Source organism: Cotesia glomerata, linkage group LG2 (assembly GCF_020080835.1).
Source record: "Cotesia glomerata isolate CgM1 linkage group LG2, MPM_Cglom_v2.3, whole genome shotgun sequence".
In the NCBI taxonomy this organism is placed as follows: Eukaryota; Metazoa; Arthropoda; class Insecta; order Hymenoptera; family Braconidae; genus Cotesia; species Cotesia glomerata.
This window is the reverse complement of record NC_058159.1, coordinates 28782782-28902618: the sequence shown is the minus strand read 5'-3', so window position 1 is coordinate 28902618 and position 119837 is coordinate 28782782. Positions and strand designations below refer to the sequence as shown.

At 27.4% G+C, this 119837-nt stretch overlaps 8 protein-coding genes across 28 annotated transcripts; 3 read left to right on the top strand and 5 right to left on the bottom strand.

Moving 5' to 3' along the window:
• Positions 1–9652: 9652 nt before the first annotated feature.
• On the bottom strand, positions 9653–19984 carry LOC123259794 (fork head domain-containing protein FD4-like). Its single transcript, XM_044720501.1, has 3 exons — positions 18665–19984; positions 12138–12748; positions 9653–10260 (listed from the first exon to the last, which is right to left on the bottom strand). Exons 1-3 carry the CDS (start codon positions 18884–18886, stop codon positions 9858–9860), a joined length of 1236 nt encoding a protein of 411 aa, XP_044576436.1. The 5' UTR covers positions 18887–19984; the 3' UTR covers positions 9653–9857.
• A 3203-nt stretch (positions 19985–23187) lies between these two features.
• Positions 23188–44195, bottom strand: LOC123259791. 11 transcript variants are annotated; one of them, XM_044720491.1, is made up of 19 exons: positions 43460–44193; positions 41887–42070; positions 40778–41731; positions 35379–35474; positions 34068–34247; positions 33591–33797; positions 33255–33466; positions 32741–32930; positions 30935–31124; positions 30343–30455; positions 30205–30228; positions 29874–29918; positions 29688–29763; positions 28250–28420; positions 27631–27775; positions 26702–26809; positions 26465–26617; positions 26239–26300; positions 23188–24193 (listed from the first exon to the last, which is right to left on the bottom strand). In XM_044720491.1, the coding sequence occupies exons 3-18, from the start codon at positions 41519–41521 to the stop codon at positions 26273–26275; spliced, it is 2682 nt and encodes an 893-aa protein (XP_044576426.1). In that variant the 5' UTR covers positions 41522–41731; positions 41887–42070; positions 43460–44193; the 3' UTR covers positions 23188–24193; positions 26239–26272. The 11 variants fall into 11 exon arrangements, with proteins under 11 accessions (XP_044576426.1, XP_044576424.1, XP_044576423.1 ...); XM_044720489.1 differs by having other exon boundaries at positions 26266–26300; XM_044720488.1 differs by lacking the exon at positions 26239–26300 and having other exon boundaries at positions 27631–27757; positions 43460–44195.
• Positions 44196–51049: 6854 nt separating this feature from the next.
• On the bottom strand, positions 51050–74555 carry LOC123259792 (protein enabled). 3 transcript variants are annotated; one of them, XM_044720499.1, is made up of 9 exons: positions 74303–74555; positions 60276–60597; positions 57301–57437; positions 56790–57023; positions 54619–54680; positions 53144–54192; positions 51533–51703; positions 51201–51450; positions 51050–51115 (listed from the first exon to the last, which is right to left on the bottom strand). In XM_044720499.1, the coding sequence occupies exons 1-9, from the start codon at positions 74305–74307 to the stop codon at positions 51087–51089; spliced, it is 2259 nt and encodes a 752-aa protein (XP_044576434.1). In that variant the 5' UTR covers positions 74308–74555; the 3' UTR covers positions 51050–51086. The 3 variants fall into 3 exon arrangements, with proteins under 3 accessions (XP_044576434.1, XP_044576433.1, XP_044576435.1); XM_044720498.1 differs by lacking the exon at positions 74303–74555 and adding an exon at positions 65154–65594; XM_044720500.1 differs by lacking the exons at positions 56790–57023; positions 74303–74555 and adding an exon at positions 65154–65588.
• Positions 74556–76743: 2188 nt separating this feature from the next.
• Positions 76744–78880, top strand: LOC123259994 (testis-specific serine/threonine-protein kinase 1-like). 2 transcript variants are annotated; one of them, XM_044720879.1, is made up of 5 exons: positions 76744–77025; positions 77090–77259; positions 77329–77478; positions 78129–78402; positions 78501–78880. In XM_044720879.1, the coding sequence occupies exons 1-5, from the start codon at positions 76864–76866 to the stop codon at positions 78789–78791; spliced, it is 1047 nt and encodes a 348-aa protein (XP_044576814.1). In that variant the 5' UTR covers positions 76744–76863; the 3' UTR covers positions 78792–78880. The 2 variants fall into 2 exon arrangements, with proteins under 2 accessions (XP_044576814.1, XP_044576815.1); XM_044720880.1 differs by having other exon boundaries at positions 78129–78410; positions 78501–78700.
• LOC123259993 (glycerol kinase-like) lies at positions 78802–85747 on the bottom strand. 4 transcript variants are annotated; one of them, XM_044720878.1, is made up of 11 exons: positions 85661–85747; positions 83252–83306; positions 82905–83163; positions 82580–82797; positions 81669–81881; positions 81488–81598; positions 80953–81209; positions 79772–79977; positions 79533–79670; positions 79370–79447; positions 78802–79024 (listed from the first exon to the last, which is right to left on the bottom strand). In XM_044720878.1, the coding sequence occupies exons 2-11, from the start codon at positions 83252–83254 to the stop codon at positions 78924–78926; spliced, it is 1584 nt and encodes a 527-aa protein (XP_044576813.1). In that variant the 5' UTR covers positions 83255–83306; positions 85661–85747; the 3' UTR covers positions 78802–78923. The 4 variants fall into 4 exon arrangements, 3 of the variants coding, with proteins under 3 accessions (XP_044576813.1, XP_044576812.1, XP_044576811.1); XM_044720877.1 differs by having other exon boundaries at positions 85598–85724; XM_044720876.1 differs by lacking the exon at positions 85661–85747 and having other exon boundaries at positions 83252–83596.
• An 82-nt stretch (positions 85748–85829) lies between these two features.
• Positions 85830–110120, top strand: LOC123259992. 2 transcript variants are annotated; one of them, XM_044720874.1, is made up of 4 exons: positions 85830–86443; positions 103885–104126; positions 104412–104562; positions 106982–110120. In XM_044720874.1, the coding sequence occupies exons 1-4, from the start codon at positions 86305–86307 to the stop codon at positions 109798–109800; spliced, it is 3351 nt and encodes a 1116-aa protein (XP_044576809.1). In that variant the 5' UTR covers positions 85830–86304; the 3' UTR covers positions 109801–110120. The 2 variants fall into 2 exon arrangements, with proteins under 2 accessions (XP_044576809.1, XP_044576810.1); XM_044720875.1 differs by lacking the exon at positions 85830–86443 and adding an exon at positions 102109–102130.
• LOC123259997 (cysteine-rich PDZ-binding protein) lies at positions 93576–115237 on the bottom strand. 3 transcript variants are annotated; one of them, XM_044720886.1, is made up of 3 exons: positions 115213–115237; positions 112498–112808; positions 93576–93591 (listed from the first exon to the last, which is right to left on the bottom strand). In XM_044720886.1, exon 2 carries the CDS (start codon positions 112803–112805, stop codon positions 112506–112508), a length of 300 nt encoding a protein of 99 aa, XP_044576821.1. In that variant the 5' UTR covers positions 112806–112808; positions 115213–115237; the 3' UTR covers positions 93576–93591; positions 112498–112505. The 3 variants fall into 3 exon arrangements, with proteins under 3 accessions (XP_044576821.1, XP_044576820.1, XP_044576818.1); XM_044720885.1 differs by lacking the exon at positions 93576–93591 and having other exon boundaries at positions 112450–112808; XM_044720883.1 differs by lacking the exons at positions 93576–93591; positions 115213–115237 and adding an exon at positions 114130–114203 and having other exon boundaries at positions 112450–112808.
• On the top strand, positions 114468–118648 carry LOC123259996 (ras-related protein Rab-40B). Of its 2 annotated transcripts, none has more exons than XM_044720881.1 (4): positions 114468–115135; positions 115500–115693; positions 117438–117660; positions 117769–118648. In XM_044720881.1, exons 1-4 carry the CDS (start codon positions 114964–114966, stop codon positions 118068–118070), a joined length of 891 nt encoding a protein of 296 aa, XP_044576816.1. In that variant the 5' UTR covers positions 114468–114963; the 3' UTR covers positions 118071–118648. The 2 variants fall into 2 exon arrangements, with proteins under 2 accessions (XP_044576816.1, XP_044576817.1); XM_044720882.1 differs by having other exon boundaries at positions 114469–115117.
• The last annotated feature ends 1189 nt before the right edge of the window (positions 118649–119837 follow it).

The window sequence follows — 119837 nt, the reverse complement described above, 5'->3', positions numbered from 1 at the left end:
AAAAGAAAAAAAAATGAAAATGACGTAATCCAGATCTAGTAGGTAATAAATAAGTAACAAAATGTCATTTCATAAATATAATATTACACGTAAAATCTTATTTAATATCATTATAAAATTTAATGTGTAACTATAAAATACTTTTACCTCAGTCTTAAGATTTTAAAGTGATCGCGCACCGCCGACACCGACCAACCGGCACGAACGGAATAAATTAATAACCCGACGAATTAATTATATCAAAACACGTAGTGTGTGTAAGTGTGTATTCCCATATGTCGATGGATTTATTCAGAGTCGTAGTCGGGATGGCTTAGAGTAAGAAGCTAACCAAGGAGCCCTCATCAGCCTTGGATAACGATCATAATATAAGAACTAAGAACTAATTTCAATACCCACACAGTATTTACTTTCACGGTGCTGTTGTGTACGTGATACAAAGTACCTACTATTTCAATGACCAGTACACCACGGGGTCCTCTACTCTCTTATGTAGTATATATAATAGTGTTATACGGAATGTACATCATTGTATAAATACGCCGAGACTAACACTAAAACGTCTGAAGGCGCGCGTCTAATTTAGTGCTACCAAACATGCACATTATTTGCATAATTACACGGCTTGATAAACACTCGTTTCTGTTTTCCTGGAGCCTACCAGCACGCTGTACAATGTAGATTATATACATACACACTAAGATGTATGGAGAAACGATTATTTTCCTTTTATGTCCAGCAAAACTATACTCGGTGCCTAAAAAGCAACTAAGGAAGAAAATTCAATGGTATTTTTGTGATGTAATTACGCTAAATGCGATAATAGAATCTTTTTTTTTCATATTTTTTATAAATTAATTTCTTTAGTAATTATAGATGGTTTTTTTCTTGTCTTTTTAATTCTTTAATAGGAAATTACTAATTGAAAAATTTTTATTGAATTTAAATTTCAAAAGCTTGAGTGTTACTTTTAATATAATTGTTTGTTATTTTATATTTTTTAATATTTAAGCTAATAAAAAAAAAATGTTAAAATTTTATAAAAGGGTTTGAAATATTTCATATCATTCTCACCGATAGCCAATTTATTATAAGTATTTAGGCTGCATTCGAAAATATTCTATTTTAGGTACATAAATAAGAAATGACCTTGTATCTTGGGAACTATTGACATTTTTAAAGATATAAGCTCATCTTGACATTACACTCATTGAGACCTTTCATTTGAGTACCCACATCAATTTTTCATATATTTTATATATTTATATATATATAAATATATGAATATATGAAAAATATATGAAAATGCATGTGGGTACTCAAATAAAAGCTCTTGATGAGTGTAAGATCAAGATGAGCTTATATCTTTAAAAACGTCAATAGTTAAAAAAGTACATTGTAATTTCACATAATTAAGAAATGACCTTGTATCTCGTGAACTATTGACATTTTTAAAGATATAAGCTCATCCTGATGTTACACTCGTCAAGATCTTTCATTTGAGTACCCACATCAATTTTTCATATATTTTATATATTTATATATATATAAATATATGAATATATGAAAAATATATGAAAATGCATGTGGGTACTCAAATGAAAGCTCTTGATGAGTGTAACATCGGGATGAGTTTATATCTTTAAAAATGTCAATAGTTAAGAAAGTACAGTGCAATTTAACATAATTAAGAAACGACCTTGTATCTTGAGAACTATTGACATTTTTAAAGATATAAGCTCATCTTGACATTACATTCATCGAGACTTTTCATTTGAGTATCCACATCAATTTGTCATATATTTATATATATTTTATATATGTATATATGAAATATATATCAAAATGCATGTGGGTACTCAAATGAAAGCTCTTGATGAGTGTAACATCGGGATGAGCTTATATCTTTAAAAACGTCAATATTTAAGAAAGTACAGTGCAATTTAACAAAATTAATTATTTAATAAAGCAAAATTTTAATTTTTTATATTTCACAAGTCACGGCAGTCACATAGTGACTGCAAGGTTGCTAGTTTTTTTATTAAATAATTTAATTATATTTTGTTCTATTCAATTAAATCAAAATTTTTTAAATTGACTCCTAAATTTTTTAATTTACTTAAAATTTCATTTAATTTTTATGGTTTATAAAAAAATTATAATTATTTAATTTAACAATTCACAATGTTTTTTTAATAATTTTCAATTTTTTAAAGTTAATTAAAAATATAATAGTATAAATAAATTTTTTTAAATATTAAGTTTTTAATTTTTTATGAAAAAAAAATCAGGTAATTGTGAAATTAAACAATTACTTAAAGAATAACTGTTCATACTGCAAAAACTTGAGTTTTCGATTTTTTATTCTTATTACAAATTACCCCATATGTCATTTTTACCATTTGTGTATTATTATATAAAAAAAATTAAAAATGAACAATGAACGATACGGACACTATTAAAACCTCTATTGTAAATTATAAATTAAATTTAATAAGCCTTTTAGTAACCCTTTTCCATTAAAAAACATTATTTTCCCCTCACTAAACTTGCTTATAATTAAAAACAAAATACTTCGGAAAAACAATCCATGTTAAACACATTAAATAAAATGTTAAATCCATTGGAAATTATATATATTAGTGAAAAAATAATCTGGATGAAGTATCTGTTCCCAGAAGACCTTTACGGAATTTAAAAAAGCTACGAATTATAGGGAATATTATAAAGATTATTGGTGTGAATTTAGCAGACAAAGTGAAGGGAAACAATCAATTATAAACAGTTCGGTTCAGCTTGGCAAAGAGCACGCGCGAAACTCTCAACTTTGATCGGGCTCGTTCGGGGCAAAAACCACCAATGAGCAAAAAATAGTAAATAAGATAAAGAATCGAAAGTCAATGATCGACGTGGGTACCGATCTACCGATCCCAAGTCCAGTCTACTCGGCTCGAGCGTGTCCGTGACAAAATTACCGATACGATTCCTCACACGACTAAGATCTATCTGAATTAATCGTTTAATTTTAATTCAAAGCAATTTTTTTTATAATTGAAAAAAATTAAATTTCAATTGAATAAAATTTTTGAAGCTGTATAATTAATTATAAAAAAATTTTATAAACATATCAAAAATATTTTCTTATTGATGTTTTTTTCTATAAAAATAATAATTATAAGTTCAATAATTCAAATTTTTTAGAATTGCTACAAAAAAACTTTAAGCTTAGAAATTTTTACATTTTAATTTTCATTTATTTTTTCTTAAAAAATGAATAAGCGTTATGAGGCTTGCACTTTTGGATTTTTCAAACTTTTGAATGTTTTTTATTAATAAATATTTTCATATGCTCGGAAACCACACTGATTGTTATTAAATATGTTCTAGATGTTATTTTCTCTCGTTGTCTCAATTTTTATAAGAATCTGAACGTCCAGTTTTGTGAAATAGAATAAAGTCTGTAATTTTCCATAAGGATCAATGGTAAAGGCAAAATATGTAAATATTAATATCTTTTTTTCAGGACTCGCCAGGCTTCCAAAAATTTTACTGCTTAATTATGATATTATAAAGTACCAATATGCCAAATTTCATTAAATTCTGAACACAAATTCTAAAACCGGTAGTACCTTAAGAGCAAATAACAAAATTTTTTTCATTAATATAATTTTCTCATTTCCCACCCCTTTAAAAAGTTAACTTTCCAAGTAATTTAAACTCCGAAAAATAAAAAAAAAACCCACAACAATTGACTAGAGAATAACTAATACAATATCAGGAATTCTAAAGAATCCAATTATCCACATCATAACACGTTAAATAATATAACAAGACTCAGACGCAAACAATGCCCGTGTTATATCAGTATATATTATATATTATATATTACATGTTCGGCGAGCATGGTGGTCTCAAAAGAAATAAATAAATATACATTATTATTTTCTCACCAAATATTTCAAGCTTGTTAAAAGTGTATAAAGAAAATGCCGACTCTGGCATATAAGGGTAGTTGACTCGTTTTTGTCGGATCATCAATTTCACAGTTACCCTAAATGCATTTATAAAGTCTCATCAGCATCATGTAATATTAATACTATACCCGCGCATCATGATGTTGAGAGTTTCTTTAATTTAATATAATATCCTTACATGTATACAGATATATATAGTAAGGGGGGAAGTAAATAGAAATGAAATTGGGATAGAGAGAGAAAGACTTATACTTATAGTTAACTCTAACTTACTCTCAAAAGTATTGTGTTTTTTTATTTTTTAGCATTGTATTGGTGTGTACTTTTGTATAGAACATACAATACATATATATTTGTGAGAATAAGAATATATCGCGATGAGGATCCGCCGGAGGCACCCTGAGCGCGTGGCGAATCGCTAAATGAACAACGGCCATCACCAACTTGCCGTTTCTTGGACGTTTCTTCGGCTCCTCTCTATCTGATGCGCGTTTATCCACAGCTTGTGTTGTTAATATATTGTTGTTGTTATTATTATTATTGTTGTTGGATATATTGTTACGTATGTCTCAGAGCGGCGTTCAATTTACTCTTGAAATATACGTGTGAGATATTAAACTAATTTTACAAGACACGGCATCATCAACATAGCAGCAGAAGCTGCAGTGCTGTCGGTGTGATCAGGACTGAGATGGCAATACACACCATGCACACCATATACACACCATAGGCTGTTCTTACATTAACAAATGAAAGAGCAAGCCTGGTTGTTACAGTCCTCATCTGAGGTATTTACTGTACTAGTGTGGTGTGTATTATGCCGACATCCAACATCCAAGACGAATTAAAATGCCAACGGGCGTACAATCAACTCCTTGACGAGACCTCGTCGATTGAATTAATGTCACTATTGCACTGAAACTATGAATTACCGTGTCAGAATTATGAAGGATTGAGGATTACTAATGATCTTAGTTTAGAGTTGGATTCATTTTTTAAATTTTGTATTTAATGCTTTTTGTCGGGTTTGGATATAAGTTATTTATGACGAAATAAGTTGGCAAAAAATTTTTAATTGTTTTATTTATTAAAAATTGAAATTTTTTTTCTTCTTTCAGATTTTTTTTATTAAATTTTAGATAAAATTAATTTAAAAAATAAAAAATTTTTTTAAACTTGGAACAGAATTTATTTATGAATAAATAAAATTAAAAATTTTTTTTCTTTCAGATTTTTTTATTAAATTTTAGATAGAATTGATTTTAAAAAATTCAAAATTTTATTTTAAAAAAAATTTTTGTGAGCTTGGGACAGAATTTATTTATGGCAAGATAAATTGGCAAAAATTTTAAATTGATTTATTTATTAAAATTAAAAATTTTTTTTCTTTCAGATTTTTCTATTAAATTTTAGATAGAATTGATTTTAAAAAATTCAAAATTTTATTTTAAAAAAAATTTTTGTGAGCTTGGGACAAAATTTATTTATGGCAAGAAACTTTAAATTGTTTTATTTATTAAACATTGAAAATTTTTTTCTTCTTTCAGATTTTTTTATTAAATTTTAAATAGAATTAATTTAAAAAATTCAAAATTTTATTTTATAAAAAACTTTTGTCAACTTGGAACAAAATAAGTTGGCAAAAATTTTTAATTGTTTTATTTATTAAACATTGAAAATTTTTTTCTTCTTTCAGATTTTTTTATTAAATTTTAAATAGAATTAATTTAAAAAATTCAAAATTTTATTTTATAAAAAACTTTTGTCAACTTGGGACAAAATAAGTTGGCAAAAAATTTTTAATTGTTTTATTTATTAAAAATTGAAATTTTTTTTCTTCTTTCAGATTTTTTTATTAAATTTTAAATAGAATTAATTAAAAAAATTTTTGTGAGCTTGGGACAAAATTTATTTATAGCAAGATAAATTGGCAAAAAATTCTAAATTGTGTTATTTATTAAAAATTGAAATTTTTTCTTTAAAAACTTGTAAGTAAATTTAATTTAAAAAAATTTTACTTATAAAAAATGATAGCTCCATTTTTTAAAATTAATTTTTTGCTAGAAGGGAGAAAAAATGACGTTGCAATAACTTGCATCATTTGAAGCGATAAATTTTCCTAAAATAATATTAAATCAATTTAAATTGAAAATTGAGTTATTGATAAAAAAATCCCGGAAAAAACTTATCGCTCCCACGAGTCGATTCCGGAGATGAACATCCACCACCTTTTCTGACAATTATTTTTTTATTACCGCAAAAGTTTGCTGAATGTCGATGCCCTATATCAATTTGCCGATCGGAAAGCGCGAAGCTTAGCCGCTCAGTTTTACGGTTCAGCGCAGCGGTCGGGGACTGAAAAAATATAGATCGATTTACCTCAATTTTTATTTTTCCATCAACCTCACCCTCTTTTTATAGCTATAATTTCGTTTTTTTGATAAGTGCCGTTTATTTTATTTATTATTGCGCACTTTAGCGGTTCGCTTGCAAAATGCGTTTGTGCTTTTTAAATAATTTTATCCTAAACTAAAAACATAAATAATTTAAAAAAATATATCAGATACTCCAGAGTGAGTATTTATTGTAAAAAAGTGTTTAAAAAGAACCCTCTTGACAAACGAGTGGCAAATGAATACAGCCGTGGACAAAAACTGAGAGAGGCGGGTCTCACTGACGAGCTGGTAACTGGCTGTGAATAATTTAATAGATATTACGTCGTCTGCTTTCACGTGGGCTTTTTTACTCCACTCAGTATTATATTCTATATCCATCCCTCGCATCCCTCTTTCATTCTTTTATTTTTTCGCTAAACTTTATTTATTTAGTTTTATTGGTTTTGTTATTATTAACTGAATTCACTTGGTGACGCGTTAATTTTTTGCGCTTCCATTCGATTAAACCGTCCCATTATATATTATATAGTACCTTTAGTTTCACCTGAGCAGTAATAACCACTGCAATTTACTTTTTAATATCTTTTTAATTTCTACTTAATCAATTTTCGTTTCATCCTCCTCTATATACTATTTTTTACCGTCCTTATAAGCATCATATCAACTATATCTTGGTCTTGTTTATACTCGACTTGATAAATTATTCAGTAATGAATGCTTAAATTGTAATAGTCTCAAACTTTTTTATCGAACCGATGAAATAAAAGTTTGGAGCTATTTATAGTTTTAATGTTATATTATTTGTCAATTTATATATCATTATTTTTAATGATTATTATCAAGGGTAATCTTGAGTTTAAAGTGATTGAAAGTTTCCGTAAAATGAAAATTTATTGAATATTTTCTTCGTTATTAATTTTGTTTTAATACAAGTGAATATTAACCAGAATTGATTTGAAATAATTTTAACTCTGATTTATTTTTATATTAAATCTTTAAATTTTACTAACAACCTTGCAGTCACTATGTGACTGCGTTACTTGGGAACTACAAATAAAAAAAATTTTGTATTATTAAATGATGAATTTTGTTAAATTGGACTGTACTTTCTTAAATATTGACGTTTTTAAAGATATAAACTCATCCCGATGCTACACTCATCAAGAGCTTTCATTTGAGTACCCACATGCAATTTTTGATATATTTTTCATATATTCATATATATAAATCTATAAATATATGCAAAATTGATGTGGGTACTCAAATGAAAGGTCTTGATGAGTGTAACATCGAGATGAGCTTATATCTTTAAAAATGTCAATAGTTCTCAAGATAAAAGGTTGTTTCTTAATTATGTTAAATTGCACTGTACTTTCTTAAATATTGACGTTTTTAAAGATATAAGCTCATCCCGATGTTACACTCATCAAGAGCTTTAATTTCAGTACCCACATGCATTTTGATATATTTTTCATACATACATATATATAAATATATGAAAAATTGATGTGGGTACTCAAATGAAAGGTCTTGATGAGTGTAACATCGGGATGAGCTTATATCTTAAAAAATGTCAATAGTTCTCAAGATACAAGGTCGTTTCTTAATTATGTTAAATAATTGCACTGTACTTTTTTTAAATATTGATGTTTTCAAAAATATAAGCTCATCTCGATGTTATACTCATCAAGAGCTTTCATTTGAGTACCTACATGCATTTTGATATATTTTTCATATATTCATATTCATAAATATATAAAATATATAAAAAATTGATATGCGTACTCAAATGAAAGGTCTTGAAGAGTATAACATCAGAATGAGCTTATATCTTTAAAAATGTCAACATTTCACAAGATATAAAGTCATTTCTTAATTATGTATCTAGAAATAGAGAATTTTCGAATGCAGCCTAAATACTTATCATAATAAATTGACTATTGGTGAGAATGATATGAAACCTTAAAAAGACACAAATTCAAGTCAAGAACTTTGCAATGAGATTGAATTTCCCAAAAAAAATTAATTTTATCATATAAATATCCTAAAGACAAAATTTCTCTTTTTCTCTTAATAATATAGATTATTTAAATACTTGTTATATTTTGATTATAAAAAAAATATCTATACTCCAAAAATTTTAAGCTTAAATTCAATCTCTTCAATTGCTTTGAGAATTTTATTCTAATAATTGCAATAAATAAATTAGATAAAATATTTAATTGTTATTCTTAAGAATAAATTGTACTAACATAAAATATCTTCGATCGTATAATTATTACACAGCACTACTGTGTCTCTAAATACCAAAAATTAAGGGGATTTACAACTTATAAAACAAGCATTATGAAATAGTTTTATGACCAGATCTACCATAACTATTACAAAATAATTTTTTGCATCAATAATTTATAGTTTAAAAAACAATTTAGTTACTCAGAAAACAAAATAAAAATATTCAGATACTTTTATTAGATTGTTTACTACAAACTTTCTTATGCACAACCAGGCGTATACGTAAAAGTTCCTCAGGGCTAGCTATAAAAGTACACAGATTCGCGATATTTATGCCGCTAATAAATTTATAAAAACTGCCTCGTAAACATTGCAATAAACAACTAAGACTTGTTTTCATTTTCCCGAATCTTGCAAACAACTATTTTTTCCCCTTCCGGTAAAATATTAAATCATTCCAAATAAATCCAATTTATTTTTCAACTATCATTTATTAATAATAATAATAACAAATCAGATTGAACTAAAAACTATTATTTTTCTACAATAATAAATTCAGTCGAACAGATTCACATGCAGAAGAAATAAAACTTTAAAAAGTAGCATGTATGCAAATTTAAAAATAAAAAACAGTTGTTCATAAAACAAAAATGGGCTATAAAAAAATTGAATTTACAAACTTACACAGGAGTTATATAAAAGAGTAGACTACATTTTATTTAAAAAAAATAAAAAAGAGAAACAGTCGTCATTAAAGCGTTTGCCCGCTCGCGGTTTTTATGATCTTACCATCCGGCGATTTAACTGCTAAGTAACGATAATTGATATCGCACCGCGCATCTGAATCTATTGTAACATAAAGACAACACTCGTATTTTTTATTATTATTTTCATACTTTATTATTTATTATAATATGTACAGGATATTTATATATTTTTTTATATGTGTATGCAGATGCTTGAGAGTCTTTTCCACGCAAATTAAAAATTTAACTAACTTATTTTTAACGATTTACGATGCTAATAAAAAATTAACTCCCAGCGAAGTAAATTTACAGAGATCGTTTGTTTTTTTTTATTACAGACTGATTTTCCAAATAAAGTACACTTACATTTTTTATTTTAAATAAATCTTACTACTCATTAATTCATATGTATGTTACATTCTCGCTTGCCACATTTTCTCTCCAACAATATCAACAATTAACATCAACAAGACTCTAGTTTATAAAGAACAATTTTAAATAACACATCACGTTAAATCTTTGCTACAATTATCTTCATAAGGATTGACCTCCCGGATTTCTAGCGAGCCTTCTTCTGCGCTGGGAGGAAACAGTGTCGGAGGACCTGCCGTAGGCTCCAGTCTCAGAAGGCTTGGAATTCCTGGATAGAAGTTGTACAAGGAAGAGTTCACCATTCCTTCGGTGAAAGAAGTTTTTGAAGGGTATCCTGGATGCAAGGCGAATAAATTCGCAGTTGCGAGGGCTGTGGCGTAGAATGCTGCGGCTTGGTTCAGGTTAAGGGAGTAGTTTCCCAGGGGGTTTAAATTTGAGTATAAGCTCGAGTGCCAGGGCAGGAGATTTTGGCTCTGGGCTTGAATTTGAAGTGGAAGTTCTGGGACTGGATCGCGGTCGATTGTTTCTAGGTCCAATCTGAAACAATATTTGTTGTTGAAAAAATTTTATTAATTTTTATTATTTTTTTATTATTTTTATTATTGTTTATTAATTTTTATTATTTTTAAAAAAAGATTTATTTTAAGTTTTTTGGGATTAATTTAAATTATTATTTGAAAATTTATGATGTTTCGTTTTTAATTGTATCAATTCTAAATCGACGGTCTTATTAACAATGCGGCTGCCCAATTTTAAAACACAGTAACTGCAAAATTTTTATACCTGATTTTTTATGAGTATTGCTGCAATTTTTATAACTTTTAGACCTTAATTTCAAGTAATTTTTCTTAAAAATATTTATATTCAAGTATTTTATATTCATAAATCAAATTTTTTATTAATTTGGCGCGCAAACGTTTTTTGTAATAAAAAAAATTTTTTTTAATCTTAAAATTGTCAGTTACTGTGTTTTGAAATTGAGCAGCCGAATGGGTTTAACTCCTTATTTTTTAGAGGGTGATTTTTTAACATTTTGATGTAACAATAATCCAATTATAAATTATTTAAATAGTCCATACCAAAATATTATACCTTTATTTGATATTGAATGGTTTTTTAAAGTGATGTTAAATTTTAAATTGTTTTCTCGTAAAAATGGAAGATTCTCTAAAATAAAGTTAGATAATTTACTAATTAGACGTCGAAATTATATTTATTTTATTTATTTATTAAATTTTGATCCTAGAGCATTTAAAACTCTTATTAAAACGTAGTTAAAACAAAAAATATACTTTTGGAAATTTCGCTCTTTGTTTTGAAACACTTAATTTGAAAAAATCTGCTCAATAATTAAAAATAAAACTAAAAAGATAAAGAGAAAAAATTCTTCATTCAAAATTTAACTATTTAAGCGCTTTACTACACTGATAAAAAATAATTTTCTTGAGTCAAGAGAATAAATACTTGAGTTAAGAAATTATTTTTGGTCTAAGAAAATTTTCTTCTTTCAAGAATTTATTCTCTTGATTCATGAAAATCATTTTCTTCAAAATGGTATTCTTGGTTCAAGATTTTAACTCTTGAGTCGTTAATTTTTTTATCGGTGTATTTTTAAATAAGTTCTAATTTATATATTTTTTCCCAAAAATTTTTTCCCACGGTAACGTTGATTTAAAATATCAACTTGTTTCAAGAATACCAACAATTCTCAAAAGTATCTTATTTTTGATATCAAAACTAAGTGTTCAACAACTTTTAAAACGAGAAAAAATTTTTTTTGTTATTTTGAATAAAGAAATTATTTTTAAACCAACGATACTTAGTTATTATTCCACTGTACAATCTAAATTCATGCAATTCTAATTTTCTTGTCCCAATTTAGCATTCAAACTTTTTTTCCTTTTAGATTATAAAACTCCCTACAGTGACAAATATCTCAATAGTTAATTTTTCTGAACAAAAAAAAATACTAAACAGCCTATCTGAAAACTCAGTGTATAATTTATGTTATTAGTCGTTAGCGTATGTTATTACCGCGTATAACATGTCACGCTAGTGTAGTGTTTCATGCGAAAAAGCTGATTGGTATTGTATGTAAGACCGATGTTATATTACTTGTATAAGCATTGTATTATACATCCCATATATCCATACCGACATATATATTATAAACATTATATGTATAATATATACATTACAATAAAATAATATTTGTCCCCCAATATCATCATCCGTCACATTGATAAGTCCTGTTGATGTGAAGGTACCAATATAAATACACAGCAATAAACAAAGTACATGTATGCACTTAGTCATCGGAGGGTAACGACAAGGATTACTGTCCAATATAACTCAGTGACATTTTGCTAACTGGTTGTTAACGAAAGTACCATATTATGTTTATGGTGTCTTACCTAGAGGGTCGTTGCTCGCTCGGGCTACTGGTCTTGATGATACTTTCAATATTGAATGATTTCGCCGGTTTGCACACAAGAGGCTTTGGTTTTTTTATCGTCACCCTCTCTCGATCTGGATCCCTGGTTCCAATTGTTGCTCCAGAGATTTCGCTCTCCATTGCAACGGAGACGATGTTTGAAGAGGAAGATAATAACTGGTGATCGGTTGTCATTGAAGCGAGGCCCGAATTGCGGGGGGAGAGTTTGTCTTCATCGTGATTTATGGAGGAGAGACCGGTTATCGATGTAAAATTAAGAAAATCTAGCTGACGTTGAGTTAATGCGAAATTTTGATCTTGATAGAGGTGAGGATTGTCGTGATGATGGGTAGATTGATGATGCGATCCTGGGTAGTGATTTATGACCGGGAACTCCGAGCAGGAATTAGAGTTGCTCGATGCCAGTCTCGCTGCTGTCTCTGCCAACACTTGGCTCTCTTCTTTCAGCGATTTTGGAAGCTTGAACCTCTTCCGGCGACGTAAGTACGATCCGTTTTCGAACATTGACAATGCTGCTGGGTGCAGGGCCCAATATGCCCCTTTTCCTGGGGTGTGAGGGTTGCGCGGTACCTGCATTTGGAAACAAAAAAATAAAATGAAAAATATTTTAGTTGATATTTGTTTAAAGAACGTGTTAGGGGAGAACCGATTATTTTTTTGCGTGATGTATCCCTTTAATTTTAGGTGGAAAAAGTATTTGATGTATTATATGTTCGGTGGGTATATATATATATATATATATATATATATTACTATAATAAAATACACGAACGGATTTCGTGAGCGTGCGTTCACTTGAGCGGTAAACTTTTCGACAGCTAACAGACGTGATATGACAAGGATGTCTACTTAAAAGTTTTCTCACCTTTTATTTTTAAACAAAGTTTGCCTTTTTTTTTATAGAGAATTGGGAGGTGAAAAATTTTTTGGGTAAATTATATATGACTCAATTAAAGTTTTTTTTGTGAGATGTAAACACTTTTTGTGTTTGGGTTTAGGTAATTTTTAGGATGGTATAAAATTATTGATAAAGTTTAAGTCAGGGAAATATAAATATGATTTCATTGAAGTTTGAAGTTGGAAATTAATGGGGATTTGAAAAATCAAATGATTTATCTATATTATTAAGAGAATAAGAAAAATTTTGTTTCCGGGATAGTCATATGATAAAATCGGGGTTTTTTTTAGTGAAATTTAGTGTCATTGCAAAGGTTTCGATTTTAGTTTGAACTATTGTCATTTTTAAAGATATCAGCTCATCTCGACAATACACTTATGGAGACCTTTCATTTGAGTATCCACATCAATTTTTCATATATTTATATATATATTATATATATATGTATATATGAAAAATATATCAAAATGCATGTGGGTACTCAAATGAAAGCTCTTGATGAGTGTACTATCGGGATGAACTTATATCTTTAAAAATGTCAATATTTAAGAAAGTACAGTGGAATTTAAGATAATTAAGAAACGACCTTGTATCTTGAAAACTACTGACATTTTTAAAGATATAAGCTCATCCTGATGTTACACTCATCGAGACCTTTCATTTGAGTACCCACATCAATTTTTCATATATTTATATATATATTATATATATGTACATATGAAAAATATATAAAAATGCATGTGGGTACTCAAATGAAAACTCTTGATGAATGTAACATCGGGATGAGCTTATATCTTTAAAAACGTCAATATTTCAGAAAGTACAGTGCAATTTAACAAAATTCACTATTTAATAAAACAAAATTTTAATTTTTGATAGTTCACAAGTCACAGCAGTCACAAAGTGACTGCAAGGTTGATAACCAACGTTAAAAGTTCAAATTTTAGTCTATTTTTAAAAAGTTTTAAAGATTTAATTAACGAAATTAAAAAAAAAAACTGATCTCATTTCAATAAATAAATAAAGAATTCATTTTTTTTTCAACAAATTAAAATGTAGGTATAATTTTTAAAACTTTTATAAATTATAAATCAATATAATTTTTATCCCAGTTCAAAACAAAAATTTCTGTTCAATTTAAAAAATTTTAGTTATTTCGAATAAAGTAATTTTATTGTAAAATTAAATAAAATTTTCTATCAAGATTAAATTTAAAAAAAAACCTTTTTTTGTTGTAATATAAAAAAAATTCACCGTAGTACATAACTGAATATTTATCCTTAAAAAAATACATGAGCAGACTTTATTATATACGAACATGACGTTTAATTTCTTGTGACAACACTATTGCTCATTTTGCAATTGACCACATGTAATTACCGTCGGTTTTAATAATCCCGCACGTGCGGTATTTATTCATACAGACATAAACATAATAATCCCTGATGACTTGACTACATTCGCTCAGAAATTTAAACAAAATTAAAAGCGTATAAAAAATGAACTGTCTTCACCCATTTATGCATAAATGTCCCGTTTTCACGATTATACATATAAGTATAATGTCCATATGTCCATATATACATAATAACATTATTACACACGCAGATGGAGATGGAAATAATTCTCCGAGGTACGACAGCGACACATGTATTTAAATATAATACATCCAACATAAATCCAAATTGAGGAAAAGAGGATTCCTAAATGACAAGTGTATATCTTTATAATAGTTTGCTCGCGTGCCAGACATATTATATACACACTTTACTTTATATATAGCTTATGTTACCAGAAATAACACGATGAAAACTCACGCGGACTCATTAAAATGACAAGATAATTTCATGACTTGTTCATCACGCTATATTTGTGTTTTAAGGTAATATATTCTGTCATTTCTTCATTCATATTTTATAAATATTAATACCTATCATTTTGTTTAATAATCTTTTCATCGCTCATTATAATTCTAATTACAATTATAATTATAATTATTAAATAAACAAAACTATGGCAAGACTAAGCGATAATAATCAAAACAAAATTACTAACAGTAAATCATCGGTTAATAAATAATAAAGCTTGCGTTTGATGCTAAAGCATTTCATTTATAATTTAAAAGTTTTATTATTTCTTTATAACATATAATATGTCTTGTTAGAAAATATAATGTTGTAAAAAATTTTTAAAAAATAATTTATAAAACTCAAGGTATTAATATTTATAATTATAATGATCTAGATCTAGATCTATTATAATTATTTACTAAACTTAGAAATTAAAATATTATTTTAATAATTATTCCTGCACAGTAAAAATTTTGCGTCATTGCGTCAAAATATTTTGTGTTAAAAATTTTTATGTTAAATATTTAACACTTTTTTGTGTTGGTTTAACAGAATAAATATTAAATTTACACATAAAAGTGTTAAATATTTAACACAAAAATTTTTAACACTACACAGAAAAAAAGGTTCATTTGAGCTAAGAAAATATTTTTCTTCCTAATTATTTTCTTGAGCGAAAAAAAAATTTTTTTTTTGACAAGAAATTTCACTTATTCCAACAAAGTTAATTCTTTTGCTTTAAGAAATACGTATCTTGATCCAAGAAAATTTATTTAAGTCAAGAAAATCTTGTTGTTTTGAGAAAATTCAGCCTCTTGCTCCAAAAAATTTAGTTCTTGATAGAAGTAAATTTTCTTGTCTCGAGAAAATTTCTCTCTTGCTCCAAAAAATCAAATATAAAGATAGAAGTAAATTTTCATTAATATTTTTATTGATTAACATGTCAAATGGGAAGATCAAATAATATTGAATCATTTTGTTTTCATTCAATATGTATAATTGCACGCTAAAATAACATAAAATGGGTATCAAATATTCAAGAGAAAAATTTTCTCAAGGTGAGAAAATTTTTTTCTCAGCTGAAGTAAGTGGCGCTGTTTCCCTAAAGTATCTCAAAATCTTTATCAAATATAAAAATTTGTTGTATCAAGTATTTATGATAATTTGAATTAAGAAAAAATTACTTCCACCAAGAATAGAACTTTCGGTCTTCCTTCAGGCACCCGAAAATTTTCTTGAGCCAAGAATTTTGTTCTCCAGTCAAGAAATTTTTCTTTCTGTGCATATAAGTTTTCTACGCAATGACGAAATAGTATATTACATACCTAGGCCAGTAAAATAAGAAAAGTCTCAGATCACATGTAGTTGTTGGCCGAGGCGAAGCCGAGGTTGACAAACATGTGATCTGAAGCTTTCTTATTTACTGGCCAAGGTGTGTATACTATTTTTCTGCTCGACGTAGCCGGAATGTGGCAACTTTGTTTAGCGCAGCGGCCAGAAAGTTGCCACTTTCCGGCCGGAGGGCAGAAAAATTTTTACTGTATGCTATTACCAAAAAATATCCAAAATAATTTTATTAAAAAAAAATTAATAAAATAAACTTCTTAGAAAAGCATAAAGCGCAATCTATTGACAATTCATTTAACTATTTAATTAAGATAATTAGGCTTTTGACTATGAAGGAGGTTGGCGCAATGAGCAAAGAGTGTATGCCAAAATACGAATACCAAAATTTTTCATGAATAGAATTTTTTATGAAGTTAATAAAAAAAAAATTGTAAATAATTACTACGAAATTAGCAAAAATAAAATTCACAAAATTTTAATTAAAAAATAATGATAATTATAATTCTATAACAATAAAAAGTGAGCAACAATGAAAATAATCGTTTAATAAATAACGAAGCCTGCGTTTGATGGTAAAGCATTTAATTTTTAATTCAAAAGTTTCATTTTCTTCCGACGATTTATGTCTTGTTGGATAATAAAAACTTTTAGACATGCTTACATGCGTTTGCATTATAATGATAATAATATAATAAAATACAACATATACTGAAAGTGAAATTATATGTAATAATGAACAATGATAGTGTGGATGGACTTTTCAAACAGTCTTGTGAACAAGTCTATAGACAAATGACCATGTAAGTATTAAAATTATTGATGGAGCTATAACCCTGACAGAAGGGGACGCCGAGTCCTCGTTGTCGTTTCAACGAGACGCTCATACCATATCATATCGTACCCATGTGAGTACGTAAAATACATCAAAAAAGGGGTATTATATCTACCTACAATATTACACAAGCTTTACTCTTACATTATTTTATTCTATTATATAATAAGAATAGTAATGAAAAAGTTTTACTTATTCTTTGCTTACTCCAAACTTGCTACTTGCTACTTGCATGCTCGCTTACTTCAAAGAGAGTATTTATTCAATGTTGGTATCGTCAATGAGGGAATAAATAGACACTTTAATTATTAAGTAACAACTATAATTAAAGTTTTACTTGTAAAACTTTTTTTAGATTTTTACTCTTATAAAATTTTGAATTTTTTTTTTTTAATAATTGAAATAAAAAATTTTTGGTATCGTCAATTTTAATTATTTAATCAATATTATTAAAAAAATAAGAAAAATTTTGTGTCCAGGATAGTCATATGATAAAATCGGTTTTTTTTTCTCTCTAGATACATAATTAAAAAATGACCTTGTATCTTGTGAAATATTGACATTTTAAAGATATAAGCTCATCCCGATGTTACACTCATCGAGACCTTTCATTTGAGTACCCACATCAATTTTTCATATATCTTATATATTTATATATATTTATATATATGTATATATGAAAAATATATGAAAATGCATGTGGGTACTCAAATAAAAGCTCTTGATGAGTGTACCATCAGAACGAGCTTATATCTTTAAAAATGTCAATAATTAAGAAAGTACAGTGCAATTTAACATAATTAAGAAACGACCTTGTATCTTGTGAACTATTGAGATTTTTAAAGATATAAGCTCATTCCGATGATACGCTCATCAAGACCTTTCATTTAAGTACCCACCCCACATCAATCTTCCATATATTTATATATATTATATATAATGTATATATGAAAAATATATAAAAATGCATGTGAGTACTCAAATGAAAGCTCTTGATGAGTGTACCATCGGGATGAGCTTATATCTTTAAAAATGTCAATAATTAAGAAAGTACAGTGCAATTTAACATAATTAAGAAACGACCTTGTATCTTGTGAACTATTGACATTTTTAAAGATATAAGCTCATTCCGATGATACGCTCATCGAGACTTTTCATTTGAGTACCCACATCAATATTTCATATATATATATATATATATATATATATATATATATATATATATATATATTATATATAAATATATGAAAAATATATCAAAAATGCATGTGGGTACTCAAATGAAAGCTCTTGATGAGTATAACTTCGGGACGAGCTTATATCTTTAAAAACGTCAATATTTAATAAATTACAGTGCAATTTAACAAAAATCATTATTTAATAAAGCAGAATTTTATTTATTTATATTGAAGAGTGACTGCAAGGTTGCTAGTAATATAATATTATTTTCACTTGTAACATTTTTAAAATTCTTATATTGTTAGACTTTTATTAAAAAAAAAAGAAAATTACCTTTTTTAATATTTAAATAAAATCAAAATTAAAAATTTTATAATTACCTTAATAAAACAATCATTAAAAGATAAATTATGCCTCAAAGAATTTTGCCATCTTCTTGTATCACGTCGATAGTAAGGAAAGCGATCAGCAATAAACCGATAAATTTCCGCCAACGGGAGCATTTTCTCCTTAGAAGACCAAATAGCCATCGCGGTCAGCGAAATATAAGAGTACGGCGGCTTCTGCTCGCCACTGTAAGACTCCTTCGACGGTCTTGGCATGTTAACTAATTAATTAAATTAATAAATAAACTACAAAAAACATTTTTTGTTCCTGCTAGCCGAGGTCTGCAGGACAGGCACCACACAATCACCCACAATCAAAAATCCATCTTTCACATTACATGTTCAAGTCGATGATTAATGACAAACGGAATTGAATGAAAAAAATTAACAATTACGGCGATAATGATTGTGACTAAGCTCGTTAATTAACACAATCACTGTTTACTTGTATACGGTGAAGAAAAACACTGGCTGACACAACAACGCCCGTTCCACTGGCTACTTAACGACGGTTAATTGCTATATGTACCAGCAAAAACAGAATGTCACGTTAAAAATAAACATCACATTGTTGTAACAAGATTTATTTATTCAATTAAATTTTTATTAAACGGCACTAAGGTTTAAAAATTACTTGCAGTGATTAATTAATTAATTAATTAATTACTTTAAAGACTGATCGAGCGATAAATGACGTATTACATCAGACCTTGACTTTACAAGCAATAAATGATCGATACAAAATAACAAGGGTCATTATATCCCACTTAATTGATAACAGGTGGATTTAAAAGTCATATGTTAGATAACAAACAACAACAAATACTCAACCAGGTGTACATTCGTAAATACTCGTGGTTCTCGTGATACCGGCAGAGGAACTATATCGATATTTAGAACAACGATATTAACAGCGTAGTGTGTTAGTAGTCATTGCGTTTGCGCATCTCCATCGTTTGGGTCCCGGATATTTTTTTAAAATTATTTTTGTTGCTCTTCTATCCCCCTATTCTTCCCACTGTTTCAGCTCGCGAATTCCCATTGGTTGCCAAATAATGGGCGGGGCTTATTTAAGCCCAGCCTACCACGAGTGGGTTGAATTAGCAATCACTCTGATCGGATGTTTACTCGATACGATACGAAGCAAGGTTTCGAGATGTAATATATTGCCGATACTGTGCAGAGTGGAAAAATAATTCATGTACTTAGCGCAGAATTACTCATGTCAAGATTTTGTGCACACCATTTTGAATAGACACGCCCCCAGGGCGGGGCTTAGAAATGCAACGCCCACAAATCTCAGCAAGGTGTGTAATTGAATTTTATTTAAGCGTTTTTGCGCGACTTACCCGTGAGATTTATGCGATAAACTTGTGTTTAATAAATTTTTATTGATAATTAAAAAATATTGTTTTTGTTGTGTTTTAAATTTTAATTAAAAATATCAATTAATATCAATAGTGATTTACGTGGATACTGTTTTATCGGTATTGGTGACTCTAGTTGTAATTGCAATAAATTTATTAGGATTATATATTACCGGTTTTGTTGTCTATAGGTCTGGTGTGCAGTTGGGGATGCAGCGGGGTGGAGCGAACCACCATTTTATTTTTGTTCTGCGATAGAGGAATTATTCCTCATATCACAAGGGATGCACACCAAGTACACCAAGCACACCAGTTATTGAAAGTGGTTTTTCAATAAACCAGTACAGTATTAGTAAGTGTAAGTATGTATCTGGTAAGTAAATTTGTGTTAGTTTCTTATGGTGTGCACACTTGGGTGTGTATGGTGTGCATGTGTGTGTGAGGTGTGTACCAGTTAGGATGGTGCGGTATCGATCAATCTGGTATAATTTGACGGTTCACCATAACGTAATACCATAATGGTTTGCTGATGGGCATTGTTGCTTGCTCGTTCGCTTGTTCGTCCGTCCGATTGCCCTGTTGGTTTGTTATTATACTTCGGTCATTATCGTACATTAGGACTAGTATATATATTTACGAAAATAAAAGAAGAAATAAATAAAAAAATGTTATATATAACATATAATATATATGGACGTGAAGAACAAGTAGCTTGTTTTATTTTCTTCTCATTCCAGCTGGATAGTACTGCGTACATAATGTAACTTATTGACTGTAAGAAGAACATAACAACGAGATCTCGGATTTTACAACGAGTTTTTATTATACCGTTTATTTCTTTGCGACGAAGGCCATTGCAATAAACGTAGATTGTATATGGATAAGAATGGTATATGGGGGATGTTATTGTTCATATTAAATAATTCAATATTGCAGTTTGTTGAATTTGTAAGGGTTGTTTAAAGTTATTTTATTGTGTAATAGAGATCAAGTTCGTTGAAGAAATTTTATAAATAATGTTTGTGCAATAACTAGTTACAGTGTATTTTCTTTATTACATTGAGTTGTTGGATAATAGATGTAAGTGATGGATTTTACCGTGCTTAACACGTTGTAATGTTTTTACATAATTTATAACAATCTGTGGAAAATTCGATGGCTTTGCTGTTTGTTATATAAACTTCAGTTTTAGTTTGAGAAGTATATTCTTCTTTTTATTACTTTTATTTGTTATATAAAGTTAATAGTTTTCAATCTGAGGCTTCTTTATGCAATATATCTTTTTTATGTACTTCAATATTTCCAACTGTAGCTTTTGATATTTAATCTCAAATTTTTTGGTGAGTTATGACTCAATTAAAGTTTTTTTTTTTTGAGATGTAAACACTTTTTGTGTTTAGGTTTAGGTAATTTTTAGATTGGTATAAAATTATTGATAGTTTAAGTGAGGGAAATATAAATATGAATTCAATGAAGTTTAAAATTATTTTGGAAATTAATGAAGATTTGAATAATCAAATCAATTTTTTATATTATTTTAAGAGTAAGAAAAATTTTGTTTTCTGGATAGTCATATAATAAAATCGGATTTTTTAATGAAATTAAGTGTCATTGCAAAAGACTTGGATTTGTGCCTTTTCAAGGTTTCATTTAATTCTCGCCAATAGTTAATTTATTAGGATATTTAGGCTGCATTTGAAAATGCTCTATCTCGAGATACATAATTAAGAAATAACTTTTTATCTTGTGAAATATTGATATTTTTAAAGATATAAGCTCATCCCGATGATACACTCATCGAGACCTTTCATTTAAGTACCCACATCAATTTTTCATATATTTTATATATTTATATATACATGAATATATGAAAAATATATCAAAATGCATGTGGGTACTCAAATGAAAGGTCTTGATGCATGTAACATCAAGATGAGCTTATATCTTTAAAAACGTCAATATTTAAGAAAGTACAGTGCAATTTAACATAATTAAGAAACGGCCTTGTATCTTGTGAACTATTGACATTTGTAAAGATATAAGCTCATCCCGATGTTACATTCATCAAGACCTTTCATTTGAGTACCCACATCAATTTTTCATATATTTATATATATGTATATATGAAAAATATATCAAAATGCATGTGGGTACTGAAATTAAAGCTCTTGATGAGTGTAACATCGGGATGAGCTTATATCTTTAAAAACGTCCATATTTAAGAAAGTACAGTGTAATTTAACATAATTAAGAAACAACCTTTTATCCTTAGAACTATTGACATTTTTAAAGATATGAGCTCATCCCGATGTTACACTCATCAAGACCTTTCATTTGAGTACCCACATCAATTTTTTATATATTTATATATATTATATATATGTATATATGAAAAATATATGAAAATGCATGTGGGTACTCAAATAGTAAAAAGTTTTAAAGATTTAATTAATAAAATTAAAAAAACTGATCTTATTTCAATAAATTTATAAGGGTTATTTAAAGTTATTTTATTGTGTAATGAAGATCAAGTTCGTTGAAGAAATTTTATAAATAATGTTTGTGCAATAACTAGTTACAGTGTATTTTCTTTATTACATTGCGTCGTTGGATAACAGATGTAAGTGATGGATTTTACCGTGCTTAACACGTTGTAATGTTTTTACATAATTTATAACAATCTGTGTAAAATTCGATGGCTTTGCTGTTTGTTATGTAAGCTTCAGTTTTACTTCAAGAAGTATATTTTTCATTTTATTACTTTTATTTGTTATATAAAGTTAATAGTTTTCAATCTGAGGCTTCTTTATGTAATATATATTATTTATGTACTTCAATATTTTATTTCCAAATGTAACTTTTGATATAATTTTGTCTCAAAATGCAAGTATTAGTTTCACATAATGATAATAATACCATAAGTTGTATGTAAGAATGTCTATAGGCACTAGAACATTAATATTTAATCAAAGCTACTTGTTCAAAAAGTTTAATTGATTATTATTGTGTATATTTGAGTTCTCACTAACTTTGTACAACTTTTATTTTAAAAAATAATGTAGTCATGTTCGATCGTAAAAATCGTCAGCAAAAAGTTATGAAAAATTTTTTTGATTGGCAGATTTTTTTTTTATAAATATTAACGCGCTTTTTAAGCACACTTTAATTTCTCAATAAATTTTCATTGTACATACCGCTAAGCATTCACAGCCCACGTAAAAATTTTATTAAGATAAAATAAAAAATCAGATTTAATGTATTATTGTTAATATATTTCAAAATATTTATTAATTTTTGTTTCTTAATGTGAAAAATGAAACTAATTAATTTAATTAATCGATGTTACAAATTGACAAAAAATGCATTATTTTAAATGAATATTAAATACATTATCGATGATTATTTAAACGCGAGGCTTTTTTTCTAATTTTTCATATTAAATATTAATATATAACAATAATAATTATACATTAGATCAATCACACGTCGATAAATATATTAAAAAATATCGAAACTTAAGTACTTAATTACAATAATTATAAATTACCGATTGCTATATTATTTAAACATAATATTAGGTCGCAATATAAATTTATTAATTTTTTTTTTGTTAATTAAAACAATTATATTTAATATCTTAAAAATGAGTACCCGGAATAATTGATCCGGATATTTTTGATTGTGAGAAAAAGACTTTTATTTCTTTTTATTATTACAATAATAATAATAAAAATTATAGAAGAGGTAGTTTCTATTTCATCTGCAATGAAATAGAAGATACTTTTGCATTAACCGCGAGTAATTAAAAAAAAATGTATAATTTAACCAAATTGAAAGTTAATGAGTTACTAATAAATCTATTTAATGGGAAATAAAAGATTTTAGTTTGAAAAATACAATTATTTTTGTACGAACATTAATAAACTTGCAAGTCAAAAACAGTTGGAGGGATTCAATTAACAAGTGATTACTTTATCGTTTAAAACGGTAATCGCGATTAATATCAATCATCAAATATTAATAAATAAATATATTATTACATATATTATTGTATAAATAAATAAATAATGTATATATATAAATAAAAATTGCCATGAGTTCTTAGCATCGACGGGTTGAAAACCTTCGCTCGAATTTCGGTGTCTGGATGTAAGACCTGAAATTATTTTTTTATTTATTTATTATTTCATGTATTTATTGTTCTGAGGGCTGCAAAATAGTCAAGCAGTTATTCAAACAAGTCATTAATTATCACTCCAAGCATTGGACAAACTTATCAAACAGTTTTGTTAAGAGATGCACACCTCAAATGCACACCCGGTCATTTTTACTCGATTTTTATTTTATTAAAGGGTTACATGGGTTTCCTCGGAAAAAAATGGCCTATTTTCAACTATTTTTAACTTCCCGCTAAAAAAATTGAAAATTTTCAAAAATCGGGAAGTTATTGTTTTTACCCCGTTTTTCGAAAATCGAGTTTTCATCAGATCTCGACGTTTTGAGGTCCCAGGAAGCTTCCCTGACTATTCCCGCGATGGTGTCTGTATGTATGTAAGTGTGTGTGTGTGTGTGTGTGTGTGTGTGTGTGTGTGTGTATGTATGTATGTGTGGATGTATGTAAACCTCTCATAACTTTTGAACGGCTTGACCGATTTGATCGCGGTTGGTGCCATTCGAAAGGGTTCGACTAAACATAGATTTTTAATACAAGTTGGACCGATTCGGACCAATAGATTTTGAGAAATCTTAAAAAAACTGCGAAAAAAAATTTTTCCAAATGTGGTTTTTTTTTAATAACTTTTAAACGGCTCGACCGATTAATTCCAAAAACTAATCAGCTCTTAACATCAAAAAACCACGTCGATCGCCACAAATCTGGTCAAAATCGGTTGATTCGTTCGTGAGTTATCGTTGACGAAAGAAATCGAAAAAAAGTGTTTTTTTCGAATTACACCGAAACTTCCGGTAGTATCAATTTGTGTTTAAAAATGTATCATAGAATTTAAAAAACTGCGTTGAATGCCGCCAACCGCGTGAAAATCGGTTCATTCATTCAAAAGTTATTGCGGTTTGAAAATTCAAAAAATTGTGTTTTATTAAACTTTTATCAGAATTTTGTGCTCGGAGAGCTCAAAACTACACGAAAATTATATTTTTGAGCTCTTCGAACTCAAAATTGTAATACGTGCGATTTTGAGCGCTTAATTACGAAAGTAGCGGGAAGTTGCAGGGATGGCCTTCAGGGTCAACCGTTTTCCTAATTTTCTTTTAATAGAAAAAATGAAATATTTTATTTAAACTTTTTACTGTCTTAAAGATACATGTTTAATAAGGAACAACTGAAATTTAAAAAAATAAATATTAAAAACTCTGCTAATGTGACGTAAAAAAATGCGTCCGCGTGATCAGCACAACTCCTAGCAGGATCATCAGAAGTGAAAAAAAAAAAATGTGTGCTTTAGTTAAGACTTCAAACTAGGTCTTAAACGAAGGAAAAAAAGAAAAAATGAAAATTGGATTTTTGGCAGAGGTTTTAACGAAAAAATTAAAAATTTGGCTAAAATTTCGTGGGATTTTTTTTTAAATAGTTGTAATAGAAAAAAAAAATCCTTCGTTCAAGACCTTATAAATTATATCTCGAAGACCTGTTTAAAATTTCATCAAGATCGGTTGAGTAGTTCTCGAGAAATCTTGACAACGGTTTTTTAAAAAACATAATTTTGAGAAAAATGCGTTTAAAATTTTGAGTGACAATACAACAGCGCCTTGAGCGCGCAACTTTTTAAAATTCTATCTCCGAAACTATTATTCGGATCGATTTGAAACTTTAGGACAATATTCTAGAGATGTTGTAGAATTTAATAAGACAAAAAAAATCGATTTTTTGAAACCCATGTAAGTTCTTAATCGCTATAAATAAATTCTAGAGTACAAATTGATTAATAAAGAACAAAATTAATTAATTTTTATATTATTATTAATAAAATTGTTTAATTATAAATAGTTTAGTCAGATGCGATAAAACAAAACTGATGCACACCAAAAAAAAAAAAAAAATTGAGGTGTGCATTGATAATTTAATCACACAAAAGATAAATATTATTAGCAGTCATGAAGTATGTTAACAAACTAAAAGTAAATGTTCTATACGTTCATAATTCGCCATGCTAAGTATAATGACCGTCTCATTAAAAAGTCTACCTTAACATTTGATCGACACTCGCTCACCTATTATTTATTCTCTCAGAACTGGCAGTAGTGACCTTGTTTAATTAAAGTAAAGAAAAAAAAAAGAATATATATTCATAAAATAATATAATGTCAACGCAAATCAATGGCACACTTTATAGTGTCGTATTTATAACGTCATTAAATAATTATTGTTTTCACTTTGTAACTAAAGATGTATGCAGATATTGATACTTACAATTCAATACTTTGTATCGTTGATGTAGAACACATTGACTCGACTTTAACGTGACAATGTTTATGGCACTTCATTAAACAGTCTCTACATTCGTAGCCCTGTTTACCGAGTCTTCGGGCTAATGTCCTCTTACAAACTTCGCAAACAGTACCTCTGTTTAAAAGGAAATAATAAAATTTAATATTTGACTCGGAAATATTTAATTAAAATAAAATTAAAGAAGAAATTAAAATTTACCCTGGCATATGTTTCGCAATAAATGTATGGTCATTAAATATGTGTAATTTAGTGCCTTTTTTTCTCCATTTACTTTTTTGTGCTAGTGACAATGGTACGAGGTAGTGTCTGAAAAAAAAAAATTGAATAATTAATTAAATTATTTATAAAAAAAAATAAATAAAAATATTTAGAAAAGATGGTAACTAGCAATATTGCAGTCACTATGTGACTGTCATGAACTATAAATAAATAAAATTTTGCTTTATTAAGTAATGAATTTTTTTAAATTGCACTGTACTTTCTTAACTATTGACGTTTGTCAAGATATAAGCTCATCCCGATGTTACACTCATCAAGAACTTTCATTTGAGTACCCACATGCATTTTGATATATTTTTCATATATACATATATATAATATATATAAATATATGAAAAATTTATGTGGGTACTCAAATGAAAGGTCTTAATGAGTGTAACATCGGGGTGAGCTTATATCTTTAAAAATGTCAATAGTTCACAAGATACAAGGTCGTTTTTTAATTATGTTAAATTGTACTGTACTTTCTTAAATATTTACGTTTTTGAAGATATAAGCTCATACCGTTATTACACCCATCAAGAGCTTTCATTTGAGTACCCACGTGCATTTTCATATATTTTTCATATATACATATATATAATATATATAAATATATGAAAAATTGATGTAGGTACTCAAATGAAAGGTCTCGTTGAGTGTAACGTCGGAGTGAGTTTATATCTTTAAGAAGAGCGATAAAAATAGAATAAATTAGAAAAAAAAATTCAGAACATCATAATTTGAAAATTTTTGAAATCGTAAATTTTGATTTTTTTATTTTACTTAAATTTTATCTAAAATACCAAAAAATTACCAAAATAATAAATGAAAATATTTATAAAAAAATAATAAATAATAATATTTACTTTTTAACTCCATTCTCAAGAGTTTCTAGTACTAAAGTAGATGCTTCATTAATATACGTCCTCGTAGAAGTTCCGCTTATGGCAGAAGCTTCGCTGAGACTGGATCGTCTTGAATGTTCTTCTTTTCCTGGTACAGATAGCAAAGCTGTGAAATTTTTAATTGTTAATTACTCACACGCACTCAAAGCGGTTGTTAATATTATTATTGAGAAAATTTAAGCAATTACTAGTAATGTTTACACTAATTAATGATTAAATGATAGATGATGATTAAAAACTTCCATTATATAAATTATAAATTAAATGTTAAAAAACTAATTGTAATTTGTAATGCAATATAACTATAATAAGCCATTGCCATGCAATCGAGGACAACTCACCGAGGTATATCAGTGTAACCACGTAATAGTGTATTAAACGGAAGGCAGTAAAATAATATTTATGATTGTATAAATACTCGTAAAAGTTATAAGAAAATTTATGCTAATATCCGAGTAATGAGCAGTAAATACAAGTAATTGATAAAAAAAAATAAAATATTTTTACTGGATTTGTCATTACATTGTAGTTGATTTATTATTAATTATTATTTCTAAACTATCAAGCGAAAGAAAATTACCAGATCCGGGATCACGGGCTCTGTCCGCAGATATTGATCTAGAATGAGCGTCTTCATGATTTATGTCTCCTTCTGGACCAGCAGATCTGCTTCTGTTTCGAGATCTGTTTAAACGCCTTTTTATCGTGCCAAAAAAGTCTCGGCGTTTCCTTCTTGTTCTACCTCGTTGTTCTAAAATTTAATTAATTATTTATTTATTAATAATTATTATTTAAAGAGTTTTAAAGACGTTCATGCGCTATGCTATACAGAAAAAAAAATTAAATTGAACCAAGAGAAAAATTCTTGAACCAAGAAAATAATATTGAAAAGTTGCATTGTCTTGAATTAAGACAAAAAATTATTGAATTAAATAAAATTTAATTAAACCAAGAAAAATTTCTTAGTTTAAGAATGTTTCTACTCAAATCAAGAAGATGAAGTTCTTCAAAATTATTTATTTGATTCAAGTAAATTTTTTTTTCTGTGTAGAGTCAAATGAGTTTTAACTTTTTATAAAATTTATTGAGGTCTTCAGAAAAATGTTAAAGTACATCAATAACTTTATAAAGATTCATAATTTTTATTTTACCTGAAATATTTTTTGGGGATCTATTTTAAAAAATTCAGTAAATATAAATTAGTCGTTAATTTGACGTCATTCTTTATTATTTATTTAATTTGATAAATCTGTCATTTTTACTAATGTAATCAGTTGTATTCAGGTGCTTGTTCTCAGTACGGTAAAAAATAAACTAAAATAAATTTAACTAGCAAACTTGCAGTCACTATGTGACTGCAGTGATTTGTGAACTATAAATAAATAAAAATTTGCTTACTAAAGAATGACTTTTGTTAAATTACACTGTACTTTGTTAAATATTGACGTTTTTAAAGATATAATCTCATCCTGATGTTACACTCATCAAGAGCTTTCATTTGAGTACCCACATGCATTTTTGATATATTTTTCATATATACATATATAAAATATATATTTTAAAGATATAAGCTCTCCCGATGTTATACTCATCAAGAGCTTTCATTTGAGTACCCACATGCATTTTCATATATTTTCCATATATACATATATATATAATATATATAAATATATGAAAAATTGATGTGGGTACTCAAATGAAAGGTCTTGATGAGTTCAACATCGGGATGAGCTTATATCTTTAAAAATGTCAATAGTTCACAAGATACAAGGTCATTTCTTAATTATGTATCTAGAGATAGAGCATTTTTTAATGCAGCCTAAATACTTATCATCATAAATTGACTATTTAAAAACACTAACCACAAAATTTGCTTATTCTCTTAATAAAATAGATAATTAATTTGATTGTATGTTAAAAATCTAATTTTAATATGATTAAACTTATCCAAACTAAAAAATATTTACTATTAAGTCTTTCACATGAACGTCCTTAATAATTTACAGAATTTAAATTACCTCGTAAACTATCAGAATTAGAAGAATTAGGAGTACTTTCTATACCTGAAGTAGCGCTAATATCCCTGTTGGCGTGCTAAAAATATAAAATAAAAATAAATTACCACAACAATAATCAACAATAAGTGTGTGAGTAATACTGAAAGAATTTGAATGATAAATAAAAGACAAAAGGTAATAAATTACCTCGGGTGAAATTTCTTGCCAGCTTCCGTCCTCAGAAAGTGTCACCTGTTGAATTAGTCAACACACTAAAACTTAAGTATTATTGAGCATGCAGTTTGTCTTGTTTATTCTAAGTGACTCATAAATTATGTCATTACTCGAATTAAGCAAGCGAAATTAAATCGACTATTCTAATTATCAAAAGTAACTCGCAAGTGCCAAAAATTTTTACAGCGAATAGAAACTTAAAAATCAAATTTTCTTGTTTTTTAATTAAGAGAAATTAATTTTTTTTTCATTTATTTATAAAACTGCAATCCTAGAAGACGTCTCTTAATTTTTTTACACTCACCTTGACTATTTGTCGCTCTGGCGGCTAAAAAAAAAATAAAAAAAAATGATAAAAAAAACACGGGGAAAAATCCATGCGTTAGTACAAAAATTTGGTATTATTAAAATTTTTTATGTAATTAACAATAAATAATCTTACCCTCTGTTGGCTGTGTACAATTAGAGTACCTTTATTGCCATTACTCTGGCCAGTTCTGTATGGCGACTCGCCAGTCGTTCCATTTGTCAGGAAGTCTGAAAGAAATGATAGTCCTAATATAAATAAGAAAGTGGAGTAATTTTTCAGTTACACATCATTTGTAATAAATAAATAAATAAATAAATGATCACACGATTCATCTACTAAGAATTAACTAATAATCACACTATTGACGATTAATTCGATCATGCCGGTCTATAAACTATAACTACGCTCTCAAAAATAAATAATTATTTATTATTTTAAAAATTATAATTTTAAAATTAATTGTATTTCTTCTATAGTAGGAAATTGGAGCTTTGTGTTTAAAACCAAGCAACGTTTTGGAATCTATCACGAGTGCATCCATGCGAATTTTATTTGAAAACGTGTTGGCTTAAAAACGTTGAGTCTTTAGATAAGGGTGAAGAAAGTTGAAAAAGGAGTCCAGAGTGGCAAGACAGTGCTGAGTGATGAAAAAACTAATACAGAAAGTAAAGGTGTCACTCAAGTAAGGACGGATGCCTCGGGAGATATTATAATCGGTAATTACCCCCGGTCGACTGAGCAGAAGTGTCGTACAAGATAAGAGTGCTGTTACCATTGTTATAATTAAGACTATTATTGCTGAGTAGATTCGTTGGGTTGTATGTGCGTGTTGGAGATGATGGTTTTATTGCTTCCTTAACTTTAAATGGCTTGGCTCCTATTTGCGGGACTTCTGCTCCCTCAATAAATACAAACTGTAATTAAAAGTTTTATTTTAATTATTATTATTGTTATTTATTAAAACTCAATCTTGCTATAATACTTTTGTTGATATAAATTTAATTAATAAAATTTTTTTTAATATTTAAATTATTAAATTTAGCTGTTTTATTATAAAATACTGTAATTGACATTTTTTGGATTTTTTTTTAATTAAAAAAAAATTTTTTTGACTTTTAATCAATGTATAATTTTATATAGACCTAAAAAAAATTTTTTAAGTAAATCTAAGAAAAAAAAATGAAATTAACAAACTTCTGAAAATTTTTTTTTATTGAAAAAAGTCCAAGATTTTAAAAATTATACGTGCAATTTTTTAAAAATATTTTTTTAGATTTTTTAATTAAAAAAAAAATTTTTGACTTTTAATTAATGTATAATTTTATGAAGACATAGATTTACTTAAAAAAATTTTTTTAAGAAAAAAAAATGAAATTAACACCTGAAATTTTTTTTTTTTTATTGAAAAAAGTCCAAGATTTAAAAAATTATATGTGCAATTTTTTAAAAATATTTTTTTGGCTCTAATTTAATTAATGACAAAAATAAAAAAATTAGGAAAACTGTTGACCCTGAAGGCCATCCCTGCAACTTCCCGCTAATTCCATACTTAGGCGCTTAAAATTGCACCAATGACGTTTTTGAGCTCTTCGAGCTGAAAAATACAATTGATGGGTTATTTTGAGCTCTCCGAGCTCAAAGAGATTGCTTTCCTATGCTTTTGAGCTCTTTGAGCTCAAAAGTCTGATAGAGATTTGATAAGACACTATTTTTTGAATTTTTAAACCCCAATAACTTTTGAATGAATAAACCGATTTTCACGCGGTTGGCAGCATTCGACGCAGTTTTTCAAGCCTCACAAAGAATCTTAAATTTTGAATTGATCGCGCTAGGAATTTCGGAGTTATTCCGAAAAAACACTTTTTTCGGTTTTCTTTCGTTCACGACATCTCTCGAACGAATCAACCGATTTTGACCGGGCTGGTGGCGATCGACGTGGTTTTTTGAGGTTAAGAGCTGATTAGTTTTTGGAATTGAACCATCAAGCCGTTTAAAAGTTATTCCAAAAAAACCACATTTGAAAAAAATTTTTTTTTCAGTTTTTTGAAGATTTCTTAAAATCTATTGATCTGAATCGGTCCAAATAGTTTTCAAAATCTAAGTTTGGCCAAGCCCTTTCGAATGGCACCAACCGCGATGAAATTGGTCAAGCCGTTCAAAAGTTATAAGCGGTTCACATACTTTCACACACACACACAAACAAACACACATACATACAGACACCGTGACAACCTCGCGGGGATAGTCAGGGAAGCTTCCTGTGACCTTCAAACGTCGAGATCTGATAAAAACTCGATTTTTGCAAAACGGGGTGAAAACAATAACTTCCCGATTTTTGAAAATCTTCAATTTTCTTAGCGGGAAGTTAAAAATTTTATAGTTAAATTATGAGTTAATAAAAGAAGAAATCAACATTATTAAATTATTTTATAATTGTTCAAAATTTTGAAACATTTTTTCTTAATAATAATCTTCAAATTGATAACAAACTCGATTTTTTTATAACTAATAAATAAAAAAAAAAATTTACCTCAACGGTAAGAGTTCCAGTAACTTCATCTTGTTCATAAGGCCGCGCTTGTAATGGAATTATTTGTCTTTGACTTGGATTCATTAACAACTCTTCAATACCAACAATACCTAATCCTAAAAATCTGTTACTTTTGTTAACATGGTCATAAAGTTCCAACAGTACTTCAAAAGTATTCTGACTGACATCACTGAAACCAAAAACAAAACATCAGTACAAATAACTAGGATAAAAACCCCATTAGTGGCGGGGACCCCATTACTGACACTTTCTTTGATTTTGGTAGTTATTCAATTAATGAAATGATTAATTTCAATAATGAATATATTATTTCTAATCTTTAAGACCTTTAGATCAAAAAAATTTTTAATTTTTATTCTAAGTAGAACATTTTTTCATTGAAATAAAAAGTGCCACTGAAGGGGACCTTATTTTACCCTATTTTACCTTATTATTAAAATAAAAATTATTGAATTCTAAATAACAGGCAAGGCTAAAAAAAAAAAAAACTTACAATAAAAAGGCTTCGTCCCAAACAGGACTGACATTATTTTTTTTGACAGAAGTCTGGTGCTTTTGTGGGGGATCATCTAGCTCTACAACACAATAAGGCTCTACGCAACCTTGCTGGCCACCTAAATCACTCGCTTTTACGACTTTAACTAATAAACGTCTTTCGCCTGGAACGTATTTCTGTTGTCCTCCAGTCGGTCCTGCTGAATGGCTCTGGAATTAAAATTTTTGCTAGCGATTACCGCTAATAGGACGACAATAGGCTCAGGGATAAATAAAAGGGTTTAAGTGGTAGAATTTATTTAAATAAAAGCAATAAATAATAAATATATCTCACCATACTGTCGTAGTGAAGTGGCAGCGGGAACCCAGTCTGTGGTGGTGGTTCTCTCCATAATCTCGGGCAAGTTGGATACTTGGACAAATTTAAATGGACATTTGTACCTCTAAGAGCACCGACTACTATTTCAGTCACAACTTCCTGCAACTGGCTTTCATCAAGGTCCTTTTTTATCGTACCGACAGCCGCCAGCGAAACCTTCACCTTAAAAATCACATTTAATTAGTGTCAATTCTATCAATTGACCTTGTTAACTTATAATTTATTAATATAAGCGATGAAGATAATAAAAAATAAATTATTTGTAATTTTATAAAGAAAAAAAATTATTTTAAGTTATATTAAAAAAAAAAAAAAAAAAAAAAAAAAAAAAAAAGAAGAAATAAACAGTGATTTGTCAGAGTTTTAAATATTTTTATCTCTAATTTAAAATTTATCTACAGAAGCTATCAGTTGTCATTAAAAAGTAATTACCTCGGGCCATCCATCACATTTCAAGTCCAATAGTAATTTTTCCGTAATGCAAACGACATTAAGACGTGCACGGAAGCGGTTAACGTTGACGCGATAATGACTGACCTCTACCTTATCTCCTTTTTGACGGAAAGCTTTCAATTGCAGAGCTGGTGTCGCTTCACAGTCACAAGTTATTGTCTGGAAAATATTTTTTTTTTTTTATCAATAAGTGATAAATATTTAGTCAAAATAATAAAATATATTTTTTTATATTTAAATAATAAAATTTAATTTTGAAATTTACTAAAAAATTTCTTCAATCTCTTAAATTTTTTAAATGTTCTTAAAAATTTTTTAATTTTTAAATGTCGGCTAACTTAATTTTCAATTGATGATACTGAAATTAAGCGACATTTAATAATTTTTTAGATTTTTATGAAAAAAAGTAATAGAAAAAAATTTCTTCTCAATGTTATTAGCAAACATTAAACTTTAATTAATTATAAAAAAAAAATTTTAGGTATTATTTTTTACTATTTCTTCATATGAAATTAAAGAAGAAATTTTTTTCTATTACAATTTCTTATAAAAATCTAAAAAATTATTAAATGTCGCTTAATTTCAGTATCATTAAATGAAAATTAAGTTAACCGACATCTAACAATTGAAAAAAATTTTTTTTTAATGAAAAAATTAATACGAAAATAAAAAAAAATTTCTTTTGTAAAAAACCTGAAAAACTATAGTGCAATTTTAAAATATTTTTTAGTTCTAATTTAATAAATTAAAAATGTCAGCTTACTTTATTATTATTTATATTTAAATAATAATAATAATAATTTTGGCGATATAAAAATGTCATTAGTAGACATTAAACTTAAATTTAGTATAAAAAAAAATTCATTTATTGTTTTTTACTATTTCTTCACATGAAATTAAAGAAGAAATTTTTTTTTTATTACAATTTGTTATAAAAATCTAAAAAATTAAATGTCGCTTAATTTCAGTATCAATAAATGAAAATTAAGTTAGCCATCTAAAAATTAAAAAAATTTTTTTTTATTGAAAAAATTAACAAAAAAATTTTTATTTGTAAAAAACTTGAAAAACTACAAGTGCAATTTTTTAAAAATATTTAAAATATATAAAATATAAAAAAAAAAATATATAAAATATAAAATATAAAAATATAAAAAATATAAAATATATATATAATATTTATATTTTTGAGTTCTAATTTAATAAATTAAAAACGTCGGCTAACTTTAGTATTATTATAATTAAATAAAATAAAATTTAATAATAATAATAAAAAATTTTTTAACTTACAACATCGTCTCTAGAATCGCATTCGCAAAAAATATTTGAAAAACTAGGTGATTGAGTTTCCGGAAGTACTCTCACAAATTCAACTCCAACTCCATGCTGAAATATAAACAAATTTATAAATAATATTTTTTATCATCTTGATCTTGAGTATTATTATTATTATTATTATTATAAAAATGATAATTTAATACTAAATACATAATAATAGGTATGAATATATCATTAGAGCTATTATTTTCGTCATCAATTCGTGACTAAAGATAGTTATGGTACACATACCGCGTATATATGTACATATTATGGCATATATTTAAGCAGACATCACTCTGAGTAAACGTACGTGGCTACAATAATAAACAATAATTAAACGCGTGTTCTGCAACAGTTGAAAATGAAAATTCATCCAATACATTACGGAGCAATTCATGCAGATAATTTAGTAATTACAGTAAATAATAAATAATAAATAACAATAATTATTATAATTAAAACAATATATTATAGAAAGTAATTCATTTTATAAAAAGATTTATGCTCCGTGAATTAATAAATATTTATAATTTAAAACTAAACATACTATTCAATTCTTTAATTAATTTACCGTGAAATAATTATTTATAGTTTTTTATAATTGATAAAAAAGTGTTTCTTATATACATATAAAGGTACCGCGTGTGTAATGTTATTTTAAGCGATGAGAAGTGACGTCAGCGGACGCACGCGAGGTAAAAGGATGTTGACAACAGACTTACACACTTACATATGTTTTAATCTATGTATATATTTCTATAAGTGACGCAATATATGTCTTTTCCGCACCCGCGATCTATGACGTAACAAAACCCGGCCCAAATATATCATACGTTATATTATTATATCTTTAGACGCTCCTTTTTTTATTACGTCTTCAATTTAGTTAAGTCAGACCTAACACTAGGAAGAATACTTAAAAGCTCTTTGCTTAGTTTACATATCACATTATATATAGACGGTATAAATATATAAATATAAATATATACACAGATTTTTAAATAATATAAAGCTGGTTTATATATACAATATTTAAAAACTTAGCGATTGATTTTTAACAATGAGCCAATTTGTATTACATTGTATTAATTATTTCTTCATCATTTATTTTTGGTGCAATTAATTTTTTGCACCAAAAATTGAATTATTAATAATTAATTGAATTATTAATAATTAATTACAAAATATAAAAATTTACAAGATGATTTAAAAGTTATAAAAAATATTCATTTTATTTCTTCATTAAAAATTTTTTATGCAATCAAATTATTATTAATTATAAATTTATAAATTTATAAATTAAAAAAACAAGTCAAACAATTTATAATTTGTCAAAAATATTGATCGTATTTTTTCATCATTAATTTTTTTGCAATTAATTGTTTGCAATTCAATTATTAGCTATAAATTTATAAAATTAAATTTTTAAATTAAAATCAATCTGAATAATTTATAATTTATCAAAAATATTGATTTTATTTCTTCATCATTGATTTTTTATGCAATTAAATTATTGTTAATTATAAATTATAAAAAAATATATAATTAAATTTATAAATTAAAAAAATAAAAAAACAAGCCGAATAATTTATAATTTATAAAAAAATATTGATATTATTTCTTCATCATAAATATTTTAAGCAATTAAATTTTTGAAATTGAATTATTATTAATTATAAGTTATAGAAAAATATAAAATTAAATTTTGGATTAAAAAAATTTATTAAAAATATTAATTTTATTTCCTCATCATAAATTTTTTATGCAATTAACTTATTATTAATTATAAATTATAGAAAAATTTTAAGTTAAATTTATAAATAAAAAAAAAAAAAGCCAGATGATTCATAAGCTATAAAAAACATTGATTTTTTAAAGTACAAAGTCAGTACGTCTGGGGAAGAATAATAAAACTTAAAACTCTTCTATCATACATGTGTAATTGTATTATTTCTCTTATAATAAAATACAGAGTTGGATGTTTGGTGAATTTACGTACTGGAAAGTGGGTTACACAGAGCAAAGCAAGAACACGCATGCTCGAAATCTCCGCGTGCAGTACAATTGGGTGGTTATAAAGATTAATATTTCTTTCTTACTTTTTAAATCCGTCTTATAAACAAAGTTAATAAAAAAGACTAGATTATTCTTATAAAAAAAAAAAAAAAACTATCTGTCTGCAGGTCGGACTTTACGCCTCACATTATGCTAATTCTGTTTTTAAGATGACATCAGAAGCCTTGACATTATAATCAGAGAAGTTTAAACGACGATAACTTAAATTTAAATATAAAAATTTAATTTGCTTGTTGATTAAATTTTAATATTTAATTTTGTGTGTCCGAAAGGCTCATCGCAATGCTTTAAAGATAAAAATCAGGAATTTTAATAATATAATAAAAATAGTAATAGAAAATTTACGCTAGCAGGAAAATCAGGGAAAATTTCAGAAAATTTTAGCTAGAACAAACTTACACTAAAAAAAAAAAAAAAAAAAAAATTAGGAAAACGGTTGACCCTAAAGGCCATCTCTGCAACTTCTCGCTAATTCCGTTAATCCTGGCTGCTTTTTTTGAGCTCTTCGAGCTCAAAAATACAATCTGTGTGTTGTTTTGAGCTCTCCGAGCTCAAAAAGATACCTTTTCTATGCTTTTGAGCTCTTTGAGCTCAAAAGTCTGATAGAAGTTTCATAGAACACTATTTTTTGAATTTTCAAACCGCAATAACTTTTGAATAAATGAACCGATTTTTACGCGGTTAGCGGCATTCTACGCAGTTTTTTAAGCCTCATAAAGAATTTCTGAGTTTTAATTGGTCAAACTAGAAATTTCGGAGTAACTCCGAAAAAACACTTTTTTCGGTTTTCTTTAGTTCACGATATCTCTCGAACGAATCAACTGATTTTGACCGGATTGGCAGCGATCGACGTCGTTTTTCAAGGTTGAGAGCTGATTAGTTTTTAGAATCGATCGGTAAAGCCGTTTAAAAGTTATCCCAAAAAAACCACTTCTGAAAAAATTTTTTTTCCTATTTTTTTTTAGATTTCTCCAAATTTCTCAAAATCTATCGGTCCGAATCGATTCAAATTCACAGGAAATCTAAGTTTGGCGAATAGTCAGGAACGCTTCCTAGGACCTCAAAACGTCGAGATCTGATGAAAACTCGATTTTCGAAAAACGGGGTAAAACCAATAACTTCCCGATTTTTGAAAATTTTCAATTTTCTTAGCGGGAAGTTCAAAATTAAATTGAATTAAGAGAAAAATTCTTGAACCTAGAAAATAATTTTCAAGAATTCTAGCAGCAATGTTTACTCACAAGCTAAATAAAAAAAAAAATCTAATCAAATTTTCATAACAGATATAACAGCTGAGACCTTTGAGAATCTCGTAAAGTTTATTTACACTGATGAAGTTTTGGGTTTTAATGCCATCTCAGTGAAAGAGAGGAAGTTAATTATTTATTATGAAATTTAATCCCGGAAATATTTATTTAAGCTTCTTTTATAATTTAATATTTATATAATACTTATTTTAAAATTTCGAGGAGATGAAATTTTTAAAATTATGAAAATAATAATAATTAAGTATCATTAATAGAAAAAATCAATAAAAAATTTTTTAAGTTAATTAAATTACTTCTTTGAGCAATTGTTAGAATAGAGATGTCAAATGTGAGGATTGAAAGCTTAGACCAAAAGGCGTCTGTTCTATCTAATGACAACCATGTGTCGCTCGGATTTCTTCTATGCTCAATTGATTGCAATTGCGGTGGCCCTTGATTTGGATAATTAAATAAAAATTCATGACCCGTTTTATTAACATCGCATATCATGTAAGAAATTTTATCTATACTTATATAATCATGTAAATACTTAATTTTTTTAAATATTTCATTAATAATTTATTCAATTTTTTAGATTGAACAACTTGTTTTTTAAATTACTAAATAATGATATGATAGTAATATCAGCAGATCGGTATTAAAAAATTTTCCACTTACAATTTTTACAATTTCTACATTTAGATTTTTTTTCTTTAAATTTTCTTGCTATAAAAATTAATTTATCACATTTAAAAAAATTTTTTAGCATAAAATAAAATATTTGGCAGACACCTGACCATTTTTGTTTTCTTCAACAAATAAATGAACACTAAAAATTTATTTATAAAAATTTTAACAATATCTACATGTGAAATTATTTACTTAAAATTTTATTTATCGAAAAAATTCTAAAAAAATAATAAAAAAGTCTGCTGACTTAATTATCATATGAATAATCTATATTATTAAGAGAATAAGAAAAACTTTGTGTCCGGGATAGTCATACGATAAAATCGGTTTTTTAGCGAAATTTAGTGTCATTGCGAAGGTCTTGATTTTAATTTGTGTCTTTTCAAGGTTTCATATCATTCTCACCAATAGTCAATTTATTATGATAAGTATTTAGGCTGCATTTGAAAATGCTCTATCTCTAGATACATAATTAAGAAATGACCTTGTATCTTGTAAACTATTGAAATTTTTGAAGATATAAGCTCATCTCGGTGTTACACTCATCAAGACGTTTCATTTAAGTACCCACATCAATTTTTCATATATTTTATATATTTATATATATGAATATATGAAAAATATATCAAAAATGCATGTGGGTACTCAAATGAAAGCTCTCGATAAGTGTAACATCGGGATGAGCTTATATCTTTAAAAATGTCAATAGTTAAGAAAGTACAGTGTAATTCAACATAATTAAGAAACGACCTTGTATCTTGAGAACTGCTGACATTTTTAAAGATATAAGCTCATCCTGATGTTACACTTATCGAGACCTTTCATTTGAGTACCCACATCAATTTTTCATATATTTATATATATTATATATATGTATATATGAAAAATATATATCAAAAATGCATGTGGGTACTCAAATGAAAGCTCTCGATAAGTGTAACATCGGGATGAGCTTATATCTTTAAAAATGTCAATATTTAAGAAAGTACAGTGTAATTCAACATAATTAAGAAACGACCTTGTATCTTGAGAACTGCTGACATTTTTAAAGATCTAAGCTCATCCCGATGTTACACTTATCGAGACCTTTCATTTGAGTACCCACATCAATTTTTCATATATTTACATATATTATATATATGTATATATGAAAAATATATCAAAAATGCATGTGGGTACTCAAATGAAAGCTCTTGATGAGTGTAACATCAGGATGAGCTTATATCTTTAAAATCGTTAATATTTAAGAAAGTAGTGCAATTTAACAAAAGTGATTATTTAATAAAGCAAAATTTTATTTATTTATAGTTAAGGTAGCTAGTTAATCATAAAGCGTAAAATAAAAAAAAATAGTACCTCATCGACGGAACCAGCGACGAAATCATTAAGCGAAGTAACCCAAACAGCAAGTAACTCATTAAGAATCACCAGGTCAGAATGAAGCCAAATGACAAGCTCGTTGACCCAGCGAACGGCCTCGGCATCGGCACCGGTCGCGGCCGGCAGGTGAAGGGCGCGGGAGCTTCTCGCTGGGCTTATCAGCGGGCCGGACGTTTTTCTGGTGAGTCTCTTGCGCGTAGGTGGTGTTGGCGGTACATACCCAATGCCAGGTCCCCCGCCACCACTGTGACTGGCAACCGAGGGACTGCTAGTGGAAGTCAAATTCCCAGAAGAAGCTGCTAAGGATTTGGCCATCGCAACTTTGATGGGTTTTTCCTGGGTAAGGAGCTTGCTGGCGATGTTACCCGCGGACACGACACTTTCACCGATCCCATGGTAACCGTGTCCATCTTTAGCACTTGGACTCGCAGAGGAGGTAGCAGCAGCGCTGACACCCACATGACCACCACCCGCAACGACACTAGATCCCGAAGAAGAACCGAATTTCTCGTTAAGTACAAAGTTATTGTAAATATATTTACCAATACACAAAACAATCAGACCGAATAGCATCCAACCGAATATTAACATCGACAGTGTATCCATCGTCGTGTCACCAGACGAGTCGAAACTGCATATCAGATCGTCCACCCGCTCGGCCAAGTCGGCCATATTGCCCCATCGTTCTGCCAACCAAGTCCAAGTAGATTCCAAAAACATTCTTTGCTATTTTCACCGCTGGCGGCCCCCTCCAAAACCAGATCTATTAATATCGTTAAGCGAGACGACTCAACCAGCCACCGCGTACATATCCCGGGCGATTTACACCAGCTCCCACTACCCGAGTAGACACTTGTCTTCACACTTTACTTTACTCTACACCTTCCGGCAACACGAGTTTGAAATTCAATTCCCGCTTGCTTGGTTCACCTGAAAAAAATTTTTCATTTATTTTTTATCTTGTATATAATATCTTGATGTGTCTAATCGACTCTGAGGGTCATTTTTTAAAATTTTTTTTATTTATAATCGATAACTATTTTTATTTATTGTGATTTTATTTTTACTGATACTGTTGTACTGACCTTAATTTACTAATGGATTCGCCGGTAATTTATCAAGATTTATCGCCTGGTAACTTGGCATTTATTTTACTAGTAAGTTACTTGATAATTACTACAAACATCACGTGTTACTTTAGGGCGGTTGCTTAGCACCCAATGCTTCCTAACAATTTTTTGACAACTCAATACTTTGCTTCCGCTCAGCCTGTAAATTAAAATACATTTTATTAATTATTATTTAATTTTTTTAAAATTATTTTAAAGTTTTCTTCTTTAATTTTTAGGAAGAAATTGTCTAAAAATTATCAGAGTATTTCAATAATAATTTTTTTTAATCAATGATAAATTTTATTAATTATATTTTAACTATTTAAAAGTTTTCTTCTTTAATTTTTAAGAAGAAATTATTCAAAAATTATCAAATTGTTTCAGTACTTTCTTTTTTTTAATTAGTGATAAATTTTATTAATTATATTTTAATTTTTAAAAATTATTTAAAAGTTGTCTTCTTTAATTTTTAAGAAGAAATTGTCTGAAAATTATCAGAGTATTTCAATAATTTTTTTTAAATCAGTAATAAATTTTATTGATTATATTTTAATTTTTTTAAATTATTTAAAAGTTTTCTTCTTTAATTCTTAAGAAGAAATTGTCTAAAAATTATCAGAGTATTTCAATAATTTTTTTTCAAATCAGTGATAAATTTTATTAATTAAATTTTAATTTTAAAAAATTATTTAAAAGTTTTCTTCTTGAATTTTTAAGAAGAAATTGTCTAAAAATTATCAGATTGTTTCATTAATTTTTTTTTTAAATCAGTGATTCAGAAAATACACATGGTATTTTTACAAAAACAAAGCATCTAAAAATTACTGTGAATTGATTAAAAAAATTACAATGAAAATAAATGTATTAAAAAACTTTTTATAGCTGACAAATTAATATAAAAAATTAACAAAAAAATTTAATTAAAAATCCATAAAAAAATCAACGAGTTTAAAAGTATGATTCATTAAAAATTATTATTATTTTAAAAATTATTATTAATTTTTAAAATTATTTTAAAAATTGTTATTAAATTTTAAAATTTATTTATTTTATTAAATTTAAAATTAAAAAATTTTTAATTATTTTAAAAATTATCATTAAATTTTAAAATTATTTGTTTTAAAAAATTATAAAAATTTTCTTCTTTAATTTTTAAAAATTTGTCTAAAAATTATCAGATTGTTTCATTAATTTTTTTTTTTCTTTTAAATCAATGATTCAGAAAATACAGATGGTATTTTTACAAAAACAAATAAAGCATCTAAAAATAATTTTAATTGATAAAAAATTACAATGAAAATAAATATATTAAAAAACTTTTTATATCCGTCAAATTAATATAAAGAATAAAAAAAAAAAAAAAGTTTAATTAAAAATACATAAACAAATTAACGAGTTTGAAAGTATAATTCATTTAAAATTAATCTTTATAAATATTTAATGAGCCGGGTATAAAAGTTTTCTGATAAAAATTCTTTAAGCTAGCCTAGAGTTAAATATTTAGAAAGTATCTAAAGTTAAAAAATGAAAAATAGAATATTCTTACTGAATAAGTAAATAGAGTCAAACATCAAACACATGTGGCTTTATCACTCGCTTTTATAACACGTCAGTCTAGTTACTCGACGCTTATTAATTAATATAATTAGCTAACAATTATAAACATTAGTTGAACTGCTAAAGTGTGTCAGCTTAGTAATAACAATAATAATGATTATTAACAAGAGGATTAAGACTGAAGATTTAAACTGCAGTAGCTCTTTAAATATTATCTTAAAAGTTGGAGTTTTGACTGAAGATCGGTCCAAAGCCGGGAGTTTCTCTGACACTGACTTGACTCTTACTACTGACTCATATCAAGTGTTAAACGTAATACTGCCACGCCGTCGGCGCATTATTGTGTTCCCTCTCTCTTGTTTATTTTTTTGTTTGCTCGCGGTCACTATTACACAGCTAAGTCATCCAGCACACTCCTGTCATGGTTCACCTTTAAGTATTTTTTATTAATAATTAACAATTAACAATCCTGCTTGTATTATGTCTAATGTCTATATGTTTATCCCTGTAATAGATAAAAAATTGTATATTATATTACTCGTACTGATTTTATATTTCAATACAACTTTCACGCAGTTATGTTATAGTACTCCGATAACGATAAGCGAGTAGTGTACAGTAACGTGAACAGCACATTGCTGTCTGTCTTACTTTCTCTTCTCCAGCTTTTTATGTCTACCACGTTTGTTTATAATCTACGAGCCGATCTCTGGTAGTATTTGTATGTATACACTTGCTCAGTACACTGGAGTCTCATATATTGATCCAATGCGCACCCATTACCATGTACTGCAACAAAAAGCTTCAATTTATGTCAATTTGTACTTGTTTTTTAATTGCTTTGTTTTTTTACTTACCTTTTGGGTTTGTTAGCTCCAAAAAATTTACATTTTTTTATACAGAAAAAAATTTTACATGAAGAAATAAAAAAAATTGTTTATAATTACAATTAATTTCTTATTCTAATTTATTTAATTGGAATTTTTAAATAAAAAGAAGATTATAAAACTAGCAACATTGCAGTTACTATGTGACTGCTATGAATGTGGACTATAAATAAATAAAATTTTGCTTTGTTAAATAATGACTTTTGTTAAATTGCACTGTACTTTCTTAAATATTGACGTTTTTAAAGATATAAGCTCATCCTGATGTTACACTCATCAAGAGCTTTCATTTGAGTACCCACATGCATTTTCATATATTTTTCATATATACATATATATAAAATATATAAATATATGAAAAATTGATGTGGGTACTCAAAAGAAAGGTCTTGATGAGTGTAACATCGGGATGAGCTTATATCTTCAAAAATGTCAATATTTCAGAAGATACAAATTCATTTCTTAATTATTGATATTTTATAAGATCTAAGCTCATCCTGATGTTACACTCATCAAGAGCTTTCATTTGAGTACCCACATGCATTTTCATATATTTTTTATATATACATATATATAAATATATAAAATATATGAAAAATTGATGTGGGTACTTAAATGAAAGGTCTCGATGAGTGTAACATCGGGATGAGCTTATATCTTTAAAAATGTCAATAATTCACAAGATACAAGGTCATTTCTTAATTATGTATCTAGAGATATTTTAGAATGCAGCCTAAATACTTATCACCATAAATTGACTATCAGTGAGAATGATATGAGACCTTGAAAAGGCACAACTCCAGGTCTCGACTCTTCCAACGATACCAAATTTAACCACAAAAATCCATTTTATCACATAAATACACTGGCCACAAAATTTTCCTTATCCTTTCAATAATATAGATTAAACAAAAATATTTGAACATAAATAAATAAAAAATAAAACAGACAAAGGTACCTAGTATAAAATACAAAAAGAATTCTTGTGTTTTTTTTTTTATTGTTTGTCATTTACATACAAATATTTTTGTTGATCATGATACGCTTATGAAACGAGATTATTTATGTTAATTACATGTTACATATTTCGCTATTGTTAATAAAATTTATTGAACTTGTTCTTTTAGATCCTTGCATCAATAAATTCAATAATGGTGTTATAAACTTGTCTGGTTTTTATTTTTAGTCAGTGTATGCCGTTAATCATCAGACGAGATATTAATATAATAATATAATTAATACAAACGTTTTTTTTTTTTTTTTCTTTAACATTATCCTTAATAACTATTTTCAAATACTATGTGGCGTTGTTTTAAATCATCACTCCTTTTTTTTTGTTTATTTTTTTAAATTATGTATACGTCCTGACTTTCCTTCAATATAATTAATAATTTTAATTATACAATAATATTATTAAAAAAAACCATTCGTTTTCTCCTCACGGAAGTCAACAACGTCATTGCAAGTGTTATTTAATATTTAATTTTATTTATAATATTTATATAAAAAAAGGAAGTAGTACTAGTGCGATGACAAGTGATTGAGATAATATACAATTAAATATTAAATATTAATTATCTACCGGTGATTTATTACAGAGGCAGTAATTATTTTATTATTTAATTAATCTCAATCTAATGCATCGTTTAAATGCACTGACAAAACACACGACGAATCATTCGGCAAGTTTTTTTTTTTTTTTTTAGCGAGTCGGAATTATTTATTATTAAATGCAAATATTTATTATTTTATTTATTATTAATTATTTTATTATTTTATTATTATTTATTATCATTATCGTTATTAATTATTAATTAATAAATATTGTAGTGCATTAAATAAAAATCACGTTCCAATCACAGCCGCTTATTGGCAATCCTATTGTTAAACTGCCTGGTATTGAAGATATTTTTAATTTTTACAGTTAAAAAAAATTAAAAAAAGTAGACAATGTTATTAAATATAAAAATACAAAAATTTAATAATTAAATTTAATCTGAAAATTTTATTTGTTAAACCATTAACTCGCTTTTGCTTGCCGAATAATCCGTATTGAAATTATTTTTATCAGAACAATTTAATTATTTACGTGTACAACTGTACAATTGAGACAACTTATATTAATTATAATTATAATCTTACAATAAAATCCAATACATATTTGTTTCTTTTAATTTCAAACAGCATAAACAGTTGTAACAGAACAGATAATTATTATTATTAAAACCTACACGGAAAGAACAAGATGATACTGGATATCATCCCAGATTATACTGAGTGAAAAAATTTCAGATAGTAGCTAATATAATCCATATTATAATGAATATAATCCAGATTATAATGAGTATAATCCAGATTATAATGAATATAATCCAGATTATAATGAATATAATCTGGATTATAATAAATATAATCCAGATTATAATGAATATAATCCAGATTATAATGAATATAATCCAGATATCATGCATCATAATCGGGATTTTTTTTTTTCACCACAGATATCACTGAGTATAATCTGGGATGATATCCAGTGTCATCTTGTTCTTTCTGTGTATTTATTATGATTTTTTTTTTTTTTTTTTTTTTTTTTTTTTTTTATAGTATCTTCCTGGAATATTTAAATATTTTATTTTTATTAATTAATTACATGTAAGATACAATGGCGCTATTTTGTTCGTTTTCAAGTACATTCATATCAATTCTTTTTTTAGCATATTCTATTTATGTTTTTTTATTTTTTTTTTTTATTACAGAACTACAAATTCAGCAAGTAATATATTTAACGCGTAAATGCTGCTTAATACTATCCATTTTTCGTTCTGGTCCTTCTCTCGCAATTATTTCAAGAAAATTTTTTTTTTTAATTAAATATACATAGTTATTAAAAAGTAAAAAAAATGTTTCACTGGGAAATCCTGACATTTTTTTCGACTTAAATATGTTTTTTTTTTTAAAAAACTACACTATTGATTTAAAAATGTAATTAATTAAAAATAAATATGCGTTAATGGAAGGATTAAGATTAATATTTACAAAAGAAATATAAAATTATTATTTGATCAGATAAATTGAGACAAGCTTTATAGTTATTAATATTTATATTCAACGATTTAAAATGATAATAGTGCACAGTGAATCACTTTATGTAAAAAAAGTGTTAATTAATATAAAAAATGACTACACTGAGTTGAATGCAACGAAAGCTACATTAAGCTTAAACTTAATCGACTACAATTATCCACAAAGCCACTTGACAAGTAATTTAATTTAACATTTGTTTTTGGTAGTAATTATTAGGTTTTAATTTAATATAAATACATCCAATTATAAATACGTGGGATTAAGTTTATTTAATTATTTAATTAATATTAATAGTCATATATATTAAAATAAAAAAGCCTAAGAAGCAATTACACTGATATATATTACACGGGAAGAGTAGTTTAGTTTAGCAAAAGCATGTGCACGATAATTAAAAATCGTGTGAATACGACAATCAGCCTTTTAATAATTATCTTATAAGATTGATATATCAGTTAGTTTAAAAGACCCCATTAGTGACAAGGATCTCATTTCTGACACTTTCTGTGATTTTGGTACTTATTAAATTAATTAAATAATTAATTTCAATTAAATAATTAATATATCGCGTTACTAATGCCAAAAGGGCGTATCTCAACATCTACGCCCTTTTGGCTCTGCAGAGCCAAAAGGGCGTATAAAAAATTTTTTTTTCACTTCAACTACTCTAAAAATGTTTGTAACATTTAGATCTGTAAGAAAAGTAAATAAAAAAATTTTTTTTGTATACGCCCTTTTGGCACTAAGATAAAACAATTCTTAAGCCAAAAGGGTGTATCATTTTTTTTTCATCATAATTAATTGTTAGCCTTAAAAAAAAAGGTTATAACACTGGTAAAAATAATAACTTTTCTACTCATTTTATTTAAAGAGAATATGTATTTAATTAAAAAAGAAATTAAAATATCAATTTTTAGCTAAGCACTTTTCCAATACCGTCTCCATTATTATTATCTTTTGGTTCAAAAAGTAAAAAATAATAAATATATATTGCCGTAAATCTAAACTTTTAAAAAATACTTTAATCTTAAAAAAAATTCATCAGTTGTTACCATTATCAAAGCACAGATTTTTGTAATATCGTTGGTATTTTTTTTTGGAACTGTGCCTGACGTACAACTACATTTTTCTTCAAATAGAATGTTACTATTTTTTTTTTTTTTTTTTTTTTTAATTCAAATCCATATTCTTTGTAAATGAAATGAGTTGAAAATGCATTATTTTTACCGGTGTTATAATTTTTTTTCTTCAAGGCTAATTAATTAATTATGATAAAAAAAAATGATACGCCCTTTTGGCTTTAAAATTTTTTGTCTTAGAGCCAAAAGGGCGCATATAAAAAAAAATTGTTTTATTAACTTTTCTTACCGATCTGAATGTTATAAACATTTTTCGGTTGGTTGAAGGAAAAAAATTTTTTTTCTCCACCCTTTTGGCATTAGTAACGTGAAATTATTTTAATCTTTAAGACCTTTAGATCAAAAAAAATTTTTAATTTTTATTCCAAGTAAAACATTTTTTCTTTAAAAGAAAAAGTGCCACTAATGGGGTTTTTACCCTAGTACTTTATTTTTTATTTATATTTTATAAATTAATTTTTATTTCAATGTAGTATAGTTAATAATTATAATTATGATTAAAATTGAATTATAATAGTATCCAATTGAATAATTATTTTAGAAATGATTTGTGCAAACCTTCAGTCGATTTTAAATCGTCAATTACAATCAAATTGTCCATCCTTTACAAAACGCATTAAATACGCTGGTTTACATTTTTTATAATTATTATAAATATTAGATAATAAAATTGCTCTTGTTTTAGCTCAGTCTTAATGGAAAAAAATGTTGGTTTTATTTTTAGTTTTTTTTATTTTTTTTTTATATAAATTCAGTGAAAATTCAATTTTTAATTGATAGTACCTTTATTAGGGGGCGTCAAAATTTAATCTTTGAAAGCAACTTTTTAAAATTGGAATTTTGAGTGTGTCGAGATTTATTTGATACTCACAGAATTTTTTAACAGAAGCTCCGTTTAGCCAAATTTTGAAATTTTTTAATTTCAGCAAAATTGCTTAAACAAAACTCCTGTTAAAAAATTATGTGAATATCAAATGAATCCTGACACATTAAAATATTTCAGGAAATGCCCAAACCTAACTCCTGCTAAAAGCGGAACTCAAAATTCCAATTTTCAAAGGTTGCTTTTAGAGATTAAATTTTGACGCACCCTAAACTTTATATATTTTAGCAGACTGACTTGTTTCATTTTTTTTTTTTCTTTAATTCAGTCACAGAAGATTTTGTGCAAATTTATATTCGCGACACACTTCTGCTAATACGAGTAACTCTGTTTCTTTTTAATAATTTTTAAATTTATCAATAAACTATCGAAATCCATATTACGTGCTTCTCTCTTATCAATGGCTTTGTTCACTGGGTTAAGAATACTAACAATAATTACAACAATATAAAAAACTGTTAATGCCGTCATTGCTATTTAAAATCTCATTATATTGTTATCCGTAAATCTGTTTAAATTATCAATTCACTTCAATGTCATGGCATATCTCAAAAAATAATTTAAATATACTTTCAATTAATTAAATTAATTAATTAAGTATATTTACGACGAATTTTTAATGTGTAACGGAATAAAAATGGTGTACTGAAGAAATTTAACGGAATGTATAATTGATATGTACTCATAAATACAACCAAAAATATTAAATTACAATCGTCGTAATTAACTGAGTAGTAAAATAATTTTTTTTTTTTTAAATAACCATGACATAAAAATGAAAAAATTTAGTAAATATTTACAAGTGCGGTCAAACATTTTTATTATCATTTTTTTAAACGAAATTTTTATTTGATTTTATTGATATATTTTTTTTTGAAAAATTCATAAAAAAAAAATTGATTATAATTTAAAAAAATTTATAAATTAAAAAAAAAAAATTGTGATATTAAACTTTTTTCAAATTGATCGTTTTTTTTATGTACTTTAAAAAAAAAACTATCAAAAAAAGATAAAATATAAATTTTATTCAAAAACATGAGCCAAAATTTTTTCCAACTTTTGAAAATAAAAAAAGCTATCGAAATCTTCATTTTTTTCTTTCATGACATTTTTTATCATTAATGCGCTGTAAAAACAAGCAGAATAAAAAAGAAAAAATTTGAAAATTAACATTTTCCAATGATCTCACTTGTAATTAATTACCAAAAATTCTACAGTAAATAAATGAGTAAAAAGTGTTTTAAACACTAAAATAGTAAAAAATATTTATCAAAAAAAAGCCAATTTATAAAATAGCTCAGTAATTAGGAATTCCGATAGAAATTCAATAATTATTTATAAAAAAACAATTTTTTTAATAATAATAATCGGGTATCGAAAATGTAAATTAACTTATAATTAATATACTAGGCTAGATTAATGTACTTACACACAAATGGCAGATATACATGGATATTACTACAGTTTGTTATCGCAAGTATGTAATAAAAACTGTTTACGTGGTTGTTGTCGATGATAATGGTAAAGTTCAACTATCTAGTCAAATCTCTCTTCTTTTATTGATCAGTATTATTATTTTATTATTATTATTCTTGTATTTGTCTGTTAAGGCTGAATAAATCTTTACCTTCGATTCAGCTCTCCTTTAAGCGCTAAAATAAATAAACATGATATTAAATATTTAAAAAAAAAATTGAAATTAAAGATCCAAAATTTAAATGTATAAGCAAAAAGTACCGTCAATTATTTCTTGTTTCATTTTCTGAAACTCTTTTCGAACTTCTTTTATTATTTCAGCTTTGAAGGCCTCCATTTCTTGAGCAGTAAGCAAGGCCCCGTCATTAACACCGTTAACTCGTAATAAAGTGTCTTCGGATGCTGACCCGAACCTTTTGCGGGCTGACTTCGGTGACTCTGCACCGTTTGAAAATTTATTATTCGCGTTATTTTTGTCCCAGGATTTTTTGTCGGGTGAACTCTCGGGTTCCTGGAGAAACAATTAACAACCAATCAGCAATGCAATTACAAGTAATTCAAAAGTATATACAAAAAAGTAAATAAATAATTACCGGTGGTTGTTCCGGTTGTTTCTTTTCAACAGCTGCTCGGCGACGTGCTAGTGTTTTGGCCATTTCATCCATCATTGAAGCCATTCCACCGCCTCCTCCTCGTCCCAGAGTTCCGTAATTGCCGCCACCTCCGCCGCCAGAAGGACTGTTTTCTACTGGTTGTGCTTGTTGCTATTAATTGAATAAACATCGATAATTATCACACTTAATTTATCAAATAAAAAAAAAAAAATAGTGGTAATTATTTACAAGTGGGGTCAACCCCATTTTGGACCACAATTATTCAAATTTTTTTTTTATTCCGCTTGTTTTTACAACGCATTTATGATAAAAATGTCGAGAAAGAAAAAAATAGATTTCGATAGCTTTTTTGCCTTCAAAAGTTGAAAAAAATTTTAGTTCTCATGTTTTTGAATAAAACTTATATTTTATATTTTTTTGATAGATTTTTTTTTAAAAGTACATAAAAAAACGAACAATTGAAAAAAAAAAAAATAAAAATCACAATTTTCTAAGAAATTTATAAATTTTTTTGAAAATTTGTTAAAATTGTGATAATCAACTTTTTTTTTTTTTTAATTGTTCATTTTTTTATGTATTTTTCAAAAAAAAAATATATCAATAAAATTAAATAGAAATTTCGTTTCTAAATTGTAAATATTTGTAAATGAAACTTGTAAATATTTACTATAATTTTTCTTGATTTAAGTAAATTTCATTTAATTGAAGAATTTTTCTCTTAATTAAAGTTAATTTTTTTTCAGGACAACATAAAATTGTATAATTTAATAATTACATTTAATTTACTTTATTATTATTGTCATAAAAAAAATTTAATTAATTAAAATATGTAAGAAATAAATTGAATTAATATTCTATTCTTTAAAATATAATTATTAGTAATAATTCCCATATTTTTGCAATTAAAAATTGACCGCTTCGCGCTATGAGGTGTGCAATTGAAAAAAATATTATCAGGTAATTTTCACCGCAAAAAATTTTTGTTACCATTAAATAAATAAATTTTAAATCAAAAATACATAAAAAATGAATATTTAAATAAAACAGAATAAATTCTTTAATTTCTAAAAAAAATCTCAATTATAAGACCAAAACTAAAAAAAAAACTAAACAAAACTAAAATATCACAATTTTCTAAAAAATTTATTAAAATCAACTTTTTTTGTTTTTTAATTGTTCGAATAAAGCGTTTGAATTTTTTCTCAATCTTGAAGTATCAAACAGTTTGTAATTCTATTAAATATTTCCAGTTTGGCTTGTTTTAAGTTACTGATATGTTATTCATATAAATTATTGTATCGCATCTAATTATATTGTTTTTGTTTTATTACTTAATTACACTTTTTAGTTATTACTCATTAACTATACTGAAAATTGTACAATTTGTCATTCGACTAAGCCCTGACAGATTTATCAAAAAATAAATATAAATAGCCCTGACACATTTATCAAAAAATAAATAAATTGTTCATTTTTTTTTATGTATTTTTCAAAAAAAATATCAATAAAATCAAATAAAAATTTCATTCAAAAAAATGAAAATAAAAATGGCTGACCCTTGTAAATATTTATCAAAAAAAAATGAATTACCTGTTTCTTCTTCAATCTAGCAGCTTGTAGCGCAGCTGCCAAAGAATTAACATCAGGCGCAGATTCAGGCACCGAATTAGCATTAGAATTATTATTGGCAGCCTTGGCAGCATCGGCGTTGGGAGCAGGCGGGGGCGGAGGTGGAGGTGGAGCAGCAGGACCACCGAGCGGAGCCATCGGGGGTGGTGGAGGACCATTACTGCCAACGGGAGGATAAGCGTTAGCGTTAACCGCAGGCCCACTTGCATACTGATTAACAGAATTAGCAGGTGTCCCGTAAGGATTAGCAACAACGTTATTTGCGTTGGGGGCGTTGTACTGGCCCTGGGCGACTGGGCCCACGGGGCCGTACTGAGAAACTTGAGCCTGTTGCTGCTGCACAAACTGACTCGGGGAACTAGCATACTGGTTTATCGAGCTATTACTACCGTACTGATTACCGGCAACAGCAACATTATTACCAGGGGAATTGTACTGACAATTTTGAGTGCTCGCGTACTGACTGACGGGAGCTCCCGCTAATGAGTTATTTGACTGAGAATAATTTTGATTATTGCCGGCGTAAAGACTACTCTGACTTGAGTACTGACTCTGACAGACATTTGAATTACTAGCGTACTGATTTGACTGAGTACTCGCGTACTGATTATTGTTATTGGCCTGATTGTTCTGGTTGTTAATATTGTTATTGCCGTAAATGTTTTGGGGCTGGGAGTTTGGCTGGCTCGCGATAATATTCGACTGGGAAGATGATTGTGCGTACTGGTTCATCATTGGGGGCGGTACTGGGGCATTGATGTTCATCATCGGCGGACAAGGAGGCGCTGGAGGAGCTGCTGGCGGCTGTGGTGGTGGTACTGGAGGCCCTGGAATCTGCGGTCGCGTTATCATCGCTCCAGGCATTGGTGGAGGCTGCGGTTGAGGCGCTGGAGGCGCTGATGACGTTCTATGGTGTCCTGACTGCTGGGGTTGCTGCTGGACTGGTTGTTGCTGGGACTGGGGGTTTACTGATGGACAGCTTGGTGACACCGCACTTGGACCATTTGAAACTGTAATTAGAAAAAGGAAACTCACTTGTTAATTATAAGCTTTTTAATTGATTTGGTACTTGGGATTTTTTTACTCATTAGGCCGTAATTGGTCAATTAAAAATATTTTTTTTTATTCTATAAAAAAATACTAAGGTAAAAAACCCAGTTATTGACACTTGCAATTTTATTCTAATTAAAAAAATAAAATGTTCTCAAAAAATCAATCTTAAAATTTATAATTCAAAAATTATGTTTATTAATTTATTAGTTGATTTTTTTTTTTTAATTAAAATAAAAGACAAGTACATTTTTTTATGTTAAAATTATTTTTAATGGAAAAATTTCAGAATTAACTGAAGAAAATTGTTTAAATAAATAATTCAAAGCTTGAGTAGTAAAATAAAAGTACTTCAAACGCGTAAGTTAAAATTACTTAGCACTCACTTTGACTTTGTTGTGACATTCTGCGTTCTTGAATAATTGCTACGTCTTCTCGTGTCATAGTTCTGAAAAAAATAAAACTATTTAAAATTTTGCAATAACTCGGTTAGAAAAAAAATTTATTATAACAGTAAATAATTGAGAAACTGATGCGAAGCCAAGATATTCAGCCATCTAGAGACTAAAATATTGATTAAAACATTTAGTTATTTTTTATTATACCTCTAAGAGACAGCTACTTGGAGAAGACAATTTTAATATGATCTATAGAACCACCTTAGCGATTAATATTCCTTAAAATATGATTTAAAAAATAAAAGGCTGTTCTATTTTTCTTTTTTTTTATTTAAGTCTACGTGAGGTTTTCTAAGTCTAAATGAATCTAATCAAGTGATAAATTACTAATTGCATCCGTAGGTAAAATACTTACCCAATTTACGGGATTAGCCATCGCTAAGGTGGTTAACATTTAATAATTACGGCCTCATAATATCTTATTTCTTCTTTAACAAGAATTATTATTATTATTATTATTATTATTATTATTATTATTATTATTATTATTATTATTATTATTACTAGCAACCTTGCAGTCACTATGTGACTGCTGTGACTTGTGAACTAAAAATAAATAAAATTTTGCTTTATTAAATAATGACTTTTGTTAAATTGCACTGTACTTTTTTAAATATTGACATTTTTAAAGATATAAGCTCATCCCGAAGTTACACTCATCAAGAGCTTTCATTTGAGTACCCACATGCATTTTTGATATATTTTTCATATATACATATATATAAATATATGAAAAATTGATGTGGGTACTCAAATGAAATGTCTCGATGAGTGTAACATCGCGATGAGCTTATATCATTAAAAATGTCGATAGTTCACAAGATACAAGGTCGTTTCTTAATTATGTTAAATTGCACTGTATTTCCTTAGCTATTTACTTTTTCAAAGATATAAGCTCATCCCGATGTTACACTCATCAAGAGCTTACATTTGAGTACCCACATGCATTTTGATATATTTTACATATATTCATATATATATGAATATATAAAATATATGAAAAATTGATGTGGGTACTCAAATGAAAGGTCTCGATGAGTGTAACATCAGAATGAGCTTATATCTTTAAAAATTTCAATAGTTCTCAAGATACAAGATCGTTTCTTAATTATATTAAATTGCACTGTACTTTCTTAAACTATTGACATTTTTAAAAATATAAGCTCATTCCGAAGTTACACTCATCAAGAGCTTTCATTTGAGTACCTACTTGCATTTTTGATATATTTTTCATATATACATATATATAATATATATAAATATATGAAAAATTGATGTGGGTACTCAAATGAAAGGTCTCGATGAGTGTAACATCGGGATGAGCTTATATCTTTAAAAATGTCAATATTTCTCAAGATACAAGTTCATTTCTTAATTATGTATCTAGAGATATTTTCGAATGCAGCCTAAATATTTATCATAATAAATTGACTATCGATGAGAATGAAATGAAACCTTGAAAAGGCACAAATTCAAATCGAGACCTTTGCAATGACACTAAATTTCACTAAAAAACTCGATTTTATCATATGACTATTCTAAACACAAAATTTTTCTTATTCTCTCAATAATATAGATTATTATTATTATTATTATTATTATTATTATTTATTGTCATTATTACATAAGGCAATTTTCCACAGTAACTATTGACGACAGATGCAAGTCATATTTAACCGACAAAATGACCTAACGATGATCAATAAGGATTCAAATAAAATGAAGAAAAATAAATATACATAAGTATAACATAACGCTAACAAAGGAGCATAAAATGACGGTGAACTATTTGAGTATAATAATATCAAATGACATGCATCAGAGTTGAATAAAGAAAGAAGAAGAAGAGAACTAGTTATGTAGAATGAGAATAAGAAGACAAGTGAGCTAGCCGTTTTGGTATGTGTGAATGCGACCATTTAATTGATGAAAGTGTTGGTGATATATAAGTATATAAGTGAAAGGGGGTAACTAATAAAACGGCGATTGTTACAGTATTTATTCAGAGGTTAGATATATATCTTTGATCTAATCTTTGATGGTTGGTGGCTGTGAGACGTGTCGGCACAATAAAATCCAGTAGAGAGTAAAGAGTTCACCTCGAATTGAGGCCGTTTGTTGGTGAATGACGCGAGCAGCCGACGACACTGTTGTGATTGTTATTGTTTGTTATGTTATTCTGATTCTGATGGTTGGGAGTAGGAGTCGGGGGCACTGAGGAAGGCAACACGCCAGCAACCCCTGCTGAAAGCTGTCCAAGCGACAATGAAATCCGTGGGATTGCACCCACCAGCGAAGACGGGTAACTGTGATGAGCATGCCCTTGGATTTTACTGCAATCGTTAATTGTAATCACCCATCAAATATTTAGACAACTATTTCTAACCACCCTTAATTTGACTCCTAAATGGTTAATTTATTTTTAACTTCCCGCTAAGAAAATTGAAAAAATTTTTTTTTAATCAAACAAACGCCCAGAATAAAGCTGTCAATTAAATTTGTGTGAAATAAATTTTCAGAGGATGAGAATTTAGAAGCGAAGTATGATGATGTGGTTTTGAGTTGAAAAGATAAAGTTAAAAACGATGACAAAGTATCATCTCTAATTACCTGTATCCCATGTCCTCTTCATATTGAGCTGTGGCCTGGGTTGGCTGCTGGGACTGCTGGGGATAAGTCTGCTGCTGACCTGCTGGTGTGCCTGATGGTACTAAACTCCTCGATATGTTGCTACCGTTGCTCAGCACCTACACAATTAGAGATAATTAGCCGGCAATTTGTGACAATCGTGCTAATCGAAAGGTCAATTCTTGGGCGTCAAGGACTTGACACCTTTTTTTTTTTAGAGCTAAAAATATAGAGCGAGCATACCGAGATCAGTTTAAATTTATACACACGCTTCAGTTTGCCCTAGTCTAAAAATATTTCATTTTTTATGAATGGAGGGTATCATTCCGTACGTGGCTTTTGTTAGAATTCGGATTATCTGTGTCTGAGTTTTTAAACTATTTCTCAAGTACATCATTCAAGTATTCACTTCAGACAGAATTTAGTCATTTTTATATTGTATTATTATTCAGATTATTTCATTTTTTATAATAATTTATTCGTTGGTAAGATTTTATAAAAAATTAAAAGAAAGTTTAATTTTTTAAAATTAATATTAGTGATTTTTTTGGATAATAATTTATTAAAATTTTTATCAAAAATTCATTTTTAAAAATTTTAAATTTAAAAAAGATATCTAACTTTTAAAAATTGAGACAATAAAATATTAAATATTTTGCCTAATTAAAAATACGAATTCAGAGCATGTCATATTAATAATTACTAAAAGTCTACTTAATTTGATTATAATTTTATATTTAACATTTAACTCTTGCAATATTAATAGTACTTATAAAATTGCTTAATGTTTTTGCTGTAAATAATAAAATAACAAATTCAATGACCCATCAAAATTTCTTCCGTTTAAAAATTAATCCAACGAATATTTGAATAATTTAAAATCTAACTAAAAATACATAATTACTGAATTTCAAAATTAAAATAACGGAGAATTTAGGCCAGACACAAAGTCCGTGTAAGACGTTGATCTTCAAAGGGCATACTGAATATAGAAGGAAGATAAAAGCTGCAAGCTAGTGTAATTGAAAACGCGGTAGTCCGTGGTCTATAACTAAGCTTCAGTCGGTGTACTAGCTCTCAACAAAATATTCTTCACCATCCTCTGACACCTTGAATTAAATTTACAATCAGTACAAGAAAAGAAGAAATAATAATCAGATCTCCATAGCAGACAAAGGTGATTAAAACCAAAAATCTAAATAAAATAGCAACTATTAACTTTATAAATATTATTTACGCCTTCAAGTAATTGTTTTAAAATATTTTTGGGGCTCTTCATAATTTATATTTAAATAATATATATCTATTATATATTAAGCTTATTTTGTTAAATAGGCATATATGACGGTATAATTCATAAGAATCATATATGCCTATTCACTCTTCCTAAACCTATGCACAGGGAGCATTATATTTTCCTCTATAGAATTTAAGTGTACTATATATGAGGAGCTAATTTTCAAAAAGGTATCTTTTCATATTTTAAAAGAGCAGTTTTTTGAACTTTTAAATATATTAGTTACTTCAAGAATTATAAAGATTTGTAAATGAAAATTGAATTGCAGCTTCATAACCGATGTCACTTTACAGCTGAATTAAAAAAGTTCAATAAAAATATTTATAATTGAAGATAATCAGTTTTTTATCTCAATTAATCAAAAATGAAAAGATACCCTTTTAAAACTCAGCTCCTCATATATGTAAGTACATTTATCTACAGGTTGTTAGCCTGCCTTGATTCATATATGATTTTAATAATTGATGTTTAATAATTGAGGTATGTGTTTTGATGTATTCTTAGACTTAGTCATAAATTTACACAGAAAAAAAGGTTCACTTGAGCCAAGAAAATATTTTTCTTCCTAATTATTTTCTTGAGCGAAAAAAAAATTTTTATTCCAACAAAATTAATTCTCTTGCTTTAAGAAATACGTATCTTGATTCAAGAAAATTTATTTAAGTCAAGAAAATCTTGTTGTTTTGAAAAAATTCAGCCTCTTGCTCCAAAAAATTTAGTTCTTGATAGAAGTTAATTTTCTTGTCTTGAAAAAATTTCTCTCGTGCTCCAAAAAATTAAATATAAAGATAGAAGTAAATTTTCATTAATATTTTTATTGATTAACATGTCAAATGGAAAGATCAAATAATATTGAATCATTTTTTTTCATTCAATATGTATAATTGCACACTAAAATAATATAAAATGTGTATCAAACATTCAAGAGAAAAATTTTCTCAAGGTGAGAAAATTTTTTTCTCAGCTGAAGTAGGTGGCGCTGCTTCCCTAAAGTATCTCAAAATCTTGATCAAATTGTAAATAAATAAATTTGTAAATAAATAAAAATTTATTGCATCAAGTATTGATATACTAAAAATCTTGATCAAATATAAAAATTTATTGTGTCAAGTATTTATGATAATTAGAATTAATAAAAAATGACTTCCACCAAGAATAGAATTTCAAGAAAAATTTTTACTTCGGCCAACATAACTTCGGTCTTCCTTCAGGCACCCGAAAATTTTCTTGAGCCAAGAATTTTGTTCTCCAGTCAAGAAATTTTTCTTTCTGTGTAATTTTTGAGTTGAGTTTATACTGTCCAAGTTATACAAAGTTATAATAATATTTTGTAATGTAATTATAAGAATATTATTGTAAATTATTTTGTATTTAATTGTTCTAGCACTTGAGGAAGTCGGGAAACCGACGAAACGTTGTGAAAATTTAAATAAACATCGAATAAATATTTCCATCAAACTGTGAATTGTTATTTTATTGATTAATTATGGATATGAATAACAAGACAATGATATGTATCTACCTTTTTTGGGAATAAATAAATAAATAAATAAAAATGAAAAAAAATATATGTATGTATGTATATTTATCTATCTTTTTGGGACTAAATAAATAAATAAAAATAAAAAAAATAGAATAAAATAAAATGACCAAAACTCACATCAAGTGCCTGCAACATAGCACGTGCAAAAGCATCCGCGTCATCCTTGCTGGAAAAATTAAGCCCATAGACTTGATTGTTGTCACGCCACTGGTGAAAAGTTCCTGTCGCCTGATTGTACTTCAAGCCTTTGAGTATCGCGCAGTTAATCACGATTTCGTGGTCTTGGAGCTTGCGACCGACCACGCGAAACGTGTTATGCACAACGTGGTGATACAGTTGAACTTTAGACAATCCTGAAGAGCTACCACTCGGTATCCACCTTTTGTTTACGTCATCGTAAACCATCACCGACGCACGGGCTGATGATACACTAACTTCGCTATAAAAAGAAAAAAAACAATGGTTGTTAATTAACATAATAGCAATAAGTACTGAAATTTCAATGCAGAGTACTGCTGATTAGTGAGTATTTTTTTAATTATTCATCCTCGTCATCTAATCAAGGCAGAGTAACACGGAAGGTGGATAACGTAAAGGATAATTTAAAGAAGTCAATTAGGCTAATTTTCGAATTACAATTGCAACAAAGTCTTTGTCTTTTGTTCCATTCATATGGATATAGATTATTGCTGCATCAACAGGTTATTTCGTGGGAAGCGCTTTAAACAGATTGACTGCAATGACGCCAGCAGTTTAGTTGCTGCATATCATCATTATACATCTAATGTTTGATGGGCACATGGTTAATCCCACGCTGAAAGCTCCAATTGGAGATTGAATTGAGCTTAAACTGGTCTGTTTATTTTTTTTATAACTAAATTTGATTTTTAAATTGGAATTTTTATTTTCAGGAATGTTCTGATCAAATATGTTTTATCAAACGAACAGCTTTAAATTACATATTTTACTTATGGTGTGTATATATGTGGTACTCTGGCAAACACAAGAGATGTGTAAACAGTGAGGTATTTTTTAATTTCAATAAAATGTCATGTAGGCGGAATGTAAACACTGGAAATTATGATTAAAAGAGAGCAAACTTAATTTTATTGGTTTGGTAGAGCTAAATGGTATTAAATAATGTTATACTGGTTAGATTTTTTCTAGCTACAGGGAAAATACTTTATTAAATTTATTTAAATATTTAGTTTTCGGTAGTAAAATAATTTTTTTTCAATTATTATAAATAAAAATGGGTTTGAATTTTTTTATGGAATTTATAAGACTATTTTTATGTTAATTTATTACAATATTTATTTATAAATTTTATTATTAGATTTTAAAGCACTGTTAAAGAAAAAATATATATTTAAGGAATTTTTTTTCGTTAAGAGCAGTTGATAGTTCATTTTTAAACGTGTTTTTCTCATGAATAAGATTAAATTTTAAAAAAACGCTTCGCTTTTTGATAGACAATTTAATTATCTATCAAAGAGCGAAGCGCTTTTTTGGAAAATTTTCATTTATTTATGCATTAAATGCGTTTTAATATTCCATTTGTTGTACAAATATGACAGAGATACTTTCATTTGTCCAATAGAGGGACACAACAACGCCTGTTTATTCATACATAAAGTAAAAAATAGGCTCTACCCTGATTATCTTTACAATGAATTTGAACTGAATGAGAAGTATTATGAAATTAGAAATAAGTCCAAATTTAAAATAAGAAAAACAATAACAATTACTGCAGAAAAAATAATTGTATATAGAGGTCTACATTGGTACAACAAATTACCATGTGATATAATAAATGAAGAGCGATTAAATATATTTAAAATAAAGCTAAAAAAATTATAGTATAAATAATTTTTATGGTTTTAAAAATATAAATACTTATTAAGAATGTATATATGTATTTATTTATTTTAAAGAAATTATTTATGTTTATATATATTGTAAAAGCAAAGCTAACAAACAATAATAATAATAATAATAATAATAATAATAATAATAATAATAATAATAATTATTATTATTATTATTATTATTATTATTATTATTATTATTATTATTATTATTATTATTATTATTAAAGGGCAAGAGAGAAAAAAGTGTAAGCCTTTCTTAAAAAATTTTTTAGATTTATTTGATTGACTTTTTAAAAAAAAAAAAAATAATTTAAAAATTCTATCTAAGTCGCTATAAATTGGAAAGACTATTCTGCGTGAAACGCTGACGAAAATCGAACGAACAATTTTATAAGACGGGATTTGTTATTACATCTGTAGTATTGAGACTGTCAGATAATTGTTTTTATTGATTTAAAGAATCTGAAATTTTTCGCTCTATTTTTTATTCTATAAAAAAATTAAAAAGAAGCAAACTATAATTTTCTTTTTTATAAAATAAAATATAATAACTCAGTATTTGCGCAATTATAGTAATTGATTGTAAATATTGTTTCTTATAAGAACATGGAGAAACGTCTCCCCTCCACTGATTACGTCATACACTGGTGCGAGTCACAACCGTGTCTCTGAAGGCTTGAACACTCCGTATTTCTTCAGGTAAATTTTGGACAGTAGATCGATAGCGTATGATTAAGCGAGGGCATTAATTAAGAGTAAAAAAACGTAAATATGCAGATGTTATATTGAAGTAGTTAAGCAAATTATTAAAACCCCAGGGGTCTTAGACCTCGGCGAAATGACCCCGTTACTATATGGCAGTATTAAATTACTTTTAACAATCTGGATCAGCTTATGGATGCTCATAAAGTAAAAAATAGCTGTAAAAATCGAAGAGAATGCTAATAACTTGTAATTAAAAACTTTTATCATCGCTTTCCATTGCGTGACGCGATTGTTATCGTTTGCTTTATTACTAATCCTGATAAGTGTCTAACAGATGAAAATTACACTTTCCGTCACTAAGCATTACTCAGTAGTTATTACGAGTTGTTATTACTAATAACAATAACCTTGAATTGTTAATATTTCCAGTCCAACATAAGAATCAGTTTCTGCAAAAATTTTAACTGCAGTAAATATTATTTAAAGAATGAAAGTTTCATTTATTTAATATATAATATTTATGGTAATTTTAAAAGTTTTTTTAGATCCAATCAAATTAATCGATAGTTATTATAAATTTAAGAGAAATCTGTTTCAGAACATTAATTCATTGTTTTAAAATATTTTGAATAATTAATTCAATTAATGGTGGAAAAAATTTCAATAAAACTTTTTCTCAATAAAACAAACTTTTGTGTTTAAATTTTAAAGAGGACATTGCTTTTTTTTTTTTTCAAGGGAATTTAAGATAGTTTGGTCATAAATGCAAGTTTTAATGTTTTCGAAATTTGAAATATAAGTAGTAAAATACGCATTACATGTACTGTTGAAATTTGAAATCATTTGCCTATACCAGAAATGAGATAATTGTAATTAAAAATGATATTTTAATTCAGCACAGACAGTATGGGTGAAGAGTGAGAAAATCACAAATATTAATAGTTATTGCATTAAAAGGATTTTAAGATAATTTCAAAAAACTAATACCTGTTAGAATAATATACTTAATTGGAAAAAAATAGACCGGAATAAATAGACCTGGAAAAAATATTAAAGTTATGAAAAACTCATATTATTTCATTAAAATTATTATAAAATAAAAATTATAATAATAACAATAATTGTACCACACTCACAATTTTCCTGAAAAACAAGCACCCCCAGAATTATCGCTCCTTTTTTGTTGCAAAAAAAAAATATCATTATTATTATTATAATTTTTATTTTATAATAATTTTAATGAAATAATATGAATTTTTCATAACTTTAATATTTTTTCAGGTCTTTTTCTTTCGGGATTCACTTAAAATAATCCAAAGAAATTTTGAAAATTTTAACCATGTAGTTAATCTACATATCGACGGTCTAATTAGCAATTTGTCTAACTCCTTATTTTTTAGAGGGTGATTTTTTAACATTTTGACGTAGCCATAATCGAATTATAAATTATTTGAATGATTCAAACCTAAATATTATATCTCTATTAGATAATGATATTAAATAGTTTTTTAAAGTGATAATAAATTTTGAATTAATTGTTTTTTTCGAATAAATAGAAGATTCTCTAAAATGGAGTTAGATAATTTGCTAATTAGAACGTCGATATGTAATATATTAAATATATCACTACACTATTATATTAACTAATTAAATTTTTTTCTACTATCATCATTAAGTCAAATTGTTATTGCGATAAAATGTATTATTTGTATAATGTATTATTTGTATCATGAAAATATTTGCTATAACCATACGTGTATTTATACTTATATTCATACTTAAATGTTTATAATTTTGCTATTCGGCTTGCTGCCTTGGCATTTAAATTAAATAAATAAAATAAAATAGTTTTTTATAAATTGTTAATAAACTGGCTAGTTGAACAAAAATAACCATAAGTAAGAGATAACTCGTGAGAAAGGCAACACTAGCGAGTAAAAAGGAAAAAAATAGCACAAACTATATGTCCCGAGTGAACTATCTTAAAAAAACATTATCGTATAAATTTTGAAATTGAATATGGATAAAAAATAAACAGTTATATTTATTTATGAAAGCTCAAAAATCCCTTATAAGCGGATTATAAAATAACCAATCGGTAATTTTATATGAAACCCATAAAATATGATACTATTACGGTAAAGTGTAAATAAAAATGATCACAAATAAATTTATTGAAATAAAAAAATTTCTAATTAAAAAACAGTGCTTAAATACATGAATAAAAAATAATAGCGAGCGATAATAAAAACGGACGTGGATAAAAAATAAAAATAAAAATATGATAATGATAAATCTATCTGTATTGAGAATAACAATCAAGTATAAATATTTTATTACATGTATTTTTATAAATATTAATCAGAAAAATAATAACAAAGAAAAAAATTAAGCTAAATTAAATTTAAAAAATTAATACCACATCCATGACTCCTGCCAAGAGTACTGTCTTGAATGATGGGCCCTTAATCGCCTTGAATCGTCGGTATTATTTTCCGTTTTATCGGTATCACCGGCGTGTACCGTTACAGGACGCACGTGAACGGGCCTTCGATTTGACATTCGATCAACAACTCCATTAGGAAGTCCCGGGTGACACTCGTAGTAAATAATATTCTTGCTCTTTCCACCGCCCAACATTGTCTATTTTTTTTAGTTTTATTACCGGGTAATTGTTCATTTACGGTAAACTTTTTTTTTTCACTTTAAAAACAGATTGTATTATATTTATTTTGTTGTATTACAAGGAAATTATTTTATTTATAGCATTGGATTAACGGCAGTGACTGCAATAAAGTAATCTACATGAGTAATTATGATTTACTAAGACCGCGGTTAAATATTAATTTAAAACTGAACGCAAGAACTGTAACAACTACTTCTGCTGCGCAGAGGAATCGAGGAACAAATATTAAATAAAATAGTTGAAGAGAGAGGAGGAAAGGAGTTGAGGATGTGGCGAGATATTGCCACTTCCTCACGCTTCCTCGTTTCTACTTAAGGACACTACAACTACAGATAACGTTTGATGTTAATTCAAACTTTTATTTCAACTTTTGAGTCCTTCAATTTTTTTTTTTATTATTTTTCTTTTTTTTGCAAATTTAAAGTTTGCTTTGAAATTTTTAACTTTTTAAAATACTCTGAAAAAATTTCAATTAGTGAAAAAAAAAATCGAATTAATTGAAAATTTTATCAAATACTTTAAAATTTAGTAAAAATTTGTTTTACAGAATTTTTAAATTATTTAAAATACTCCATAAATAAAAAAATAAATAATATAGTTCTAAATTTTGTAAAATTTTAATTAAATTCAAATAAATTGATCAATTGAAAAAATTATCAGATTCTTCAAAAATTTTATTTAACTTTATTAAAATAAAGTTGAAGGTAAAAATAATTTTACAAAATTTTTAAACTGTAAAATACTCCAAAAAATTTCCAATTATTGAAAAGAAAATCAAATCAATTAAAAATTTTATAAGATACTTTAAAATTTAATATAAAATTAAAGGTAAAAATTATTTAACAAAATTTTTAAACTATTTAAAATTCTCCAAAAATAAAAAATAATAATATAGTTCCAAATTTTTTAAAATTATAATTAAATTCAAGTAAATTAATCAATTGAAAAAATTATCAGACACTTCAAAAATTTTATTTAACTTCATTAAAACAAAATTAAAGGTAAAAATAATTTTACAAAATTTTTAAACTGTAAAATACTCCAAAAAATTTCCAACTATTAAAAAGAAAATCAAATCAATTAAAAATTTTATCAGATACTTTAAAATTTAGTAAAAATTTTTAAATTATTTAAAATCCTCCATAAATAAAAAAATAAATAATATAATTCCAAATTTTGTAAAATTATAATTAAATTCACGTAAATTGATCAATTGAAAAAATTATCAGATGATTCAAAAATTTTATTAAAATAAAATTGAAGATAAAAATAATTTTACAAAATTTTTGAACTGTAAAATACTCCAAAAAATTTCCAATTATTGAAAAAGAAATCAAATCAATTGAAAATTTTATAAGATACTTTAAAATTTAGTAAAAAATTAAAAGTAAAAATTATTTTACAAAATTTTTAAACTATTTAAAATCCTCTAAAAATAAAAAAATAGGTAATATAGTTCCAAATTTTGTGAAACTATAATTAAATTGATCAATTGAAAAATTATGAGATACTTCAAAAATTTTATCTAACTTTACTAAAAGAAAATTGAAGGTAAAAATAATTTTACAAAATTTTTAAACTGTGAAATATTTTTAAAAATTTTAAATTTCTAAAATAAAAAAAATTTTGTCGAACTTGAAATAAATTGATCAATCGAAAATCCAACAAAACATCAATTACAGTCGACAAAATAAAAAATTAATAGAAGCGAGGAGTAAAATAATCAAAACCGCCTAGGGTATTATTGAAAATGAGGTGGTGGTTCATTGTTAACCAGAAGAGCGAGTAAAAAAGTAGGTTGTGCAACAAAGCCTTCCGGGAGGTCCCCGAGCGCACTCCATCTCATATTTCCAGCATACAGTTTGGTTTGGAACTCAACAGTCAGAGCACACTGGAGAACAGAGCCCCAGCAAGAGCAAGAGCAAGAGCAAGAGCCAGAGTAAAAGCAAGTAAAGAGCAAGAGTAATACTGGGTGCTGGGATGTGCTATATAGCACAAGGAGAGTAAGGACGCAGAAAGGTTTTAGTTGACGAAGAGGAGAGCACGGGAGACCGGTCGATGCACTTCCTCCTTCCCGGAGTGTATGTACACGGCCATATAAGAACCGTCGCACAACACCTACGTATTGGATCCAGGCTCTCTCTATACGTGCAATACATTATGTGTTTCAACAATGATAATGATAACAAAAACAATAATAACAACAATTTGTAATATGCCTACACAAACTTAAGTACACATATATACGATAAATAATAACAGTACAGACACATTTGTCCCTCTCCTGTGCACATTTGGAAATTTGACTCTTTTAAAGTTAAAATTTAATACACCTACAAGACCCGTTGAGCAGTCTACTCTCTATTGTACTCGTGTATCCTAATACTTTTACTTAAAAACTGTCGCATTAACGCCGAATCTTTTTTTAAATATCTATTTCACGCTTCAAACGAAAGTACTTTTAAGGAATAGACGAAAATTTATTATAATTATTATTATTTAATGTTTATGATGAAATAATTATTTTGTGGGTTTGTAGTAATTATAATAATTAGCAATCATACAGTCACTATATGACTTGTGAATTATAAATAAATAAAATTTTGCTTTATTAAATAATGACTTTTGTTAAATTGCACTGTACTTTCTTAATTATTGACATTTTTTAAAATATAAGCTCATCCTGATGTTACACTCATCAAGAGCTTTCATTTGAGTACCCACATGCATTTTTGATATATTTTTCATATATACATATATATAATATATATAAATATATGAAAAATTCATGTAGGTACTCAAATGAAAGGTCTCGATGAGTGTAATGTCAAGGTGAGCTTATATCTTTAAAAATATCAATAGTTCTCAAAATAAAAGGTCGTTTCTTAATTATGTTAAATTGCACTGTACTTTCTTAACTATTGACGTTTTTAAAGATATAAGCTCGTCCCGATGTTACACTCATCAAGAGCTTTCATTTGAATACCCACATGAATTTTTGATATATTTTTCATATATACATATATATAATATATATAAATATATGAAAAATTGATGTGGGTACTCAAATGAAAGGTCTTAATGAGTGTAACATCGGGATGAGCTTATGTATTTAAAAATGTCAATAGTTCTCAAAATAAAAGGTCGTTTCTTAATTATGTTAAATTGCACTGTACTTTTTTAAGCATTAACATTATTAAAGATATAAGCTCATCCCGATGTTACACTCGTCAAAAGCTTTCATTTGAGTACCCAGATGCATTCTGATATATTTTTCATATATTCATATATATGTATATATATATATATATATATATATATATATATATATATATATATATATATATATATAAATATATATAAATATATAAAATATATAAAAATTAATGTGGGTACTTAAATGAAAGGTCTTGATGAGTGTAACATCGGGATGAGCTTATATCTTTAAAAATGTCAATAGTTAAAAAAGTACGGTGCAATTTGATATAATTAAGAAACCACCTTGTATCTTGTGAACTGTATGAGTTACACTCATCAAGAGCTTTCATTTGAGTACCCACATGCATTTTTGATATATTTTCCATATATTCATATATATAATATATAAAAAATTGATGTGGGTACTCAAATGAAAGGTGTCGATGAGTATAACATCAGAATGATCTTATTTCTTTAGAAATATCAATAGTTCACAAGATACAAGGCCATTTCTTAAGATAGAACCTTCTCTTAATAATATAGATTTAATTAAAAATATTTATAAACTAACAATGTTGAAGAAAGTAGGTTTCCTAAGCAAAGATTAATGCCGAGAGTGACAGTGTGGCCACCGTACGCTCGAGAGGTACACGGTTAATTAAGTAATTAAATTAGATATGTCGAGTAAGAGAGTAATTTGGAGTAAGTGTTTTTGTTTGGGTTAAAGCCTGCTCTGAACTCTTTTTGGTCTGAACGTCAGGTCTTTTCTGATTAATTCCTAACACGACTAACGAGCAACCACGAACGATGACGAACTCTCAAGACTAAGACCGCAGAATTAGTGCCCGAGTTATTTCTTTGTCTGACTACATACATGAAGACTATAACAGACCAAGACCGGTTGACATAAATTTTATGAAAAGCTTCCTCGACGTTTAATTGAAAGGACCGCGTATGTGGGCACACTATTGCTTTGATAATTCTGTTTAGTTATAATATTTAACTTTCGTGGTATAAACTCCGTTTTATTTGGTTAAACTTTTGCTTTACTTTATTTAATAAACTTCCAGCCTTAAGCACTTTATTGAAGTCATTATAAAATTATTTGTTTTTTTTTTTTTTTTTTTTTATATTAATTAAAAATTTTTGTATATTTTGTTTAGCACTGAAACTTTTTTTAACGCACTGAGATTTTTTTTTTTAGAGTAAAAAAAATATTTCGGATAAAAGTCAACACTTTTGAATTGAATCCTTACGTTGTATTTTTTTTTTTTTGTATTATTTTGTATTGTATTTTACTGAATTGTGCTGCGTTGTAAAATTAAGAGGAGGATCAAAATTACACGGAGACTTTTGACCGGTTGGAAAGGTATAGAGTAGAGACTCGAGTGAAATATCGAAAGATGGTTTAAAGAGGCAGGTGGTACACGATGCCGAGTAATAACTAGAGGATATGAAAAGGTGGTAGAAGGCAGTAGAAGTGGAAGGAGTGAAACAGCACCCGAGGATGGGTATGCTACTACCAGTTTTTTCTTCGGAGCACCCGGTCTGTCATCGTTTAGTATTACTCTTGCCCGTGGGTTTCGTCGTAGTCAACCACGAGATGGCAACAAACCAGGATGAAAAAAAATTTATAAATAAAGTAGAATTAAGTGTAGAGTAAAGAGTGTTGAGCGTAGTCAGTAGAGGGATGCTGATGTTGATGCTGGTTCTTGCAAATTCTTGGAAATTTATATCTACGTCTGACCAAGTAGGAGACAAAGGATGCCAAGAAAATAGAAATGTTGAAAAGAATGGCAGTAGTCTACTACTGCACTAGTATATCGCAGTCTTTAAGAAAAAATCCAACAGACATTTATTTCTCCTTGTCCTCTTACTTTTTACTCTGATTATTTTCTTTGCTCTCTTGCTCTGCAATTTAAGAATAGTAACGTCAAAAATGACTGTCTACATTAAAGATATAAAGTTGAGAAAATGTGGTTATATATTAAATATTATAGTCATACTTATATCCTTGTTGTATATTTTTTACTTTATTTTATTTTAGGTGATTATTTACAAGTGAGGTCAAAGCCATTTTGGAGCATAACTAGGTGAAAAATTAACATTTAAAATTTTTTTTTGAGTCTGCTTGTTTTTGAAAAAAAAAAAAAATAAAGATTTCGATAGAATTTTGCCTTCAAAAGTTGGAAAAAAATTTTGAATCATATTTTTGGATAAAATTTCTATTTTATCTTTTTTTGATATATTTTTTTTTAAAAGTACATAAAAAAATGAACAAGTTAAAAAAAAAAAGGTTAAATATCAGAATTTTCTGAAAAATTTATAAATTTTTTTGAAAATTTGTTAAAATTATAATCAACTTTTTTTTTTTTAATTGTTCATTTTTTTTAATGTATTTTAAAAAAATAATAATAAAGTTAGCCGAAATTTTTGATTTTTTTATTTTGCTTAATTTATTAAAATAACTATAAAATATTTTTAAAAAATTGCACTTATAGTTTTTGAAGTTTTTAACAAATGAAAAAAATTTTTTTTAATTTTTTTGTAATAATTTTTTAGTAAAAAAAAATCATAAAAAGTTTTAGATGTCGGCTACTTTATATTCATTTAAAAAAATAAAGATTTCGATAGCTTTTTTGCCTTCAAAAGTTGGAAAAAACTTTGGCTCTCATATTTTTGGATAAAATTTCTATTTTATCTTTTTTTGATGTTTTTCATATATATTTTTGTGAAAAGTACATAAAAAAACGAACAATTAAAAGAAAAATTGAATATCACAATTTTCTAAAAAATTTATAAATTTTTTTAAAAATTTGTAAAATTTGTTAAAATTGTAATAATCAACTTTTTTTTTTAATTTTTCATTTTTTGCAGTATTTTTCAAAAAAAAATATATCAATAAAATCAAATAGAAATTTCGTTCCAAAAAATGAAAATTAAAATGATTGACCTCACTTGTAAATATTACCTTATTTTATTTTATGCAGCTTGAAGAAAAAATCCTGATTTAATTTTTTTATTTATCAAAAATAATAAAGACCGCGTGAATTGTTGATGCAAGTATACTAACAAAGCTAAACATGACACGAGTTAGTTTTTAAAAAGGCAAGACAATGTAATGGAAACTTATTGTTTTGACAAAACAAAAATCAACAGAATGCATTAACGGACAAAGTTATCGTTGTGTTAGCGTGATTATGTGAGACAATAAGAGTCGGAATGAATGTAAATCTACCGTCAGTCACGTCAGTACAGAAAGTGCTAGCAGTACCAATACCAGTAGGGCTGGAACCCTGGGGGAGTTATTATTGGTGAGAAGAGGTTCGAACAGCAGGAGTGTCATAAAAAGACAAAAGCGATCTGTTGATTAAACTGCTATTTTTTTTCTCAGCTATGTCACTTTTAAACATCTCATTTTAACTCCAAATTATAAATCTCGGCACAGATAAGAAAAAAATAGCCGTAGCTGTTTAAAGCCAGGAATGTAATTAATAAGAGGAAGTTAACTAGCGCTCGGAAATTTTTGCTCCATTCTACATCACGTCAAAAAATGAAATTCAATATTTATATTTAATTTGACAATCTTTGACCATCCATCCTTTTGCTTGATATTTTGTAAATATTTGTACCATTGGTAAGGAATTGTGTTTTGTTATTAATTCCACGTCAATAGGACGGAGTAGAGTGACATTGAGCAGTATCAAAGTCGGTGTGTCGTCGAGCCCATGCTATTGTGGATAGGAACTTGGTGTGTAATTGTGTATATAATGTAATGATAGACGTTTGTTTTTGGAGTGTGTCTTATATTTTTTTCCCTCTACTCTTGTTAACACGCGAGGAAGAAACACGTTGGGCAAGGACACGAGAGAACGTGCATCCGGCTGACTGCCAGTGTTTCATCCCCTCTATACCTCTTAAATTATATACATATATTCGTTTAGACATATCCCTGGTTTTATTTTATGGGTTCGTTATTCTCCTGTACTGCGTAAAATTCTATCCGAGCTGCAAGGGCGAGCTACGAGGGTGATTCCCGAATTGGGGACGAATAAACACCCCCGGCGAAATAGCAGCATTAATCCCTTGACGCCCAACAAAACTACGTATGACTCTTCTTTTTCAGGTTTTGTTTTTTCATTATTGAGCCGTTATTATCTTACAACAATCCTCGATTTTAAAACACCGTTTTGTCGCACTAATTTACTCATAGATAAACAATGTAGAATAAAACTTGATATCCTCGAATTAAGAGCTTTGAGGAAACGAGTTTCGTGATTTATCGACATTCAAGGCTATGCGTCATTCTTTACAATATAATACACATAAAATTTATTAGTATTATTATCATTATAAATTATAAGACATTGGAAGTGAAACGAGTGACTAAATACATTTTTGCGCAACATCTGTTGTTCATACACACCTTTAATTATTTATTTCTTCTCAATTTTTGGGTGTACTTACTCAGTATATAATACCTTTTTATATTAGCTGGCATTTCAAAATTTTTAGAAATTTTTTATTGAAAAAATTTCACATGTAAAAAACTTGAAAAATTATAAGTGCAATTTTTTAGAAATATCTTTTTAATTGTAATTTAATTTTAAAAAAAAATCCAAAATTTTTAGACGTCTCCTAACTTCAGTGTCATCTTTTTATTCTCTTCTTGATTTTTATTCTTACACTAGCTTTATCTTACCAGAGTAAACAGTACAGTCTTTATCAGTATATTGCTGTTACGGAAAATAAATAAATAGAAAAATAGATTTTTTTATCATATCTAAAGCACTCGATTCGATGTAGATGGGATGAAAACCATGAACATGTGTCTTTTTGTGAAGAAAAAAATAAAACTTAAATATAACAGCTGGTCCGCAGTCTATAAAAATAGTTTCAAAATACATCTGTCATTAAGTTGATTTATTTTTAACAATAACAATTTTTTTTTTTAATTTTAATTTAAACAATCAAGTGTTTAAAAATTAAAAAAAAATAAAACACGCCCACATTATTGGTTCAGGTAAATGCAAGTGGAAAAATATTGTCGGCAGTATGAAAATTAATTCAGAAGATATTTTATAATTTTAAGAATTTTTTGACATTAAAGTTAGCAGTCATTGAAGAATTTTAAATTTTTTTTAACAAATTTGTTCAAAAAAAAAATAAAATCTATTTTTTATTTATTTAAATTTCTACGTCAATTTTTTTTTCTAATTTTTTTTGCCATAATTTGTTAAAAAAAATTATAAAAATTATTTAACATCTGCTAAATTTATTTTCATATTTTTTTAACAAATAAATAATAACAAAAAAAAATTGACATGTAGAAATTTAAAAAAATAAAAAATGCAATTTTTAAAAAATAATTTTTTGTAAAAAATCTATTTGTTAAAAAAAATAAAAAAATGGTTAAGTTTAATGTTATGTCGACAGTGCATTGGCATTGATGTTTGCCAGTTTGTAGGGTAGAGTAATAATTGAATCGCAGGTACGAAAATGATAAACAATGGACTCTTAATAGTGAGAGTTGACCAGAAGCCGTGTCGCTCTTTTCTCTTGTCTTCTCGGTACAGAGTGTTGTATACATATATAATATTGCAAAGAGGGAGGAAATAATTGTAAGTTGGTTACTATTGAGTTTATGTATACATGTATAGATATATATGATACTGAGTACTTACTTCATGGCTGTGGGGGGTAAGTGCTATGCCCTCATGCAAATAGAATTTCTTCCGCGACACAATATCTCACTGATTCCATGAAAACACGCGAGGTTCGGACAGGATTTGCGATAATTCGACATAAATAACGGACACTAACACCACACTGACACCCTACTGCTGCACATCTGACCGGCCATATTGCCGAGCCGACTCGGGATTCTTGCGACTTCACTCAGATCCACAACCCACATATATATCTCAACACTTATGGGTGTATATATGTATAGATATGTGTATACATCTGTCCCCGCATATCATATACCACATCTACCTATACCTAAAAAGTATACATACAAAGTACCTTGCACCACACTGTACCTACGGGGTCTGCTTTTCTGCTTTCAGCGCCGTTTGAGTAAGCCGCCAAGGTCTCTAATGCGGAGGGAAAGTCAACTAACACTAGCGGCAAGTTTTCAAAATTTTTTTTAAACAAATTATTGGAAGAAAAATTTTTTTTTTTTATTTTAATTTACTTTTAATAATAGAAATTTATAATGAAAATTAATTTAGATGTTTTGTAATTTTTTTTACAAATAAATTATGTCAAAGAAAATGAAAAAAAAAAAATTGACATTAAAAAAATTAAAAATGTAATTTTTAGAAATAATTTTTAAGAACAAATTTATTTATTAAAAAAATTAGAAAATGGTCAAGCGACTGCTAACATTAATTTGATAATTTATAATGTTTTTTTTAAATAAGCAAATTTTTCTTTTTAGTAATAAATTAAAGAAGAAATAAAAAATTTTTACCTAATTTATGATATTAAGAGAATAAGAAAAATTTTGTGTCCAGGATTGTCATATGATAAAATATGATGATAAGTATTTAGGCTGCATTCGAAAATGCTCGTTTTTTAGATACATAATTAACAAATGACCTTATATCTTGTGAACTATTGACATTTTTAAAGATATAAGCTCATCCCGATGTTACACTCATCGAGACCTTTCATTTGAGTACCCACATCAATTTTTCATATATTTATGTATATTATATATATATATGTATATATGGAAAATATATCAAAAAATGCAAGTAGGTAATCAAAGGAAAGCTCTTGATGAGTGTAACATCGGAATGAGCTTATATTTTTAAAAATGTCAATAGTAAAGAAAGTACAGTGCAATTTAATATAATTAAGAAACGATCTTGTATCTTGAGAACTATTGACATTTTTAAAGATATAAGCTCATCCCGATGTTACACTCATCGAGACCTTTCATTTGAGTACCCACATCAATTTTTCATATATTTATGTATATTATATATATATATGTATATATGGAAAATATATCAAAAATGCAAGTAGGTACTCAAAGGAAAGCTCTTGATGAGTGTAACATCGGAATGAGCTTATATTTTTAAAAATGTCAATAGTAAAGAAAGTACAGTGCAATTTAATATAATTAAGAAACGATCTTGTATCTTGAGAACTATTGACATTTTTAAAGATATAAGCTCATCCCGATGTTACACTCATCGAGACCTTTCATTTGAGTACCCACATCAATTTTTCATATATTTATATATATTATATATATGTATATATGAAAAATATATCAAAAATGCAAGTAGGTACTCAAATGAAAGCTCTTGATGAGTGTAACATCGGAATGAGCTTATATTTTTAAAAATGTCAATAGTAAAGAAAGTACAGTGCAATTTAATATAATTAAGAAACGATCTTGTATCTTGAGAACTATTGACATTTTTAAAGATATAAGCTCATCCCGATGTTACACTCATCGAGACCTTTCATTTGAGTACCCACATCAATTTTCATATATTTATATATATCATATATATGTATATATGAAAAATATATCAAAAATGCAAGTAGGTACTCAAATGAAAGCTCTTGATGAGTGTAACATCGGAATGAGCTTATATTTTTAAAAATGTCAATAGTTAAGAAAGTACAATGCAATTTAATATAATTAAGAAACGATATTGTATCTTGAGAACTATTGAAATTTTTAAAGATATAAGCTCATCCCGATGTTACACTCATCGAGACCTTTCATTTGAGTACCCACATCAATTTTTCATATATTTATATATATTATATATATGTATATATGAAAAATATATCAAAAATGCAAGTAGGTACTCAAATGAAAGCTCTTGATGAGTGTAACATCGGGATGAGCTTATATCTTTAAAAACTTCAATAGGTAAGAAAGTACAATGCAATTTAATAAAATTTATTGTTTAATAAAGCAACTTTTTATTTATTTATAGTTCACGAGTCACGGCAGTCACATAGTGACTGCAAGGTTTCTACTTAATAAATTTTTTACGTTGAATAAATTTAATTTATTCAATTGTTTTTAATGTTATATACAAACATCTTGTATTTTTTTTTCTACAAATCTTATTGGATTATCTTAATCTTTATTTAACTAAAAATTATTGAGTGCTAATAAAAATTGGATTATTAAATTTCCATCAAACTTAAAAGACTAGTTATAGAAATATTCAAAATTATAAATGGTTAGAAAACTAAATTTAATAAAATGGCAGAAACAGCCGCGATTGACGTTCCCTCGACGTCAGGAAACAATACCGTCTCTGATGAAAAAAATAATGAACAAGTTGAAAGGAAGCAAACAGTGCTTGAAACACATGGATACGCTATCGGAAAAACTATCGGGAACGGTTCATATGCAACAGTAAAAGTAATTTAAATCGATAAATTTAATTAATATTTATTTAATATTAGTTTATTAAAAAATTCTCTAGATCGCTGAATCGCATCGACATAAATGTCAAGTAGCCATCAAAATAATTTCAAAATTCCAAGCGCCGTCCGATTATTTGATGAAATTCCTTCCAAGGGAAATTGAAGTTATCAAAGGTTTGAAGCATCCTAACTTGATCCGGTTTTTGCAAGCCATAGAAACAACTCATCGGTTTGTACCTAATTATCAATTACCTTGACCAAAACAATTAACAGCAAATAATTATTTTATTAAATATAGAGTCTATATTATAATGGAATTTGCACAAAATGGAAATTTATTAGACACAATTCGTCGCGATTTATATATTGACGAAAGAAGAAGCCGCAAATGGTTCAAACAACTCGTTGATGCTGTTGATTACTGTCACACACGCGGAATTGTTCATCGGTATTTAAATACACATTTAATTTTAATTTATAAGTCAATAATAATTTAATTAATCAGCATATCATTAAAATTAACAGTTAAAGATTTTCAATTTTAGTTAACAAATAAATTTATTCTAAAAAATGATTTTTCAAAAATTGCTTTTATAATTTTTAAAAATTTTTACATGTCAATTTTTCTTGCCATAATTTATTTGTTAAAAAAAATTCTAAAAATGAATTTAACTAATTTTATTTAATAAATTAATTTTTTCTAAAAAATTATTTTTATAATTTTTAAAAATTTTTACATGTCAATTTTTTTTCTCATTATTTTTTGTAATAATTTATTTGTTAAAAAAAATTCTAAAAATTTACTTTAATTAAATTCAATTAATTTTTATTTAACAAATAAATTTTTTCTTAAAAATCATTTTTAAAAAATTGCTTTTATAATTTTTAAAATTTCCACGTCAATTTTTTTCTTTTTATTTTTTGCCATAATTTATTTGTTAAAAAAAATTCTAAAAATTTACTTTAATTAAATTCAATTAATTTTTATTTAACAAATAAATTTTTTCTTAAAAATCATTTTTAAAAAATTGCTTTTATAATTTTTAAAAATTTCTACATGTCAATTTTTTCTCTCATTATTTTTTGCCATAATTACAGAGACATAAAATGCGAAAATTTATTAATGGACAAGAGTTTAAACATAAAATTATCGGACTTTGGATTCGCACGGGGTCAAGTGACGAAAACCGACGGTACAATAGTATTAAGTGAAACATTTTGCGGGAGTTATGCCTACGCATCACCAGAAATCCTACGCGGTATTCCTTACCAGCCTCAGATGTCTGATATCTGGTCACTGGGCGTCGTATTGTACGCGATGGTGTACGGTCGTCTTCCCTTTGACGATAAAAATTACGGACAACTTCTAAAGGTACCAAGGTATATTAAGAAACCCGTGTTGTCTTAAGAACAACTTTAAAAAATAATCCCAAAATTAAAACAATTTTTTTTTTTTTTTTTAATTATTAGCAAGTGCAGAACCACGTTAAATTTCCAAAAGACCCCAAAGTGTCTTACGCTTGCCGTTCATTGATCCGTAGGATTTTAGTACCTCAGCAGTCGCGGATTAAAATGGACACTATTAAATCCGATGATTGGTTGCTTAGTGATGCGCCAGTGGTAGACGAAAAGTCTACTCACGATAGAATTCTTGATATCTTACCAACTGAAACAATTGCACAAAAGCCTCAAGAGAACAACCACGAGATACTTATGGACCGGATGGTTCTTATAGACAAGCAATTGCATCGTAAAAAGTAGAACCATCGAGTACTTAAAATTTTTTTACATTTTTATTTGAATAACAAATTATTTTGTTTGATTTAACAATGGCTCTTTGTTCTATTGACTATCAAATGCATTTTATTAGAATTTTTTTACTTTTAAATTCTGTCATACGGTCGATCGATATTTAGCTATTGCTAAAATAATTATTGTGCTTAAAGCGAAAATTCCACCTGAGGTTATTCTATAAATATCTGTGGAAGCATCATCTAAAAAAAAGGAAAAATTTTATTTTTTTAATTAATTTCTGGTACATAAATCGCGTTCCAGATGCCATAAAGGCGTATAAATAAAAATCCTATTTTTTTTCCAAGTCCAAAAATAATTTTTGGTATGGAAAAAAATTTTTTTTTGCATTTCTACACGTTTCATACAAAATATGTTGATTTCTGAAAAAAAATTTTTTTTTTTAGGAACTAACGTATTTTTTCGTGAAATAGGCAAAAATGCAAAAAAAAATTTTTCTTCAAACTAAAAATTTTTTTGGACAGAAAAAATAATAGAGTTTTTATTATACGACCTTATGGCATCTGGAACGCGAAATAATTACTTACACTTTGCGTCATCGGAAGATTCCCAGCCGAAACTTTTTTCAACAGTTTTTTTCCACTGTTCATACAAAATATCTCGTTCTGAAATATTTTTTTTTAATTAATTCATTAATTTATTTATCAGGCCATTTTTTTTTTTTTTTTTTTTTTTTTTTTAATAAATTACCATCATCAACAATCATTGGCATGAAAATATCACTTGGCACAGCGGTATCTACTTTGAGATCCCAAACTTTAATCCCATCGGCACAGCCAGCAGCAATCGCAACCCCCAGCGCTGAAGTTTCACTCATCAAAGGCCTGACTTCCTTGTTAAATCAATTAATTATTCAATCAATTTAATTACTACTGATTTGCTTGATTTAATTATGGATAAATAATTTTTAAATTAAACTAATTAATTACCAACTGGAATACCGCAAATATCTGCTTGCATTTGCATTAATAAATTATTACTGGTCATGGATCCGTCAACAAGCAGTTTTCCTAATGTGAAGCCTGTGTCCTTTTTTATAGACTCTAAAATATCGCGGATTTGAAAGCAAATAGCTTGTAAAGCTGCCTTTATTATGTGAGTGCTTGTTGTGTTGTAGGTAATACCACAAATAATACTGTAAAAATTCCAAAATATGTATATTAGTATATTGATAGTCTTTTAAATCGTCTAAATTATTAAGAGAATAATAAAAATTTTGTTTCCGAGATAGTTATATGATAAAATTGGTTTTTTAGGTGAAATTTAGTGTCATTGCAAAAGTCTTGATTTGAATTTGTACCTTTTCAAGGTTTTATTACATTCTTACTGATAGTTAATTTATTATGATAAATATTTAGGTTGCATTCGAAAATGCTCTATCTCTAGACACATAATTAAGAAATGACCTTGTATCTCGTGAAATATTGACATTTTTAAAGATATAAGCTCATTTCGATGTTACACTCACCGAGACTTTTCATTTAAGTACCCACATCAATTTTTTATATATTTTATATACTTATATATATAAATATATAAAAATGCATGTGGGTACTCAAATGAAAGCTCTTGATAAGTGTAACATCGGGATGAGCTTGTATCTTTAAAAATGTCAATAGTTAAGAAAGTACAGTGCAATTTAACATAATTAAGAAATGGCCTTGTACCTTGTGAAATATTGACATTTTTAAATATATAAGCTCATCCCGATGTTACACTCATTGAGACCTTTCATTTGAGTACCCACATCAATTTTTCATATATTTTATATATATATATATATATATATATATATATATATATATATATATATATATATATATATATATATATATATATATGAAAAATATATGAAAATGCATGTGGGTACTCAAATGAAAGCTCTCGATGAGTGTAGCACCGGGATGAGCTTATATCCTTAAAAACGTCAATATTTAAGAAAGTAGAGTGCAATATAATAAAAGCTAATATTTAATAAAGCAAAATTTTAATTTGATATAGTTCACAAGTCACGGCAGTCACATAGTGACTGCAAGTTTGCTAGTTTTTATTTATTAAGATTCATAACTTTAATAAATAAATTTTTATTTGTTGAAATTAATTACAATACCTTTTAGCATCTTTGTTCCAATATGGAGCGTAAAGACCTGTAAATGCTGGTACAAATGTGACGTCCGTCGTCGAACGTTTATGAGTAATACACTCAGTATCATTAGAACTATCAATAAATATATTTAGATTATTTCTCAACCAATCTAAAATTATTCCTGCTATGGCTATTGAGCCCTCTAGGGCGTAAATTGGCGGTGATTTTGGTCCTAATTGATAAGCTACCGTGGTTAATAAGCCGTGCTTAGATTGTACCATCTAAAATCAACCACATTTAATCAATAAATAAATAATAATTATAATAATATGGCTAAAGTAAAAGAAAGACCCAGTTATTGACAATGGCCTAGTTATTGAAACTTGTAATTTTATTTTAATTAAAAAAAAAAAAAACAAGTCAACTCTAATAAATCAATAAATATAATTTTTGAGAGCATTTAATTTTTTTAATTAGAATAAAATTGCAAGTGTCAAACAACTAGGACAGTGTCAATAACTGGGTCTTTTACCTTACTAATTATAATTATAAATCATACCGAGGTCCCTGTATTATAAAGAAGAAAACATCCAGTACCATATGTACTTTTAGCTTTACCACGTTGTAAACACATTTGACCTAACAATGCAGACTGCTGATCACCTAAGCACTAATATTAAAATTTTAAATTACTATTTCAATAATTTAGCCGATAATTTTATGAGTATTCAAGTACTTACACCCGATATCGGTACACCTTTAAGCATATCATCATGAATAAATCCATAAATTTCAGAAGAACTGCGTATCTGGGGTAATATTTCTTTCGGAATATTAAAAAATGCTAGTAAAGTTGGATCCCATTTTAAAGTCGTTATGTTCATTAACATTGTACGTGATGCATTGGTAACGTCTGTACTGTGCGCGCCTCCATTTACTCCACCAGTTAAATTCTAATAATATTAATTGCAAAAAAAAAAATTCAATAAAATTATTGATAATTAAATTATAGAAAAAATTAATAATACTAAAGTTAGCCGACGTTTTTAATTTTTTGATTATTTTTCATTTATTAAATTAGAACTAAAAAATATTTTTAAAAAATTGCACTTATAGTTTTTCAAGTTTTTTACAAATGAAATTTTTTTTTTTTGTAATAATTTTTTTAATAAAAAAAATTTTTTTAATTTTTAGATCTCGGCTAACTTAATTTTCATAAAAAATTACATGAAAATAAAATTAACAGACAGCTGACAATTTTCAGAATTTTTTTTATTAATAAAATGATTGCAAAAAAATTAAAAAAAAAAATTACACCTATAAAAAATTTAAAAAACTATACGTGCAATTTTTTAAAAATATTTTTTTGTTCTAATTTAATTAATGAAAATAAATCTAAAAATTAAAATCGTCGGCTAAGTTTAATAATGACACTGAAGTTAGCAGACATCTAAAAATTTTTTATTTTTTTTTATTAATTAAATTACAACTAAAAAGATATTTCTAAAAAAAATGCTCTTATAGTTTTTCAAGTTTTTTACATGTGTAATTTTTTTTTTAATTGTTTAATTGAAGTTTTTTCAATAAAAAATTTATAAAAATTTTGAAATGTCGGCTAACTTAATTTTCATCTTTAATATTATAAAATTACCCAAATAATCCATGAATCAATTGTACCAAACATACAACGTTTATTATCAATACTTTCTTGTACCCTAGGTACATTATTTAACAACCATTTTAATTTTAATGCACTAAAGTAAGGGCTTATTGGTAAACCACATAGCGGCTTGAGGTAGTTTTTATTTTTATTGCGAATTCCCTTTAATATGTCATCAACAATTACTGAAGTTCGCGTGTCCATCCATACTAAGCAAACAAATTATATTGAGTATTAATTGATATTTTATGTAACACAATTAGCGATAATATATAATAATTATCTGGTAATTATTGAAGAAAATAATAATAATTACCTATGGCGTTGTATAATGGCTCCCCAGTGACATAATCCCAAACTACTGTTGTCTCTCGTTGGTTTGTCACTCCAATAGCAACTATATCTGCCGGATCTATCCTAAGTTGCTCGAGATTAATTACTGTTTGTTTCAGACATTCTCTGACAGCGTTTATAATGGCAATAGGATCCTGTTCAACCCATCCTTCTTCAGGATTCAACAGCGGTATCGTTGTTTGGTGATACGTCAATACTTCAGCAGTATCTGCTGCAAACACCTTCCAAAAAAAGATCAATTAATTAATTAATTAATTAATTACTCACTCATAAAAGATAAATTATTGAATAAATAATTATAATACATACCATAAATCTCACATTGCTGGTTCCTTCATCGATTGCTCCAACCAGTGGACCATATCTGTTCATTGATTCATTTTTAATCATTGGTTTAGAATATTTTATTGTCATTAATTGTAAAATTTATAGTTTTAATTCTTTTAAGATTTATTGCAATTATTTTATTACTGAAAGTGATCTCATTACGGTAACTTATAGATAATGGAGATATTTTATATTATACTTATGATTGATGTTATTTAATTTTATATTGATGCCAAGCATTCTTATTTTTTTCTTATTATTAAAAAAAAATCACAGATAAGTGTGCGCAAGAAAAAGATTCTCTTTCACAATCCACCGAATTAATTTACAGGAACTGCAACTGCAGCGCCATCACACTAAAAGCTTGCGGTTATTATTGTTTCTATATTACTGACACGGGGGCGCTTCGATAAATCAGAGGTCTACTTTCTAGTCTGTTATAATAATACCAACACTGAATTAGAATGATACTGAAGTTTGCTGACAGCTGTCAATTTTTTTAATTTTTATAAAAAATTCTTCTAATAATTTTTTTTTAATTTTGATATTTTGAATTTTTTTCATAATAATTTTATTTCTATAAAATTATAAAAGAATTTTTAACTTTAGTGTCTTAGACTAAAAACACAAATCTGAAAATTTCTATGAAATTAAAGTTAGCAGTCACTTAACAATTTTTTAATTTTATTTAACAACAAAATTTGTCCCAAAAAATCATTTTTAAAAAATTGCATTTTTTATTTTTTTAAATTTTCACATGTCAATTTTTTTTTATAATTTCTTTTTGCTATAATTTATTTGTTATAGAATTTTAAAAATTATGAAATATATGCTAAATTAATTTTCAAAAAATTTCTATAATAAAAAAGTTAGCCGACATTTTTAATTTTTTTATTTTGCTTCATTTATTAAATTAGAACTAAAAAATATTTTTTTAAAATTGCACTTACAGTTTTTCAAATTTTTTTTTTAATTTTTTGTAATAATTTTTTTCAAAAAATAATTATAATACTAAAGTTAGCCGACGGTTTTAATTTTTTTATGTATTAAATTGTAACTAAAAAATATTTTTTAGAAATTGCACTTATAGTTTTTCAAGTTTTTTAATAATGAAAAATTTTTTTTAATTATTTTGTCATTAAGAAAAAATTATAAAAATTTTTAAATGTCGACTAGCTTAATTTTCATAAAAAAATTATAAGAATTATAAGATGTCAGCTAACTTAACTTTCATAAATTTTTCTAATCTAAAATTTTACATGACATTAGAGTCAGCTGTCACTAAACCACTTTTTAATTTTTTTAAACAAACAAATTTGTTCTGAAAAATTATTTTAAAAATTTTTAAATTTTTACTTGTCAATTTTTTTTGATAACACTAAAATTAGCCGACGTTTTTAATTTTTTGATTTTTTTTAATTATTAAATTAGAACTAAAAAATATTTTTTAAAAATTGCACTTTTAGAGTTTTTCAAGTTTTTTACAAATGAAAATTTTTTTTGATTATTTTGCAATAATTTTTTTAATAAAAAAAAATTCTAAAAATTTTTAAATGTCAGCTAACTTTCATTTTTTTTTGCGTTAATTTATATGAAAATTAATCTAGCACATATTTAATAATTTAAAAAATTTTATAACAAGTAAATTATAGCAAAAAAAAATTGACATTTAGAAATTTAAAAAAATAAAAAATGCAATTTTTTAAAAATAATTTTTTGAAATAAATCTTTTTGTTAAATAAAATGAAAAAATTTTCAGCTAACTTTAATGTCATTTAATTTATTTGTTATAAAAATTCTTAAAATTATAATGACTCAAAAGTTAGCAGACACTTGACCATTTTTAATTTTTTTTTAACAAACAAATTTGTAAAAAAAAATTATTTTTAAAAAATTGCATTTTTCATTTTTTTAAATTTCTACGTCAATTTTTTTGTTAAAAAAATTCTAAAAATGATTAAATATCTGCTAAATTAATTTTAATAAAATTATTGAGTATCTGCTGGATAAATTTTCATGAATTTTACAAAAAAAAATAATATTTTTTTTATTTAAACAATTAACAAATAAGGTAAATATAAAACACAATTCTTATCAAACGTAACTAAAATATCTAAGCATAAATAAATGAATTTATTTACATACAGTGACATATATTTCAGGTTCGTCACTTAACTTATGTTATGAAATATAAAGAGATAATAATAATTAAAACTGGCGAGTGTGCTAGAAAAGGCTTAGAAATAATATAAGTAAAGATAGGAGGTAAGAAGTGTGTGTGCGTATTAATACGTAAATCGACATTCAATAATAATTTAATTGCCGCACCTCGAAATTTGAGCCCCACTCGGAAGCAACAAGCAACAAGCACCTGTTGCCGAACGCGCCTACCTGTTTCACTTGTGTACTCTATACTGTGTACGTTGGATCGGTGGATCCCCTGTATAGAACTGGTACTCGCGGTATTATATCGGCGACTGTACAACGCACTACACTAGGACTTGCTAGAGGTGGCTGGAGGAGGTGGGCTCTGGCTGGAGGCCCCGAGACCCGAGACCGAGTACCAGACCGCTTCTCTGACAGTCAGAGTTAGCACTCGGAGTTTGCCGTACTCGCTGCATACAGTTTTATTTATCGTGTCCTCGCCATATAATAATATGCATTGGCACCGATTACGTGGCATTATCATTCATATCTTCAATATTTGATTAAATAAAATTGATAATTGTCATTTTTGTTTTTATATCTTCATTGATATCGCATCGGATTGATCAACAATAATTGGTAAATTATTAATTATTAACAAGTTTTAAATTACGTGTGAAATGTCTTAATGTAATTTAACATCAGCTAGCACGCGGAGTTATTCTTCACAAGATAATGCGACAGTGAAAGATATTTATTAATATCACTTATGTGTGATATTTTCGTGAGTAAATAATTATTTAAAGTGAACAAGTGTGCGTTAGTTGTTCAACGATATGACTTTATATTTTTTACAATAATTATTACGAGTACGAAGACGATACCGGAATATGGCGGAAGAGGCTGATCAGGGAACACTCTGCTATGGACCAGGCAGTATTGCTGGAGCTGTTATTGGAACTTTTTTAACAACTATCCTTATTTTGGCTGTTACTATTTTTTTATACCGACAGTGGCGCAAACACAAAGGTAAGAATTAATTAAAATTTATTTAGCAGATATTTAATTGTTTTAGACTTAGAAAAAAAATGAAAATTAATTCAGTTGATATTTGATAATTTTTTTAATTTTTGTTAACAAATAAATTATGACAAAAAAATAAGAAAAAAAAATTGACATCTAAAAATTTTTAAAAATAAAAAATGCAATTTTTTTTAATAATTTTTTATAATTAATTTAATTGTTAAATAAAATTAAAAAGTGGTCAGATGACAGCTAACTTTAATGTCATATTAATTGATAATAATAAAGTTAGCCGACATTTTTGATTTTTTTATTTTGCTTAATTTATTAAATTATAACTAAATAATATTTTTAAAAAATTGCACTTATAGTTTTTGAAGTTTTTAACAAATGAAAAAATTTTTTTTCTTTTTTTTGTAATAATTCTTTAATAAAAAAAAATCATAAAAATTTTTAGATGTCGGCTAACTTTATTTTCATTATTAATTTAGCAGATATTTTATAATTTTAATAATTTTTCTAATAAATAAATTACAGCATAAAAAAAATAAGAAAAAAAATGGACATTTAGAAATTTTAATAAATTAAAAATGCAATTTTTTAAAAATAATTTTTTGGAACAAAACTTTTTGTTAAATAAAATTAAAAAATGATCACGTGACAGCTAACGTTAATATCATGAAATAGAAAATTAATTTGAATCAAGACAAAAAATTCTTGAATTAAGTAAAATTTGCTTAAACCAAGAAAAATTTTTTAGTTTAAGAATTTTTTTACTCAAATTTACCAAGGTGAAATTTTTAAAAATTATTTACTTAACTCAAATAAATTTTTTAGAAAATAAATTATAGCAAAAAAAAATTGAGCTGTAAAAATTTTAATAAATAAAAAATGCAATTTTTTTAAAATAATTTTTTGGAACAAATTTGTTTGTTAAAAAAAAATTAAAAAATGATCAAAACTGCTAAATTGAGAATTATTATTTTTTATTACATTTATTAATATAAATAAACGGTACTAATTATCCGATATTATGTATTGCAGTTGATTATGTAAAAAAAAATGAGTCGCTGGTCTGGTGAAATATTTAAATGCATAATATTTTTTAATAATTGCAGCACGAGGAATAGTTTTTAAAAGTAAATAACGATAACTTGTACTTCTTGTAGACAGTTCAAGGTTTCAAAGATTTGTTTACGACACCTGAGTGTTTAAAAACTAATATAAATTCAAACAAATGACAAGTTATTACGAGTGTTTTGTTGTCATTGATTGTCTGAGAAATCTTGCCGCGATAAAAAAAAAAAAAAAAAAAAAAAAATGAAAATTACATTGGCAGGTTACAGCAAGAGGACAATTGTTATGTTTGATAAAATACGAGTTGCGTATGTATATTATTGTTTGTGGATGCCAGTCGCGTTTCTTGATTCACGGTCTATGCGTAAACATAACTTGACACGTATATTTATGTCGCAGCACGTAAAATACCTGAGTTTCTGTCGATCCTGGGGTGTACACTAATGTTTAATACTTACATATACATTTATGTTATACATATGGATGGATGTATAATAAAGACTGTGTGAATAAAAGCGTTGCGCTTCGATGAACGAGCAGAGCTCCGATTTCCAGTGCGAGATTGGAATCTTCAGTAGCACGCATTTGCCATGAGTATATAATACCCTCGTCGAGGAAGAACAAGAACAAGACGAAGGAAGATTCCAGGAGATAATTTACAATCGCTATAGATTACAGAGTGTAATGATATTCGAGTGAAAATTACCCTTGGCAATGAGAATGAGATATTTCAATGCTCCAGTAAATATCTAAATAAATTTATTGACTGGAGAACAAAATTATTGGCTCAAGAAAATTTTCGGGTTCCTGAAGGAAGACCGAAGTAAAAATTTTTCTTTTAATTCTGTTCTTGGTGGAAGTCATTTTTTTTTAATTCAAATTATCATAAATACTTGATACAATAAATTTTTATATTTGATCAAGATTTTTAGATACTTTAAAAAAGCAGCGCCACTTACTTCAACTGAGAAAAAAATTCTCTCTCTTTGAGAAAATTTTTCTTTTGAATATTTGATACCTATTTTAGATTATTTTAGCGTGCAATTATACATATTGAATGAAAAAAAATGATTCAATATTATTTGATCTTTCCATTTGACATGTTAATCAATAAAAATATTAATGAAAATTTACTTCTATCTTTATATTTAATTTTTTGGAGCAAGAGAAATTTTTTCGAGACAAGAAAATTTACTTCTATCAACAACTAAATTTTTTGGAGCAAGAGGCTGAATTTTCTCAAAACAACAAGATTTTCTTGACTTAAATAAATATTCTTGGATCAAGATACGTTTTTCTTGAAATTTTATTCTTGGTGAAAGTAATTTTTTCTTAATTCAAATTATCATAAATACTTGATACAATAAATTTTTATATTTAATCAAGATTTTTAGATACTTTAGGGAAGCAGCGCCACTTACTTCAACTGAGAAAAAAATTTTCTCACTTTGAGAAAATTTTTCTTTTGAATATTTGATACCTATTTTATATTATTTTAGCGTGCAATTATACATATTGAATGAAAAAAAATGATTCAATATTATTTGATCTTCCCATTTGACATGTTAATCAATAAAAATATTAATGAAAATTTACTTCTATCTTTATATTTAATTTTTTGGAGCAAAAGGCTAAATTTTTTCAAAACAACAAGATTTTCTTGACTTAAATAAATTTTCTTGGATCAAGATACGTATTTCTTAAAGCAAGAGAATTAATTTTGTTGGAATAAGTGAAATTTCTTGTCAAAAAAAATTTTTTTTTCCTTTAAGAAAATAATTAGGAAGAAAAATATTTTCTTGGCTCAAGTGAACTTTTTTTTCTGTGTCGTTGAATTTTTCAATGCAATAAAGATAATGAATATTGAATTTGTGATTATTGTCATGTGTATAGTCCACGTGTGTATAAAAATAAGTCAATAGAAAAATAAAAAATGAGAGCGTTGAGATAATACAATTATTTGATAAATCAACAGATAAGATTTCAAGGAATATCAGCAGGTGATTTTGTATATCTCACACGAAATAATGTTACAACAATTTATGAGTTGAGGTTAGTTGTAGAGGCGAAAAATACGGGCATGATGCCTGATCTCTGATGTCTTGTCTCTAATCTGGGCTTAAGAGCTGAGAACCGATTGCACATATTTTATTTATATTTTTTTCACTCCTAATAGTGATGCGAGAAATTCCTAAGAGAGCCTCTACTCCTTCGTGAGTGAGGAAAGCGTGGGACATCTGCTTCGAGGTATATTCTCATTATGTTACACGTACCTCTGCTCATGAGACGACGTCCTACATTCGCGTGTTTTATTTATAATTTGTTCCATCTCATAACACAAACAATGACATTAATATAACAACAACAACAACAACAACAATCATAATAAATTTATTCATTATTATCAAAATTTATTTATAAGCTTTTAAATTTACTCTTGATAATTTGAATCTATCGAGATGAAAATAAATCAGATAAAAAATTCCAAGCCATCGAAACAGACCGGATGAACGGGGTTTTGGTTTTAAAAAATTTCATATAAATATATGTCTGTATATATAGATATAAAAGTAAAAAATACGAGTTGGAGTGGACCACAGTCGTCAGAAATCCGGTATTTTGCGCGCGTGACCAGGCTACCTGTTACATTACGACGAAGAAGAACAGGATGATGATGATGATGATGATGATGATGATGATTATTATTATGAAGAAGAAGAAGAGGCGGACGCCCGAGAAGGATAAAAATGAAGAAGACTAAGTGTTGTACACCTTAAAAATAAGGTTTCACCTGTCGAGACACGTATAAAATATTTTTTCCCACAGTCGACAGATTTTTCCTTCGAAACTTTTGACAAATAAAAAATATCCAATAAATACCTAAAAAAAATAAAAAGATAGACGTTAAATAATAAAGATAAAAAATATTTGGACGTAAGACTGGTTGAGCGATAAAATTTTTTGTTATTTACCTTCTGGTGGTTTTCGCATCCGCATTTCGCGCGTGAGTATGATCCAACGAACCAGAGAAATAAATAAATAAATAAATAAATAAATAAAGTAAAAGATAATAAATAATATAAAAAGAGCAAAGACCCAAGAGGTTGTGTTGGCTGTGGCGTACACGTTCGTTGTATACATACTCTTGGGTAATATAAAAGAATGCACACGCATCAGGGGCCCCTGAGGTGCATACCTGCCGCATGCCACAAGTCCTATCGGACTCAACGACCTGGCAGCGGGTTTACGGCAAATATCCCGATATACCCGCACAACCGCGCACTTTCTAAAAGCCTTGGTCGATTTCGCCAGCCAATACCTATATGTACACAATACTTGTACATACAAACATATCCAACATGTCTAATGTATACCTCCAGTGTATAGTACCATAATCCGTTGATCCTGCGGGTGAGTGCACTTGTTATTCAAAAGATCCTTAGCTCAGACAAAAAATGGATCAGGTATATTTTTAATGAAGGTCGGGCGTATTCTCCCATTTCATTTTGTCTCTGTTTGTCGACGGTTTGTATACACAGAAAGAAAAATTTCTTGACTGAAGAACAAAATTCTTGGCTCAAGAAAATTTTCGGGTACCTGAAGGAAGACTGAAGTTGTATTGGCCGAAGTAAAAATTTTTCTTGAAATTCTATTCTTGGTCAAAGTCATTTTTTCTTCATTCAAATGATCATAAATACTTGATACAATAAATTTTTATATTTGATCAAGATTTTTAGATACTTTAGGAAAGCAGCGCCAGTTACTTCATCTGAGTAAAATATTTTCTCACCTTGAGAAAATTTTTCTCTTGAATATTTGATACCTATTTTATATTATTTTAGCGTGCAATTATACATATTAAATGAAAAAAAATGATTCAATATTATTTGATCTTCCCATTTGACATGTTAATCAATGAAAATTTACTGCTATCTTTATATTTAACTTGTTGGAGCAAGAGAGAAATTTACTCAAGACAAGAAAATTGACTTTTATCAAGAACTAAATTTTTTGGAGCAAGAGACTGAATTTTCTTAAAACAACAAGATTTTCTTGACTTAAATAAATTTTCTTGGATCAAGATACGTATTTCTTAAAGCAAGAGAATTAATTTTGTTGAAATAAGTGAAATTTCTTGTGTCAAAAAAAAATTTTTTTCCCTCAAGAAAATAATTAGGAAGAAAAATATTTTCTTGGATCAAGTGAGCCTTTTTTTCTGTGTACACAGAAAGAAAAATTTCTTAACTGGAGAACAAAATTCTTGGCTCAAGAAAATTTTCGGGTGCCTGAAAGAAGACCGAAGTTGTGTTGGCCGAAGTTAAAATTTTTCTTGAAATTCTATTCTTGGTGGAAGTCATTTTTTCTTAATTCAAATTATCATAAATACTTGATACAATAAATTTTTACATTTGATCATGATTTTTAGATACTTTTGGAAAGCAGCGCCAGTTACTTCAGCTGAGTAAAATATTTTCTCACCTTGAGAAAATTTTTCTCTTGAATATTTGATACCTATTTTATATTATTTTAGCGTGCAATTATACATATTAAATGAAAAAAAATGATTCAATATTATTTGATCTTCCCATTTGACATGTTAATCAATGAAAATTTACTTCTATCTTTATATTTAATTTGTTGGAGCAAGAGAGAAATTTACTCAAGACAAGAAAATTGACTTTTATCAAGAACTAAATTTTTTGGAGCAAGAGACTGAATTTTCTTAAAACAACAAGATTTTCTTGACTTAAATAAATTTTCTTGGATCAAGATACGTATTTCTTGAATCAAGAGAATTAATTTTGTTGAAATAAGTGAAATTTCTTGTGTTATAAAAAAATTTTTTTTTCGCTCAAGAAAATAATTACGAAGAAAAATATTTTCTTGGCTCAAGTGAACCATTTTTTCTGTGTAAAGATATTATTAAGTTAGTAGACTATTCACATTGGTTTTGCTGGTATCAGCTGCTCGACTTAAGCCTCGACTAGCAAACAAATTAATTCTAGTATTTTTCCATGTTCATGCAAATAGCATGTTAATGTCGGAAGACTCCAATTATAAACTAAAGGTTTTATCTATATCAGAACAGAGTTACCAAGGTTTATATCTTTACTACTTACTCGTTAAAACCTTCGCACCAGTATCCTGTACAGTATGCAGCATGCATTTGAGTACCAACCAGCTTCATACAGACCTTATTATATTATACATGCTAGTTCCACACAGTACCAGTAGGAAAGTGAAATGTGTTGAAGAATTTAAGCTATTTTCCCATTTCCCCTCTCAGCTCCTCCCTCTTCTGGAGAAATATTACCTCGACCGCGTGTTCAATAGTTAAAAGCCCATTTATTTAGTACTTTTAACTTTAAAAAGCCATCCGGGATTTATACCTGTTGATTTTTCACTAAAGGAATTTAACTATGATATCAGTTTAAATTCCTCCGTAACTATACGTCTAATTTATTTATTTATTTAATAATACCCACTAGGTATAATATACTCATATATATATTTAATAATTACAGATTAATACCGAGGACATGAAAAGTTATTAAATAAATTTAAAAATCAACTGATCATTAATCATGAAACGTAGACCAGTGTGACATATTTAAATCACTTGATAATTCACCGTGAAGGTTCATCGAGTCTGCTCTTTTATTTACGTTGTTTTTCACGTCCCTTCTCCTGGGGCCGTAGGTCTACATATTTAATATTTAATAACACGTACACATGTGTTATTAAACTCATAGATACACAGGAAAAAAAATTCACTTGAGCCAAGGAAATATTTTTCTTCCTAATTAGAATTTAGAATTTAGAATTTGGTTTATTAATAAATGCCAAGGCATAAGCCAAATGGCAATTTCAGTACATAGTAAATTAATTTAAGTCAATTAAGCGGAGAAAAATACAATCGTGAGTACATAAAATAATAAAAATTTAATTTACAATAGTAGAAAATAACAATTTATCAGATAATGATTAGTTTGAAGCTAAAAGTACCAACTAATTCAATGAATTTGATCACTATCTTAGATTCATAAATTTGAGAATTCTACTTTTCAATTATCAAGATTCAGTAGATGATTGTAGACTTGATTTTTAAAAACTTGCAAGCTTGAAGAAGTAACAATTTCAGCAGGTAATTCTTCCCAAAGTCTTATCACTGTCACCACAAAGGATTTCTCTAAATAAGTAGAAGTAAAGTGAGGTAGTTTGAAGGAGGTGTGTTTTTTTTTGACAAAAAAAATTTTTTTTTACACAAGAAATTTCACTTATTCCAACAAAATTAATTCTCTTGATTTAAGTAATACGTATCTTGATCCAAGAAAATTTATTTAAGTCAAGAAAATCTTGTTGTTTTAAGAAAATTCAGCCTTTTGCTCCAAAAAATTTAGTTCTTGAGAGAAGTAAATTTTCTTGTCTTGGGAAAATTTCTCTCTTGCTGCAAAAAATTAAATATAAAGATAGAAGTAAATTTTCATTAATATTTTTATTGATTAACATGTCAAATGGAAAGATCAAATAATATTGAATCATTTTTTTTTTATTCAATATGTATAATTGCACGCTAAAATAATTTATTTATTTATTTATTATTTAATTTCAATGCCAAGGCAGTATAGCCAAATGGCAAAAGTATACAAAAAGAGTTACAATAAAAGTAAACGTATGACTAATGAAAATATAAAATTTCAAAAATATTAGATATTAAGAATTGATCGTTTTTCTTTACTTTACTTTGCAATACAATTATGACAAATACAAGAAAAAAAAATAAATTTGAGTATAAAAACTGAGCATTAAAAATTTAAGAGTTAAACTCAGTGGTACAAATTATACAAATTATAGAAGATGATAATCTGAGATGATCTAGAACGATAAACTCATGTAACAGAAATGTGTAAATGAATATCATCGGTTTGAAAATTAGGATTCATTGTCTTCTTTAAAAGTTTGAAATTAAGATTCATTATCTCGTTCACTAATATAAAATAGTAAAATAATATAAAATAGGTATCAAATATTCAGGAGAAAAATTTTCTCAAGGTGAGAAAATTTTTTTTTTGCCCTCTGGGCGGAAAGTGGCAACTTTGGTCTCACTGCGCTAAACAAAGTTGCCGCTTTCCTCCTTCCTCGGACAAAAAAATATTATACAGCTCTTGGGAAGTAAAAAAGAAAACCTCAGATCACATGTTTGTTGACCTCGGCTTCGCCTCGGCCAACAATTACATGTGATCTAAGGCTTTTCTTATTTTCTTTCCCAAGAGGTGTAATATACTATTCTCAGCTGAAGTAAGTGGCGCTGCTTCCCTAAAGTATCTCAAAATCTTGATCAAATTGTAAATAAATAAATTTGTTAATAAATAAAAATTTATTGCATCAAGTATTTATGATAATTTGAATTCCTTCAGGTCTTCCTTCAGGCACCCGAAAATTTTCTTGAGCCAAGAATTTTGTTCTCCAGTCAAGAAATTTTTTTTTCTGGGCAGTAGACCACCGATTATCCCAGAAAAATAAAAAAAAATAATTCCAGTTCAGTAAATACTTAAAAATTAATTATCAAGCAATAAAACTCATGAACGTTTATCGTCGCTTAAATGTGTGCTTGTATGCATCACATAATACTATACTGTGGATAGAAGATAGAAGTAAATACAAGAGCTAAATGACCGCAAGAACAAGTACAAGAGTTTAAGAGTCTGCAAGCTGGCGACGCGTGACCGGTCAACGTTGCAGCGAGTATTTGTTGAAGCAAATTTTTTTTTTATTTATACAATATTTATTTATTTATTTATTTATGTACCTATTTTTATTTTATTTCAGTTTATAAAACGCCACGCCTAGCATTTTTGCATAATCACATCTTGCTATCACAATCCTCTGCTTATATTCTCGTTAACCCGCCCAAATGGCTATGTATATTTATATATATGTATGTATGTACGAGCGAACTATTACATCGGCGCTCCCTGTACGTGACAATTAACTGTTCTGGATGTTGAGCATTGTGCCCTATAACTACACCGAGAGAGCTGTAGGAATTTCATCTCGGGCAAGGTGCGCCTTTATTCATCCCGTCAACCAGTTGAAAAATTTTTCAACGAGTCTTCTTAGATTCAAATCCTCAAGTTCTGTAATCAAAAAAATAATCATAAACTCATGAATAGCAAATTAAAAGTCTCAAGTAAAAGAAATAATTTGAGATCATGATCAAGCTCTACATTTTTATTTTGATACAAATATTATTATGTTAAAATTAGCAATCACTTTATTACTTTTTTTTTTAACAAATAAATTTGGGTAATTATTTATTTATTCATTTATTCAGATTTAAATGCCAAAGCAAAAAGCCAGATGGCAAAAGTACAGTAGAATATAATTAAAGTACATTTAAAACCATAAACACAGTCATTATCAAAATGAAAGATTGTGACTCAAAAAGACAGCGTAAATAGAAAATATACAAAAGAAAAATATAAACAATCATAGATCTGAGCAGTGTTGTTTTGTACATATCAGTATATACTATAAATTATTTTAGAATATTTGCAGACTTTGATTATAAGTGGGGTCAGCCCTATTTTGGGCGATAACTAGGTGAAAAATTAAATTTTTCAAATTTATTTTTGATTTTGCTTGTTTTTACGGCGGATTTATGATAAAAAATGTCGTGAAATAAAAAAAATAAAGATTTCGATAGCTTTTTTTGTCATCAAAAATTGGGAAAAATTTTAGCTCTCATGTTTTTGGATAAAATTTCTATTTTATCTTTTTTTGATGTTTTTTTAAAAAGTACATGAAAAAACGAACAATTAAAAAAAAAGTTGAATATCTTAATTTTTTAAAAAATTTATAAATTTTTTTGAAAATTTGTTAAAATTATAATCAATTTTTTTTTTAAATTATTCATTTTTTTATGTATTTTTTAAAAAAAAATATTTTAATAAAATCAAATAGAAATTTCGTTCAAAAAAATGAAAATTAAAATGTTTGACCCAACTTGTAAATATTTACCTAAATTTATTCCGAAAAATTATTTTTAAAAAATTGCATCTTTATTTTTTCAAATTTCTACACGTCAATTTTTTTTTGTCCTAATTTATTTGTTACAAAAGTTCTTAAAATTATCAAATATCTGCTAAATTAATTTTCATACAAATATTTATTGATAATTTATGGTAATATTAATTTTTATCTATTTATATTACTCCAAAAAATATAAAATTAATATAATTATCTCATCTAAATTCTTACTTAAAAATAAAATTAATCTTTCTATTTATAAATTTTTAAATTATCTAGCGGCGTCTGATAGAATCTTAAAAAAAAAAAAAAATTAAGAATAAGACAGAATAAAATTACCATTTCATAATTAAATTTCGTTTACGTAAAAATCCGATTGTGACATCCTTTCTAAAAGCTAATCTTCATATTACTATTTAATACTTATTTTAGATAATGATCTTGCTAGTTTGGTAACTAAAAAAATGACAATGACATTAATAATGAGCTTAATCATGACCTTAAATTAAACAAAAATTAAAGAGTTACATGAAATAATTCAAAGCAACTTGATTTAATTTACCGTAGCTGTTTTTTTGATTCACTTACTTACTTACTGTAAGTCCAATATATACAAGTGAACGAGGTAAAGACTGAGACCGGTGGTAGCTCTTCGGAAAAGGCAATTGCAAACGACTTGCGGTCAGCCTCGCCACGTTACAATTCGCCGTAAACAGACGTAGGCCTACAGCAACAACATCAACAACAACAACAACAACAACAACATCAACAGCAGGAAAGCTAACTCCGGTGAAAAGTATCGAGAAATCTGGTGGTAAAGTAGCTTGTTGACCGGTTGGTTTGTTTGTATGTTAAATGCATCAATAACAAACTTCTAAGTCAGCTAAATTCCATTGAGACGTCATTTCTACCGGTTCTCCAACTGGATACATACCAATTGTCGTAGATCTAAGACAGGTTGTCCAGATAGAGTCTAGAGTATACAGAAAGAAAAATTTCTTGACTGGAGAACAAAATTCTTGGCTCAAGAAAATTTTCGGGTGCCTAAAAGAAGACCGAAGTTGTGTTTGCCGAAGTTAAAATTTTTCTTGAAATTCTATTCTTGGTGGAAGTCATTTCTGCTTAATTCAAATTATCATAAATACTTGATACAATAAATTTTTATATTTGATCAAGATTTTTAGATACTTTTGGAAAGCAGCGCCAGTTACTTTGAGAAAATTTTTCTCTTGAATATTTGATACCTATTTTATATTATTTTAGCGTGCAATTATACGCATTAAATGAAAAAAAATGATTCAATATTGTTTGATCTTTCCATTTGACATGTTAATCAATAAAAATATTAATGAAAATTTACTTCTTTATATTTAATTTTTTGGAGCAAGAGAGAAATTTTCTCAAGACAAAAACATTAACTTCTATCAAGAACTAAATTTTTTGGAGCAAGAGGCTGAATTTTCTCAAAACAACAAGATTTTCTTGACTTAAATAAATTTTATTGGATCAAGATACGTATTTTTTAAAGCAAGAGAATTAATTTTGTTGGAATAAGTGAAATTTATTGTGTTAAAAAAAAATTTTTTTTTCGCTCAAAAAAATAATTAGAAAGAGAAATATTTTCTTGGATCAAATGAGCCTTTTTTTCTGTGTACAGAGAAAGAAAAATTTCTTAACTGGAGATCGAAATTCTTGGCTAAAGAAAATTTTCGGCTGCCTGAAGGAAGACCGAAGTTGTGTTGGCCGAAGTTAAAATTTTTCTTGAAATTCTATTCTTGGTGGAAGTCATTTTTTCTCAATTCAAATTATCATAAATACTTGATACAATAAATTTTTATATTTGATCAAGATTTTTAGATACTTTAGGGAAGCAGTGCCACTTACTTGAGCTGAGAAAAAAATTTTCTCACCTTGAGAAAATTTTTCTCTTGAATATTTGATACCCAATTTATATTATTTTAGCGTGCAATTATATATATTGAATGAAAAAAAATGATTCAATATTATTTGATCTTCCCATTTGACATGTTAATCAATGAAAATTTACTTCTATCTTTATATTTAATTTGTTGGAGCAAGAGAGAAATTTACTCAAGACAAGAAAATTGACTTTTATCAAGAACTAAATTTTTTGGAACAAAAGACTGAATTTTCTCAAAACAACAAGATTTTCTTGACTTAAATAAATTTTCTTGGATCAAGATACGTATTTCTCAAAGCAAGAGAATTAATTTTGTTCGAATAAGTGAAATTTCTCATTAAAAAAAAATTTGTTTTCCCTCAAGAAAATCATTAGGAAGAAAAATATTTTCTTGGCTCGTGAACCTTTTTTTCTGTGTAGAAGTCAAAAATAAAAACATTGACAGGACTTGATGGAAAATGTTTTGAGAGTTGATCCTTTGCTAGCTCGGCTGGAGTTTGGTCCCAAGTTGAGTGGCTGAGCCAATACAACAGACTCTCCTCAGCTTTATATTAGAGACTAGAGTAGTCTCTGCTGTATTATTGTATATATATTTATACAAGTCCATGCAGCTGAGCAGAAGTGAGACGGAATAGCAGGGTTTGGTGGTTTAGATGTAGAAATGTAGAAGAAGGCGCGGTGAAGAGCGAGCAAGAACGATCTGGGTATAGAAGTAAAGAGCGAAGTGAAGAGGGGAAACGCGAGCCAGCTCACCTTGGCGCCCATGGTATGCGCCCACTGGCGTCACCGTCAACGGCGTAGCCTCGTTCGCCTTAGCTTTACTTGTCTTATGTCTTACGTCCAGCTCGTTGCTCGTTATTACATCCTATCCTGCCCTGACTAATCGTTTATCTTGTTTTCATAGTAAATCAGAAGAGTGAGTCAACAATTACTTAAGCCGCTTTTTTCCTCGACACTTATATCATGGCTGATGTTACTTTAAATTAACCGCAATTTTTATTTGGAGTATGTAACGCCGTAATTGTCTTCAAAAAGAAGAAAACAGAGTAAGAGTAAGACAACTAACAGACATTTCATCGCATCGTTGCTTTTATGTGCAATGTATTATATCCACTTGTCCTCTGATGTATTATATTATATTATACTCCATTGCACATTAGCATCATGTTCAAAGTGCACTCCATGCTGCATAATATCTAATATTGTATGCTTCGTGGATCAGTCAAGCATGGAAATAATTATTATGCTGTGACAAATGAAAAAATTCTGATAAGAATCCAGCGAGACCATAAAAATATTAATAAATATATTTATATAACAATATACTTGGAAGTCAAGTATCAGTTTTGCTCGTTAATTGTTCTACGCTGCTATAATTAGCTAATTACTAATTCACGATGCGCTGATAGTCTTCACTGTGTTGAATGTGGTGGTATATTAGCACTAGTATACTGAAGAAAAAAAATTTACTTGAGTCAAGTAAATAATTTTGAAGAAAATCATCTTCTTTATTTAAGTAGAAAAATTTGGGAGTTATTTACAAGTGGGGTCATTAATTAATATTTAAAAATTTTTTTTATTTTGCTTATTTTTACAGCGCATGTATGATAAAAAAAGTCGAGAAAGAAAAAAATTTCGGTAGCTTTTTTGCCTTCAAAAGTTGGAAAAAATTTTGGCTCTCATGTTTTTGGATAAAATTACTATTTTATTTTTTTTTGAAAAGTACATAAAAAAATGAACAATTTTAAAAAAATTGAATATCACAACTTTCTAAAAAATTTATAAATTTTTTTTAAAATTTGTTAAAATTGTAATCAACTTTTTTTTTAAATTGTTTATTTTTTATGTTTTTAAAAAAAATATATCAATAAAATCAAATAGAAATTTTCTTAAAAAAAATGAAAATTAAAAGGGTGGATTCCACTTTGGCCATATCTAGGTAAAAAATTAACATTTTTTAATTGTTTTTTTATTCTGCTTGTTTTTACGGCGCATTTATGATAAAAAATGTCGTGAAAAAAAAAAAAAATAAAGATTTCGGTAGTTTTTTTTTGCCTTCAAAAGTTGGAAAAAATTTTGGCTTTTATGTTTTTGGATAAAATTTCTATTTTATCTTTTTTTGATATATATTTTTTTGAAAATTACATAGAAAAAAGAACAATTTAAAAAAAAAATTGAATATCACAATTTTTTAAAACCTTTATAAATTTTTTTGAGAATTTTTTAAAATTATAATCTACTTTTTTTTTTAAATTGTTCATTTTTTCATCTATTTAAAAAAAAAAATTATATCAATAAAATCAAATATAAATTTCGTTCAAAAAAATGAAAATTAAAATGGTTGACCCCACTTGTAAATAATTATCAATAAATTTTTCTTGATTCAAGAATTTTTCGTCTTGATTCAAGATAAAATTTTTCAAAATTATTTTCTTGGTTTAAGAATTTTTTATCTTTATTCAAGTTAATTTTCAGTCTACCAGTAAAGTGCTAAAGAGTACTTTTTCAGCGTACGAATGAAGAAAACTAATATACACTTGAAGATTAACTAAACAGTACTTAATACACACATTACTGTGTCAAGATATTGTACATACATATGCAGACGAGTGAATAAAAGTTTAGTACTTGAATATGCAGCAACGTTGACAGAATATTGAAGCAATAATATAATTTGCATCTTTGAGAAAACGTGGATGAAATACTTTTATCTTTCTTCATCTTAATATTGCTGCTCATCAATCTGTTTTTGTGCTTCGGCATCACATCATCAGCATAGTCATCGATTGCGCACACTTGGCCTACGTGATTGGTCTCTCACACGTATTACATAATGTGGATATGATATATATGGTGGTATATATCTTCTGCGCAATGCTGAGTAGATAATAGATCTTACATTATAAATTATACATTTTTTTCTTCACTAATCTTGTGTTATTAAATACTAAACACTTTTTAATAATATAATAGTCATTTTATCTAATAGTATATTAATATTTTTTTTTTTATGAAAATTAAATTAAATAAGCCGACATCTAAAAATTTTTATAATTTATTTTGTTGAAAAATAATTTTTTAAAAATTAAAACAAAAATTTTCACATGTAGAAAATTTTTAAAATTATGCGTGGAATTTTTTAAAAATAGTTTCTTATTGTTAGTTCTAATTTTTAATTAATAAAAAAAATAAAAAATTATTGAGTGTTGGCTAACTTAATTATAATACTGAAGTTAGCCGACGTTTTTAATTTTTTGATTTTTTCTTTAATAAAAAAATATTTTTAAAAAAATTGCACTGCCAGTTTTTAAAGTTTTTTACAAATGAAAATTAAAAAAAATTTTTTTGTAATCATTTTTTCAATAAAAAAAAAATTCTAAAAATTTTTAGATGTCTAACTTAATTTTTTTTTTATTTTTTTTTTTTTCAGTACATTTAAAATTTGCGACGAAAAGTGAGAAGACTATAAATAAACATTGAATAAGAAGAAATTATCTAGAATGATTATATTTTTTTTTAACTACGGATATGAATCAACATTTAAGTTGTTGCTCGGAAATCAGACATACTTGTACTTGTCTGATTGATGTAAAAAATGTAGGAGTGCGGAGAGTGGAGTATGATGTCTTGAGTATGATTGGTGGGAGTGAATATTATAATGTCGAGTAAGTAATATAATGGCAAAGGATATATTTAATATATAATATATATTGTATTATATAGTGAGGATAGCAGGTGTAGCGGGAACGCGTGCTAAAGGAATGCGTTTCCTTCCTGTTATGATGTTGCTACTAAACATGGCCTTGTGGGATCCACCAGATTCAGATGACGTACTGGCAATCAATAGTATAAGGCATTGTTGCTTCCGTTTACCTCTGCTACTTTTATTTTTATATTTGGCTATGATATTGTAAAAAATATTTCCAACTAATCTGATCAATTAATCGATCGGATAGAGCAAAAAGCTCTGTCTATTGGTAATTATTGGTGGACAAAATAAAACTGCAACCGGCGGTCCGTGGATTATGATATCGGAGATTTAATAAAAGTATAAATTTAGGTTTCGATTGGGCTAACTATTGGTTTGGGTGGAAGTAAAACCTTGACACTAAATTGAATCACCGCCTCTTTGTCATGTGAAATTAAATTTATTATTATTATTTCTTTTTTATGTTACGTTTAGTAGGAAATTTTAAATGCGTAGTCTAAAAAAAAAAATTAACTTGAATCGAAAGAAAAGTTCTTGAATTAAATAATACTAGCAACTTTGCAGTTACTATGTGACTTGTGAAATATGAATAAATAAAATTTTGCGTTATTAAATAATAACTATTGGTAAATTGCACTGTATTTTCTTAAGTATTGACGTTTTTAAAGATATAAGCTCATTCTGATGTTACACTCATCAAGAGCTTTCATTTGAGTACCCACATCAATTTTTCATATATTTTATATATTCATATATATAAATATATGAAAAATTGATGTGGGTACTCAAATGAAAAGTCTTGATGAGGATAACATCGGAATGAGCTTATATCTTTAAAAATGTCAATAGTTCACAAGATATAAGGTCGTTTCTTAATTATGTTAAATTGCACTGTACTTTTTTAGCTATTGACGTTTTTAAAGATATAAGCCTATTCCGTTGTTACACTCCTCAAGAGCTTTCATTTGAGTACCCACATGCATTTTGATATATTTTTCATATATACATATATATAATATATATAAATATATGAAAAATTGATGTGGGTACTCAAATGAAAGGTCTCGATCATTGTAATGTCGGGGTGAGCTTATATCATTAAAAATGTCAATAGTTCACGAGATACAAGGTCATTTCTTAATTATGCATTTAGAGATAAAGCATTTTCGAATGCAACCTAAATACTTATCATAATAAATTGACTATCGGTGAGAATGATATGAAACCTTGAAAAGGTACAAATTTAAATTAAGTTCTCTACAATGACACTAAATTTCACTAAATAAACTAATTTTATCATATAACTATTCTGGACAAGAAAAAATTTCTTGGTTTAAAAATGTTTCTACCCAAATCAAAAAGATTAAATTCTTTAAAGTTATTTACTTGATTCAAGTTAATTTTTTTTTCTGCGTACAAGTAACGCTGAAGATATACTAAGAGAATAATTTTAAATGCTAAATTTATCACGATGATAACATTGTGTTAATAGATTACCTGATGCATTCTCGTTGTAATAAATGATTACACGAGAGTCACGATGTCAATTGGTATAATCAGAGGTTGTATAATTTAATATAGCCACGGCGACGACGGCGACTCATTTATCATCATATGCAATTATTTAATGTGATAATCATTACATTACATTAAAAGCCACTTATTGTTAAGGATTTTATTTTATTTACAACTTTTTTTTATCTTTTTCAGGAAACCACTTGGTGTTAGTGACAGACCCGGAAATTGTTGAGGATGCCTATGCATTTGATAATCCGTGTTTCAAAGACGCGACACCCGCGCAAACCCGGCAAATTGATAGGCCGCTGTCAATCATCTCGACAGAAACTCCGACCAAGGATTCAATGAAATGGTCTTCTCCTTGGTCGTCTCTCGGCCTTGGCTCGGGAAACAAATTCGACAAAAGAAAAACTCTTGACGATTCTTGTCTCGGCGTAAGATTTATTTCTTCTTTTATATTTATTAAATATAATTTAAAAAAATTCAAATATTTTTAAAATTAAAATAAATATTTTTAAATTAAAATAAAATGAAAATTAATTTTTTTTTTATGATAGTTTTATAAATTTTTTATCACTAAATTTTACAGAAGATAACTCTAGTGATTTGATTGATTTAATCAGCATGCATATTTCTTAAATGCTAAATAAATGAACAAATTATTTAATTAGTAACCAAGTTAATTAATTAATTATTTAATCTGATGATTTAATTTTCAGGCAAACGCCACGCGAATTAGCGTGATAAGTTTGAGAAGCCGAGATTTTACAGGGCTGGGTTTCAATGTGTGTGGAAACATGAGAGAAGGTATCTTCGTTAAAGACCTGCTCCATCGCGGTCCCGCCTCAGAATCCGGTCGGATTCATCCAGGTCAGTATATCGTGACTTAGTCATTGATTAACTCCAAGGCGAGGTTTTCTCAATGTGTGTACTGTAATGCAAGCAAGCAAGCAAGCAAGCGAGTGTATGTGTGTGAATATGCCTGAATTAAGAGTTAAGAGTTAAGAGTATTTCTTCCATTGCATGTAATGCGGTGAAATCGTCCGCTGATATAATAAGACGCGTGTTTAATACCATTTAAACACTGCGTTTGATAAATCGGGCGCAGTAAGTAGAGTAAATCGCTGTTTTAGATTGCAAAGCCTTGCTATAGCTTCATAGCTTCTCTATCTTCAGAATTTAATTAGTAGTATGTACTTATAGAGGTTCTATGATTCTTGATCCTCCGGCAAAATATCTCCAAAATAAATATCCCCGCACAAAATATCTTAATTAATTTAATTTTTTAATAAAACAATTGAAAACAATAAGTTTGAAAAAAGTTATCAATTTTATTTTAACACTTATTAATAGCACTTCAATTATGCCCTTTTATTATGGTTTTTGTGTGTGTTTATTCGACAGTAGATAGACACATAAACTTGTTACCATGTTGTGCCCTTTTATAATGGATTTTGTGTCATATTTACACAGAAAAAAATATTTAGGTACTCGTCCATATTTATAATATTTAAATATCTTAATCTTGAGAATTTGAACAATAAATGAAGATATTAAATTATAAGAATTGGCAATTCTTATAATTTAATATCTTCATTTATTGTCCAAATTCTCAAGATTAAGATATTTAAATACAGAAAAAAAGGATCACTTGAGCCAAGAAAATATTTTTCTTCCTAATTATTTTCTTGAGGGAAACAAAATTTTTTTTTGACAAGAAATTTCACTTATTCCAACAAAATGTATCTTGATCCAAGAAAATTTATTTAAGTCAAGAAAATCTTGTTGTTTTGAGAAAATTCAGCCTCTTGCTCCAAAAAAATTAATTCTTGATAGAAGTTAATTTTCTTGTCTCGAGAAAATTTCTCTCTTGCTCCAAAAAATTAAATATAAAGATAGAAGTAAATTTTCATTAATATTCTTATTGATTAACATGTCAAATGGGAAGATCAAATAATATTAAATCATTTTTTTTCATTTAATATGTATAATTGCACGCTAAAATAATATAAAATGGGTATAAAATATTCAAGAGAAAAATTTTCTCAAGGTGAGAAAATTTTTTTCTCAGCTGAAGTATGTAGTGCTGTTTCCCTAAAGTATCTAAAAATTCGATCAAATATAAAAATTTATTGTATCAAGTATTTATGATAATTTGCATTAAGAAAAAATGACTTCCACCAAGAATAGAATTTCAAGAAAAACGTATTTTGATCCAAAAAGTTTATTTAAGTCAAGAAAATCTTGTTGTTTTAAGAAAATTCAGCCTCTTGCTCCAAAAAATTTAGTTCTTGATAGAAGTTAATTTTTTTGTCTTGAGAAAATTTCTCTCTTGCTCCAAAAAATTAAATATAAAGATTGAAGTAAATTTTCATGAATATTCTTATTGATTAACATGTCAAATGGGAAGATCAAACAATATTGAATCATTTTTTTTTCATTCAATATGTATAATTGCACGCTAAAATAATATAAAATGGGTATCAAATATTCAAGAGAAAAATTTTCTCAAGGTGAGAAAATTTTTTTCTCAGCTGAAGTAAGTGGCGCTGCTTCCCTAAAGTGTCTAAAAATCTTGATCAAATATAAAAATTTATTGTATTAAGTATTTATGATAATTTTAATTAAGAAAAAATGACTTCTACCAAGAATAGAATTTCAAGAAATATTTTCCTTCGGCCAACACAACTTCGGTCTTCCTTCAGGCACCCGAAAATTTTCTTGAGCCAAGAATTTTGTTCTCCATTCAAGAAAGTTTTCTTTCTGTGTATATAGTCTCGCACAAAAAAAAATGTTCTTGAATTAAATATATAATTTTGAAGAACTTAATATTTTTGATTTAATTAGAAAAATTCTTAATTTAAGGAAACTTTTCTTGAATTAAGGAAATTTTACTTAATTCATGAATTTTTTGTCTTGATTTAAGACAATTAAGGTAAAAGACCCAGTTACTGACACTGGCCTAGTTGATTGACACTTGCAATTTTATTCTAATTAAAAAAATAAATTGTTCTCAAAAAACCAACTATCTTAAAATTTATAATTCAAAAATTATATTTACTAATTTATTAAAGTCGATTTGTTTTATTTAATTAAAATAAAACTGTAAGGGTCAATAACTAGTTCAGTGTCAATAACTGGGTCCTTTACCTTACCCTTTTCAAAATTATATTCTTGGTTCAAGAATTTTTCACTTGAATCGTTAATTTTTTTTTCGGTGCGGGGATATTTTGTTGGAAGATCAAAACGCCTGATACCACTTATAAATTAACTATTTTCTCCATTACAGGTGACCGGATAGCCAGCGTTAAAATCAGCTTCAGAAGCATGGTCTACGAAGACGCATTAACAATTCTCAGCTACGCTTCCCCTTACGACGTCGAGCTGGAAGTTGAAAGTGGCGGTAGCAGTTCCCGACCTACAACTCTACTAAAGAAAACAGTCGGTCCAACTCCGTCACGAATTTGCCACCCACTTTACAGAAGCCAATCAATTCCCGAACTTTCAAAAGTCGATAAAAACTCAGCTAAGCGTCTTTTCATCGCCGATCCAAACGAGTCACTAGGCTCGAATTATTCCACGATGAACTCAACCTTAAAGTCTTCCAAGTCGACTCCTGGCAGCCATACGCTTGAGCGCCGACACGAGGAATCCAAGGGTAATAATCATCATTTCAAGTTCGGGATCAAAGTACTCCCCGTGCTCGATAATACCGTTTACAGAATTGAAAATCAGAACGAACATAATACAAATCTCGAGCGACACAACTCTCGTAAAACAGATGCTGAAAAAAATATAATAAACAGTAAGAATTTAAATTCCGTTGACGCTAAGCCCGTTAAAGACGGTAAAGTTACTGAGCGTATTCAGCAGCGTGAAAATAATTCCGGATTAAAAGGTGGAGAAAGTGTCGATGCAATTGACAGTAAATTAACTAATCAGAGTGATAAATTAAGCATCGAAGTTGATATTCCTTCAGAAGTTCCTGCAGAGGTGCATAATGCTGCAATTGCAGCAAGAAGAAATCGCAAAAACAGCGCAGAGCTTCTTAAATCTCCCAAGATTATTACTTCACCAGAATTTCCAGGAGATTTTGAAGAAAAGAGCCCGCAGAAGAGCAAAAGAAAAGCTCCAGCACCTCCCGGGTCCCCAATGAAAGAAATTCCGGGCAAATATGAAGTGTTGAAGCACGAGAGAGAAGATATTGATGATAAAATTGAAAGTATTACAGATTACACTGAATCTTTGAATGAATATGTCGTAAAAGTACGTGATACTGGTGATAGACAGTCGAGATTGAAGGAACGTTCTTCTGAAAGACGAAGTTCTGAATCCGACACTGATAATGAAACACAGGACAGTTTTACAACAATAGAACTTAATCCCGCTGACATTACAATTCACCACACACCTATACCTCATATTGTTGACGACGATGACCCTGATGACGGGTACAGAAAAGCCGCTAGCTTAGGAGACTTGTCCAAGTACGAGGCCAAGAGCTCTTCGACTCTAGAACGAGCTCAGAGTCTTGATATGACTGATACTTCATTAAGAAAACGCAAAACTCCCCTTCCGCCTGAAGATATTACAGAAGTAACTGAAGATCTTACTAAGCTGGATGAAATTGATACGTTTGATAGGCGAAAATTGAAGAAATCTAGCGAGTGGGGAACTTTGGAAGACGCTATCTGGAATAAAATGGACTCTGATGATATTTCTGAGATAAAGCCGAAGATAAGGAAGAAGAGTAGTGGTACGCTTGAACGATCTAAATCTGCGGTGGAGATAAAATTAAAAGAAGGCATGACTTCATTTAATCAGGTTGATAATAAAAATGAAGATTGCAGTATTGAGCTTTATAATTTACCGCTGAGTAAGAGTCTTACAAGGGATTTTATTGCTGCTGAAAGGTCGTTTAATCCTGATGAAGACAATTCTTTGGCGAGAATTGTTAACAATGGAGAGACGATTAAAAACCCGAGCTTGGATGAAATAGAATTGGATTTTAGACAAGCGAAACCTTTTATGGGAGAGCTAGAGGAGGATGTAGCTGTGATTGACAATGATGAAGAAGAAATGGTAAATTCGCCAGTGAGCGAGTCTTTTGGCAAAGCGTTGAGATTTTTTGATCTGCATGCTAAGGAAGAAAAAAATGATCTCGGTAAGAAGACTAACGGGGACGTTGATGTTTCTTCAATGTATGCTGGGTTAAAAGAGGTGACTGAAGAGCCAATGAGGAAGAAAATAGTGAACAGAAGGTGTCCGTACTGCGACGGAGATGAACTGCATGACAAAAGTTGTTCTCTTCACAGTCGTCTGGTGTCTGGTGACACAGATTCCGGTGACAGTCTGAGTAATCGTATTGGCGATGAAGAAAAGTATTACAAAGCTATTGAGGATCAAATTGAAAAAAGAATGACTGGTAAAATGAATAAGGTTGAACAGGAGGAGGAAGAAATTGATGATGGGTGTGATATTGGCTCCAGTGTTACGATCAATAGCAATAGCAAGTCCCAGTCTCCGGGAAATGATCGGCATAATGTTAGCAATGTTAGTGTCTCTAGTGGAGAGAACAGTGAGGACAGTGGGCTGGTTGGTGAGTCTGGGGAGTTCAATCAAATTGATGCTAAGCCTACTGTTTCTAGTGTTCCAATAGGAACGCAAGATTCTCCGAGGAAAATGACGTACATCACTGAAATAAAAGTTTCTCCGAGCAGAGAGATCATTCGTGAGGTTGAGGATGTTGAGAGCAATCGTGATATACCTGCGATTAAAGGTGAAGTCACTGTGACGTCAAATGGAAAGTCTATGCCTGGTAGAAAGCCACCCGTACCTCCGAGAAGAAGCGACGCTTCTAAAGCACTCAAAGATAAGGCTAATGATAAACAGGTTGTTTATGTTTCGGAATATAAAAGTCCGAATAAAAATATTATTGAGGATAAATTGGATAGTAATTCTAGTAATTCTGGGAGCAAGAAAATTGATCATTGGATTTATTTGGGAGATAATAAAGAGCAAAATCCTTGGGGTAATGGATCCAGTCAACCACAATCGGTTACTAATATTGTCGTTGCTTCTGGTGATGAAAAAATATTTCACCAGTAATATTTATATGGTTGGTTTTTAAGAATGGCAATTGTCACTTGATATATTGCATTTTATATTTTTTAATAATGGTATTTTAATACAGGATCTAATTACTGTGTATCATAGGTAGTTTTTGTTTTAAGGTAAAAGACCCAGTTATTGACACTGGCCTAATTATTGACACGCAATTTTATTTTAATTTAAAAAAACTAATAAATTAAGGGAACACCACTGTGACGGTCGAAAATAAAAGGTGATTTTAGGGAATTTTTTTGACAAGGAAAATAAAAGAATTTGGAGATCGGATTTTTTTTATTTTATTAAGGGTACTTTAAAGATTATTACGATAAATTTTTATTGAAAAATATTTAATTATTACAAAGTTATTAACAATCTCGTAGAGCACTAGAAAAAATTTATCAATCAATGATAGGATAGATAACTCAAAAACGGATAATCTGAAAATAAAAACCCAAATTGCTTTTTTAATCAGTAAGGATGTACTTATCGTTACACGTAAGGAATTTTGAAAATTTTAATTTTCAAAAAAATGGCGGCTGATTGAAAATTTTCTCATTATTTTTACTGTTTTTTTTTTTGTTTTAACCCTGCTAAAAAAATCTTTCAAATCAAAGTTTTTAAAATTCCATACGTGCAACGATAACTACATTCTTACTGATTAAAAAGCAATTTGGGTTTTTATTTTCAGATGATCCGTTTTTGAGTTATCGATCCGAATATGGAGGGGAAATTTTTTCTAGTGCTCTACAAGATTGTTAATAATTTCTTGTAATAATTAAATATTTTTTAATAAAAATTTATGGCAATAATCTTTAATGTACCCTTAATAAAATAAAAAAATACCATTCGGCCACACTAGACATGGATAGGTAGATTTCTCGTTTGAATATTGACAAAAAAAAAACTATTTAAAAAATAAGAATTGTAATATATAAAAGTTATTTGACGATAAAGCTAAAAATTATTTTTTTTTTTATTTTTCCAACTACGAAATAAATTGAAAAAAGTATCAAAAGGCGACGAATAATAGCTCAAATTGAAGATAATTATGTGAATTTTTAAATAAATTTGATCGATTTAAGCTATCTTTTACGGTTTAAAAATTATTTGAAGAAAAAGGGCCGAAATACGTTTATTGAAAAAATTTTAAAAATTTTCAAAATCACGGAATTATTTGAAAAAATCATTAAAACTAGACAAATGATAGTTTGAATTGAAGGTAATTAAATGAAGTTTAAGATAAATTTGATAGATTTTATTTGGAAAATTATTTTCACAAAATATACGAAATTCAAAATTTTTTGAAAAGGGAAAAAAATTTCAAACACCCACAGCTCGTAAACTAACCGGCTGATTTTGCTCATCTTCAAACTTGATTTTAGTATTGATCCACAGAATTAGCCTACAAAATTTCATAAAGATCGGTTGAGAATTGTGGGCGCAATTACTTTTTTTTTTTTCGACTATCACAGTGATATTCCCCCTTAATAAATATAATTTTTGAATTATAAATTTTAAGAAAATTAGTTTTTTGAGAACATTTAATTTTTTTAATTAGAATAAAATTGCAAGTGTCAAACAACTAGGGTAGTGTCAATAACTGGGTCTTTCACCTTAGTTTTAGATAACAAGAATATAAATAATTATTTAGATTATTTTAAAATGTTATTACTGATGCGTTGGTTTATAGATACGCAAATACTGTTTAATTTATGAAAGAAGAAGCTGTGTGCCATAAAAAAAAGAAATCTATCGTGGCAATTGGTTTCAATAATTTTTCTAATTGACTATTTAATGAAGTAAAAGTTTTATTTAGCATACTAAATTGTCAGTATTGCATTCACTGCTCATTAATATTTATATTTATAATCAGATATGCATGTAAACATTTGTTGATTAAGTGGAAAAGCGAAACAATTATAGAGATGCTTTTTAAGCATGAATTTTATGGGTAATTAAGATTTTAATTAATCGTAGTATTAATTTCTTTTAAATTAAATTTTATTTTTATTAATTAATGTCAATGGTTTAAAATTAATGATAATCAATTGTCTGTTTCGTTTGTAAATTCTTTATTTTCGTAGAATAATTTAAGTTATGGTGCCGCAGAATTATATATATTTTTTTTAAAGGGCTGATAATTATTTTTTAATATTCTAACCGTTGATCAATTGTATATATTTATAAAAATACTCAGACTGTATAAATTCATTTTAATTTTAATAATATTGATAATAGTTGTAATACTTTAGCTTTAGCTGTTGAAAATAATAATAATAATAATTAAAATAGAAATAAATAAATTTATTTAAATGTAATGGGACAATAGATACATTTAATTAATAGTATCCCAAAAATATATTTAAATGTAGAGAATATTTTTTCTAAAAAATGTCTAACAAATTTTAAATAAAAACAAATCAAAATATATTGACAATAATCATTAAGTTATCTTATAAATTATATTAATCAATTGTTATTAAATAATGTAACGTAACATTGTACATTTTTTGTCATAATAGTATAGATTGTAAGTAATTACAATTACCATTTATATAACAAAATAAAATTTATCATTTTCACGTCAATGCATTATTCTATAGACTTTTTTTTTTTATTTTATTATTATTATTTATTAATAATTAATAAATTAATTCATTAAAATTGTTATTTTGTTTTTACAATTACATAAAGTAAGTAATTTATGTAGAAGATTGTTTATAACTTTTAGTGCTCATTAATTTTTTACCGCACATGGCGCAAATGGCTTTTTTGTAAGCGCATGACTGACAGTAGTGTGACCCGAGTTGGTGGACTTTTTGCCGACATATCCTGCAGGTTTCGAATTTAGCTGTGTAGGGATTGAATCGTGACTTAGCTGTCAAAGCTTTGTTTTCTCCGATTTTTCTTCCTCCACCTTCAACTGTGTTTCGTGCTCCAGATTTCCATGGGTCTGGTGTTGCTACTTTTCCAAGTTTCTTCTCACACTTTTCACAAACCATTTTCTAAAACATTCAGATGAAAAATATTTTAATTACTGGAATTAGATATGATCTCATCAACATAAATAATTGAGTATAAAAGTAGAAAACAGCTGACTTTTTTTTTATTCTTAAATAAATTAAATTTTAATTAAAGAAACTATATGAATATGAAAAAGAATATTTTTTAAAAATAGTCAACATAATTTTTTTAATTAATTTAACATAAATTTTATAATTTTTTTATTAAATGAACTATAACAAAAATTTTTAGAAAAAAAATTTTAATTATAGAAATTTTTAAAAAACTAATAATATAATTTTTTTTAAATAATTTTGTGTAACTAATTAACTTGTCAAATAAAAATAAATATTAATTTAGCAGATATTTTATAATTTTAAGAATTTTTGTAAATTATGAAAAAAAAAATTGACAGAAATTTAAAAAAACTAAAAATGCAATTTTTTTTAAACAATATTTTGGTACAAATTTGTTTGTTAAAAAAATTAAAAAATGATGAAGTGACATGAAAATTAATTTAGCATATATTTAACAATTTTAAGAATTTTTTAAATAAACAAATCACGGCAAAAAAAATTAGAAAAAAAAAAGTTGACTTGTAGAAATTTAAAAAAATTAAAAATGCAATTTTTTTAAAACAATATTTTGGTACAAATTTTTGTTAAAAAAATTAAAAAATGATGAAGTGACATGAAAATTAATTTAGCATATATTTAACAATTTTAAGAATTTTTTAAATAAACAAATCACGGCAAAAAAAATTAGAAAAAAAAAAGTTGACTTGTAGAAATTTTTAAAAATTAAAAATGCAATTTTTTTTTAAACAATTTTTTGGTACAAATTTGTTTGTTAAAAAAATTAAAAAATGATTTAGTGACATGAAAATTAATTTAGCATATATTTAATAATTTTAAGAATTTTTTAAATAAACAAATCACGGCAAAAAAAAATTAGAAAAAAAAAATTGACTTGTAGAAATTTTAAAAAATTCAAAATGCAATTTTTTTAAAACAATATTTTGGAACAAATTTGTTTGTAAAAAAAAATTTTAAAAATGATTTAATGACATGAAAATTAATTTAGCATATATTTAATAATTATAAGAATTCTTTAAATAAATAAATCATGGCAAAAAAAAAGTTTGAAAAAAAATTGACATGTAAAAATAAAAAAAAATAAAAAATGCAATTTTTTAAAGATAATTTTTCGGAACAAATTTTTTTGTTAAATAAAATTTAAAAACTTCCAAAAATCAGCTGATTTTAATCATTATAATTCAAGTCTAATTTTTTTAATTATAAAAAAGATATAGGTTATACTTACAATAAAATTTCAAAAACTTCCACAAATAAACGTTTAAAAACAACTAAAAATTATTATAAACGTCAATAATAACTTAATAAACAATTAAAAAATATAAATTATAATAAAACACAATCCCAATTATTAAATAAAAAAATTTTCACAATACTGTATCCTGCTCGAAATTTGCGATGTAAAATAAAAATGTTTTTCATCAACAAAATTGATAACCTCGCCTGCCCCCTACAGTCAAACTAACCAACTAAAAATTACCCACGGAAGATATTACGCGCCAACAGAAGTTAAAAATAAACCCTGCAACAATCTAGTGTCCTTGTCGTGTATATTATTAGTATGACTTCTTTATTCTTGTGTCGTAGTCAGCAGTCTCAGTACAGGTCTGTGGACAGTCTTTGGTCTGATAAAAAACGAGAGACATATAGATAGAGAGCAGAATAATCGTGACAACCAATCGTGTAACAACTGAAATGGAATGGCGAGGAATGGGTTATATATTTTGATGTGATGTGATGTTGTGGACAAAAAAATCCAGTGAAGCATATGTTGAGAAAGTATAAGTAAGGATTAACATCTTGAGCCCACATTTTTTAGTATTATATCGAGTATCCAGCGATCAGCAATTCAGTTTGTAATTAAAGAGTGCTCTTATATACTTGGTGCGCTTAGACAAAGGATATGTCCTGGTGTATTGTGTGTCGTCAACCACTTATCGAGGTCATTAAAAAATCAAGAGTATTTGTTAAATAATAAATAACAAAAAAAAAAAAAAATAAAAAGTCTCTTCGCTCAGAGGGTGGCTTGCAGTATGCGTAGGGTTTGTGATATTGGATTATTATGGCTGCGGGTGAGGCTGCCCCAACGAAGCCTCGTCAAGAGAAACAATACGACTATCTTTTAAAGTTCCTTCTGGTTGGAGACAGTGACGTTGGGAAACAAGAAATTCTCAGCGGCCTCGAGGACGGAGCTTCCGAGTCTCCTTTCTGCGGTGGTATATACACATACACATGTATTTATTTCATTGTTGCTCTTTTTATTATTATTATTATTATATATTATATTATACATATATTATTATCACTCTACCTTTGCCTTTTACCTTGAGGTAAAAGGCAAACTCACTCGCTCAGTCTTACTCTTTTTCCCTTACTTTTATTTTATTCACTTGTATTTCCTTTGGTCATATTCATAAGTACACTTACGCATAAATATTCCCACAGCTCGGTGTCATTGTTTACACGTACCACTAGAAAAATCCACCTGTGTCGCACCTATCCGCTGACCTTGCTTCACTTATTATCATTATTTTTTTTATATGAAAAAATAAAAGTATAATAATGGTTGTTTTATTTTTTTTTCTTCTTATGTTTCAGCGTACAAAACTACCACTATTCTTCTCGATGGGAAGAGAGTCAAGTTACAATTATGGGATACCTCGGGGCAAGGGAGGTTTTGTACGATAATTAGATCTTACTCCCGAGGTGCCCAAGGAATACTTTTAGTCTATGATATTACTAATAAGTGGTCGTTTGATGGGATCGATAGATGGTTAAAAGAAGTCGAAGAGGTAATTAACTATTTATTAAGAGAAAAAGAATTTTATGTAAAGGATAGTCATATGATAAAATGGGTTTTTTTTTAGAGAAATTTAGTGTCATTGCAAAGTTCTTGAATTTGTGCCTTTTCAAGGTTTCATATCATCCTCACTAATAGTCAATTTATGATGATAGATACTTAGGCTGCATTCGAAAATTTTCTATCTCTACACTGATAATAAAATTGACTTGACTCAAGAGCCAAACTCATGAACCAAGAATACCATTTTGAAGAAAATGATATTCTTGAGCTAAGAAATTATTCTTGGTCTAAGAAAATTTTCTTGAGTCAAGAATTTATACTCTTGACTCAAGAGAATATTTTTCTTCAAAATGGAATTCTTGGTTCAAGAGTTTGGCTCTTGAGTCGAATCAATTTTTTTTATCAGTGTAGATACATAATTAAGAGATAGTCTTGTATCTTGAGAACTATTGACAATTTTGAAGATATAAGCTCATCCCGATGTTACACTCATCAAGACCTTTCATTTGAGTACCCACATCAATTTTTCATATATTTTATATATTTATATTTATGGATAATATATCGAAATGCATGTGGGTACTCAAATGAAAGGTCTCGATGAGTGTAACATCGGGATGAGCTTATATCTTTGAAAACGTCAATAGTTAAGAAGGTACAGTGCAATTTAACACAATTAAGAAACGACCTTATATCTTGTGAACTATTGACATTTTTAAAGATATAAGCTCATCCCGATGTTACACTTATCGAGACCTTTCATTTGAGTACCCACATCAATTTTTCTATATATATATATATATATATATATATATATATATATATATATATATATATATATATATATATATATATATATATATGTGTATATGAAAAATATATCAAAATGCATGTGGGTACTCAAATGAAAGGTCTCGATGAGTGTCACATCGGAATGAGCTTATATCTTTAAAAATGTCAATAGTTAAGAAAGTACAGTGCAATTTAACATAATTAAGAAACGAACTTGTATCTTGAGAACTATTGACATTTTTTAAGATATAAGCTCACCCCAACATTACACTGATTAAAACCTTTCATTTGAGTACCCACATCAATTTTTCATATATTTATATATATTCTATATATGTATATATGAAAAATATATCAAAATGCATGTGGGTATTCAAATGAAAGCTCTTGATGACTGTAACATTGAGATGAGTTTATATCTTTAAAAACGTCAATAGTTAAGAAAATACAGTACAATTTAACATAATTAAGAAACGACCTTGTATCTTGTGAACTATTGACATTTTTAAAGATATAAGCTCATTCCGATGTTACGCTCATCGAGACCTTTCATTTGAGTACCCACATCATTTTTTCATATATTTATATATATTATGTATATGTATATATGAAAAATATATCAAAATGCATATGGGTACTCAAATGAAAGGTCTTGATGAGTGTAACACCGAGATGAGCTTATATCTTTAAAAATGTCAATAGTTAAGAAAATACAGTACAATTTAACAAAATTCATTATTTAATAAAGCAAAATTTTAATTATTTATAATTCACAAGTCACAAAAATCACATAGTGCCTGCAAAGTTGCTAGTTATTAATTATTTATTTTTAGGCAGTGTAAATTATTGCTGACCCTTAAAAAAAATAATTTTAATTTTAAATTATGAACATGACTTTCTCAAGCGCATTTATAAATACAAATTTTTTTTTTGATACACAGCATGCTCCAGGTGTACCAAAAGTATTGGTCGGCAATCGACTTCACCTGGCGTTCAAAAGACAAGTAGGAGAGCGAGATGCAGAAATATACGCGGCTAAAAATCATATGGCATTTTTTGAAGTATCGCCCTTGTGCGATTTTAACATAAGGGAAAGTTTTTCGGAGTTATCTCGAATGGCATTACACCGTAATGGCATGGAAAGACTTTGGAGATCCAACAAAGGTATTAACATAAAAATGTTTAATTAAAATAAAAACATTTAATTAATATAATTAAAAATTTATATTTTTTTTTCTTTATCTATTTGTTTGTTTGCTTGTTGGATTTCAGTTCTCACATTACAAGAGATAGCATGCCGTACAATTGTTGCCAGAACAACGGTTTATGAGATAGACCAATTGCCTTTACCCAAGTCCATTAAGTCACACTTAAAGTCGTATGCAATGACGACGACATCGCAATTACGTTGTAATAGATCGCAAAATTCAAGCAAGAGCCTTGGATCTCATCATCGAAAGTTGCGGTTCGTCGGAGCGGGTCACAATGGACTGACAACACCGGGCAATTCACCTGGCAGCATTACTGACTCGCGTTCTAGTTGCGCTGGTCGTAATTCTTGCGCAATATCCTGAGGGTAAAATTTAGCCGGCGTTCGGTTTTTATATTACACAAATAATTTACCAGCGTTTTCCCGTTAAAACTTAACATTACGCGACTAAAAATAATCGTAATGATAATAATAATCTAAAAAGAAATTAAAGAAAAAAAAAATATGACGCGTAAACATTTTTAATGTATTAGGAATTACATACCCGACATTTGATCTTGAATTGATAAGCTAAATTATTCAAAGTATGTTATTTAAATTTTTAATTAAAATTAAACAGTTTTATCTATTATAAATTATAAGCATAATATTAATTCAAGAATCAAAAAATATTTATCGGATTTTGTGTGGAATGCAGCGTTAATTGCTCACAATAATAATAAAAAAAAAATATAACAATAATATTGATAATAAAAAATAAATCCAGGCAATAAATAAATAAATAAAAAATGGTAATAAATAACATAATTAAATTACAGGTACTTATACTCTTAACTTTGTTCTTCTCGGCAGTTATTAATCGTTCGATTGCGTCATACTACAGTTAAAAATAAAACTATAACATTCAGATGCTTTTGCATCTTTGTTAATAACAAAAAATATTAAAAAAAAAAAAAATATTGTGTGATGTAATTAAATATTAAGATTCGTCCGTTTTTATCAACTAATCGATGTACAACCGTGGAGATAGTACGATTTATTTATAAAAAAATAGTAAATTTTTATTATTAACCCGTCAGCACTTATGTTATGAGCATTTTGCTCACGCAATAACATCCGATTTATAGAGCGACGCTGTAATGCGAGTGAGACACTACACGGAAAGAACAAGATGATACTGGATATCATACCAGATTATACTCAGTGATATCTGTGGTGAAAAAAAATTTTAGATAGTAGCTACAAAAATCTAAATTATAATGCGTGATATCTGGATTATACTCATTATAATATGGATTACAATGAGTATAATCTAGATTATACTCATTGTAAACTGAGAAAAAAAATACTGCTCAATTAACAATTTCTTGGCTCAAGAAACTCGCTGACGATCAAATATTCTATTATTATTAATTATTAATTTCTGAAGAGAAGAACATCAATATTTATCTTTGGATAATAGATAAACAAAAGAATAGCTTTAGTTAAATTAAGTAAAAATTATTTCAATTAATTTAACAATTTCTTGAGCTAAGAATATATATTCTTGAAAATTTTCAAGAACATAAATTCTTGTATCAAGAAAATTTTCTTAATAAAAATATTTTTTTTTCGCAGTGTTATCTGGATTATACTCATTATAATCCGGATTATACTCATTGTAATCTGGATTATACTCATTGTAATCTGGATTATACTCATTGTAATCTGGATTATACTAGCTACTATCTGAAATTTTTTTTTCCCCGTATAATCTGGGATGATATCTAGTGCCATCTTGTTTTTTCCGTGTAAAATTCATGAGTTCTGACAGGTTAATAATATTATTACATGTAAATATTTATATATTACTAATATAACTATTGCATATATATTTTAAATGTTAAAGTTTTGAATTCGTTAATTATAAAAAAATTATTAGAGAGCAAGGCACTGCGTACTAACGCGAAATACTGTACTTGTATTTAATGCAATTCTCTATTGACTAGTCTGAAGAATAATCTGAATATTAAAAGTCGAAATTATTAATTTTATTATTTTATTATTATTATAATTATCCAAAGTATGAGTATGTATAGTAATTTATAAATGATCGTAATTTAACTAATCAACTTTTTACACGTTAAGAAAG

Bases quoted from the DNA above. Each gene is read 5' to 3' on its own strand.
- LOC123259993 (XM_044720876.1), bottom strand. From the start codon at position 83,356: ATGACAATAAAATATTCTAAACCAATGATTAAAAATGAATCAATGAAC. The intron at 81,599-81,668 runs GTAAGTACTTGA...TTTTAATATTAG, and splicing joins AAGGTGTACCGATATCGGGT to TGCTTAGGTGATCAGCAGTC. The intron at 79,978-80,952 runs GTATTGTAATTA...GAATTTTTACAG, and splicing joins TGGAACAAAGATGCTAAAAG to TATTATTTGTGGTATTACCT.
- LOC123259792 (XM_044720498.1), bottom strand. From the start codon at position 65,374: ATGTTGGGCGGTGGAAAGAGCAAGAATATTATTTACTACGAGTGTCAC. The intron at 57,024-57,300 runs GTAATTAGAGAT...TAACGATTGCAG, and splicing joins GAAGAGGACATGGGATACAG to TAAAATCCAAGGGCATGCTC. The intron at 54,681-56,789 runs GTGAACTCTTTA...TATTTTTTTCAG, and splicing joins ACAAACGGCCTCAATTCGAG to AACTATGACACGAGAAGACG.
- LOC123259994 (XM_044720879.1), top strand. From the start codon at position 76,864: ATGGCAGAAACAGCCGCGATTGACGTTCCCTCGACGTCAGGAAACAAT. The intron at 77,260-77,328 runs GTTTGTACCTAA...TATTAAATATAG, and splicing joins GCCATAGAAACAACTCATCG to AGTCTATATTATAATGGAAT. The intron at 77,479-78,128 runs GTATTTAAATAC...CCATAATTACAG, and splicing joins ACACGCGGAATTGTTCATCG to AGACATAAAATGCGAAAATT.
- LOC123259791 (XM_044720486.1), bottom strand. From the start codon at position 41,521: ATGTTTTTGGAATCTACTTGGACTTGGTTGGCAGAACGATGGGGCAAT. The intron at 33,798-34,067 runs GTAATTACTTTT...GTGATTTTTAAG, and splicing joins AATGTGATGGATGGCCCGAG to GTGAAGGTTTCGCTGGCGGC. The intron at 33,467-33,590 runs GTGAGATATATT...TTTTAATTCCAG, and splicing joins CACTTCACTACGACAGTATG to AGCCATTCAGCAGGACCGAC.
- LOC123259992 (XM_044720874.1), top strand. From the start codon at position 86,305: ATGGCGGAAGAGGCTGATCAGGGAACACTCTGCTATGGACCAGGCAGT. The intron at 104,127-104,411 runs GTAAGATTTATT...TTTAATTTTCAG, and splicing joins TTGACGATTCTTGTCTCGGC to GCAAACGCCACGCGAATTAG. The intron at 104,563-106,981 runs GTCAGTATATCG...TCTCCATTACAG, and splicing joins ATCCGGTCGGATTCATCCAG to GTGACCGGATAGCCAGCGTT.
- LOC123259996 (XM_044720881.1), top strand. From the start codon at position 114,964: ATGGCTGCGGGTGAGGCTGCCCCAACGAAGCCTCGTCAAGAGAAACAA. The intron at 115,694-117,437 runs GTAATTAACTAT...TTTGATACACAG, and splicing joins GGTTAAAAGAAGTCGAAGAG to CATGCTCCAGGTGTACCAAA. The intron at 117,661-117,768 runs GTATTAACATAA...GTTGGATTTCAG, and splicing joins ACTTTGGAGATCCAACAAAG to TTCTCACATTACAAGAGATA.
- LOC123259997 (XM_044720886.1), bottom strand. From the start codon at position 112,805: ATGGTTTGTGAAAAGTGTGAGAAGAAACTTGGAAAAGTAGCAACACCA.
- LOC123259794 (XM_044720501.1), bottom strand. From the start codon at position 18,886: ATGCCAAGACCGTCGAAGGAGTCTTACAGTGGCGAGCAGAAGCCGCCG. The intron at 12,749-18,664 runs GTAATTATAAAA...TTCCAAATGCAG, and splicing joins TTAATGATTGTTTTATTAAG to GTACCGCGCAACCCTCACAC. The intron at 10,261-12,137 runs GTAAGACACCAT...ATATTGTTTCAG, and splicing joins AGCGAGCAACGACCCTCTAG to ATTGGACCTAGAAACAATCG.